Here is a 144179-nt window from a genome sequence, read left to right on the forward strand (position 1 = left end):
AACTAAATCACGTCAATATCTTAGGTTTACATAACATTTATGTCCTCGTAACGAACTCCGAATATTTCTACTATCTGTCTATCTGCCCTAAAAAAAGCTCAGTTTTTACGAATAGTATGCCTTCAATTTGATTAATTTAACTATAACCAACTCAACATCCGTAGCCCGACTTGTAGCTTTGTGGTTAACAATAAACAAATTAACACTTCGGAGACTGGCACTTTGATTTAAACGATAGCAAGACGACACTGGTATGTCTTTTATTTCGTCTGTGTGTGGCTCATTTGCCGTAAATGTATGAGTATGGTCACCGATCCCATGGGTACTGGTCGCAGGTGGGAGTCTGGACCAGTTCATCTGTTACCTCTAGATTCCCCAAATTCTCTATCATAGAGATGCAGGACATTAAACACGACACCTGCTCTGTGTTAACGAGACATTTTTCTTCGACTGTCCAGGTGCATTGCTACTTCGGTATTCACTGAAAATCATATAAGATTGTAACATATGTAAGCTTTAAAGTAAGGTTAGTTTTTTAACCCTTATGAAAATTGCCAATCTTACATAAAACTTGCTTCCGAGGCTGAAAAACGTAACTCAACAATTTAAAATTGTTCACGATGAGAACGAATAGTTCTTTTCTGATTTCAGAGAAACAACATATCTCATTTTTGATTGATATATTTAGACGATAGAAACCATGGTGATTCTCAGAATGTTTAGTTTTGGTGAAGGTTTATGATGAAAGTGGTAGTATTATTCTTCCTTTAACAATATAGCACAATGAGAACAATTGATGACTGTTTCGCAAACAATAAAGAGTAGAAACTTGAGGAGATTCTTGGTATTGTTACTGTTTTGTCAACAATAAACAGTAGAAATCTGTGAGGATTGTTGGTATTGTTACTGTTTTGTCAACAATAAACAGTAGAAATCTGTGAGGATTGTTGGTAGTGTTACTGTTTCGTCAAAAATAAACAATAGAAATCTGTGAGGTTTGTTGGTAGTGCTACTGTTTTGTTAACACTAACCAGTAGAAATCTGTGAGGATTGTTGGTAGTGTTACTGTTTTTGTTTAAAATAACACAAGCCTGCGATGATTTTATTGTCTTGAAATATTTACATGCTCTACAGTAATTCCTGGACGCTGAATTTGAAAATGATGTTCATTTTTCTCCATCACGTACAGAATTTTCACATAACGTCATATGAACTTTTACATAAGTGAATAACATTTTGTTATATTTAAAATGTTGACAACTACGAGCTATAGATTTCTCTAGACTAATCGCGACGTAAAAGTCTTATCGATCGTTCTGGAATCCAAACATAACATAACAATTGTTTTTTTGTGGTAAATGAAATGATGATTTGATTTAAGTAAGAGTTTTTTTCTTCCTGATTCGTGAAAAAGAATCCTCACGTGATAGAAAAAAGTAAATAATAATTTTCGAAATCTACGTAGCTGAATTATGGAAAATGTGTTGTTCAAAACCAAACACCTTTTATGAAGTTTAAGTTTGCTGGCCTGTTTAAACAGTATATGAAGCTAAACGACTCATGGTGATCAAAGTGTCTATTGTTACTTCATATCAAAGCGACACTCGGTAGTGTATCAAAGAAAGCTTATTTGTTTAGTTATTTTAGGATTCCTTGATGTTCGCTGGTGACTTAGCGCTATGTTTGAGGCGTTATTATTCAACAATCTAGAGTTCGATCCCCACATCGAACACAACACGGACGATCTGTTGCGTAGTTTCGCATTATGACAAATAAGCAAGCTTTCCAACAGTGAGTACTTTGTATTGTTCAAATCTGTCGTGAGTGATCGCAACATAATGTATATATGGGTTTGTGCCCCTTCCCCGTTTTATGTGGATTGTGTTATTCAAAAGTGACCATCTAGAAAAGTTAACAGTTCCTATATTATTTGATTAAATCAATATATTTTAGTAAAGCGGTTCGACATTATGGGGAACGTCCAATTGTTAGGAATTCCTAAAAATATTTGAAATAGAAAATCTCAACATGGAATACGCGCACATTATCCGCATGTTAGGTAATCTGTCAAATTCGGTCCTCGTGGGCTTGAAATATAATTTCCCACAGTTTTGAACTACTGATCAAAGAATGAAACCAGCCAGTATCACCTGCCGCTAGGAGTCTTCTATCCTATTATTTGAACTTCGAACTAGCTCAGATCTTAAAGCTCGAAACAAAACATGTTCAACTGGGTCTTGTCACAAATATTAAATTACTTTTTATTTATTAAAATTATTTTGGAATACATTTTTTCTGGTTTTCTTTATCTGGAGTTTGTGGAAAATGATTTGGCCTTTTTAGAATTTCGCACAAAGCTACAGGAGGGCTATCTGCGCTAGCCGTCCCTAATTTAGCAGTGTAAAACTAGAGAGAAGGCATCACCACCCACCGCCAACTCTTGTGCTACTTTTTAGCAGCGAATAGTGGGATTGACCGTCACATTATAACGTCCCCACGGCTGAAAGGGCGAGCATGTTTGGTGTAACGGGGATTCCAACCAGCGACCTTCAGAGCAGAAGCGAGTGCCTTAACCAACTGGTCATGCTCGGCCGAGGGGAAAATGTTTATCAGATTTTATTTATCAGGATCTTCTTAGAAATAAAGTTTGTTTAGTGTTTTCCTTATTAGTTGTTGTTTTGAATTAAGCGCAAAGCTACACAATAGCCTATCTGTGCTCTGCGCGCCACGGGTATCGAAACCCGGTTTTTAGCGTTATAAGTCCGCAGATATACCGCTGAGCCACTGGGGGCTTCCTTATCAGAAAACCATTAAAAATAATGTTTGTCTGATTTTGTTTTCATTGGGAGACTACTGTAAATAGAGTTTGTCGTTTTTTTATTTATTAGTAGCCTGTTGAATTTTTTTCCTTATCAGATGTCCATTAAAATATTGTTTTTATTAAACAAGGAATTATAGCGAATAGCTTATCTTTGATTATATCAAACCGAAACCTGGTTATCCTCCAGTGTTTACACGTTCCTGTTGTTCTAGAGGTTAGTATACAGTGTTTATAAAAGAAGGAGAAAGTAAGGGAAGATAGATACCAGTCAATATAAATGCAGTGAGGGAAGCTATGTATCCGTAAAGACAAAGTAAGTTTCTATTCTGATATTTGAATACGTTTTAAAACATTCTCCTGGTTCCGTTGAACCATATAGTAATGTAGAAGCATTAATTTATCGACATGAAAAAAGAAAAACACATTCATCAGCGAGCATTGTTAACACTTGAATGACTGAAGCGACATCTGGTGAGACAGGCCTAAAATGACAAGCTAGGAGAGAGGGCTTTAAGAAAGGAAGGCGATAAAAGATTAAAACTTCAGATAACCACTTCACGGCTGTGTATAATAAACTCCAGATATTCTTTGGCAATACTTTTTTTTTTTTTACTTTCCGCATGAGTATCGAACAAGAAATACACCAGGTTTTAAACGCAGCTGTTTGAACGACCCTTGGAAACTGTCTTTTAGCTGATACAATCGGACTTCTCGACTTTTCAAGTGATCTTATTATCCACTAAACCATATCTGTCAAATCATTTGAGCGCTTATCTGATCGTGTTGCTCACATTTTGTCATTCTGGCCTGGTGCCAGATGGCGCTAGAGAGTGTTTAGAATGACCGGATAAAATTCAAAATTGAAAGCAACGTCTTTACAGCTCATGCAGTTAAATGTATGAAATATATATATATATAACCAAGACACCAATACGATTCACCTATGAATGTGATTAGTAAAACATTGGAATAACAGACTCTCCTATATTCCCTCTTCTCTATTAATTTCTTCTACTGGTTTCGGGACTTCTAAGATCACTCTTGAGGATATAATTTTGCAGACAATGTATAACAAAAACGTTCAAATAAACATTAATAATCTACATTAAATATTTATATTTGACAACTATAAAAAACATATAATACACTCCACGTATAAACTGGGTATAATACGACACATCAAGTACTACTGAAGGTGAATTAACAAAATATATCCAGGGTCTAACTGCGACCTTTGGTGACAAATCTGAAGATGGCGTTTCGATCGTATTTCCTAAACATTAACTCTGCTGAATGATTCAAGCGAATGAATTAGTAGCAAGAGTGCTGCGTCTTCTTAAAGTTCATTCACCTAGATATGAAATCAATGTATGAGTAAGGGACATCTCGAAACACCATTACATGTAAGCTTCACTAGTGCAGATAGTCTGGTCTTATTATTTTGGTTTCTCCTTGGTTAGGACTAGTGATGACGGGCGGAATTCCTTCAAACCGAAAAAACTCAGTGACAAGTGGTAAATAGAATAATAGATTAAGTTTCAGTTTGTTTGTTTTTTACACAATAGCTCTTTAATTGCCAACTAGTTATATCCTGGGCTTTCAGATGGATAGATCTGTTCTATCCTAGACTAATAGAGAATGGATGAACCGATTATCTTTGTAAGTGTTTCAACACAGTTTTTTTAACATCTATCGGTTTCATACTCTTGGTGTAGTTGTTTTTTGTTCTGGTTTACATACATTCCAATATTGTTTGTTCTTTAGCTTAATAAGTAGAACAAACAACAACCTACGCGTCACGAGTAGTTCCAATCACGCCATTGAACATTTTCAACCATGTTTGGTGTGGGGATGTTATGATCTGACAGTCGTAAAAGCGTGTGTGTGTGTTTACTAGTTGACTTCCTACCTCCAATCTATCACCTTCAACTTAGGAATTGCTAGCAAGAAATTCACCAACCAAAGATGATACTTAAATATACGAAAAAAAATATTTTCTTCTAGAAATCGTAGAGACTTAAGCTGAATTATGCTTTAGTTTGAAGGACTGTGTGACGCTACATAAAAAATAACACGCAGATAAGAAAAGTGCAAAAATTAGAAATCAGAACTGAAAACACTAATTCAGAAATAAACCATCGTTAACTAGATTTATTTCTTTACTATCCCACGAGCAATGATAGAAACGTGATTAAATATAATATATCTTCTTTTGAGCTTTTTAGTTCTTGGACAGATTTAAGGATATAAAATACAAGTGAGCGATAACAAATAAGGCTGATTTTCTATTTGTTTAAGAGTTATATGGTCAGAGGTAACGAGAAAGGACCTAACTCATGAAAGCGTGCTTGTTTGCTTGTTTGAACGACCTATCTTGACCACCAGGAGTCGTCGGGTAAAATATATGGATTACTCCATTAGGAAGCGATCGTTATTAGACAGGGGGCTCTCCACATGACGATAGAGAGAAAAGCGACCTCTCTAGTGGTTTTCACAAATCACCCATGCCTCATTCCGTTGATTGCTCTCACAATGTGAGTGTTACATTGGAACGACTGTGTGGTCGTTTAAAAAAAATATAAGGCAGTATTTTACTCATGAATTAGTCAATTAATCAGCAGTTTTTAACTAGCGAGGACCGGTAGGATTGAAGCTCTTCATTGGATAATTAAAATTCAGTTGTTTTTTTTTTCAAAATCCATTATAAAAAATGGCTTTACTACGAAAAGATTACTGTATTTGTATTTTTACTAAAAGGGCCAAAATATAAAGTAAAACGTTAATATGGCCTCTGTTAGAACTTCCCAAATGCATCAAAAGTAATTATAGTGAACAACTGTCTGTCCTCTGATGAGTAAGCACTACAATTCGGGGCTCGATTCTCCCTCTATTATACAGAGCGAAGTTAACTTTGACGTCAGATGAAGTACGAACGTCATCTAGACGAAAATTAAGTTGGAAAGTTAATATTTTTGTTTGTTTTCTGAATTTCGCGCAAAGCTACTCGAGGGCTATCTGCGCTAGCCGGCCCTAATTTAGTAATGTAAGACTAGAGGGAAGGCAGCTAGTCATAACCACTCACCGCCAATTCTTGGGCTACTCTCTTACCAACAAATAGTGGGATTGACCGTACCATTATAACGCCCCCACGGCTGAAAGGACGAGCATATTTAGTGCGACGGGGATTCGAACCCGCGCCCCTCAGGTTACAAGTCGATCGTCTTAACCACCTGGCTATGCCGGACCAGTTAATATTTTACTCAAAATGTCTGCCAGAATATTTTCAACTTTTAGATAAAACGGTTTTCTTTACTGAACGCTGACAGAGGGAGATGAGAGATCCAAATGAAGAGCCTGACGATGGTTCAGCGATAAGTCTAAGAGTTATAACACTAAAATCTTGTTTCGATACCTATGGTGGGCAGAGCACACGTAGTTTATTGTGTAGCTTTGCGCTTAACTGAACTGTTATTCTGAGTAATGAAACTATTAGTAACATTAGAACCTCGTATCAGTTATTCCCGTAAAACTACGCATTGACTTGTTAAGAACGCTATGAATATGTGATATTATTATTATAAATATATAATATCACTGTTATAGATATGATATAATAATAATATTATTATAGGTAGAGCTACGTTTGTTTGTTTCGAATTAAGCAAAAAGCTACACAATGGGCTATCGGTACTCTGCTCACCACGGGTATCAAAACCCGGTCTTTTAGCGGTGTGAGTCCGCAGACATACCGCTGTGCCACTAGGGTGCGTGTAATTACGTGAAAATAGAAACAAATGAAGAAATTACATAAGATAATACAGGATGGCCCGTAAGTACCTACCCATCTATATATCTTGTGTATCCAGTGTATCTGTGTGCTGTCCCTCATTCTCGCTGCATAATATTATGCAACGCTATGTTCTGTGAGACATTTTCCTCAACATAGCAGGGGTTATTGTTCTAAATGTCGCCGTAACAGCTGCCTTCAACTCATCATTAGTATTATAACGTTGTTTAGACACATTATATGGATGGGTAGGGCCACCTGTAGAATAAGTGCTGGTATGGTTTGAATTTCGCGCAAGACTACACAAGGGCTGCTTGCTCTAGCCGTCCCTAATTTTGCAGTGTAAGACTAGAGGGAAGGCAGCTAGTTATCATCACCCACCGCCAACTCTTGGGCTACTCTTTTATCAACGAATAGTGGAATTGACCGCACATTATAACACCCCCACAGCTGAAAGGGCAAGCTTGTTTAGTGTGACGGGGATTCGAACCCGCGACACTCGTATTACGAGTCGACTGCCTTAACCACCTGGTCATGGCGGGCCAAGAAAATAGAAAACTAATGGTATCTCGTAACAAAAATATGAAAAAAAAAACATGTGAAACTGTTACTAAATTATTAGAAAATAAATCAAAACCTTCACTTGACGATACTATTATTACAAATACGTTACATATTCTTAGCATTCAAAATATAGTACTGATGTTCAATAAATATTATTCAGATTTGATACCAACATTAAATAACAGAAATATGTTTTCAGATAGTGTATATATTATTATTATTAATTTTATTTTCAAACAGTTGTTTCTAATTCTTTATATTTTCCGAATATAACAAGTTGATGAAATAATAAAAATTGCTGATAAAATGGATATTGAAAAGATTTCTGAAGCAGATCAAATATGTTTAAGGCAAATAGATTATTGTAATAATTCCTTCTTTGATAGGCCTGGCATAAATAGATGGTTAGAGCACTTGACTCGTAATCTGAATCCCTGTCACTCCAAACATGCTCGACCTTTCAGCTTTGGGGGCGTTATAACGTGACGGTCAATCCCACGATTTGTTAGTAAAGAGTAGCCCAAGAATTGGCGGTGGATGTTGATGACTAGCTGCCTTTCCTCTCGTCTTACAATGCTAAATTAGAGACGAGTAGCACAGATAGCCCTCGTGTAGCTTTGCGCGAAATAAAACGAACAAAACAAACCTTCTTTGATACACTAGTTAAACTGTTAAAATATAGACTATTTTAATAAAACACTGTTTTTATCACGTTTTAAAGTTAGGAGAGATTATAATAAGCGTACAAGACAAAAGTTAGTTTGTTTTTAATTAGTTATAAATACCTGTGATAAGTCCTAACTATAAACATGATGGAAGTAATCAGTGATGACGAGAAAACCCACTTGTAGAGAAATATATATGTAAAAACGGCTTGTTTGGGTTGAGAAATATGTTTATGTAGTGGAGCGAACTACGTTTCGACCTTCTTCGGTCATCGTCAGGTTCACAAAGAAAGAAAGAGGTAACTGACCGATAGCTGACCACATGTTTGAAAGGGGTTGTGTAACTGAGTATAGGAATGTAAAGAGCGTTCTTAGATGTTTGAATATATAATTTTATATTATTATTATATTTATTATTATAGGTATAAAGGTGTTCTTTTGTATTGGTTTATTTTGGGCTTGAGTTGTAGTATAAGTAAGGCTTTTTTAATTTTAGCGTTTGTTTATGTTTGTTTCTTTATTTAGTATTTGGGTGTTTTCTATGGTTAATTAAATAATTGTACCACTAAATTCCGTAAGGAACATAGGGCCTTAAACACATGCGGTTATCATGAACAGACTGGTTTTTAAGTGAGTAGGTTGATAGTCTACTGCACAACCCCCAACTAGGAGGACCTTTTCTCAGCCCACCGAGGGGAATCGAACTCCTGATTTTAGCGTTGTAAATCCGGAGACATACCGCTGGACTAGCGGGGGCCTTTCTATGGTTATGTGGTGTTTATTTGATTTTCAGTGTTCAAAAACATGTGAGGGTGACTTTTTGTGTTCTTTGAATCTGGTTTCCATTTTTCTACTTGTTTCTCCAATATAGAAGTCGTGGCAGTTATCACATTGTATTTTGTAAATAATGTTGGTGTTGTGTTTGTCAGTGTAGTTTTACATAGTATAGACCTCAGTTTTGTGTCTGGTTTTTGAATAAATTTGGTATTAACTGGAATGTCATACTTTGTTACTAGTTTTTGCCAAATGTTGGTTATTTTTCTGCTGATGTCGGGAATATATGGTATGCAGCAGTATATGGTTGAGATTTTTTGATTCGTAAGATATATTTACTTTTGTTGGTTGATTTTGTTTTTTGTCTACGTGTGTGTGCGTATAATGTTTTCTACAGTTTGTGGAGGAAACTTATTGATGTTGATGAAGTATTGTTTTATTTTGTCTAATTCATCGTTAGTTTTATCTGGTGAGCATAGTTTTATGGCTATGTTTATTTGGTTTCTTAGTATGTTGAGTTTTTGTTTTGTTTCATGTGCTGAGTCCCAAGGAATGTATAGTCCAGTATGGGTGATTTTTCGGTGGATTTTTGTTTTAAATTGTGTATCGGTTCTTGTAATTTTGAGGTTAAGAAATGATATTTGATTGCTTTCTTCCTGTTCACACGTGAAGTTAATGTTGGGATGTATAGAGTTAATGTGATTGAAAAAATTAAGTATGTGTTCTTGAATCCCGCAATCGTGTCGTCTACATGTCTGTACCAGTATAGTGGTGGATGTAATGCTGTGTTAATTACTTGTGTTTCAACTTGTGCCATAACATTATTGGCTGGAACTGGTGATACTGGGTTGCCCATGCCTAGGCCATTTGTTTGTATATAGTTGTGGTTGTTGAACATGAAGTTTATCTTCATCGTGGTGAATTCTATGAGGGTTGCTAATTAGTTGCTGGGAATGTCTATTGATGGGTTACAGTCTCGTATATAGAGTTCTAATAATATTGTGAAATGGTTGCACTTAAATTATATCTATTTAAATACTGATAAAACTAAATAGATGTACGTTCGTACTTCGTACAGACTGATTATAGTGGTTTTTGTTTGACTAAATGTATTTCTGAAAATACAGTTACCTTTAGGTAATCATATACTTGTACAATAATTGAAAATGCTGATTAACGATGTAAGTCACCTGTAGAACACATGTTTACCAAACTAAAATTATATGGATGTAAACTTGTATAGACTTTTGTGTACCAGTTAGTTTGCTCCCAGCTAGTACAGCGGTAAGTCTACGGATTTACAACGCTAAAATCAGGGATTCGATTCCTCTCGGTGGACTCAGCAATCGCCCTATGTGGATTTTCTATGAGAAAACCACATACACACTCAGTTAGTATATAGATCTTTATGGAAATCTGTGTCTTGTTATGGTATAATAATATACGGGTCTACTTAGAATTCTTATATAATAGTATAAGAATATACGGGTCTGCTTACAATTATTATATAATGGTATAACAATATCGGGTCTACTTACAATTATTATATAATGGTACAACAATATCGGGTCTACTTACAATTATTATATAATGGTACAACAATATCGGGTTTGCTTACAATTATTATATAATAGTATAAGAATAAACGGGTCCACTTGCAATTCTTAAAACAATATAGTAGTCTATCTATAATTCTTATTTAAACTACAGTTACTAAATAATATAGTAAAAATATTTTACCAAATATAAAAACAAATAGTATCGAAGCTTATGAAAGATATATAATTTTAAAGTCATTAAATATGTTTAAATTTTACCAACCCACTATTATAATAAATTACCATATTTTATCAACTTTTAAAGTTAGAATAGATCATGATAAGATACAAGACAAGAAAGGTTAGGTTATTATAAATTCCCTGACGTAAACAATAACAACGGAAGAAATAAATTATTAATTTTATTTAGTACAATTATAAAAAAATTAATGAACATTAAAACAGGTGCTAATGTTAAACAATTGATATAACTTGTTAATATCACAAATATGACCTTATAACCTAATATATACAATTAGAAAATATTCAATCGGAGTGTCTATTATACTATGATATCACCCGGAGTACCCATCCCCTTAGGACTTGGAAAGCTCCTTCTCTCATGTGTAATTCTAAAAAAACGGCAAAATACAAAATTAAAACCGTACAACTGCATGTACTTTTGCATAGACTCCCAAAAACATTCATGCTCAGTTTTGTGTAGGTCCATCAACAGGGTACGAAGTAAGCAACGTAAAAAAAACAACACCCACGAAAACTGGAAATCTTTATGTATTCCACATGGACTAAATGGACTTCCATAACAGATTTGGTGAAGATCCATCAACATTCTGCGACGTACTTACAATACTGTTATATTTAATACACCACAGACAATACTGTTATATTTATATAGATAAGTAGATTCAGTTACTATTATATTTATGGGCATAAGTAGATTCATTGATTTAGTACTATTATATTTATATAGATAAGTAGATTCATTGATTTAGTACTATTATATTTATATAGATAAGTAGATTCATTGATTTAGTACTATTATATTTATATAGATAAGTAGATTCATTGATTTAGATAAGTAGATTATTATAGTACTATTATATAGATAAGTAGATTCTCAAACATACAACAGACAGTACCATTGTATGTATATAGATAAGTAGTTTCATGGACATACAACAGCCAGTACTATTATATTCATATGGATAAGTAGATTCACGGATATACAACAGTGAAGTTCTTGTATTTTGTGAGCAGTAAGGGATAATTTTTGTTTAATTTTAAAGAGTATTCTTCCCGTGAAGAATCTTTAAGCCTTGCACTATTACTTCAATTTATAATGCTGTACTAATAAAAATATCATTATCTTAGACATATCAGTTGGTACCATAACAGGACATGCTATATTTTTTCTCAAAGAATTTGCGAAGTAGTCGAACTGTTAACTCCAATCTGTGTGTTAGACCATGAATTGTGGTATATGTACAAGTGTTAGAAATCTCTCGATCTGTCAGTTTCTAAACAATAATCTCGAATTCTCAACTTTGTCAAGTCGCGCGATAGACTTTCAATGTTTTACGTTATTTCGTAGTTTTGTTTGTTCGTTTGTTTTTAAATTTCGCGCAAAGCTACAAGAGGGCTACTTGCGCTAGCCGTCCCTAATTTAGTAGTGTAAGACTAAAGAAAAGGCAGCTATTCATCACCACCCACCGCCATTTTTTGAACTACTCTTTTACCAACGAATAGCGGGTAACGCCCCCATGGCTGAAATCACGAGCATGTTTAGTGTGACGGGGATTCGAAGCCGCGACCCTGAGATAGCGAATGAAGGCTTCCTAACCAAGTAGCTATACCTATTTTGTTTTCATGAATCGTAAGTTTGTGTTTCCATCAAGTTTTAATGCGCCCACGGCTGAAAGGGCGCGCATGATTGGTGTGACGGGGATTCGAACCCGCGACCCTCCGATTACGAGTCGCGCACCTTAATATTTCGTGGTCTATAAAGTATTTGCTTATTTTAACCAGTCTTCAAGTCTTTCTTCTTCTTCTGACGTGTTCACAGACATCTATACTTATATACCCATAACTTGCTTTAGAGCTCTGGACTCGTCTAGAACAGCGTTCCTTAACCTTTCTTGGGTCACGTGACCCTTTGAGAATCTAATTTGAGAGTTATGGAGCCCTCTCCAGAAAAATGCTCATAAACACTTACGCACGAAATAACTGAGGAAAAAATATCGGTTTCGTATTGTCAGCTCACAGACCTCCTGAAGCCCGTTCATGGACCAGGTGTTAAAAATATACGATCAAGATTTAATGTTACACTATTTAGAATGGATACATCAGGTTTCATAAGCAATCTTTACGAAGTTGGTGTTGTTGTTACAAATCTGTAATGTATTTGCTTAGTAAGCTCTCATTTTGGAGTCCCCTTTCACAGTGGCACAGCGACTTGTATGCGGAATTACAACACTAAAAACTCGGTTTCGATACCCATGATAGGCAGAACACAGATAGTCCATTGTGTAGCTTTGTGCTTAATTACAAACAAACCCAATTTAGAACACCTTTAAGTTATGAAACTGGCCATTTTTTTTCCTCTGGCTTTGAGGTCGTTACGTCAATCCAGAGCGTTGTGCGTGTTATTCCAGAGACGGGGAAGATTAACGTGTTTAGAGATTTACTTTTTTCCGTTTACCACCCGGAGGCTCGATAGTAAGTTTAAGGGCTTAAAGCTTTAAAAAACGGGTCTCGATACTTGTAGTAGTTACAGCAAAGACACCTTTGTGCGGGTTTGTGGTTGATAAAAAATATTCATTTCTCGATTCCATTAAGTAAAGAACAGAACAGGTGTTGGTATGCTCCCTTTACATTAAAAGCAGTGTTACTCTGTACCAGGGCGCATCCTGTCTAAAGCTATAGGCGGTGCTTCTGTGTACCAAGGCGCATTTTATATAAAGCCATAGGCAGGGCTACTGTGTAGCAGAGCGCATTTTGTCCACAACTAAAGGTAGGGCTACTGCGTACCAGGGCGCATCCTGTCTAAAGTTACAAGCGGTGCTACAGGTCTAAAGCCACGAGCAAGTCTGATATGTATTAGTGTATACACTTACGCAAGTTTCATTTAAAACATTTAACGTAAGATAAAAAATTACGCTACGACTTTATTCCAAACTTGTTCCACTTTTATATATTTTTTCTTACTCTCTCTCTTAAAAGAAAATAAATCTAAATATATAATAATATGCAACACAAATTTTGTTCCTGGATAGTATGTGTTATTCCTTAATTGCTTATGTTGTAAAAATACAGAAAATGGCCATTATTCCCTTCAAATTCAGAAATTAACCTATTTTCTATGTAAAAATGGGCAAATTTGCACATTTTCATTTACATAAAGTCTGAATAAAACAACATATGAATCAAGATTTACATGTATTTATACTAAAGTTATACAAAAATGTTTAGAAGTGAGTAGTTTTTCGAGATTTGCGACTGTAATGTAAATCACTTTCATGTATCAGTCTCCAAATACAGTCTTTAATCATGTTTTCGTTATACGCTCATAAAAGCAAAGTTTGAAGAGAAAAATAGGTCTTTTTCATTTACTTTAGGCATAAGTAACTGGGAAATAACACTTTCTGGTCAGGAACAATAAATATTTAAAAAATTTTCACATAGTGTAGTCGGTTTTTAAAGAAATACAAATAAGGTTTCCATTTCTTGAAGAATATATAAGTCTAAAGTTGATAGAATGACCTGGAGAAAATGTTATTAATGAAGCAAGTGAAACTTGAAATCAAACTTGACCTCTTAAAAGTTGACCTAACGGGATTTTTTTCTGTTAATTGATAGCTTACCTTTAAATTATTTTAGATTCTATCTGTGTAGTTAGCTCACGTTTGGTCGGAAGCTATCGACTTTAGCCCTACAACTTTCTGTGTTGTTTGTGCTTATGTTCACAACTGATACATATAGTTCAACACATAGCTGTTAGTCTAACACTTTCTCCTTCTACATTCCCTTCCAGCTTGTAGGCTCCATCAAGGTTATTAGTTGACTGACTTGTTCCATGTGAAAAGTGAATTAGCTATCTTACTGCGTGACTTGACGGGCAACAGTAAGGACTGGCATTGAAATCATCCTGATTAAAGCTCTGATTTACTAGCAGTAAACCGTGACCTGTCACTTCTTTCGCAAGACGTGGAGTGGATAAGAATACATTCTGTCTCTACGGGGCCACAACACAAAACACTTTGTTCTTTAGAGGGTCGTTCCTCACCTAAGGAAACGCCTTAAGTCCAGATGCGACATGTCATTGCAGGTAAAGGGCAAACATCTTAAATCAGCAGGTCTCTTCAACGTGGCTGCTGTTTGCCCTCAGTCTGGCCACGTGATCCGAAGACACATTCCCTGATCTCTTCCTTAGTTCTGTCGCATTTTTTTTCTAAACTGATTTATCTATTTTTAAATTTAAAACCGAAATAAATGTTTCACAATGCATTCATTTACCTCTGCTTCTCCTCCTCTGATAACTTGCAGTTTCATATCAATATTTGTAAGCCTACTTATGTTGCACGAGGTGAAAGCTACTTAAAATGAAATTCATGTACAGTGATTTGTTTTGAGTTTCGCGCAAAGCTACACGAGGGCTATCTGCGCTAGCCGTCCTTAATTTAGCAGTGTAAGACTAGAAGGAAGACAGCTAGTCATCACCAACCACCAACAATCCTTGGGCTACTCTTTTACCAACAAATTAACCGTCACATTATAACAACCACATGTTTGGTGTGAAGAAAATTGGAACACGCGACCCTTGGATTACGAGTCGAGTGCCTTAACCACCTGGCCATGCCGAGCCCCATGTATAGTACTTATTTTTAAAGGTAGAGGGAGTTTTAAGAAATCTTTCCCAAACAATGGTTAATAAAAATTGCAACTAGTAGCCACATTTCAAAATGCACATCTGATTAGAACTAGGTGTTTTATTTTCGATAAAAAACTGTGTTTCTTAAGGCATTTTATAATTAATTTTGCTCGTCGTTCCCTGGCAGCAGTGAAAGTTACCTTCTTTATTATTTCGTAGTTAACGCGTTAGGCTGCTGGTCTGAACGTCCAACATCGCGCAGATTCGTTTCTGAACATGATCTGTGGTTTTAGCGATGAGTGCATTGTCACATTATTTGGTTAAAATCCATGTAGAAGCTGGTGCTACTGACCGACTAATTTTCCTATGGTCAGTGTCTCTAGCCAGGCCGTTTTACCCATGAACACATAAGGTACCGTTTAGGTTTAAAATGCTAATACCTCAATGATAGCTCTTAGAACTCCCAGCATATCATTTGGAACACACGAGCAGCCGTTTAATCTCCATATTTAATTTTCTTTTAAATAAAGTATTTTGTTTCAAATCTATAGAGAACTAACAAATTCATAAAATGTTTAGTAGAGTTCTTTCCTTCTGTTTAATGAGTGAATAATAGACGAAAACTAACTTAGATATAAGGCAGCGCCTCCGTGCGGTTGTTCCAGGTTTTTAACGATTTCGTATTTTTTGACTGATGTTTCTGAAGATTGGACACGGCACAAACAACTAAAAAAAGCAAATGACAACTTTGAAGCTATCTGTTTTATGTGATGTTTCTAACATTTGACCTTTGGTGAAACAAGTAAAGATGATGAAATACGAGATGACTCATTAAAATCGATTATATCGAGTTGTGTGAGTGATATTATGTTACCTTCAGACTTACCCTCTTGTAATGACTCGATAAAACTCGAGCGTGCACGAGAATAAAAGTCAGTAAACAAAGTGGTCCCAGTCCTATTTTTATCGTTTTAAAACAGAAAACTATTGAAAAATAAAATATTTATATATCTGTCTGTCTACGAATTATCCTGAATAGCATAGCTACTATCCTTCAAGATCAGTTGAATGGAAGTAATGTAGAGAAAAGTGAGTAGCCTCTTACAGTCACGTAGAGAAATGTGAGTAGCCTATCACAGTAACGTAGAGAAATGTGAGTAGTCTATCACAGTAACGTAGAGAAAAGTGAGTAGTCTATCACATTAATGTAGAGAAATGTGAGTAGCCTATCACAGTAACGTAGAGAAAAGTGAGTAGTCTATCACATTAATGTAGAGAAATGTGAGTAGCCTATCACAGTCACGTAGAGAAATGTGAGTAGCCTATCACAGTAACGTAGAGAAATGTGAGTAGTCTATCACAGTAACGTAGAGAAAAGTGAGTAGTCTATCACATTAATGTAGAGAAATGTGAGTAGCCTATCACAGTAACGTAGAGAAAAGTGAGTAGTCTATCACATTAATGTAGAGAAATGTGAGTAGCCTATCACAGTAACGTAGAGAAAAGTGAGTAGTCTATCACATTAATGTAGAGAAAAGTGAGTAGTCTATCACATTAATGTAGAGAAATGTGAGTAGCCTATCACAGTAACGTAGAGAAAAGTGAGTAGTCTATCACATTAATGTAGAGAAATGTGAGTAGCCTATTACAGTAACGTAGAGAAAAAGTAGTCTATCACATTAATGTAGAAATCTAGTCACATCATGTAACGTAGAGAAAAGTGAGTAGTCTATCACATTAATGTAGAGAAAAGTGAGTAGTCTATCACAGTAATGTCACATGTGAGTAGCCTATCACAGTAACGTAGTCTATCACATTAATGTAGAGAAATGTGAGTAGCCTATCACAGTAACGTAGAGAAAAGTGAGTAGTCTATCACAGTAACGTAGAGAAAAGTGAGTAGTCTATCACATTAATGTAGAGAAATGTGAGTAGCCTATCACAGTAACGTAGAGAAAAGTGAGTAGTCTATCACATTAATGTAGAGAAATGTGAGTAGCCTATCACAGTAACGTAGAGAAAAGTGAGTAGTCTATCACATTAATGTAGAGAAAAGTGAGTAGTCTATCACATTAATGTAGAGAAATGTGAGTAGCCTATCACAGTAACGTAGAGAAAAGTGAGTAGTCTATCACAGAGAAAAGTGAGTAGCCTCTAGTAGAGAAAAGTGAGTAGTCTATCACAGTAACGTAGAGAAAAGTGAGTAGTCTATCACATTAATGTAGAGAAATGTGAGTAGCCTATCACAGTAACGTAGAGAAAAGTGAGTAGCCTATCACAGTAACGTAGAGAAAAGTGAGTAGTCTATCACATTAATGTAGAGAAAAGTGAGTAGTCTATCACATTAATGTAGAGAAAAGTGAGTAGTCTATCACATTAATGTAGAGAAATGTGAGTAGCCTCTCACAGTCACGTAGAGAAAAGTGAGTAGCCTATCACAGTAACGTAGAGAAAAGTGAGTAGTCTATCACATTAATGTAGAGAAAAGTGAGTAGTCTATCACATTAATGTAGAGAAAAGTGAGTAGTCTATCACATTAATGTAGAGAAAAGTGAGTAGTCTATCACATTAATGTAGAGAAATGTGAGTAGCCTCTCACAGTCACGTAGAGAAAAGTGAGTAGCCTATCACAGTAACGTAGAGAAAAGTGAGTAGTCTATCACATTAATGTAGAGAAATGTGAGTAGCCTATCACAGTCACGTAGAGAAATGTGAGTAGTCTATCACATTAATGTAGAGAAATGTGAGTAGCCTATCACAGTAACGTAGAGAAAAGTGAGTAGTCTATCACATTAATGTAGAGAAATGTGAGTAGCCTATCACAGTAACGTAGAGAAAAGTGAGTAGTCTATCACATTAATGTAGAGAAATGTGAGTAGCCTATCACAGTAACGTAGAGAAAAGTGAGTATTCTATCACGTAGAGAAATGTGAGTAGTCTATCACATCACATTAATGTAGAGAAAGTGAGTAGTCTATCACATTAATGTAGAGAAATGTGAGTAGCCTATCACAGTAACGTAGAGAAAAGTGAGTAGTCTATCACAGTAACGTAGAGAAAAGTGAGTAGTCTATCACATTAATGTAGAGAAATGTGAGTAGCCTATCACAGTAACGTAGAGAAAAGTGAGTAGTCTATCACATTAATGTAGAGAAATGTGAGTAGCCTCTCACAGTCACGTAGAGAAAAGTGAGTAGCCTATCACAGTAACGTAGAGAAAAGTGAGTAGTCTATCACATTAATGTAGAGAAATGTGAGTAGCCTATCACAGTCACGTAGAGAAATGTGAGTAGTCTATCACATTAATGTAGAGAAATGTGAGTAGCCTATCACAGTAACGTAGAGAAAAGTGAGTAGTCTATCACATTAATGTAGAGAAATGTGAGTAGCCTATCACAGTAACGTAGAGAAAAGTGAGTAGTCTATCACATTAATGTAGAGAAATGTGAGTAGCCTATCACAGTCACGTAGAGAAATGTGAGTAGTCTATCACATTAATGTAGAGAAATGTGAGTAGCCTATCACAGTAACGTAGAGAAAAGTGAGTAGCCTATCACAGTAACGTAGAGAAAAGTGAGTAGTCTATCACATTAATGTAGAGAAATGTGAGTAGCCTATCACAGTCACGTAGAGAAATGTGAGTAGCCTATCTGAGGTTCGAAGAGTGTATTTTAAATATTAAAGTCTTTACGTAACGTTTTAATAAACCACGAGCTTGTCATTAAACGACCAATAAGCCAGTATACATAGCGAACAAAGATTGTTACAGTCGAACTACTACGGCAGTATACATAGCGAACAAAGATTGTTACAGTCGAACTACTACGGCAGTATACATAGCGAACAAAGATTGTTACAGTCGAACTACTACGGCAGTATACATAGCGAACAAAGATTGTTACAGTCGAACTACTACGGCAGTATACATAGCGAACAAAGATTGTTACAGTCGAACTACTACGGCAGTATACATAGCGAACAAAGATTGTTACAGTCGAACTACTACGGCAGTATACATAGCGAACAAAGATTGTTACAGTCGAACTACTACGGCAGTATACATAGCGAACAAAGATTGTTACAGTCGAACTACTACGGCCAATTTCATTCTTAATATGAGACACCAAAGAAAGGCTAATATTTCTCCATGTTATTTATGTTTCCAAAACATCAGTTTACAGATGTTATCTATAGAAAATTGCGTGCACCTCATGTTTATATAGTTGTAAATATAAAATGAACAAACAAATAGAGAGAATGTTGTTAAGAATGAGGTTTTTCTAAAGTTACGAATAGGTAGGCTAAAAACTAAGTTACATAAAACACCTTTTAATGATAGAAGCATAATATTGAAAAATTCATGAAGTAAATAATAATAATCTATGAAATACAACCTTTAGCAATGTAGGATAAGTACCCAAAACAGATCCTATAAAGAATATGTTATAGTAAAGTAGTAGGAGGACCCAATAGAGAATCTATAGTGTGTATAGGAGGATCCAGTAGAGGAGGATCCAAGACAAAATATATAATGTATATATTCCAATAAAGGAGAATCCAAGAAAATGTAGAGTGTATATACTCCTATAAAGGAGAACCCAAGACAGAATCTAAAGTGTTTATACTCCAGTAGAGGAGGATTCAAGATAGAATCTATACTATATATAATCCAATAGAGAAGGACCAAAGAGTGAATCTATAGTGTTTATACTCCAGAAGAGGAGGACTCAAGTCAGAACCAATAGTAAATATATTCTAGTAGAGGAGAACCGAAAACATATTATATAGTGTGTATATATATATATATGCCAGTAGAAGAGGACCCAAGACAGAATATATAGTGTACATATTCCAGTAAAGGAGAATGCAAGACAGAATCCATAGTGCATATATTCCAGTAGAGGAAGACCCAAGAAAGAATATATAGTGTATATATTCCAGTAAAGGAGGATGCAAAACAGAATCCATAGTGCATATATTCCAGTAGAGGAAGACCCAAAAAAGAATATATAGTGTATATACTCTACTAAAGGAGGACTAAGGACAAAATATATCGTGTATATATATTCAACTAGAAGAGGACCCAAGACAAAATATATGGTACAGGAGGAAGTACAGGAGGAAGAAGACAAAAACTATACTGTATATATTCCAGTAGAGGAGGACCGAAGACAGAATATATAGTGTATATATTCCAGTGGAGTAGAATCCAAGAAAGAGTATATAGTGTATATATTGTAGTAGAGGAAGACTCAAAATAGAACCTATAGTGTATGTATAGTCCAGTAAAGGAATATCCAAGATAGTATATATAATGTATAAATTCTAGTGGAGGAGGATCCAAGATAGAATGTATAGTGCATATATTCGAGTATAGGAGGACCCAAAACAAAATATATATTGTATATATTCAAGTAGAAGCGGACCCAAGACAGAATATATAGTGTATAGACTACAGTAGAGAAGGACTCAAGACAGAATATGTAGTGTATATATTTAAGTAAAGTAGGACCCAAGATGAAATATCATATGTATATACTCCACCAAAGGATAATCCAAGACAGAATTTATAGTGTATATACTTCAATAGAGGAAGACCCAAGAAAGAATCTATAGTGTGTAAATTCAATTAGAGGAGATCTCAAGACAGAACGTATAGTGTATATATCCTAGTAGAAGAGAACCGATGACAGATTATATAGTGTATATATATGCCAGTAGCGGAGGGTTTAAGAGAGAATATATAGTGTATATACACAAATAGAGGAGAAATCGAGACAGAACTTATAGTGTATATATTCCAGTAGAGGAGGACCGAAGACAAAATATACGGTATATATATTCATTTAGAGGACCCGAGACAGAATATATAGGGTATGTATTTCAGTAGAAGAGGAAGAAGACAGAAACTATAGTGTATATATTACAGTAGAGAAGGATCTAAGACAGAATATGGAGTGTATATATTCTAGTAGAGTAGGACTCAAGGCAGAACCTATAGTGTATATATTCCAGTAGAGGAGAACCCACGACAGAATATATAGTGTATGTATTACCACTAGAGGAGGACTCGAGACAGAATATATAGTGTATGTATTACCACTAGAGGAGGCTCCAAGACAGAATCTATACTGCTTATACTCCAGTAAAGGAGGACTCAAGACAGACCATATTGTGTGTATATTACAGTAGAGGAGAACCGAAAACAGATTATATAATGTATATATATATATGCTAGTGGAGGAGAACCCAGGATGAATTATATAGTGTGCATATTCCAGTAACAGAATATGCAAGACAGAATCTGTAGTATATTTCCTCCAGTAGAGGAGGACCGAGGAAAGAATATATAGTGTATATATTCCAGTAAAGGTGGACCCACTACAAAACACATAGTGTATATATTCCAGTAGAGGAGGATTCACTACAAAACACATAGTGTATATATTCCAGTAAAGGAGGACCCACTACAAAACACATAGTGTATATATTCCAGTAGAGGAGGGCCCACCACAAAACACATAGTGTATATATTCCAGTAGAGGAGGACCCACTACAAAACACATAGTGTATATATTCCAGTAGAGGAGGATCTATAGAGGTATAGTAGAAGAAGATTACCCAAGATTCATATGTCACGATTCATATTAAACTATTCTCTAGCGCTTGAACATAACCTGTTGAATAATACGCTTCATCAAGATGTTTTGTACTATCCTGCATATTATCAAAATATATCTTATTCCATTTAATTATTAATTTATTTTATTCAGGAAAACGTGAATTCGACTGAAAAAAGAAAAAGAAAAGACGACATCGAGATCTTGTCTGGCCTTTGATTCGCTACTTCTGCTACAGCAGACTAGTTTTTCGAATTCACAGACCAATAGTACCGGTTGGAAGAGCGAAGGAAACAAAGAAAGTAGGACTTAGAATGGGGAACTTAAACATGGAACAAAAGCTCTGCCTGCTACAGTAAAGCATCTATCTTGTTATCAGATACGTAGGTCCAAATCTCGTCAGCTCTCGGTTGTAACGTATTCAGGAAAGTTTTATTTTACGTATCTGTATGCCGCCTAGCCCAGCATGGCCAGGTGGGTTAATGCGTTCGACTCGTAATTTGAGGATTGTGGGTTCGAATCCCGGTCGCACCAAACATACTCGCCCTTTCAGCCGTGGGAGGTTTATTATGTGACGGTCAATCCCACTATTCGTTGGTAAAAGAGTAGCCCAAGAGTTGGCGGTGGGTGGTGATGACTAGCTGCCTTCCCTACAGTCTTACACTGCTATATTAGGGAGAAAGAAGATCGCCCTCACACGATGGAAATAAAAAATAAGAAATACAGAAATGCTTGAAAGAAACAACTAAACTAAATCCTCCCTATCGGTGATGTTCATTTTCTAAGGAACACGTGATGAAGAGACAGACGTCTCATTCTCTTTGTTATCTCTTAAGGACATTTTACTTCGTGTCAAGAATATCCATTAATCAGTCTTGCTGCTGACTGCATTGCTTTTAACACAGTGAGAATTGTAAGATACAAAGTTCTAGGCTATAAATTTTCCAGGTGTCTTGACTGATCACAGTTATTCTTTAACGTTCACACGATGTCGCGTAAAACAAGATCAGCGTTGTCGTATAAGTTGGACAATTCGGATTTGAAAAATTGGGTACCGTGGTTAACTACGTTAGGTGTTGTTGAACTGTGGTTCAGCGATTATGACTAATGCTCGCGAAGTTAACAGTTTCCGTAAAGCATATACATCCTTTATTCAACAATAGGCACGTGTGTTATGTACTTATGAAGGATATATTGAATTAATGTGTTTAGTACTACATACCACACATATTATATCTCAATTCATCATTTATATTTTTTACAACTGATCAGTTTATTAAGTCTTGATATGGTCGGGTGGTTGAAGAGACAGGCTCATAATTTTAGGGTCGTGGGTTCAAGTCCCAGTCATTGCACATGATCGTCTTTACGGTCGTGAGACATTATAATGTGATGGTCAATCCAACTAATGGTTAGTAAAAGTTGGTGGTGTGTGGTGTTGATTAGCTGACTTTCCTCTAGTTTTACGCTGCTAAATTGTGGATGGCCAGCGCAGATAGCCCAGTGGATAACTTTGCACGAAATTCAAACGAAACCAGTTCGCGAAACAGTTAATATCTGACTATGAATCACCCAGAGGAACAGGTTATATTTTGTAAGAACTTAAATGAGGTATGTACTACGTCACATGAGACTATAGTTTATATTAATGGTATAGATGTGCTTTTTTACCTTTTGCCATAGGGAACGAGTTTGCCATTTGAAGAAGCTCTGGAATTCGAAGCAGGCAAGTTGATTTCGAATGCCAAAAAATCTTCCCCCATTCACTTTAAGTCGTGATGGAGGGGAATAACGTTGACAGTTCATCCATTCACGTAGCACAGTGTTTTTGACTGATTGCGTTACCCGTAGTCAGTAGTTCAAACTCAGGGACAGTGGAAGATAGTTTTAGTAGGTTGTCATAAATAAGACACACAAATTCTTTTGTTAGTTCAAGTTAAACCTTCAAACTATTTATTTCTCTGAAACCGTGGTTCAGAAGTAGACCTGATGACCGTATGATGAAGCTTAGCGTTAAATGTAATTTGCTAAGTAGAAAATGGGAGCGTGTCCTAATATGCTCTTACTGTTAATATGAGGGTTCATGTTCTGCGACCTGTTCCGCAAAAAACGCGCTCAACTGTTTGTAGCTATGACAGTCAAATCGCGGTATTAGGTCGTAAAAAAGCAGCCCGTAAAACAAGAGGTGAACGTTATTTATTATCTGCCTTTCTTCTAGTTCATCGTTTGAAAAATCAAAGACAGCCATGCGACCTCTGCACAAAAATTCTCAAACAGGAAGTGACAATTTCATAACATCGAGAAACATCGGTATTTTTATTAAATGAAGCCAACTTGAGATAGAGATTTGAGACTTTTTGTTTTATAATTTCGCGCATAACCGTCGTTAATATTGAAATGGTAGATCAAAGGAAAGATATTTAGTCAAAAATATCCACCGCAAACTCTTGTCTGTCTGAAAGAATAATTGGATTTAATCTTTATTCTTATGGTGTAACAGGTTATGAACCATTAATCCTCAAATCCAGGAACACTAAACAATAGGCCACATTTGGCTCATTTTGAGAAATAAAGAAAATTTTATATTCTTTATTTGTTTGTTGAAATCATAGCTACACAGTAGATTATCCGCGTTGCGCTCACCCTAAAACCTATTATGCATCAAGATTTCTGGAAACTGGCTTAATGGATTTGGACAAAAGTTGAATTAGATTTGGACAGTTACCCAGCTTAGAAATGGTTAGTTTTTGGAAGGTCAACTTCAAAGAGCAAGTTCACAGCAAGGTCATGAAAATCAAAAACAAATTTCTGCCTGTTAACACGGAAACAGGTCTTTGCTCATATAATTTTTGATCTATGATTCAGTCAAAAAATGATCGGATTTCCATAAAACTTGGTGAGACGAATGTAAATATTAATCTTCACTTTCGTGCCAGAAATGGTTCGTGTTTGTTGATAACGACGAACATACGAACACATTTTCATATTTTTGGAAAACCATATATGATCGGCCGGTATGGCCAGGTGGTTAAAGTACTTGTAATTCGAGGGGCGCGGGTTCGAATCCCGGTCGCACCAAACATGCTCGCCCTTTCAGCCGTGGGGGCGTTATAATGTGACGGTCAATCCCACTATTCGTTGGTAAAAGAGTAGCTCAAGAGTTGGCGGTGGGCAGTGATGACTAGCTGTCTTGCCTCAAGTCTTACACCGTTAAATTAGGGACGGCTATCGAAATTCAAACCGAATATGATTAACGTAGCGAGTACGTTACCGAGTGTATCTCTAGCTTTTAAAATACTGTGCTATTTTATACAAAGAACGTCTTTAAACAGACAGCTAGATAGGTAATCATGCAGATAAGCAACTTTGTATTTTTTTCTGGTTTTCAATCTGACAGAATCGGAACTAGTTGCTTGCGCGTCAAGTTATTATTAAATCATATACAGCAACACGTTCGGAATTTTTCTTTCTCTCGAGGTATTTGAAAACGTTATGAAAATTACCTTTTCTCATGAAATGCACGCACATATTTAAGGAAGAGCAAAACGTGCATTTAAGTACACTCATAGCTCAAACCACCTGGCCATGCCGGACCGAAACTTATGTTGAAAGGTAAAAGCATAATTAAGAGGGTGAATATTCAAAGAATCTTCATGAGTGGTCAGTAAGGCTATGGGCTTTCGTATTGGTAAATAGAGATCTATAGCTTAACCATAATATGTTATTAAGGAATGTTGACTTGCTTTAACCTGCTATTACATTCCCTTTGGCCAATGAACAACAGACTTTAATACAGAGGGTGAGAAAATTTTTCATTTCTAATTAATCGTGTCCGGCATGGCCAGATAGATAGGGCGCTCGACTCTTCTCTGAGAGCCGGGGATTCAAATCACCATCACACCAAACATGATCGCCATTTTAGCCGTAGGAGCATTATAAGGTGATGGTCAATCCTACTATTCGTTGATAAAAGTGTAGTCCAAGAGTTGGCGGTGGATGGTAATGACTAGCTGTTCCTAATTTAGCAGTGTGACACTAGAGGGAAGGCTGCTAGTCATTACCATCCATCGCCAGCTCTTGGACTACACTTTTATCAACAAACAATAGGATTAACCATCACCTTATAATTACGGCATTTTTTTGAATTTCGCAATCCTCTTTAACATGCAGCAACTAAAAGATATGCCCAAAACATTACACAACTTCTGCGTCGAAACTAGTCAAGATGGATATGATAAAAGTGTCTATAGTAACGTATGATTTGAGTCATTAGAAACACCCTGAGTCTTGATCATCAAACAGGCTAATCTAACACGAGAACGTTTGTCTAAATAGAAGCATATTATAAATCTGTGAAAAACATTATTTATTGTTTACAGAAAAGTGTTCATTTCTGTTCACATGTCAAAGGCTCGAAATTTTTGAACAGAATGAGATGACGTTGAGAAGTTAAATAAAACTCCAGAAAAGGAATTTATGTTAAATATGAACTTTCCACGGACTTCTAAGATGGCGGAACGACATCTTAAATAAAGACGATTCTATCAAGTCAAACTCCTTTCAACCACATAACTCATTCATCTTCTGTGACAAATAGCCGTACCACAAGAGGAATAAGACATGCAAATGATTCCAAATAACCATCAATTAAAGCTTTGTGCAACAACTCGATTTACCACTAACCACCGTCTGGTTTCCATAGTAATAAGTATGGATGACGTCAAACGTTGACGTTCCACACCTTGAAGTTGTTGGTAATTGGCTGTTATTAGACGACATGCGCGAACAAAAACCTTTTTTCCTACGCCTTCTTTTATTTTTTTTTGTAAGGCATTAAAAAAAAAAGCCCTTAGATATAAATACACGTAATGGCTGGTGTTTCCACATTACAGTCATGTGTATTTTGTAAAGGAAAAGAGAAAAACAAAATAAAACACATTATGTTTAAAATCATGAATAGTTTTGTCAGTGCTACTAGATGGCGCTTAACTCATGAATCCACTCAAACACGAGACTAAAATAAATTATAAAAGTTTTTAAAGTTTTTCTTAATGATTTGAAGCTGTTTCAGAACTGATTGTTTCGGTAAAGTCAGTGAAATTTCTACGTATCCGTGAGTAGAAAACAAAGAAAAAAATTCTGAAAACTTACGACCAGTAGTAAATGATCTAATTATTGTGCTAAATCTAATTATATTAAATTATCTTATTTATGTGAATCCCCGTCACATCAAATATGCTCGACCTTTCAGCCGTGGGAGCGTTATAAAGTTACGGTCAATCTCACTGTTCGTTAGTAAAATAGGAACCCAAAAGTTGGCGGTGGGTGGTGATTACAAGTTGCCTTCCTTCTAGTGTTACACTGATAAATGAGGGACGGCCAGCGCAGATAGTCCTCGTGTGGCTTTGCGCGAAAAACAAGCAATATGTCACAATAGATTAGTATGTTCAGATAACGTTATCGCATGAGCGAAAAGTAAAAAAAAAATTGGGGGGCTGAATATTTAATGTGTCACGTGAATTTTTTTCTGCATTTAACAAAAAGGGATATTGTGTAATAAGAACTATTATTGCTACTGAAAACTATGTCATTATGATTGTGGCTCTGATTACAGGGAAATAAATCATGGTTATAACTTATACGACAAGAAATGACGTTAAGATCATAGCTATCCACGTACGTCTAGAGATATGAGATAAGAATCGTCATATCTGTAATGTTATTTCTATTTTTATTAACAATATGCATAATTATTAGCTTTTAGATTGGTAGAAATTTAAATGCCCCTCAGTGGCTCAGCGGTATGTCTGCGGACTTACAACGCTAAAGACCGGGTTTCGATAGCCGTGGTGGGCAGAGCATAGATAGCCCATTTTGCTTAATTCAAAACAACAACAAGAGATTTAAATGGATGCTTTCTGTGAACTTACGCTTGGCAATCTGTAAAAAAATGACTTTAACAAAAAGTCTAACAATAAGGCGCTCAACTCGGGCATGTTCAAATCCATCACAGAAGGTATTTGCTTTTTCAGCCATGAAGAGCGTTATAATGTGACAGCCAATCTCATTGTTCGTTACTATAGAATAGCCCAACAGTTGGCTGAGGGAGGTGTGTGTTGAATATCTGTTTTCTCTTTCATATATTACTTCCAAATTAGGGACAGCTAGTTTAGATAACATTCAAGTAGTTTCGTTTAAATTAAAAAAGTAAACAAATAAACTTTTAAAGAGTTAACACACAAGATCCTTGCGCGTAATTGACAGAACCGCCATGAAAAGTACGCTTACACCACACATACACGTCACAGAAAGGGTGGACAGAAAGCGACATCTGTTTTTGAGCACATGACTGGACGAAGACTTATGTAATCCTTTGGAATCCATCGGACTTTTTTGAAACAACCAGCACTAGGGATACTCCAGATGTAAACAAAATAAAATGATACAGCATCAACAGACCACCCTATCGTTAGTTGAATATTAGGGAGCGTTTTCAGCCACGAGCCAATCAGTTGTCGCGATATTCGAAGCACGTTAATCCTAGAGTTATTTTGACACTTTTAGAAATAATTTTGAATGAACTGATGCATTGACTTTTTATGTATTGTTTACGCGTAATTCTCTTCAGAATAATGTTTCTTTAGTACTTTTCTAGTAAGTAGTTACGCACCCATAGCAACGTAATTAGTTTTACACAATTCCTGACAAGACAAATATGCATTTAATCCAGTTTTGTTTTTTTTTTGGCTCCATTAGAATTTTATTACAACGGCCCAGCATGGCCAGGTGGTTAAGGCAATCAACTCGTAATCTGAGGATCGCGGGTTCGAATGACACCCGTGCTTGCCCTTTCAATCCCACTGTTCGTTGATAAAAGTGTAGCTCAAGAGTTGGCAGTGGGTGGTGTTGATTATTTGCCTTCTCTTGAGCCTTGCACTGCTAATTTAGTAACGGCTAGCGCAGATAGCCTTTGCGTATCTTTGCGCGAAATTCAAAACAAACAACAACTTATTAAAATGTTTCATTATGATAAAAACCAGGGACCGGTGCAATATTTAAGTAGTTGGGAGGGTATTCTGGGTCATTCAGGTGGGTATAAAAAGGTCAGATGCACATTCCAATTTCATAAGGAAAGGAGCGATTTTTTATTACACAGTTGTAAAATGCCATAGGAATCCAATTGGAAAAGTTTCATCAATAATTGAAGAGGTTTGTGTATTTTTGGTTTTGAATTTTGCGCAAAGATACTCGAGGGCTATCTGCGCTAGCCGTCCCTAATTTAGCAGTGTAAGACTAGAGGGAGGCAGCTAGTCATCACCACCCACCGCCAACTCTTGGGCTACTCTTTTACCAACGCATAGTGGAATTGACCGTGACATTATAACGCCCCCAAGGCTGAAAGGGCGAGCATGTTTGGTCTGACGGAGATTCGAACCCGCGACTTTCGGATTACGAGTCGAGTGCCTTAACCACTTGGCCATGCCGGGCTCTAATTGAAGAGAGAAATAGTTGTAGACACATCTGACAAATTCTCACACTTTTCTCTAATCTGTCATGGACTGATGGTTATAGCACTCAAAATGTAATGTGCGTATCGCGGGCTCGAATACCTCACCCTTTTCAGCAGTGGGCGCGTTATAACGTGACCGAAAATTTCACTATTCGTTAATGAAAGAGTAGCCCAAGGGTTGGCGGTGATTGGTGATGACTAGCTGCCTCTTCTCTAGTCTACCACTGTTAAATTAGCGACGATTAGCGCAGATAGTCCTCATGTAGCTTTGCGCGAAATTAAAATCCAGAAAAAACTATTATTCAAAACTATGAATAAATCTGTATTTAATGGGCGTTTTCATAAATATCGAACTACTTACCAAGTGAGTACATAAACTCTACAATCCTTAAATTAAGAGGAGCGAATAACTAAGAAATAGTTTGTCTATTGAAACGTGTACCACATGAACACAGGGAGAAAATACGACTATTGTATATATAAATATAAGCAAATAAAGTACTTTCCGGCATTGACATTAAGTAGTTAAGGAATTAACAGGTTAATAGCACTGAAAATACATGCAACTGTACGAGATTACAGCTTCCGTTCAGTTCTTCTGTTTTCCCTTTGAAGTTCGTTTTAACCAAACGGAATGATTTGCTTGTTTCACTTTATAGCAATAGCAAACTGTTCTTTTTTAGGTTTCAAATTCCTTTGTAAAGAATATTTAATTTTGCTTATTTTTAATAATTATTCACATTTGATTATTATTTATAGGAACGAGACAGAGGATAAACTTCCTTAACAGTTTGAGAGCTGAACCGTAGTACTGGCCTTAATTAAAGGTAAAATACTAGCGACAGTGGTCACTACTGGTTACCACAGTTCCTTGAAGTTGTACATTCTCTCATTGATCAAACTGTTTCTTTCTGGTTCTTGAGTGCATCACAAAATACGTCATATAGAATACAACATGTAGAGTCGAGCAATTTATGAAGAGTGAAGATGGATTTAGGGAGGTGGAGGTCACATCATAAATAAGTCCAGATGTGTTGCCGAGCCAAAGAGGGACCGGATTCTCAACTCTTTTAGTGTGTGTTTCTGGCATTTGGGATTCTTTTGGGAGGTATTATCTTCTCTGTGAGACCTTCACTTAACAGTTTCCTGCATTCATCATGTGTTCTAATTTATCTAAGTTCAAAAATAATAATTTAGACATATGTTTGAGTTCTTCATACATAAATGACTTGAGGATTGCGTAAAAGTACACTGGCTCCAGATGAAAGCAAATTTACAGTTCAGGGATTTGGTAAACGTTTCGAGTTATACTGGCTGAAACAAACACAGAGTCTTCAGACCAACTACCTTTTTTTCGTGTGTTTATATGGACAAACTGAAAGCAATAACAAATATATTATTTGTTTCACCTTTTTTGCGGGCGTGACATGGCTAGGTGATTAAAACGTTTCTCTCGCAATTTGAGGGTTGGTCGTGGGTTCGAATCCCCGTCTCGCCCCTTTTAGCGGTGTGGAGCGTTATAATGTGACGTACAGTATAAAAGTGTAACTCAAAAGTTGGTGGTGGGTAGTAATGATGGTTAGCAATGGTTATCGCAAAAAACAACAACAACAACAACCCTGGTGTCACTTAATTCACCTTAAGAGTAAAAACCTTAATTATTGTAAACTGGTTTCCATCACCCCCGAACCTTCTAGGAATTATTTAGTCAAAATTAAATTTATAAATAACATACGTATAAATGACATGCGTATATATCCAGACACTTTATAGGTACAAAATACCGAATTCAGATCCTAGGAACTTATCTCAGTTTATGTTAAGTCCATGCTGTAGTTATGTTGTATAATGAATTCAGAAACAAACTAAGCGTTAGAAGCTAATACAGGTTTGTTTTATCCTAACTCTTCTGGCGGCTTTTCATCTCCTGGCCCAAGACACGGGTTAAAACCACGGGAGCCACTCTTTACGATTATACCTGTGGTCTTTAAATTTGCGAGCGATGAGTGGCGTTCTCTTTACGACCAACAAACGCACAATACTTGTGAGGATTAGCATACATAAAGGCCAAAATACGACAGTTTACCAGGGGCACAAAGACAGTAATAAAAAGATAAGCCGCAAAGGTTCGTAACGTCTTCTGTCTCATCCCCACTGTCGTTTTCTTTAAAATTTTTCTTTTATGAGTCAGACAGACGAGCTATCGGTGGAACCTGTCTATTGAGGTCCATTCTCCGACTTCACAGACACCGCCGTTATCAGAAGTATGGTTAATGGTTTGGGATTCTTGATGTAAGTTACAAAACGAACATACTCCTATACTTTTCGGACCATTGCAAATGCATTGTTTACAAGATTATACGGCTAAACTATTGTGACAGTATGCAGAAATCGGACTTAAAAATATTTCTCCGAGGAGACCTTTCAGGGAACACCAAAACACAGTCTTTTGTAGGTGAATCAGAGACGTATTTGATACATCCGTTCTTCTCCTGACGTTTCATTTGCTGCCAGCACACAGTTTAAGAGAACTTTAACGTTCTGTATTATTTGTCAAAACTTAAGGACTAGAGCAAAAAGTTTACTTAAAGTAATTTCAAAAACTGGTATACCTTTCAGAGAAATTGTCACTCAAAATGCGTGCTACGAGGAATTATTTTGAGGTTCATTTCCCACTTTTTCTCCACACAGAAACGTACGTACGAATGAGACCCTTCTTCAAGTGATATTTGAGCTATAGACCATGCCATTGTGACCAGATGTCTTAGCGTTATCGGCCCAGCATGGCCAGGTGGTTAAGGCATTCGACTTGTAATTGTCTTGGGTTCGGATTCCCGTCACACCAAACATGCTCGCCCTTTCAGCCGTGGGGGCGTTATAATGTGACGGTCAATCCCACTATTCTTTGGTAAAAGAGTAGCCCTAGAGTTAGGGGTGGGTGTTGATGACTAGCTGCCTTCCCGCTAGTCTTACACTGCTAAATTAGGGACGGCTAACTATCTCGAGGTTTTAGTGCCCGAATAGCACTAATTATTATTTATAGAAACGTCGTGTGACAGAGGACAAACTGTTCTCACACTTTGTTTCTCCCTTTGGATAGTTGTGCCCAAAGAATGTTTTGTATATCAAAATCGTCGACCACTTTGTAAGTATATGTGCCCAAAGATTGATCTCCGTCCTAACACATCGTCCCTCGTAGAAGTATCTGAAAACTGGTTTCCGGTCTACTCTGTCATTCACTTAACTCTATCAAAATAGTTGTGCCTAAAGTGAATAAAACGTCCCTAACTTAACTTTCTCTAAAACAGTATTGCCCCAAGAATGTAAAACGTCTCTGATTTAAATATCTCTAAAATAGTAGCGCCCCAAGATAATTGTTTGTTTGTTTTTGAATTTCGCGCAAACCTACACGAGGGCTATCTGCGCTTGCCATCTTTAATTTACCAGTGTAAGACAAAAAGGAAGACAGCTGGCTAGTCATCACCACCCACTGCTAACTCTTGAAACGGATTGACCGTTACATTATAACGTCTCCATGGCTAAAATTGAGAGCATGTTTGGTGCGAAGGGAATTCGAACCAGCGATCCTCGGATTACGAGTCGAGTGGCTTAACCACCTGGCCATGCCGAGCCACGCCTCAAGACAGTAGAACGTTTTTAACTTAGATCTCTCCAAAATAGTTAGGCCTAAAAGGTCCCTTACTTTTCTCTCTTCAGAACATTTATGCCTAACGTGTGTAAAAGTTTTCTTATTTAACTCTCTTAGTAGAGTTCTGCCTTCAAATGTTTTACCTCCATCTAGAAAGTTCTACCTGAAGAAACAGATGGAAACAAAAAATATTCAACTGTTCGGGGTCTTGTAAAGTCTGTCACTGGCCAGTTAGAACACGATTCACTTTGTTGTAAGAGGCTTCACGCAATTCAAAAAATAAATACGTATTGTATAATTGCAAATTTATGGCAATAAATGTAGATAGCGAAAATTACGTAATCCAAATGTTTTACCATAAGGGTCTGACTTTAGTCAGTTTCATTTTTCAAAACTTTATATAAAAGAAACAAAGAGACGATCAGACATATCCATTTAGCAAATTGCTTGATGCGATTCAGAACTAATGATAGGAAGTTGACCTTTTTTTAACAGTTAAATGTGTTGTTAACTTTTTTAACCCTAAATTGTGTTGTCAATCTTCTGTTAACTGTTTCTTGAGTTGTTATCCTTCCCATAACCGTTAACTATGTTGTTAACCGTAATATAACTGACCACACTGTTGTTAACCTCTCATAACTGTATCTTGGGTCGATAATTTACCATAAATGTATCTTATGTTGATTACATTGATGTTACTATTACTTTGGTTGATAATTTCCCCATATCTTTTACTTGTGTTGTTAACTTCCCATAACTGTTACTTTTGTTGATCATATTCCAGTAACTGTTTCATAGGTTGATATCCTTACTATAACTGTTTCATAGGTTGATATCCTTACTATAACTGTTTCATAGGTTGATATCATTACTCTAACTGTTTCTTGTGTTGTTAACTTCCCATAGTTGTATGTTATGTTGATAATCTTCCTATAACTGTTTGTTAGGTTGATAACTTCTCATCACTGTTTCTCGTGTTGATAACTTCTCATCACTGTTTCTTATGTTGATAACTTTTCATCACTGTTTCTCATGTTGATAACTTCTCATCACTGTTTCTCATGTTGATAACTTTTCATCACTGTTTCTTGTGTTGATAACTTCTCATCACTGTTTCTTATGTTGATAACTTTTCATCACTGTTTCTTGTGTTGATAACTTTTCATCACTGTTTCTTGTGTTGATAACTTCTCATCACTGTTTCTCATGTTGATAACTTCTCATCACTGTTTTTTGTGTTGATAACTTTTCATCACTGTTTCTTGTGTTGATAACTTCTCATCACTGTTTCTTGTGTTGATAACTTCTCATCACTGTTTCTTGTGTTGATAACTTCTCATCACTGTTTCTCGTGTTGATAACTTCTCATCACTGTTTCTTGTGTTGATAACTTCTCATCACTGTTACTTTTGTTGATCATATTCCAGTAACTGTTTCATAGGTTGATATCCTTACTATAACTGTTTCATAGGTTGATATCCTTACTATAACTGTTTCATAGGTTGATATCATTACTCTAACTGTTTCTTCTGTTGTTAACTTCCCATAGTTGTATGTTATGTTGATAATCTTCCTATAACTGTTTGTTAGGTTGATAACTTCTCATCACTGTTTCTTGTGTTGATAACTTCTCATCACTGTTTCTTGTGTTGATAACTTCTCATCACTGTTTCTTGTGTTGATAACTTCTCATCACTGTTTCTTGTGTTGATAACTTCTCATCACTGTTTCTTGTGTTGATAACTTTTCATCACTGTTTCTTGTGTTGATAACTTTTCATCACTGTTTCTTGTGTTGATAACTTCTCATCACTGTTTCTTGTGTTGATAACTTCTCATCACTGTTTCTTGTGTTGATAACTTCTCATCACTGTTTCTTGTGTTGATAACTTCTCATCACTGTTTCTTGTGTTGATAACTTCTCATCACTGTTTCTTGTGTTGATAACTTTTCATCACTGTTTCTCATGTTGATAACTTTTCATCATTGTTTCTTGGGTTGATAACTTCTCATCACTGTTTCTTGTGTTGATAACTTCTCATCACTGTTTCTTGTGTTGATAACTTCACATAACTGCTTCTTGTGTTGATAATTCCCCATTAGTGTTTCATGTGTTGATAACTTTCTTATAATTGTATCTTGTGTTGATGATCTTTTTATAAATGTTTTTGTGTTTTTACCTCCTATAACTGTTTAAGTTGTTTATAATTTCCCATAACTGTTTTTGTGTTGATATCTTTCCTATATGTGTTACTTGTGTTGATAACTTACTTATAGCTTTTACTTGTGTTGATAACCTTCCTATAACTGTTTCATGTGTTGATAACCTTCCTATAACTGTTTTTTGTGTTGATTAAATTCCTGTAAAAACTGTTACTTGGGTTGATAACATTCCTATAACTGTTTCATGTGTTGATAACTTTCGCATTACTGTTTCTTGTGTTCTTAACTTCCCATAACTGTTACTTGGGTTGATTAACTTATATAACTGTGTTCTGTGTTGATGACTTTCCATAATTGTATCTTCCGTTAAAAAAACTTCCTAAAACTGTTTCTTGTGTTGATAACTTACTTATAACTGTTACTTGTGTTGATAACCTTCCTATAACTGTTTCATGTGTTTATAACCTTCCTATAACTGCTTCATGAGTTGATTATTTCGTTCGTATTATTGGTTTTTGTGTTGATAACTTTCCCATAACTATTTCTTGTGTTGATAATTTTCCATAACTGTTTCTTGTGTTTCTCGTGGTTTCTCATAATTGTAACTCGAGTTGATGGCCTTTTTTATAATGTTTTTGTGTTTATAAGTTTCTATAACTGTTTAAGTTGTTGATAATTTCCCATAACTGCTTCTTGTGTTGATATCCTTCCTAAAAGTGTTACCAGTGTTCATAAGTTCTGATAACTACTACTCGTATTGACCACTTCACATACCTATTTCTTATGTCGATAACCTTCTTGCATCTGTTTATTGTGTTTATAACCTTTCCATAACTGTTTCTTATGTTGATAACCTCCCATAGCTGTTTCAATTGTTGATAACTTTCCTTTAACTGTTACTTGAGTTGATAAATTTCCTACATCTGTTACTTGTTTTGATAACTTTCGCATTTCTGTTTCTTGTGTTCTTAACTTCCCATAACTGTTTCTTGTGTTGATAACTTTTTATAACTGTTTCTTGTGTTGATAATTTTTTATAACTGTTTCTTGTGTTGATAACTTTTTATAACTGTTTCTTGTGTTGATAATTTTTTATAACTGTTTCTTGTGTTGATAACTTTTTATAACTGTTTCTTGTGTTGATAACTTTTCATAACTGTTTCTTGTGTTGATAACTTTTTATAACTATTTCTTCTGTTGATAACATTCCTATAACTGTTTCTTGTGTTGATTATATCCCTGTAACTGTTACTTGGGTTTATAACATTCCCATGACTGTTTAATGTGTTGAAAACCCTTATATAAGTGTGTTCTGTGTTGATAACTTTCCATAATTGTATCTTACGTTGATAACCTTCCTGCAACTGTTTCTTGTGTTGATAACCTACTTATAACTGTTACTTGTGTCTGTTACCTTCCTGTAACTATTTCATAACTTGATAACCTTCCTATTTCTTTTTGATGTGCTGATAACCTTCCCATATCTTTTAGTTGTGTTGATATCCTTCCTATAAGTGTCACTTGTGCACGTAAGTTCTGATAACTATTACTCGTACTGATAACTTCACATAACTATTTCTTATGTTGATAACCTTCTTACATATGTTTATTGTGTTCACAACCTTTTCATAACTGTTTCTTGTGTTGATAAGTTTCCCATAACCCTTTCTTGTGTTGATAATCTTTCATAACTGCAGCATGTTTTGATAACTTTCCCATAACTGGTTTTCGTGTTGACAACTTTCTTATAACTGTTACTTTTATTGATAAGTTTGATAACTGTTACTTGTGTTGAGAGCTTCACATAACTCTTACCTGAGTTAATGTCTTTTCATAACTTCCTTTGTGTTGATAACATTCCTTTAACTCTTATTTGTGTTGGTAACTTTCTAATAACTGTTTCTTGTATTGAATAACTTTGCCATAACCGTTTTGTGTGTCGATAACTGTTTTTTGAAACAAATAAGCTGGCTTATTTAAACAATTACATGCATATTCTGAGAACACAGTCACAGACCGATGTTAATACTTCGGTGATTGTTGTATGTATCTTAATAAACCTCCTTTAGTTGATAACAGATGGCGACTGCTGTATGTTTTATCTTGGTCCAGTTAATTATTTGCTCTTTGGTATTTACTCGGTCTAATCACGTAAAATACCCTCATTCCAGTTGTATTGTTAGTCGTGTAATGAATGTATCAGTTCACTTTATTATTGAACCAAATTTTCCTGATTTAGTTAAACGTAGTTGCTAAAAATAACACCCTTGTCACTTCAGTATTATTACTCGTATTCTGAAAAGGATTTTTTTTATATGAATAAAGTTTATTTATTAAACTGGATTATTTTTTATACCTATACAACGTTGAGGTTATTCAAAGTTTGGTGGTAGCTGAAACACCCTACGAAGTGGAGTGATTACTGACCTCACGAAACCGTCGTTGGCCAGAAATTTAGATTTGAATTATAAAACTGTTATATGAATTATTTTACTTTATATACCATTGATAATTGTCTTACATATTTCGTGTACTAGCCATTATCATGGTGTATTACAATAAACGTGTCTGCTTATAACTAATTCGATACGTGATTGCATTTTTTGCGTAGTCCATAACGATTTTTTTTTTCTGAAATGATAAAATTGATTGTGGAAGTTGGGTGAGTAATTATCTTTTAGTTTTTCATCTCTCTCTCTCTCACTTCCAACATTACAAATTGGAAGATGAAACGAAAGGAACGGGTCATTCGTCACTCGTTACTGTTTGTTTGTTTTTTGAATGTCGCACAAAGCTACACGAGGGCTATCTGCGCTAGCCGTCCCTAATTTAGCAGTGTAAGACTAGAGGGAAGGCAGCTAGTCATCACTACCCACCGCCAGCTCTTGGGCTACTCTTTTACCAACGAAAAGTGGGATTGACTATAACGTTATAGCGCCCCCATGGCTGAAAAAGCGTGCATGTTTGGTGCGAAGGGGATTCGAACGCACGATTCTCAGATTACGAGTCGAACACCTTAACCCACCTGGCCATACCGGGCCCTCGTTACTGATTTAGCTTGGTTCCCAGGATATGCACCTATTATCCACTAACTGAAACCGTCTTAATCTAGTTACAAGTCATGAAGAGCTTGAGATAAATTACATCACATTTTTGATTAGATGGATTCCAGCCAGCATCAACCGCCATCTTAAGGGTCTTTTTGAACTATTGATTAGATGGATTCCAGCCAGCATCAACCGCCATCTTAAGGGTCTTTTTGAACTATTGATTAGATGGATTCCAGCCAGCATCAACCGCCATATTAAGGGTCTTTTTGAACTATTGATTAGATGGATTCCAGCCAGCATCAACTGCCATCTTAAGGGTCTTTTTGAACTATTGATTAGATGGATTCCAGCTAGCATCAACCGCCATATTAAGGGTCTTTTTGAACTATTGATTAGATGGATTCCAGCATCAACCGCCATCTTAAGGGTCTTTTTGAACTATTGATTAGATGGATTCCAGCCAGCATCAACTGCCATCTTAAGGGTCTTTTTGAACTATTGATTAGATGGATTCCAGCCAGCATCAACTGCCATCTTAAGGGTCTTTTTGAACTATTGATTAGATGGATTCCAGCCAGCATCAACCGCCATCTTAAGGGTCTTTCTTGTCTTCTTCTAGCTAATTAACAGGACTCATTATGAATTTTATGGCAAAAATAATGGGGAAAGAAGGTACGTGTGTGTACATTTAAATATATGCATCACAAGTTCGAAATCACTTATCACGGACCCACCACGGCCAAGTGTTCGGCTCTTAATCCGACGGTCGCGGGTAGAAATCCCCGTCACACCAAAAACATGCTTGCCCTTTCAGCCGTGGGGGGCGTTATAACGTGACAGTCAATTCAATTATTCTTTGTTAAAAGAGCAGCCCAAGAGTTGGCGGTCGGTGGTGATGATTAGCTGTCTTCCCTCTAGTCTTACGCTTCTAAATTCGGGACAGCTAGCGCAGATAGCCCTCGTGTAGCTTTGCGCGAAATTAAAAAAAACCACCAAAAAACCACTAATTATGAAAAACATTAAGCTTTCGAGGATGTTGGTTTATGTGAAATGGTCGGAGTAAAAATGTGTTATTGATAAAGTTCAGCGTGTGACATGCGTGGTGAGGCAAAGAAAAAAATGACAAAATATAAATGCTGTTTGTATACGCGTGTGTGTTTAATGGGCTCGATTGAAAATTGCACATTTGAAGAAAATTGATTTCAACAAAAACAGTTTTACGTACCAAAAACCTAAACACCCACAATAAATGCACTTTTCTATTGTGATATTGTTGTTGTTTTGTTTATATATATAACGTCATCCCATCTCTCATATTTACAACAACAAATATACTCTCAAGATTAGTTTACACAGTTGAAATAGACGAGGAGAGCTTATTTAGAAGAATCGTGTACACATGGTTGATGGAAGTAGAAATGTTACGTCACGTTGTCCAGTGGTACCACTGAGATTCCTGTATTCTGTAAACGATTTATATTTCATATTTGTATCTCACACCTCCAAATTTAAACCAACTGAGGGCTTAAATTTTGTCATACACACACATACGCACACGGACACGAAAATGTTATGAAGCACGTTTTAGTTCACCATGTTAAAAATTATAATCTAATATTCCTCGTGGCTAAATGTGTAAGGGAAATTATTGGAACAGCGCGTTCGGACATTTGTGAACAAGGAGACACAGGTGTGAAGTGTCGCCAGTCATCACCTACACGGATAACAGAATATATTTATTTACAAGTACGTGTAGAGGAAGTGGTAACGCAGGAAATACGAAAAAAAAAAACTTTGTAAGACTATTATTTACGTTCGAAGACTAATTCCAGCGTTGTGTGAGGCGGAATTAAAAATACTGTATTGGAACACTCAAACGTTGTACATCTACAGTCCACTGTGGACTAGGCATGGCCATGTGGGTTAAGGCGTTCGACCCGTAATCTGAGGGTCACGGGTTCGAATCCCCGTCGCACAAAATATGTTCGCCCTTTCAGCCGTTTGGGCGTTATATAGTGACGGTCAATCCCACTGTTCGTTGGTAAAAGAGTAGCCCAAGAGTTGGTGATGGGTGGTGATGACTAGCTGTCTTCCCTCTAATCTTACACTACTAAATTAGGGACGGATAGACCAGATAGCTCTCGTGTAGCTTTGCGCGAAATTCAAAAACAAAATAAACAAACAAAACGATCCACTGTATCAAAGAACGTCTTAAAACCGGATGACGAAATAGCCGAAGAGAGAAGACATGAAAATTATTGATGAGTTAAGATTGTTAGTGTTAAGAGCAGTTGTACAGTTAAGTACACCTTAAGTCATGATGGATTTCAAAATTTCTCAGATATGTTAAGGTTAAGAGCATCTGTATAGCTAAGCATTCCTTTCTTTCTCACGTTAGGCGCTTCACAGATATGTTTTCTCGGCTATGAGTTGGTAGCTTATTGTAATAGCATTCCATTTAGTAAAAGAGAAAAACAAAACTGAAACCCAAAGATCGATTTCTTGTCAGTGTTTTCCATCTCTAAGTCGTTTCTAAGTAGTTCACAGTGTAACGAGTGTTTTGTTTGCTGTTGTAACCGAACGTTTAATTACAGAACATTATCGAAACAGAAGTTAACCAATATTTATACAGTTTCACAGTTTTGCAGAATGGTATTAACACATCGCTTGATATTAGTTAGTTTACAGAAAATAGAATGAGTTCTCATCTGAATTGACTTAATATCTTCTGTACACTTTGTAATTAAAGATGCACCCTTTACCTCAAAACTATCAGATGGAAGGTCCACCATCATCCATTGACAATATTAGTTAAAAATCTCACAGACACCTTTGCCATACAATGTCTAGCACAATAAAACAATCAAGACCATTACTGTTGTTCATACACAAGTCGTCGAAGTCCGTTGTCGTAATATCTAATGGTTCTCACTTTAAGAATGCACGCACAGGTCCACGCGCTTTGCCCTTAGAATTTTCACAAAGGTTCATGCCATGAAGTTGGTTTCTAACACTTTCAACACTGTGGTATAGTAGAAAGGAACATTCTTTCAACACTGTGGTATAGTAGAAAGGAACATTCTTTCAACACTGTGGTATAGTAGAAAGGAACATTCTTTCTTTAAGTTTTTTTTTTTTCCTTTTTTCTGATTGAAATAAATTATTTTAGAGACCAGGCAACGTGTTAAATCTAAATGAGTTTTTGGCTATTTTTTTCTGATCTAAAGATATTGAAGCTTCAGATGTTTCATCAGTTTTTTAAAGTCAAACTTCACGTAAAATTCCATCTAGGGATATACAAACTTTTCATTAGAAAACGCGAATCCTACGACGTAAAAAGTGGAAATCCAAATTGTTGATGCCCTCGACCCTAGTAGCAGATTTTTAAATCTGGATTTAATTTCTCAAATATTATGATCTGTGATTCTCAAGTTCTTGATAAGGTATTTTTTAACAAACCATAAGCGTTCAATAATTTCTACAACCATTTGTTTTTCATATTTGTTTTCTTACTTTAAGGTAAGATGCCTTCACTTTCAGCGTCTAAAGGCGACTTTGGACTGGAAGTTTGAAGGAGCCTGGGCCTGAAATACGGATGAAACTTAAGCCCAGGGTATAATGCTGACAAATGTAGCCGGGAACTGTACAGCTGACTTGCGGCGAGAGAAGAGCTCCCGGCCGTAATGCTCGAAATTGGCGGAAGGGTCGTTTGAATCGGTCGCGAGGAAGAGAACTGAAGCGCCGCGGGAAGTGGCAGGTGTCCAGGCGGGCTTCTGATGTTCTCTCCCGATGGAGCTACGGCAGCGGCAGTTCCAGTTACCGTGCTTGATGCCGAGAGCGCGGATAGTTGTGGAAACATAGTTCTTGGGAGCCCGAAGTAGAGATTCGCTAAATGATTAGCCTGTTGTTGGTGAGCATTCATAAAGGAACTGAGCTCCGCCATGCTGAAGGGCATTCCGGGCATTTTCCAGGGATTTCCGACTTGGCTGGCCATAAGAAGAAGCTGGGTGGGAGGTGGAATTCTTCCTAATGCTGTGTAAAAAAAAATGTTTATTGTGAGTAAAGCGATATATATATATTTTTTTTCTGTAATCTTGACGTTACTGTGTAAAACAGTTAAAGTTAACTTTTAGAAAACTTGGTGGTGTCACTTGTGATGTATCCTCAATGAAAACAGAGATATTTATATTCGAATCTGCTTGAGGGACCATCATGAAATGAAAGGGAAAGCGTGACGTTTTTTTAAGACATTACTTCACTTGATAGGCATAGCAGCTTATACGTATTTTACTCGGCACTGTAGCAGAATTAATTCTGTCGATAACGTGACGTTGGAGATAGACATCTGCGAGTTTAAACTTCATAAAAGTTGTTATGGTTTTAATGACGGGTTTTCCATAATTCATCTACGCAGATTTCGAAGATAATACTTTTTTATATCACGTAAGGATTTTTTTTTTTTACAAATCGGAAAGGAAAAACTCTTACTTAGATCAAATTATTATTTCGTTTTACAACAATGCATTATTATGTTTGGGTTCTGGAACGATCGATAAGACTCACGTCGCGATTGGTCTAGAGAAATTTATATCCAATGGTTGTCAACATTTTAAACGTAACAAAATGTGACACGATTTCAACGAAAATGATTCACTTACGTAAAAGTGCATATGGCGTTTTGTTAAAAATCTCTGGATGTCATTTAAGGATTCAGCGTATAGGAATTATTGGAGAACATGTAAAAATCTCAAGATAATAAAACCACCGCAGGCTTGTGTAATTCGACATGTAATAATGCAGTGTATATCTAAACATTTATGAAACATGAGTAACAAACGCACAATTATAGCTACGGCGTCATAGAAGCTAAGAGAAATGGAATTATACCTCAACGTTTCGACCAAACAATAATTTTAACCAACTAAATGAGTGTTACAGTGTTGTGTAATTACGTAAAATGTTTATAACTTACCTTTCAGCATTTACGTATTCTACTAATTAATGTATATATATATAATGAAGAAACTATAAAATAATTTCAAAAAGGCTTCTTTACTACAGAGACTCATTTCTCAGATAAGTTTAAAAAAAACAACTGATTCAATGGGTTGTTTATTTCCCCAACTACATTTCACCGTAGAAGTTGAAAGTTGGTACTTTAAAAAAAAATCAAAATTATCCACTCATATGACAGTTACATAGGTCGTGGGCTGAAAAGAAAAAAGAAAATCGAGCTAAGATCTCAGAAGAAGAAAATGGATGACAGAAACCACGAACTATAATAATAACAGTCTTGTAATATAATTAGAAACAGAGATTACTATGTCGTTAAAAGAGTTGCTTGTATACGTTTACTTTCAAATTGATTTTCATTTAACCTGTCTTACTGCCATCCTCTTGTGTTTCATTTTTTTACCCTGACATAAATAAAATGCTTATCTCTGTTCGTTTAGTAATTAATATTGATGATTTAAGTATTAATTATTGGACTAATAATCAATCAATCAGTCCAATAATTAATACTTAAATCATCAATATTAATTACTAAACGAACAGAAATAAATATTAATTATTGGACTGATTGATTGATTATTTGGAATTAAACACAAAGATACACAATGGACTATTGGTGCTTTGCCCACCACGGGGATCGAAACCCGATTTTTAGCAGTGGGAGCTCACAGACATACTGTTTGGCCACTGGGGGGATAATTCTTGGAAGATGTTCATACGCTCGTAAATATTTTATCAGTTTGAACCTTTCAGGATATTATGGGTATGTAGAAAACATGGTATATATTTATATAAGTAAGGGCTGAGAAATTTTTCTAATAGTCTTTCGCACCATTTAGACCATTTCTGATGCTGTATTAGGGACTGTCTTAGATCAGAGAATGATGAAAATTGTACTTAGATCGTGCATTCGTTGACCATGAAACTACGCTGTAAGGAGTTTAGGTTTCGAGTATTTAAAACGCCAAAGGGAAAAGAAATAATAGAGATATTTTAAAGCTTACCTGCTGCATGGGCTAAAGCTGCCTGGTCCGAGGGTATCTCACCAGACATGAATGCCTGAAACGGTGAATGGCGAAAGGCACGCTCTCTCAGCAACGTTTCCACTGATCCTCTGCTTTAAAACGATCGAGTTTTATTAGACAAATAAGTAACTGGAAATATAATGAACTACATCTGTGCTTAAAGAAAACGTGGACGAGACTGTTGTATTCTGAAAAAAAAACGCTATAGGGAAAACCGACACAAACGTAATACATATTAACGAATTATATATTCAGCAGTTTGAAACATAAAACAGCGCATTCGATGCGATAAGTATTATAAAATATTATACATTCGTTACCACGAAACATAAACTATTATATATCAACATTGTATAAACCAGAAAATATTATATATTTACCAACATGACGCACAAAATGTTATATATCTATATGGTGCAATGAAATACAAGATGTTGAGATACCATGAAACATGAAATATTATATCTTCAACATACCAGAGAACAAAAAGACATATTATTTTTTATAACTGTTCTTAACAAGAGGTAAAAATACACGTGTAACATAGTCATTGCTTGTTTAGGCACATGCAGAAAAACATTTGTTTTCTAAGCATTGCACATTAGACCAAAACATGTTTAGACATGCTTCAATCTGGCCTGATTTAGTGGTACTAGTTATTTCACAACGGGCCCCCGCTAGTACAGTGGTATGTCTCCGGAGTTACAACGCTAAAATCAGGGGTTCGATTCCCCTCGGTGGGCTGAGCAGATAGCCCTATGTGGCTTTGCTATAAGAAAAACAAACAAACAATATTTCACAATGTTACACTATGAGCTATCTGTGATGTGCTCACCATAGTTATCGAAACTCAGTATTTAACGTTGTAGACCTACAGACGCATCGATGAGCCAATGGAGAAGTCATAGATGTTTTATTATTAGAATTTAAACGCTCATAGAAAGTCGACAAATATGAATAAAATTAACTGTTACGACCAAGCTCTTTGAATATGCACGTGCATTTAATAACATACCTCGAGAAAAAAAAATCCAATGGTGTTGCTTGTATATGATTTAATAGTAACGTGACGCGCAAGCAAGTAGGTCCGATTGTGTCAGATTGAAAACTAGAAAGGAATACAAAGTTGCTTATCTGTATTATTGCCAATCTATCTGCCTGTTTGAAGACGTTATTTGTATGAATTACACCAAACATATTCGCCCTTTCAGCCATTGTGGCGTTATATGTGATGGTCAATCCCACTATTCAGTAGCCCAAGAGTTGACGATGATGACTATCTGCCTTCCCTCTAGTCTTACACTGCTAAGTTATGGATGGTTAGCGCAGATAGCCTTCGAGTTATTTTAAATTTATGCACTTGTTTGTTTTTGTTTCTTCGCTCATGCTTTTATAAAGAAATTATAAGTCAGGCTGGAGAAGGGAACCCTTCAACCCACAGGGCAGCGCACGTGCTGCCACCCAAGAACTTGTCGTTTCTGTTCGTATATTATACTGTTGTCTTTACAGAGTTTCTTAGTTAATGCACAATCAAATACAGGGCTATATACATACACTTCAAACGAATGAAAGGGTTAGCGAGGTCACTGTGAAATGGTGCGAAAACAGCTGGGCTTTTTGTGGTAGTGGTTGATTTAGGGCAATCATTAGCAGCAGTTCTTCTCGCCCCGATCTCTTGCTCTCGTCATGAAACCTAACTTTGGCAGACACTTCCTTCGCTCAAAATCGACGAGCAGGCCTCAGGCTAGAGACCAAACAGCGCCGCGTAGCGCGAAAAACTGCAGGCTAGAATCCTTGCAGAGCGCTAATTATTGAAAATGTTTCTGTTCTCTGTGGTGTAACAGAAAATTTCGTTTTGTGTAGAGTTTTTCTTCCCCTCAGAGTTATAACTTGCCTTGTCAAGATAAACAAAAATCTCACTAATAGATTCGACACAACTTCTACCTAACGCTTACAAACGTGCATTATATATTGAAAAGAATTACGAGGCAGTTGGGCCTAAGAGCAGGTAGTTAAATGTTAGACCCTATTCTGTTGATAATTTTCATAAGCTAATTAAAAACAAAAGACAGAGTAGTTATTCTTACATAGCACACAAAGTGCCTATAGATACATAGATACTACACTTGCAAGATACATTGAAATGTATTCGTATTTCAATTATAACATACATATTTTTTTTAGCTTAGCAAAGATATAACTTCTTAAGTATATGGAGTTCGCTTTTGCGTTGGTTAACATGTGCAAGCATCATAACAAGTTGACAAAGTAATAAAAAATGTATAAACATTTAAAGCTTTGTCCCCACATGTGTAGTACATGGTTTTACTTTAGATTGGAAATTAGTGTCTTTTATATACATGTGTGTTTCTGTGTATATTTCACCAATTGGAAATTTCACATCTACAGTTGCCAATGAGCAAGCGACTGCTGATTGGTTATTAAAAGGTTTAAAATAAAGTTACGTGACTAACTTTTCACAACTTCACGTGACGTGATATGCTGTTTCGTGCAGTCCATCATCTCAGAAAAAAAATTGCATGTCGTGTGATAATTATGTGTCTTACAACAAGTTTTACAATATCAGTGATAACAAATCCATGTCGTACAATAAGTTCTTACGACACCAGTGCTACCAAATCTATCAGTGATAACATATCCATGTCGTACAATAAGTTCTTACGACACCAGTGCTACCAAATCTATCAGTGATAACAAATCCATGTCGTACAATAAGTTATTACGACACCAGTGCTACCAAATCTATCAGTGATAACATATCCAAGTCGTACAATAAGTTATTACGACACCAGTGCTACCAAATCTATCAGTGATAACAAATCCATGTCGTACAATAAGTTCTTACGACACCAGTGCTACCAAATCTATCAGTGATAACATATCCAAGTCGTACAATAAGTTCTTACGACACCAGTGCTACCAAATCTATCTTGTACAATAAGTTGTTACAATATCAGTGTAATCAACCCCAAAAGTTTTAACACCTCCCTCACCAGCTGTATGTGAAAAAGTATTTCAGTGTCCTGAAGTGTCCCCGTGACTAATCTCCTTGTCACAGAGTGCTTAAGTGTTCCCAAATAATCGGTATGTTTTATGGTATAATAAAAATAAAGCATTGGGAAATGTTATGATTCATGTAGTCCCAGCATGAAGTTTTCTAATTCCACATTTACGAAAAGAACAACTGTTAACTAAACCAGTTTCACTAACACTAGGTAAGTCTGTTTAGTTCTTATGTTTAACTCCTCCCACCCCACGTGGATATGATTACGTACGTTTGCTGTTTTATATATATTTTTTTATTTTACTTATTTGCATGTGTATTGACAGTTTACATTATATCGGGTCTTAAGATTTCTTTTAACCCGGGAAACCGTTTCGAAAATATATGGTATATATATTAAATAAATTCCCTGCGTTTGATAATTTTGAACTTCATCGATGTAATTTTGAACTTGCATTTTAGGGTATAGATATTTAGATGAAATAAGTTGTGATTAGTAAATGAAGCATAAAATATACACAGATGTCGCTCGAAACTCGTTTAGTTATTACACTCAAAGAAAACTTACCTTTCTAGATCAGAGAGTCTAGACGAATCACGAAAACCTTTAGCAAATGGATTACTGTCAATCTTTAGCTTTGTAATCTGGAGATTGAGACAAAAAAGATCACAAAAAACCTGACAACAATTAGATCATAAGTATTTTCAAAAATTCATTTTAATCCAAAATTACATTATTAGAAACACGAAAAAACGTTTTAATACGACATTACATTATTAGAAAGACGAAAAGAGATTTTAATCCAAAATTACATTATTAAAAAAAGGATAAAATCGTTTTAATCCAAAATTACATTATTAGAAAGACATAAAAACGTTTAATACAAAATTACATTATTAGAAAGAAGAAAAGAGATTTTAATTGAAAATTACATTATAAAAACACGGAAAAACGTTTGAATCCAAAATTACATTATAAGAAAGACAAAGAAACGTTTTAATCCAAAATTACATTATTAGAAACACGATAAAACGTTTTAATACAACATTACACTATTAGAAAAAAGAAAAGAGATTTTAATCCAAAATTACGTTATTAAAAAGACGGAAGAAATGTTTTAATCCAAAATTACATTATTTAAAAGACAGAAGAAATGTTTTAATCCAAAATTACATTATTAAAAAGACGAGAAAACGTTTTAATCGTAAATTACATTATTAGAAAGACGAAAAAAACATTTAAATCCAAAATTACATTATTAGAAAGACGAAAAAACGTTTCATTCCAAAATTGCATTATTAAAAAGACGAGAAAACGTTTTAATCGTAAATTACATTATTAGAAAGACGAAAAAAACATTTAAATCCAAAATTACATTATTAGAAAGACGAAAAAACGTTTCATTCCAAAATTACATTATTAGAAAGACGAAAAACGTTTTAATCCAAAATTACATTATTAGAAAGACGATAAAATGTTTTAATCCAAAATAACATTATTAGAAAGACGAAAAACGTTTTAGTCCAAAATTACGTTATTAAGGTTTGGTTTGGTTTGGTTTTAGTTTTTGAATTTCACGCAAAGCTACTCGATGGATATCTGCGCTACCGTCCCTAACTTATCAGTGTAAGACTAGAGAGAAAACAGCTAGTCATCACCACCCACCACCAACTTTGGGCTACTCTTATCAACGAATAGTGGGACTGACTGTCACATTATTAAGAAGGAAAACTCAACTGCTTCATAACACAGGGTATAAAAGAAAAGTTCCTCTTGTAATTCTGATTCTCTGATATCTTTACGCATATTTCTAAGGTTAGGATATCACTAAATTAATAACGTATAAAATTGTAAATATGGAAGAAAATATTTAAATTTAATATTCTAAAATTTGTGCGTGTTTTCTTATAGCATTCCACTGACAGGAATCGAACCCCTCATTTTAGTGTTCTACATCCGAAGACTTACCACTGTACCGCCGAATGAGCGTTCTAAATAATAAAAATAGATCAAACTGTAATACTGTGGAAAGCATTACTGGAAGGAAAAAGACAAATGAGAACCTTGGAAGGTAATACATTTGTAGTCTAGATTTGTATAAAATGGAAAATTTTAAGATTCTTAAAAGAAAAACGTCCAAAGTGTAGAAAACATTATTATAAAAAAAAACTGTCATCAGTTTAAAGATATAGCAAATAATATGCAAAAGGCACAAAAAACTATAGAATACGAAAAATCAGCAATTGGTAGGATTTTGGAAAGTATGCAAGGAGAAGTGGTGTGCTTTCAACATGATAACCCTTTATGACGGAGTCTTTAAAAATGTAAAATAAATTGCATGGCTAATTGTCAAAATGTGTGGAAAATAAATGGATTCATTTGTAGAATACAGAAAATAATTTATGTGTGATTACAAACAAAATATTTAGAACAGAGAAACAAAGGCTAAAATTGAATAACGCAACTGTCTTAAAAACGAATAAAACTATAATATTTGTATGACACGTAGAACACACTAGGAAAGATAAAAGTATACAAGATTTAAGTTATAAAACAATAATTTAAAGGTGGAAAAAAATGTTGGTCTAACCGTAGTTACAGAAGTTGAAATACTTAAGAAATTAAGTATCAAAAATTTAAGAAAAATGTACCAGAGCGTTTCTACTAGTAAGTACAGTAGGTATAAAGACAAGTTTAACGTAAAGGTGTTGTTTGAGAATCAAACATACCAGTTGATTCTGGTAAGCCGTCACTGCTGTAAAGACGGTTTCTGGGAATATATACGTCCTGGACTGTTCAGCTTCCAAGTCCGTTATGTGGAGAGGATTGGAATGATCTGACCTGAGTTTAACCAAGTGAATTCTGGGTTGGTACTTATGCATAGAATTAAGGATAATCTAGAGAAAAGATGATACGTTATAAGTACATAACGCACTAAGTACAATGTTAGAAATCAGATACACAAATAACGTTTGCTCTTCACACATCGTCCTTCACAATAACTTTACATGTCACGTATTATTAAAAATAACAACAGAACTAAACAACATCTCTCATATACAGATATCTAAACTTGAATAAATTGCGGAATTTATATAGTTTAAGTCATCAGCCCATTGCCGTCACTACAGCTTCAAGTATTTACTATCACGATACACTGTGTGCTCAGTTCCTATGATACACTCTATGCTCAGTTTCTACGATACACTGTGTGCTCAGTTTCTACGATACACTGTGGGCTCAACTCCTACGGGCCCGGCATGGTCAAGCGTGTTAAGGCGTGCGACTCGTAATCCGAGGGTCGCGGGTTCGCATCCCCGTCGCGCCAAACATGCTCGCCCTTTCAGCCGTGGGGGCGTTACAATGTTACGGTCAATCCCACTATTCGTTGGTAAAAGAGTAGCCCAAAAGTTGGCGGTGGGTGGTGATGACTAGCTACCTTCCCTCTAGTCTTACACTGCAAAATTAGGGACGGCTAGCACAGATAGCCCTCGAGTAGCTTTGTGCGAAATTCAAAAATAAACAAACAAATCAATTCCTACGATACACTGTGAGCTCACTGTTACGATACACTGTGAGCTCAGCTCCTACGATACACTGTGCGCTCAGCTGCTACGATACACTGTGAGCTCACTGTTACGATACACTGTGAGCTCAGCTGCTATGATACACTGTGAGCTTAGCTCCTACGATACACTGCGAACTCAGCTCCTACGATACAGTTCCTACGACACATCTGACAATCAGTTTCTACGATACACTGTGAACTCAGCTGCCACGATACAGTTCCTACGACACATCTGACAATCAGTTTCTACGATATACTGTGAGCTCAGCTGCTACGATACAGTTCCTACGACACATCTGACAATCAGTTTCTACGATACACTGTGAGCTCAGCTGCTACGATACAGTTCCTACGACACATCTGACAATCAGTTTCTACGATACACTGTGAGCTCAGCTGCTACGATACAGTTCCTACGACACATCTGACAATCAGTTTCTACGATACACTGTGAGCTCAGCTGCTACGATACAGTTCCTACGACACATCTGACAATCAGTTTCTACGATACACTGTGAACTCAGCTGCTACGATACAGTTCCTACGACATATCTGACAATCAGTTTCTACGATACACTGTGTGGGCAGTAGCTACCACACATTGTTTGCTCACTTCTTATACTGCGTGATTAGTCGCGACGACACAGTGTGTTATAAGGTATACACATTGAACAATATGGCCATGTTCCTACTTGTAGAATCCAGTTGTCTCACATAATCATTTGATTTCCGTTTCCCCAATCCCTATTTTTAAATTTCTCACACATAAATATAACTTTAATATTAGAATAAAAAAAATCCTTCGTGCACTCGAATAGTAATTTAAACAAAATACAGATTTGTTTGTTTGTTTTGAATTTCGCGCAAACCAACACGAGGGCTATCTGCGCTAGCCGTCCCTAATTTAGTAGTGTAAGGCAGCTAGTCATCACCACTCACCGCCAACTCTTCGGCTACTCTTTCACCATCGAATAGTGGGATTGACCGTCACGTTATAATGTACCCACGGCTGAAAGGGCGAGCATGTTTGGTGATGGGGATTCGAACCCGCGACCCTCAGATTACGAGTAGAGCGCCCCTAACCAATTGGCCATGCCGAGCCCACAGAGATTAGAACGTATATTTTATCTCATCTATACTATTTCTAAAGTGACGGATTCGAAACACTTATACGGAGAAAGGTTAAAATTATGTTACATGAAACGAAGACGTTAAGAAAAGAAAACACTGAGATGTTGAAGTGGGCACGAAAGAACAAACTTGACGACCTTTAATTCTTTTCTTACCAAGTTGTGTTCCCTCTTGACGTGACCAAGTTTACGTCATCTAACTAGGAAAAACAACCAAGAAACCAATGGTTCTCGAGAAGCCAAAATTAGGGATTTAGAAACATAACGAAGTTTGATCTTATATAAAGAACTAGGACATTTCAAGGCTCTAAAGTGTGATATCTTAACGCCATAGCCGAATCATCATAGAAGAATTATAGCAATGTCAGTGACGAATACGATGCAAGCCCGCTAGGTGGCGATATTTACAATATGATGGTTACTATCCTTGGAAGGGTATTAAGGCCAAACCAGAAGATAATTTTTTGCTTGAGGACGTATTTACGTACCGAAGTATCATCTCTATACGTTATACCACTCATGAGGTATGTATGATATATCCACAAAACAGAACCAATACCCACGAGCGTTATGTTACAGTTGGGTAACCAATAAACCTCTAGATCGGCTACGAACACGTAGGTCACCACAGTATATCATAGGTACAGTGAAATACGTAGGTTGCCGTAGTGGAACAGGTTGGTCGCTATATTAGGTCATAGGTAGAATGACCGTTTATGTTTAGTGAAACTTCGTTCAGCTCAATACCCAACAGCAATGTTATTCTTAGAACGATTTTGTTCACACATATACACATTCTTGCTGTCTAAAATTAAACAATTGCCAGTCCAACAACAAAAGTATGTTTTTTGCAAGTTACTTACATGGCATTGTTTATCCATGTCGTTATTGGTCAGTTTGACCTTTTCAAAAGACACCACCTGTTTCTTCAGCTGATCTCCAGTAAATGGGGAGTCCGGGTGGAGGTAGATTCGTGCCGGAGAGGGTGGATCTGCCTTACCGGCAACCAGCCAGGAGGAGCGGTGATAAGCGTAGCGGTACCGCTTGTTGTCTACCGGCACAATGTCCAGCAACACGGCGTATTTGGCCTGAGCATCGACACCACTAAAAGATATCCTTAACGTAGGAAACATCCTTCTGAAATTAAAGTCAAACGGTTAAATTATACTTCTAGTAATTGTGTTTTTCGAATTAATACCTACAGTTTATGAACAACGAAAGAAATAAAACCTAGTTGTTGACGAACAAAGAAAACCAACCTCTGAATTTCGCTGACAAAGAAAACAAAAGTCATAAATACAGGCGAAAAATGCTAGAAAAACCAAATATCTTTGAACTTAAGGAAAGTAAATGACCGAGTTCCAACTTAATGTTTTATATATATATATATATAAAACAAAAACTGGACACTTAAAAACAATCAATTACTGAGAGATGTAAAAAGAATGGATTCTGGAACGAAATTTCGAGTACAAGTGTGCACTCATTTCCAAGATTCTAAAAACGGATTAGTGCAAAATGAACTCGAAAGAAGTGGTTGGAAAGACTGTGTATATATTGGGTTGAGGAATAATTCGTGAGCGTTTTTTCAAGTTAAAAAAAATATATTCATAAATGAAACGCTTTCGCAAAATATTTCATGTCATTTGGGAGATAATTTTTTGCTCTAATAGATGGTGTGTTTGATTTTCATATGTCTTTAATTTTTGCTTTCATTTTCAGCTCATTAAATGGAATGTAAAGTGGATAAAATCGAGCATTTTCGACACCATCTGCTTTTCGCATTTAATTTCTTGCAATTTCGTTTAAAACAATGCATACTATATACCTAGGTATTACATGAAATAAAGTATCATAATAAATGTTTTGGGTGTAATGTGTTCATGCATTGAAGTATTGTATGGTCTTGCATGTAATGCTTGAATGAAATTAGTTAAAAACGCTCACGAATTATTCCTCAACCTAATAGAAAAACATTCGAGGGTTCCTGTTGTTTTATCTCTAGGTTTTGGTTTGTTTGTTTGTTTGTTTAAGCTAACAATGGGGTATCTGTGCTCAGCCCACTATGGTATTGAAACTAGGTTTCTAGCATTTTAAGTCCACAGACATGCCGTTGTGCCACTGTGGGGGCGGAGGGTGGCAGCTCACGGTTTTCGAATGAAGAGTAGTAGCTGTTTATAAATCTATGTTATAGAGTTTATTTCATGGATCTCTAGTTTTACAAGAGAATGTCCTACCAACTGAGTTGGATAGTTTTTACTTCGTGTAATAAAGATGACCTGAGTTCGAATCTTGATCAAGATACCTTGTTTTCGTACATATCCATATATTTTCAAATTAATAGTGAAATACGTTATTTTATTAAAACAATTACCGAAATAAATTCATGCTGCTCACAGATAACACTACCTTGAACCTAAAATTGCCATAATTAAAAAAAAAACTGCCATAAAAAGGCACAGCTGCAAGGTCTTTCTTTTGTGTGTGTCGTCTCTCTTTTCTGGCGACTGTTCTGCACCAGGGTTCAACTTCTTCTCTCCTTAGACGCACTGGTATCGTTTCGTTTATGTCGCTTGTTAATAAGCGGAAAGCTACATTGAAGTTTGCGTAACATCCAGGACTATATACGAATCCCACGCGATGTTTATCGTAATGAAGGCGTTTTAATATCTCGTAATACCGAGACTTTAAACAAATCGAAGTTTGTGCGTGCGTGCTTCGAACGCATTAATAGTCCAAGCTAAAAACACGAACCAATGAGAACGAGGAAATGAAAACATACAGACAAACATCTACTGGACTTTTTTTTAAAGCGTGAAGCGATACATCTTTATATTTCTTTTTGTTTTCTTCCGCTGCAATGAGAGACAAAATAAAATAATCGAGGTGTAATTTATCACGCTACCTCGTGAACTACTTTTCATTACAATCCGAATTTATACTATTTACTCACGCTTGAGTGACTCGGTTATATTCACTTTGATAGAGATGTTTTGCCTTTCGTGCACGGATAGACAGACGCCATTTTTAGTACATGGAAACGTACTTGGGTAAGTCAGCTCTAAACATATGCACAATCCTCAGTGCAGCTAATACGAACCATTACTGTTTATTTGGCACCAGTAATACAGTCATGTTCACTGGCTTTACGTACACTCGGACACTGATAGAAAAAGAAGGAAGATTACACTGATTATAGAGTTAATGGTCAAATCCTGAAGAGTGACTCCGACACATAAGATGAAAACGTGTAAAAATATTTTTCCTTTTTTTCTTTACTCTTTCGAGTCGATGATACGTGGAATGTCAAGTAGAATTATTACGCGATGGAAAATAGTACCCCAACTGATTACTGAAGTCACGTAATCGTTCACATTGCGTGTTTTCTCTTGAATTGGCCTCCACAAGTAGCTGGAGGAATTCAACCCTAAGGTACACGTCTAACAAAAGAATCTATAAGTTCCGAGACTAATGGTGATTTCAAGGGCTTTTCACAGTCCTAGGAGACGGCTTTGAACTTATTTTTTTGTTTGTGGAAAGTGTGAGAGTAGAGATAGTCTCTATAGATACACTTGCAATAAATCTCACATTGGCCCTCAAAATGGAAAACGTTCGATAAATATTAAAGGAACTTTGACCTAAGTTTTACCACACTTTAAAGCATGATACATTACGGAAAAACTAAACAAAAATATTAATATATTACACAGAAAAAAACACTAAAGTATAAAATAAATAAAGAAAACTAATCTATAACTAAAGAGCAACTTTGGCTGAATATTCCTCTTTATTGTATTTTGTATCCAGTTGAAAACTACTCTAAACCTATCCACTGTCGTTTCTAATTTCGAACCACCGACCAGAAGGAAGGCACTCAGTCAACATGACCCTACCAACCAACTGAATGCTAAGCGCTTCACTGTCACTCTTGTAATTCACGAACAGCTTGAAAGGCGAGGAATAATCTTCCGTGGTATCGTAGGGACTCGAACCTTATTCTATCACAGGGTCATGTCTACCACCTATTAAAGACTCGGAAATCATTTGCCCAAGACTCCACTGTCCAGTACATTGCCAGAACTTTCTAAGACATGATGAATTACTTTATATGCAGGCTTTTTTTTTTCTGAAATTTAAATGAACGCTCTATATGCTTTCATGTGTCCCCCAGTGACACAGCGTTATGTCTAACAGCGCGAGAAACCGGGTTTCGATACATATAATGGGCAGAGCACTGGTAGCCTATTGTTTAGCTTTGTGCTTAATTCCAAACCAACAAACAAACTTTCAAGTGGCGGCTCATGTTGCAGTGAAGTTTCACAGCAGACACTGATTGTGTTTATATCGTTTCAATGTCTCAGGTATCCAATTTCTTAAATAGACGTGCAAGAAACAACAACAAACAAACAAACAAAGACAAAGTGTCAAAGAACATCAAAATTAATTAGAACCAGTGACACTGTTATGAATGCGATTGTCAATTAGAGATAAGTTAAACTGAACAGCTGCAGAATCACTGAAAAAAGTTGCGATGTCAGATGAGAAATATGAACATAACATTCCATTTTGTAAACAAACAGAGGCTTAGGAACCTGACTTCTTAAGATTGTGTTGATCTCACTGAACCACTGAAGAAACAGAAAAACGGTCGCAGTTTCTAATTTTTTTCATACCGTTTAAAGTAAAGAAAAGCCACAGTTTCTTTGAAGCCAAAAGGACAAACGTTGAGAATGCGAAATAAAATTGTTTGGTTCTAATATAATGCTATACACAAGTGTGAGGACAAAGTCAGAAGTTATATTTCAGGCTACTTGCATAGAACAATGGAGGATAAATCACAAGTAAAACATGAAAAATGTATTAATCTTCACGTGTAGTAACAATATATGTTCAGTGCTTGAGTTCAGCAAATGTTTTGTGTGTCTCTGTTTTTGCTTTAATAACTGTGAATTTCAGGCATTATTGTAACATAATGATAATCAAAGTGTCCTTTGGAAATTCGCTCCAAATCTCCCTAAGACGCTCCAGTAAAGTTTCTTTGGAAGTAATTTCAGATTCATCAAGATTTTGATCTATCAAATCCCGTACCTGATCAGTTGGGTTGAGTTCGGAACTCTGTGGGGAACATTGTATCATTTGAATGATCCCAGGAGCTTTTTTCTCAGCTAAGTAATTTCTGCATAGGTTGGATGAATGTTTATGGTCATTATGGTCTTGGTAGTAGAATCCTTTACCAATAATACGCAAATCACATGATGGAACAATTCCTAATGGTACTTGCGCTGGTCCATTATTTCATCTATTTTGCAAATATCTCCTGAGGCAACAGGAGAAGAACGCCCTTGAATCATCACACTGTCTCCTGCATGCTTCATGGTAGGTGCTATGCATTGAGATAAGTGTATTTTACCTTTCTTCCACCAGAGGTACAACTTACCATTTGAACCAGATATTTTAAACTTGGACTTATCCATCCATAAAATCCTTTTCTAATCATCAACACTCCAGTTTTTGCACTTTTTTTTATCACATTTCAGACTCTTGGCAATAGTTAGATATAAAGGTTTTTAATTGACACACAACCAAACATACCATTCTTGTTGAGTCCTCTCGATACTGTTGATCTGGACAGTTTTCTGTTACTTAGTACATAGTGGTTTATCTTGTGCTTGACATCAGTGACAGTCTTCCTTCTGTCCAGAAGTCTGCATAAACGAAGGTACTTATCATAAGTGTTACGCAGTTCAGAAGTTATGCTTCTTACTTTCATATTTTCAAATTTACCTTTCTCAGTCTCACGATCTAGGGTATACTTGACAGTGTTTGTGGAACATCTCAAGTCTGTAGAAATTTGTCGGAGAGTCCAACCACCATCAGGTAAAGTTTTATGTAAACTCTCTGCTCTACTGACAATTCTTTACGTTTTACGGGCCTTGGCATGACAACAAAATTTAATTTATACTGGTAAACATTGTTTTTATCAAAGTTCACTTGTGTAGTGCTATTAAATAGATTTCTTCTAAGAATATACCAGTGCCATATGATAGCTATTTGCTGGTTACTTTCTGTATAGTTAAGCCACTCTATGGTGGTACCCGGCATGGCCAGGTGGGTTAAGGCATTCGATTCGTAATTTGAGGATCGCGGGTTCGAATCCCCGTCGCATCAATATGCTCGCCCTTACAGCCGTGGGGGTGTTATTATGTGACGATCAATCCCACTATTCGTTGGTAAAAGAGTAGCCTAAGAGTTGGCGGTGGGTGGTGATGACTAGCTGCCTTCACCTCCTGCTAAATTAGGGACGGCTAGCGCAGATAGCCCTTGTGTAGCTTTACGTGAAATTCAAAACAAACAAACACTGTATGGTGCATCATGACATTTATCTCAGGCCCTAAATTTGATTAGTATGTTTATCCAAACAGAACTCTTATGACACGCTCTTGGTACAAGTATATGGGAATTCTAAAGACTGATAAGTATTTTCACCCTGGCTCATTCAGTTGTCAACAAGGATAAGTGAAGCATTACCACAGTGTAAACATTCATATTTTGTAATGACATGGAAGAATTAGCCATAAAATGGAAAGAATGACAAAATATTATCTTGTCCTAACACCTTTCCAAAGCACTGTGACTCACTTTAACCTTTCAAATCTGTTTTATCTTTTATCTATCTTGTCCTAACACCTTTCCAAAGCACTGTGACTCACTTTAACCTTTCAAATCTGTCTTATCTTTTATCTTTGTAAGAAAAAATATAATAGTTTTTACGTCTTAGCAAATGGTTATATGAGTTTATATATCAGGTTTTACTTCTATAATAGTTTTAAAGTATAAGTAACTAGGTGAATTATTTCAGATACCAGGCTTTCCTTCATTATCTAACAATATCTATGTCTTACTAGCAAGATGTGTGAGTTTAGATACCAGAGTTTCTTTCATTATGTAACAGTATCCATGTCTTACTAACAAGACATGTGAGTTTAGATACCAGAGTTTCTTTCATTATGTAACGGTATCCATGTCTTACTAACAAGACGTGTGACTTTAGATACCAGAGTTTCTTTCATTATGTAACAGTATCCATGTCTTACTAACAAGACGCGTGAGCTCAGATACCAGACTTTCCATCATTATCTAACAATATCTATGTCTTACTAACAAGACTTGTAAGCTCAGATACCAGGCTTTTCTTCATTAACTAACAAAATCTATGTCTTACTAACAAGACTTGTGAGCTCAAATACCAGGCTTTTCTTCATTATCTAACAATATACATGTCTTATTAACAAGACTTGTAAGCTCAGATACCAGAGTTTCTTTCATTATGTAACAGTATCCATGTCTTACTAACAAGACTTGTAAGCTCAGATACCAGGCTTTTCTTCATTATCTAACAATATACATGTCTTATTAACAAGACGCGTGAGTTTAGATACCAGACTTTCTTTCATTATCTAACAATATCCATGTCTTACTAACAAGATGTGTGAGATTAGATAGCAGAGTTTCTTTCATTACCTAACGGTATCCATGTCTTACTAACAAGATGTGTGAGTTCAGATACCAGACTTTCCTTGTACTCTCTTTCTAAAGCAACAAATAAAAGAACAGAACTTGGTGTCTTCAACCGAAAAAGGGCGTGGGCGGACCTTGAGGTAGAGCCTTGGATTTCTTTGTTGAGACAACACATAAAAATATTCCACGTACTTTAAACTGTGGGTGCGTTATAGGCGCAACAGCTAATTCTTAACGTTGGTTCTAACTAGCTAGTTTCCGCTGGTTATTAGTTCAAAATTAAGGATGACGGCAGATAGATTTAGCAAATGTACTGTAATTACAAAATACACAAAGAAGTTTCTACTTATTCGGGAAACTCTTGAAAACAAACAGAATCCAATAAATTTTGGCATGTTTGTTGTTAAGTACAAAACTTCAAATTTTAGGGTTATAAAACTCTCAAGGAATGTCCGACCATTAAATTACTTGATGTTTCGCTACCACTTGTAAAATTTGTGTTGTTTTATATTTTATTAGTAATTATATTACTTTTTATTTTTTAGTTCAGTACTTTCGTAATATTAGTGTTTTAAAAACTCTGTAAATTAATGTTCAGACTCGGCATGGCCAGGTGGTTAAGGCACTCGACTCGTAATCCGAGGGTCGCAGGTTCGAATCGCCGTCACACCAAACATGCTCGCCCTTTCAGCCGTGGGGGCATTATAATGCGATGGTCAATCCCACTATTCGTTGGTGAAAGAGTAGCCCAAGAGTTGGCGGTGAGTGGTAACGACTAGCTGCCTTTCCTCTAGTCTTACACTGCTTAATTAGGTACGGCTAGCGCAGATAGCCCACCATTCCGCGAAATTCAAACAAACAAACCAACAAACAAATTCATGTTTTAGTAATCAGTTCATTCCATAATGGATAAATCTCATCCACTTTGACCTTAAACCGCCCGGAATAACCTGTTGATTATAGTACCCTTAAGCCATTCGTATCATTCACTGAATTCTTGCATTTTCAGCCGTAGGAGCGTTACTGATCACACTGTTCATTGGTAAAAGTGTTTGTTGTTGGCGTTAGGTGGTGTTGAATAGCTGTGTTCTAAATTAGGAACTAGAGCAGAGTTGCTTTACCCTTGACATTATCAGCGTAAATATAGGTACTTCATCCTTACAATACATGCTACTACCTATCTCTTTTTTAACTTGCGTTCTCCTATTTTCAAGTATTTAACCACACCTTCTTCGTACTAATATCTACATCTTCATTTTCGAATTAAGATTTATCGTTTCGTTTTCTTTAAGACAAGAAAGAAGGGTCCGGCATGGCCAGGGGAGCTAAGGTGTTCGACTCGTAATCTGAGGGTCGCAAGTTCGAATCCCAGTCGCATCAAACATGCTCGCCCTTTCAGCCGTAGGGGCGTTATAATATCACGATCAATCCCACTATTCGTTGGTAAAAGAGTTGCCCAAGAGTTGGCGCTGGGTAGTGATGACTAGTTACCTTTCCTCTAGTTTTACACTGCTAAATTAGGGACGGCCAGTGCAGATAGCCCTCGAGTAGCTTTGTGCGAAATTCAAAAACAAATAAAAACAATCTTCTGAGAATCCACTAATGCAATCTCCCGATATCTACTAAATGTAGAACTACTTATACCTGAAGATTTCCAGGTTCAACTTAAAGTAAAAACTTTAAAAAACACTGTTCTACTTAACTGACAATTTCTCAGAAGACAATTACTTCAGTTTTTCACAATTAAAACCAGTGTTGGTTTATACAGTACAGCCTGAATTAAGAGTTACTTTTGTCAAGAGATGTAGTGATTGACTAAAGTCGTAATAAATCGGTGTTCATGAATGTTTTGTGGTTCGCCATCGTGAAATGAAGTGCATAAATAATGGATGTTTCAGTTATATGTAGCTTCTTTGCAGTTGCTTAAATATTCTGCTCTTTTTACCGTTACCTTTGAGCCTACTTGTGTATATGTTTACTTTCTTCACCTAATACAATCCTATTAGTAAATATATATAACTTACAACTTCGCGAGACACGATATTAAGTTCTGTTAGAACTGCGTGTATCAGAACAATATTTTTGGCAATATGATGCCTAACAAAATTGCTCGCAAATTATTGTACTTATATCGAGGGTTCAGAATTTCCAGGACGACGATATCCCTTGAACTTAATGGTGTTGAGAAACAAAGGAATATGGATCAATTAAGGGTACCAGGACCATCCAGAGAAAGACCTGCAACAGAGAGTACCGGAACGGTGGGAAGCAAAATGCAGTGTCCTGTAAATATGGGAGAGCATAAAGGTCATTAGCAAAAGTGTTGTAGACGTTTACACAATATAATCAGGAAGGATTTTCCTTTGGAAAAGCGAAGCAAATTTGGTGTACGTAAGTTAATTTCTCAACGCATCCATTCAACTGTCGTTGCACCTGAAGTAACTGGAGAACGAAGCGGGTATTCATGCCATTCTATACATATATATCTTGATTAAGTTGCTGGATTTAGTGTCCACGGATATTTTGTGCGAGCGAACAGTTAAAACGAGTGTTGAGAAACCGTTGTTCTCGTACACCTGATGGACTGTGTAGAGGAAAGAGTGGTGTGCTTCAGACATGGTGGACGTACGACAGAGAATTTCGTGATTGAAACTACGTTGCAGAGTTAATGCTAAAATGTACGATCGCTAGATAAAGCACGACCGGACGTAGGGGCACGAATTGTAACGACATGTGAGGCTCCAAAACTGTTTTAATATAACGTATTCACCTTCTGTGTATGTGTGTATATATATATATGTCTTTATGGGATGATTAAGGGAGTAAATCGCGTGTATACTAGAAACTGTTAAAGATAGAAACTATAAATAGCTATACAAATAAATAAATTCATAATTAATCAGATAAATACACATTATAAAATATGGGAGAAACACGAATGGTTTAGAAGCTTATATATACATGTTATGTACTTACAAAAAATACAGTTATTTCTTGTATTATGAGGAAATAAAAAATTATCTTCCACTCTCCAAATACACTGTATAAGAAATTGATCCTCCGATTATAATGTCTTACTATTCTTTAGCTATATAATATTTTCTACTTAGATACAACTTTAATCCAAGTCTGCGGACTTACAACGTTGGTATCTGGGTTTCGATACTTGTGGTGGGCAGAGCACATATAGTCCATTGCGTAAAGTTGTGCTTAATTACAAAACAGCAACAACCAAAATATCAAAAAAGGTACAGGGCCCTGTTGTGGCGGAAGTCCAATATAGCATTTGTGGCTAAAGTACAATGCAATTTCGAAACTGGAGCTACTTGTTCTCTTTAAATAAAAATATAAAGAAAAGAGAGAATTAAAACCGAAAATATTCAACTTCTTTCTTTTTATCGGTAGCTTAAGGCGTTCAGCTTGTAATCTGAGGGTCACGGGTTCGATTCCCCGTCGCACCAAACATGCTCGCCTTTTCAGCCGTGAGGGCGTTATATAGATGACGGTCAATCCCACTATTCGTTGGTAAAAGAGTAGCCCCAGAGTTGGCGGTGGGTGGTGATGACTAGCTACCTTACCTTTAGCTTCACACTACTAAATTATGGACGACTAGCGCAGATAGCCCTCGAGTAGCTTTGCGCGAAATAAAAAAAAAAACAATCTTTTTTCTTTTCGTTTTTATGTATGCACGTGTGAATAAATGTTTTCTAATAAAATGTAATTATAGTCTATGTAAATCCCAGTAAAAGACACTGTTTCTCACGTTGTGTAAATTTGTTTAATATTACTCTTGTAATTAAAATGAAACATAATATCTACACGTGGATTGAATATGCGTAAATATTCTTCAGAATTTGCCTAATTATGGCAATAATCACCAAATTCCGCACGTGCACTTAGATGAACGTTTATCTTCTAGAGGTTTCCCCCTTTAAGATTATCTTAACGTACAAATAAAGCCTACTTTAGTAAATCTCGAAATCTCATGCCTAAACACAAATCTTTTAAGTTGGGTAATAAAACGAAAGATCCTTCGTGAAACTTCGTGCGATAACGTGACTGTTCCTGCAAGAGCTGCGTCTGTTTTTCTTTCTTTGTTTTCATTTTGGCTTCGGTAATTAAACAACAGACTTAACGACAAAGACTGACAACAATAAACGAGGTGTCTGATAAAACCAGGCGGTGTACACGTTTTCACGAGCCACGGCTTATGCTCGAGAATTTGATGTTCGCATCACTGACACGTGTTTCTCCGCTAACCGAATTACGTGAAATCAGCGGTTTTACGCGGCGAATATATCAGGGTAATACTTAAAGCTAGGCTTCCACGGTGTAGTAGTACAGATGGTTTACATTACGAGAATGGTAATGGCTAGCTGATGGATGGAAGTTGAGGTTATCTCAGAAATGGTGAACTTAAATTCACGCTATTAACAAATAAATAAATAAAAGATACAAATTACAGCAGACCTGAATAGTTTGTTTGTATGTTTTGAATTTCGCGCAAAGCTACATGAAGGATATCTACGCTAGCAGTCCTTAATTTAGCAGTGTAGCACTAGAGGGAAGGCACCTAGTCATCACAACCCACCGCCAACTACTGGACTACTCTTTTACCAGTGAGTAGTGGGATTGACCGTACATTATAACGCCTCCACATAGCCTGAATAGAGAAACCACAAAACCCAAATCTTAAAAAAAAAAACTGGAGTTGTACACTAAACCTAATGTCTTAACAAGCCATGTGCTTTAATATATTTAGTGATTACTACTGTTAAAACACGTGTGAGAAAACAAACCAATAGCAAAATGTTTAATAGCTTACAAGGATGTTTTCATGGCAGCTAATAGCTCTAAGAGAAATTTTTTATGGTGTTCAAAAAGCAGTAGTGAGTTTACAAGCCTCGTAAGACGTCATAGGTTTTCTTATATCTCATATACATGAAAACATGTTTGTTATATGTGGTAATATTAACCCGTATATTTTCACTAGATTCACTTATGAATGATCACGCTATCAGTCAGGGCCCGTCATGGCCAGGTGGATTAAGGCGTTCGACTAGTAATCTGAGAGTCGCGTGTTCGAATCCACGCCGCACCAAACACGCTCGCCCCTTTTAGCTGTGGGGACGTTATAATGTTACGGTCAATCCCACTATTCGTTGGTAAAAGAGTAGCCCGATAGTTAGCGGTGGGTGGTGACGACTAGCTGCCTTCTTTCTAGTCTTACACTGCTAAATTAGGGACGGCTAGCGCTGACAGCCCTTGAGTAGCTTTGCATGAAATTCAAAACAAACACGCTATTAGTCCTTGTTCGCAATAAAGTTCCTCTTAGCAGCCATATACACAAAAAACATCTTATTTTCAAATTTTGAAATAAAACACCTCGTTTATGCCTTGGATTTAGCATTGCTTGGTCTGTAAGTTTCTTATTTATGGTGTTCAGAGGGGAAAGGTACTGAGGGCTTTGTTCATCATATAGTATCTCCATATCAACACTTACAGTGTAATTAAGATATTTCATAATTCCCGAGAGACTCAGAACGAAGAGTAAATATACCTTTATAACAGTAATACAATTCAATATGCACGTCTTTTAAAATTATTGTGTGTTTAAAATCGGAAATCCTCAAAATTCGGGTATAATCGAACCTAATTTTAAGTTATTGACCAGAGGGATGACACCCAATCAGTAGCATGTTTAATCCATCATTCATGGAAAGAGATTGACTGTTACTCCTATAATACACCCACAGCTTGAAGTCAGGAACATACATTGTACTCAAGGGCCTTGTGCAAAATACGTGCTTTCATAAACGCCCTCACGGCCAACTGAGTACAGCGTGTTCGGAAGTATTGAGGCACGATTCCTTGGCCCACTGATTCCAGCACGTTACGTGCTGATCGCTAAGACATCGCATTTTACTACGCTTACTCGAACAAGTTATAACAAATCTGTGAAGTGTCTTTTTGCACTCGGTCAGGCTTACACAACAAGCTGATTGTTTCTTACTAACTCCCCCCACTTCCTACTGGCACAGTAGGATAGCTGAGGATTCATACCGCTAGAAACAGGGTTTCGATACTCGCGGTGGGCAGAGCACAGATATTCCTTTGTGTAGCTTTGTGTTTAATAACAAACAATAAACTTTTCTTTATACGCATCGTAAGCGCATGCTCAAATATAAGCTTTCTCGGAATTAGTCGAGGGAGAGAAAATTGAAAAGGACAAGACTCATACGATTGACAATAAGATCAAAGCTTGTTTTTGCTACCATTACGTAGTCATGTATATATGTATAGATACTGTGACAGTTAATTAGGCACCTGATGGCATTTTTCTTATAACAACGTTCACTTCTCTCAAAAGCAAAACTGAGTTCCTTAAAAACACGTAGTCACGCCTTCGATCAGGAAGTTGTAGATAGACGTATCTTAACAACATGTCCCCCGCTGTTACAGCGGTGAGTCTTTGGATTTAAAACGCTAAAATCAAGAGCTCGATTCCCATCGGTAGACTCAGCATACAGCCTAAAGTAGCTTTGCTATAAGAAAACAAACGCAAACTTAACATAAATAACAGAAAAATCTGTTCGCCCACATTGTCCCCTTTCTTCGGACGAGCGCACAAATCATACATATGAAAATAGAGATATTTGTTATTTTCTATATTTCTTTACACAATAAATATCTATAAACAAGTGATTTCTATAGTCAGAAAGGCCTGGAACGACCAGGTGATTAGGGAGCTCGACTCGTAATCTGAGGGTCGCAGGTTCGAATCCTCGTCACACCAAACATGCTCGCCCTTTCAGCCGTGGGGACGTTATAACGTGATGATCAATCCCACTATTCGTTGGTAAAAGTGTCCCAAGTATTAGCGGTGAGTGGTGATAACTATCTGCCTTCCCTCTAGTCTCACACTGCTAAATTAGGGACGGCTAGCTCATATAAGCCTCGAGTAGCTTCGCGAGAAATAAAAAACAACAACAATATTCAGAAACTTAAGCTCAAAACGTTTCATTGTTTTAGGTGTGTTAATTCTATAAAAAATATCTCAATATTTATATTTTTAATACGGTTTCTAATATTTGTTGGTTGATGACCAAACCAATACTGTCTTGAGGAAATAAATATCTTTGAAATTCACTGGCAGTTTTCACTAGTATAATATTACCTACAGAAATAAGAAAGAAGTTAGATACTACCTACACTGTGAGCTCATTAATGTCCTTCAGAAGAGAAATTATAATGGAAATAACAGTGGTTACATAGGCATCCAATGGTGTGCGTGGTTAATGTTGAATACGTCATAGTTTTTCGTTTGTCATAGCTGCCAAAGGACAGATGATGCTCCATAGTGATGAAATGAGCCTAGAAATGAATTATACAAGAAAGGAAACCCTTCTTTGAAGGGGCGGACCACTCTTTATGCACTGTCTAATTAACACGGAGCAACTAGAGCTACCGAGGGGCATACGTGTGTAAAAGCCTAGGGACAATATCAGAATAGATCGTAAATCAACGCCGCTTGTCAAATGGATCTCTACAGATGGTAGTCTCATACGTTACGTCAACCTGCAAAGGTGTTTTTCTCTCTCTGTCTTTCTGCATCTGTCGGAGGGGTTAAAGCTACAGTCTAAGAAATATGATCATGACGTGTACACTGAGCTTAACTATTTTTACTACAGAAATTAAAATAAGTGAAGAACTTATTTAACCTTATAAAGTGTCTGTCCGTCCACTACACAACATGACTAGGTGGTTAAGGCACTCAACTCATAATCTGAGGGTCGCGATTCGAGTTCGAATATCCGTCACACCGAACATGCTCGTCCTTTAAGCCGTGGGAGCTTTATAATGTGACGATCAATCCACTATTCATTGGTAAAAGAGTAGCCAAAGAGATGGCGGTGGGTGGTGATGACTAGTTGCCTTCCCTCTAGCATTACACTTCTAAGTTAGGGACGGTTAGCGCAGATAGCCCTCGTGTAGCTTTGCGCGAAATTCAAAAACAAACAAATAAACAAACCATTACATAAGTTATATTATAATTAAAAGCATATTAATTATATAAATATATATATGTGTTTGTTTGTGTGTATACATAGAAAGAAAGGAGACACTACCAAACGGAGAAATTAAGTTAAAATTGGAAACAAAATATATGTTCTATGGACGAAAATAGACAGGAACAGGTGTCACTCGCCATGTATCAGATTAAACTCCAAGTTTTCTTTTTTGAGCTTATAATGCTGAGATGTGTATGCACCTCGAATGGAAACTATGCGTTGTACTCAGTATGCTGGAGACAATGTAAAATACAGATAATAATAACTTTTAATTGAGGTGAAAGATGCATGAACTGTCCAGAAACATGCGGCCTTTATGACCTAATCTGAGGACTGACGTACCAGTTAACCCACACCACTAGCTTCCGTCCGATTTTTGGACAGTATAGCGTGCATTCAGTTAAACTTCTTCTTTATTTTAGCCTAGTGCTCGAACTAGGAATTCTCGGGTTCACAATTCATGTTCCATTTCTGCATAAATACGCTGTGAACTTTGAAGCCGTGAGTATGTTGTCGTCTCTCCTCAGTGACACAGCGGTATGTCTTCGGGCTCGCACAGGTAGAATTCGGGTTTCGATACTCGTGGTGGACAGAGCACAATTAGCCCATTGTCATTCAAGCGTCACCCGCGACCCTTGGATTACGAGTCGAACGCCTTAACCCACATGGCCATGCCGGGCCAATAACTTCTGAAGTTCACAGATACGATTTATTCTCTGAACATCTCTTTCGAATACCCGTTGCACCAACCTTTCTCGCTCTTTCAGCTGTGTGGGCGTTATAAAGTTACGGTCAATCCCACTATTCGTTGGTAAAAGAGTAGCCCAAGAGTTGGCGGTGGGTGGTGATGACTAGCTGCCTTTCCTCTAGTCTTACACTGTTAAATTAGGGACGGCTAGTGCATATTGCCCTCGTGTAACTTTGCGCGAAATTCAAAACAAACAAACAAACAAGACCATCTCTTGATAATAAAGTATCAAAGGGAGTAAAAAATTACACAGATGGCTACAATTTGTACTTTATTATTTATGGCAAAACTGCCACGTTGACCTAGCAACATCCAGTGTCCCAACATCCACGCTGAGGGACTGGCTCTGATTTTTATAAGCAACATCAACTTAAATTGTGGAGAATATTATGTGATATCGCACGGATTTAAACCCGGATCTTCAGATCTACTACAGGGCCAGCAGACGCCCTTAGTTACAGTTGAAGAGAGCCCAAGATCCAATCCTAGATAAAATATAAGTAATTTATTCTTGCATAGTTTAAGACAGTGGACGATAAAAGAAGTTGGTGAATTTTAACGTCAAATTTGATACTGTTTTTATTTCCCAGAAAGAAAAAAAATATGAAAAAATAACAACACGTACTTGTCTATAAATATTAGAGCTATAATTTTTACAGATATATACATACACTTAAGCCATTACATAGAGTGTTAACACGTCATGTTCATGCCCGACAACGTTGTTAGACAACTTTGCGCGAGTACTCTCCTGATGACTGTTGCCTAGTTGCGATAAAAAATGCAATGAACTTATCGAAAATCAAACCGATGTTTTAATTTAACGTATAACATCACCATAAATTTAATCTCCAGATTCAAAAACCCTTTCAAAGGGGTAATCGAGCTAGTTTCCCACAAAACATATTCTTCCGCCAGGTGTCGCCCACTTGTACTCCACCAACATGAATAATTTACAATCAGCGTGAATGACAGGGAAGCAAACCAGATTTATGGCTAACGAAGATTGTGGTTGTAAGAGCAGCAGCCTCTATGTGCTTGTCTATTTGACACAGCTGAAGATTTATTGGTATTAGGTTCGAGCTTCTAAGATTAATCGATGAATACGATGAAAACAAAATTAAAATGTGTCCCGGTTTTGTGGATTGAACGTGGAGAAAATATGGCGACTGTGTAGCATTTAAATTAGCTGGATTGCATATATTTTCTTTTATTTTTTAAAGGGTTTGTTTTGAATTTTGCGCAGAGCTACACGAGGGCTATCTGCGCAAGCCGTCCTAACTTAACAGTGTAAGATTAGAGGGAATGCAACTAGTCATCACCACCCACCGCCAACTCTTGGGCTACTCCTTTGCCAACGAATAGTGGGATTCATCGTACATTATAACGCCCCCACGGCTGAAAGGGCGAGTATGTTTGGTGTCACGGGAAATCGAACCTGCGGCTCTCAACTTACGAGTCTAATGCTTTAACCCCTGGCCATGCCGGGCCTTTTTAAAGTGACTTAGTCGCTTTATCATTCGACCATTATCTCAGGATTACTACCAAAATGGGATTTAAAATACTAGCTTTGACATATCTCGTAGACAATGAAATATACAGAAACTTTACCATGATTACATTCACTCTCCAGTTACAAATAACATCCCCTGGTGGGCTTGTTATGTGGGATAAAGTGTTGATTCTGCTACATATCAATTAATAGGCCATTTGTCACTATCAAAACGACTTAAAGCCAGGATCTTTGACGCCTTAAGGGTGAGTCTATGAATAAAAGCCGTTTAAAACACCGGAATACTGATTTATATCAAATTAGTTAACCATCGTACTACTGAACTTCAATAATAAATATCCAATAACTAAAAATACACTGAAACTTATTGTGCTGAAGTCGGTTACTTGTGAACTACAATAACAGACGACTAATAAGTAAAGATAAACGGACACTTTTATTTTTCTAATCTCAGTTACTTGTGAACTACAATAACAAATGACTGATAAGTACAGATATACAGACACTTTTATTGTGCTAAAAGTGGTTACATGTGAACTACAATAACAAATGACTGATAAGTAAAGATATACACATTTGTATTGTGCTAAAAGCGGTTACATGTGAACTACAATAACAAATGACTGATAAGTAAAGATATACGTAAACTTATTATGCTGAAGTCGGTTACTTGTGAATTATAATAACAATTGACTGATAAGTAAAGATAAGTAAAGATACAGAGACACTTGTATTGTGCTGAATTCGGTTACTTGTAAATTACAATAAGAGACGACTAATAAGTAAAGATATACGTAAACTTGCGTTGGGTTTTGCGTTTTTCTTATAGCAAAGCCACATCGGGCTATCTGTTGAGCCCACCGAGGGGAATCGAACCCCTGATTTTAGCGTTGTAAATCCGTAGATTACCGCTGTACTAGCGGGGGGCGTATACGTAAACTTATTGTGCTAAAGTCGGTTACTTGTGAACTACAATAACAGATGACTAATAAGTAATGATAATCGAACACTTTTATTTTTCTAATCTCAGTTACTTGTGAACTACAATAACAGATAAGTACTAAGTAAAGACACACAGACACTTTCATTGTTCTAAAATCGGTCACTTGTGATCTACAACAACAGACAACTAATAAGTACAGATACATGGACACTTTAACTACAGTTAAAGGCGAGTAATAAATAATAATAAATGGCTGTTTGCTGCGTTCTTTGTGTTATTTTAGGTTATTAATTTAGTTTGGAGAAGTTGTGACTTAGTTGAATTTGGGCAGGTTAAAGTCGTATTTGAACCACTACCGTATAATGTACATGATGGTTCTGCATTCTACGCACGTGGCTATGTTCTGCATCAGTACGCCACTATACGTAATAGGTCTTATCTAAAAGATATAAAACAGGCGCTACCAAGTGCAACCTTTATCGGTAAGGTGTAGACATGTCCTAGAAATACGTCTTTGGGGTGAGAAGTGAGAGAAACCTGTAGCCTCTTTAGTGACTCGTATACCCACATAAATTATTAATATGTAAAAACTTTAGTCCTTAATGTAGCGTATAGGCTGGTATTTTATAGTCTATGTAATTCGCCACAGGGCCAATCAGTTTCTTCGTGAAGACAGATTATCTTTGTAAATGAAGCTAAAACTTAAAAAAAGTGAAAAAAACAAAACAAAATTGAGGTGCTGGAAACGTATTACGAAAAAAAATCAGTATCCTAAAAAACGGAAATTCAGGAAAATGATATACGGGAAGACCCGTACTCTGTATTTAATACTCCTCTGTACTTTCTTTGTAGAATATTACTAATAATCATTTCCTACTGATACCATGAATATCTTTATGTTATTTTAGTTTCTGTGAAACCAGAACAAGAGATATCTAAATCAGTATTTGACGAAAATTCTAGTAATAAAATAATTACGTAGGCAAGGAAATTGTTTGTTTGTTTTTAATTTTGCGCAAAACTACACGAAGGCTATCTGCGCTAGCCATCTCTAATTTAGTTGTGTAAAACTAGAGGAAAGGCAGTTAGTCATCATCATCCAACGTCAACTCTTGGGCTACTCTTTCATCAACGAATAGTGGGATTGACCGTAACATTATAACTCCCCACGGCTGAAAGGACGAGCATGTTTAGTGTGACGGGGATTCGAACCCGCGGCCCTCGGATTACGAGTCGAGCGCCTTAACCATCTGACAATGCCGGGTCCATGCAAGAAATGGATGTTTGTCATTTCTCATATTATACATTCTAGCATATCCCGTATTTCTCGTATTATACTTTTTTTAGAATATTACGTATTTTTATATCACATAGTGGACAATATCCCTTAATCCTTAAAGTATACAGTTTTTATCATTTTCTTTTATAAATAAGTATTTCTAACAACATAAACAAGATCATAAGAGATGAAGGATAACAAATGTAGTTCTTCAATATATGACTTAATAAATCACGAGTTATTATTCATGATATACTTTTTCTTACAGCAAGGGAAAACGACATTCACATAAACGGTATCACCTGATGTTCCACCTTTCCTTTAGTACGTCATATCATGATATAAATTAGTTCAAGATAAGATGACCTCAATTATTCCTGGTGAGGCACCCTCCTTCGACCTCACGCATGAGCTGCCACCTCGTGGTGACATAAATCACTAAGATCTAGTCACCCACTGTTTCTACACCCCTGGTGGTTCTATGTTTATGGTAAAATTTATAAGCATACTATGGTCTCATGTTCTTATACAGACGCATATGTACTTATGATTATTTAATATTAATTAATTAACTAATTACCTATTTCTAACTTATATATACATTTATTATTTTAATGTATTGGTACTCATATAAACAGCTGGAATAGAGGTGTCTGTATAATCACTTTGAATGCTATTTTTTCCTTTTGTTGTTGTTTAATTAACCACCAAACTGCACAGAAGAAAATTACGCGAGGAATTCATTATATCAGTGTAACGAAATAGATGTGTCTCATAAGCTGACTGCGTCAAATGCACTACGAAATAATACGTACAAACAAATCGCAGATAAAATTAGTTGAACTGTCTGTAGTAGTAAGACAAGTGAAGATAAAGAACAATGTTTGGGAAATTTTTCAGCCTTTTCGTACTATCGTTCTATAAACATGCGTTTCTACAACAGGCAGTTTCCGTCCAGTTAAGTAAGTTCCATTTTGGATACTCTGCATAGACAGACAAGCTATCAAAGGAAAAATCACAGATATTCAAAATCATATCCTACAGTCGAGGTAAGAAACTGTAACAGTCTGTTTAAGCCTGAATCACGTTTTTGTTTTTACAAATTATTACATTTTTACAACAGTTTACAAAAAATGTTTTATGTGATCCAAAAATGATGCAGTTTAGAAAAAAAACTTAAGAAAAATTGAACATTTTAATTTCTGTGCATCTTCTAAACTGTGGGGTCTACACTGCTATCTTTTTTTAGGAGGGGTCAATTAAGCATGTACATTGTTACGACAGGATTGATTTGGTTTTGGTTTCATTTTCAAGTTCGTGCAAACCTACAAGTTGGTTATCAGCGCTAGTTGTCCCTGATGTAGCAGTGATACACGAGAAAGATGGCAGCTAGTCATCTCCATCCACCGCGAACTCTTGATCCACTATTTTACCAACTAATAGTGCGATTGACCGGCACATATAACGTTCCTACAACTTAAAGAGCGAGTATGTTTGGCGACACAAATTCCAACTCGTGATCCACAACGTGCGAGTCGAGTGTCCTAAACCACAGCCCATGACAGGACTTTACGACAGGTTGAGAGTTTAAGATGCTTCGAGATACATTCTATTCGAGTCTACCAGCATTAGTATATAAATAAAACGGGTTAATTTAGCGAACCACGCCCTATTTTCTATAAAATGAATAGTTGAACTTAAAGACAAACATTTTTATATTTATTTTCTTAAGCTAACGCTGTTGATGCCGAAACAAATGAAATTATTAGTCAAGCAAATATTTTGTTTATCTGACTACTTAAATTCTCGTTCATCAAAGATGTTGGTTGTTGTATTTATTTAATCCATTTAGATACTGTTGATCGAGCAAGCATCCAATCATTTGACTTTAATACCTCCATTACCAAATCAAAAACGTGTATTACTTTTCGAAATACACCTTATCAATAAAACCAAAACTTCACAAGGTATCTTTCCACTTGTCAATGTATATATTATATTATAATAAAAACAAACACGCCACAGTTAGGATCTACAGGTCCTCCAGCTACTCCTTCCTTTCATTTCAAGTAGTAGGTGAAATACATTCTGTAAGTGGCTTTGATTGTGTAAGTCCGCTGCACTATTTTTTTGAAGGAAAGTGTTTCGTAGAAATGAGTTGAATTAGAAACATTTTAAGTACGAATCCACGCGTTCTCTCTCTAAAAGGTAAACTGCTGCACTAATAAGTGAACAAATTGTTTGTTTACAACGCAGAGTTATTCCATTAAGTCATTCCGTTGATGGCACTAGTAACACTAATAAGGTGAAATTCACGACAAAATTAGATAATTTCTTCGTTATACATCGTAAATAAATTCGCTTATCCGCCATTTTCTATTACAAACTTGTGAATGACAGTAGATACACATCCATGTGCATTATGAAGATTGGTTGTGAGATATATATATAAATATGGCAAATGTTTGTGTATGTGTGTGCGTGTGACAGGGAATTATAAAACAAACTAATCATTTTTCGTTAACTAATTTTATACTGGAGCTTATAAGCAAATGCATCGATTTCTGGCTATGGTGCCAGAAGAAGACACTTCTATAAAAGGCATTGAAAGCTGGCTAAAGGTTCTTGAAGTAGTAAATTAGAGCGTGGTATTTTCTTAGAAGGTTCGATTTGCTTAGGTGTATCTTACAAAACTACGAAGCATTTTTATTCAAATAACCAATTGGATACTTAGATCATCGTGAGTCAAACATAGCAGAATAACTTCATTTTTACTTATTTTTCACGTTATACACTACGCACATTACATAGATCTCCAGATCAAAACCTTCGTAACTTGGCGTTGTTGTTTACAAGTTGCATATCGCAGTTTGGTGGCGCCACATGTTCGATAATTCAAAATGACTACATCACAGTAAAGTACTCAATACGACTTGTAAATTAGAAGTTTTCGATTTTGACGAACCTGAAGAAGTAAGATTACGTGGGGAAATAAATACACCGAGTAATGTTTTAACAGGACGTAATATTTTAACTTCTGTCGCGTATTTTAGGTTTGTGGTTTCCTCGACAGATACCTAACGTTAGTAAGTGTAAATTTAAGATGGTCGGGGTGCTTCTGTTCTTTTTTGTTTGTTTGGAATTAAGCACAAGTATACACACTTGGCTATCTGTGCTCTGCTTACCACTGGTATCGAAACCCGGTTTCTAGCAGTGTGAATCCGTAGATATACCACTGTGCCACTGGAGGGGGGCGTTTCTGTTCTGTAGCCTTTAACTTCAAAGGGCTTCAACTTTTCTTTCATATAGCCTGTTTATTAGAATAAATCGCAGTCGTTGTTTGTTTTGTTTAGAATTTCGCGCAAAGCTACGCGAAGGCTATCTGCGCTAGCCGTCCCTAATTTAGCAGCGTAAGACTAGAGGGAAGGCAGTTAGCCATCACTACTCACCGCCAACCTTTGGGCTACTCTTTTACCAACCAATAATTGGATTGACCGTCACATTATAACGTCCCCACGACTGAAAGAGCGAGCATGTTTGGTGTGACGGGGATTCGAACCCACGACTCTCGGATTGCGAGTCGAGTGCCCTATCTACCTGGCCATGCTGGACACTGTCTAACAGAGGAAGATAACGTTTTTTTAGTTTCGATAAGAATTGTATGTCGTTGTTTAAATATTTCAAGTTAAGCCCTCTTGTGACTGATTGATAAAACAACACATTTTCCGACATACGCTTCTTGATGTTTCATTGCAACAACTTGTTACCTTCCTTGGTTATTAGATATATGAGAGTTTTCCTTTCAACAAATACTTCTACCCTAATTAATTTTATATGTAATAATCGATTAACGTGATGTTTCTATAACACGTGTAAGACTGTATTATGTAGCAAAACCAGACAAATTGGTAGTTAAGATATGTGTTTAAATCTTATAAACGTCAAGCAGTTATCAATAATTATCCAATAAATTGACGAGAGATTAAAAAAAACACTGGGCAGAACAATAATTACATTTAAATAATGTTTAATTGACTTATGTTTCTAATGAAAGATTCTATGTGAGACATAATTAATAATACAAAGCATTTGTGTTTGGACAGTTTGAAGTTTTTCCTTTACTTTTCAGTTAAAAAGAAATGTACAACCAACGATCTCGTGCACTGTCCTTTTCAAAATATGCATTGCTACTTCTACGGCTTGAGAGTAGCCTAGTTGGTAGCGTTCTGGACTATGACATCGGGTCCATCGTTCGCGTGTAAATACAGCCAGAAAAATAAATTTCGCACTCCGAACTTTATGTGTGTGTGTATGTGTGTGCTTTTTTCTTACAGCAAAGCTACATCGGGCTAACTGCTGTGTCTACCGAGAGGAATCGAACCCCTGATTTTATCGTTGTAAATCCGTAGATTTACCGCTATACCAGTCGGTCAGACAAGAGTAGTAAGTGAGTGAGTGGTGTTGATCAGCTGCCTTATACCTGACCCCCGCTAGTACAGCGGCAAGTCTACGGATTTACAACGCTAGAGTCAGGGGTTCGATTCCCCTCGGTGGGCTCAGCAGATAGCCTGATGTGGCTTTGCTATAAGAAAACAAATACACACGCCTTATACCTAGTGTATCAGTTTAGAATTTGGGACAGTTATTCGCGGGTATTTCTTGTGTAGGTTTGCGTTAATATCCGAAAAGAAACAAATAGGAAGGAAATTGTTTTGTTGTTGTTTTCTAGCGACTACTAAAGCAAGGATATATTTTTGAGGTAACCGCTTGTTACCTAGAATGTGATATAACATAGCCTATTATACAGATAATATCACTAACCTATACTCTGTTCTTGACGTTTGAAAGAGAAGGCTGAGAGCAACCTAGTGGATAGTGTGACGATTGAAAAATTCGTGGTTCGAGTACACAGTTTGCTGCTGAATCCCGTAAAAGTAACAGTCAGTGTCATCATTCAGTAGCAATATAGGTAACTCTAGCATAGCCCTATAGCCAGCGTTTGCTTTCCTCTGGTCATCTGTTCTAAAATACGAACGGCCCTGCTTGATCCTTGGGGTCTCAGTCCTTGTTTCTTAGATAATGTGTCGCGTAAGACTTCGTGCTTTAAATAATAATAAAATTTGATAACACACGCAAAGATAGCCCTGGAGAGAACCAGGTCTACCTATCTTTTCTAATAAGGTGTATATGCTCTGCTCCGGAGAGAACAGGTTCCATGTATATTGGGATGTATAGAGTTAATGTGATTGAAAAAATTAAGTGTATTTTCTGTAGATGTGAATCCTATACATCCCAACATTAACTTCACATGTAAACAAGAAGAAAGCAATCGGGTCTATATATATTTTCTGATAGGGTGTATTATATGCTCTGCTCCGGACAGAACCAGGTCTACATATATTTTCTAATAAGGTGTATATAGTATGTGTATTAGTATTGGTACTACTCGATTGTTCCCAATTTCAATTTGAGAAAGAAAAAGTTGAACGAGTTTACTGTGATCACGTGATCTCTTCTCAGCTCGTGATGCCGCTTATCTGCAGAGCACCATATGTTGTAGTTTCGGGTTTTTGATAAAGCCCAAAGCTACGCAATGGTTTCTCTGTTCTCTGCCCACCACGAGTATCGAAACCCGACTTTTAGTGTCGTAAGCCTAAAAACTTACAGTCACTGGAGGAATTATACACCTACTAAAAGAAATTACAACTTAAAACTGTGGAATATTCTGACATTATCATAGCATTAACATAAAATTAAGTGCGTTTTGTAGTCTTCTAATAGAAGTAGAAACTTAACAGCCTGTGACGTCATACGCCCTCATGGAAATACTTTGCATGATGAGATTTGGTAGCATAGCTACAATAACGCGTTACTTATTTTATCACATAATTAATCGATATTTGTAACACTTCAAGACATAATTTGAACAACTAATATGCGAGCTAAAAGATTGTTAAATTTTGAAATTAACCTCCTATTAATGAAATTTTCCAGCAATTAAAAATTCGTTCGGTAATTGTTTGAAACACTTATATTATTCTAATTATCGATAACTTTTTATCAAAGCAAGCTACTAGTATAGATAAAACCTTAAACTTAGTCAAAAATAATGTATCTAATTTAATACACTGTAATACAATAATAATACAAACATTATTAATGAGAAGAATGCGTTGCTACGGGCCCGGCATGGCCAAGCGGGTAAGGCGTGCGACACGTAATCCGAGGGTCGCGGGTTCGCGCCCGCGTCGCGCTAAACATGCTCGCCCTCCCAGCCGTGGGGGCGTATAATGTGACGGTCAATCCCACTATTCGTTGGTAAAAGAATAGCCCAAGAGTTGGCGGTGGGTGGTGATGACTAGCTGCCTTCCCTCTAGTCTTACACTGCTAAATTAGCAGAAATTGGGCCCGACATGGCCAAAAGGTTACGGCACTCGATTCGTAATCTAAGGGTCGCGGATTCGAGCCCCTGTCAAACCAAATATGCTTGTTCTTTCAGCCGTGGAGGCGTTATAATTTGACGGTCAATCCCACTGTTCATTGGTAAAAGAGTTGGCGGTGGGTGGTGATGACTAGCTGCCTTCCCTCTAGTCTTACACTGCAAAATTAGGAACAGCTAGCACAGATAGCCCTCGAGTAGCTTTGTGCAAAATTCCAAAACAAACAAACAAACAAAACAAAGCGTTGCTACGTCATTTTGGTACCTTCGCTGTTGCGGTACTTTCGGCCCTAATCCCAATAATATTTCGCAAAGTTCGGCACAAGTAGAACCAACTATAAAATTAAGTGCAATTGATTCGTTGGTGATGTTTATACTTAAAATGCTTTCAATTAGAACTGAGGCTTCGATGATAATATAAACTATTCAGCAGTTACACATTTTAAAAAATGTTTTTATTTATTTTTTCCTAGTAAGATTTTTGTGAACTAAATTTATTTGAGGTTCTAACGCTGGTGATTAAATTTGAAGGAAATCCAAATCGTTTGTTATAAAAGATGTTTTATGTTTGTTATTACCAAGTTTGTGCTATTATTGTTTTAGTTTACGTAATGAAACAATAAATTTAAGTAACGAAACAATATATTATTAATGGTCTGAAATAATGTTCTTGCTACACATAAAAAGATCACGGTTCTTAATAAGAAAATACTGGATCATAAACAGTAGGTTCTGAGCTATTCGGAACTTCAATTAGGCTTAGCCCTAATAAGTCTATAAAATTGGTTGCTGTCCCAAAAAAAATAAAAGTTTTGGTAGGTTAATTTCAGACAATCATAAGATACAACTGAGATTCAAACGGTCAATAAACTTACCTTTTTCATTTAACTAAGCAACTGATCAGCTTGCAAGTGATTTTATCATATACAGTCATGTGAAAAAGTCAGGACACCCTAAGAAAGCCTGTGTATTTTTGTAACGTTTTTGGATATATAGATATTTAATCTCAATTTTAACAATACTGAGAGATTATAGGAATATAACTAAACAATTAAAACTGAAGAAAAGACTTTTCAAGATCTAATGTAAATGTAATTCTACAAAAATGCATATTCTAACTGAAGAAAAAGTTAGGACAACCCACATTTATTCCCACTTAAAATAGCTGAACTCACACATAGGTATATCACACCAGGTGCACATGATTAAAAGATCGTTACTCAGCATTTTGAACGAGGCTTGCTCTATTTAAACCTCAGACATTTAGTTTGGTGTGCTCCTGACTGTTGAAGTGAGAGTGAACACCATGGTGAGAGCAAAAGAGCTGCTGAGGCATTCAGAAAGAAAATTGTAGCAGCTTATGAGTCAGGTGAGGGATTTAAAAAGATCCCAAAAGATTTTGAAATCAGCCATTCCACTGTCCAGAAAATAGTCAATAAGTGGAGGGCTTTCAAAACAACTACCAACATGCCCAGGTCTGGTCGTCCAAGCAAGTTCACCCCAAGAGCATACCACAAGATGCTAAAAGAGGTCTCCAAACACCCTAACATGTCATCACGGGACCTACAGCAGGCTCTGGCTACTGTTGATGTGAAAGTGCATGCCTCTACAATCAGAAAGAGACTGCACAAGTTTAACTTGCATGGGAGGTGTGCAAGGAGGAAACCTTTGCTCTCTAAGAGAAACATCAAGGTCAGACTGAAGTTTGCCAGAGAGAATGTAGACAAAGTCCAGGACTTCTGGAATGTTCTTTGGACAGATGAGTCCAAAATAGAATTATCTAGACACCAGAACAGGGGACATGTTTGGCGTAAACCAAATACAGCATTCCAGGAAAAGAACCTCATATCAACTGTAAAGCATGGAGGTGGAAGTGTCATGGTTTGGGACTGCTTTGCTGCAACAGGACCTGGACAGCTCACAACAATAGAATCTACCATGAATTCTACTGTGTATCAGAGGGTGCTTGAGGATCATATGAGACCATCTGTACGAAAATTAAAGCTGAAGCGGAACTGGACCCTGCAACACGACAATGACCCAAAACATACAAGTAAATCCACCAAGGACTGGCTGAAAACTGAGAAATGGAGAGCCCTGGAGTGGCCGAGTCAAAGCCCAGATCTTAATCCCATTGAGATGCTGTAGGGTGACTTGAAACGGGCTGTACATGCAAGAAACCCCTCAAACATCTCACAACTGAAAAAATTCTGCATTGAGGAGTGGGGCAGACTTTCTTCAGACCGATGTCAGAGACTGGTAGATGGCTGCAAGAACCGTCTCACTGCAGTTATTTCAGCCAAAGGAGGTAACACTAGCTATTAGGAGGTAGGGTGTCCTAACTTTTTCTTTAATTAGAATATGCATTTTTGTAAAATTACATTCACATTAGATCTTGAAAAGCATTTTCTTCAGTTTTAATTGTTTAGTTATATTCCTAAAATCTCTCAGTATTGTTAAAATTGAGATTAAATACAAAAATACATAGGCTTTCATAGGGTGTCCTAACTTTTTCACATGACAGTAAGTTGCTAAGTATATTGGTAACCACATACACAAACACATATATATGTATATGATTTGTCAAAATGTGTTGAATAGACAGGCTCAGCTGTTAACACTAACTGCCACTGTCTCTAATGACCAGACTAACTGGCTCTCACTCTTATAAAGCACCTATAGCTTAAAACAATAGGAATATTTCGTGTATCACATGGATTCAAACACCACTTGCCAAGTTCGAAATGCATAACTTTACTACAGGGGCAAGCCGTGTTCTTCTACGAACGCTGCTAACAGTTTCATTATTTTAAAGGTAATTAGAACCATTATTAATAGTGACAAAAGTCCCCTCTCTTGCATAAAAAAGTAGTTGAAGCCCCATTATTTATTTTCGTATAATTATAGTTATTATTCTGGCTGATTCGGGCCTTTTTCAGCTATACTCCCCCTAGCGGGGGCATACTTAGAACGTTGGTTATTACTCACTGAAATTATCACTACATATCATATTGATTAATTTATGAGACGGATTATAAATATATAAAAACATTACATACATTATTTTTGTTTGTTTTTGTGTAATGACATTTTGGGGTAATTAATTTTGTATTCAGAAAATTGAAAAGTCTTAATGTGGTACGAATACCTTCCGCCACCTCGTTTCTTTGTGTTGTTTTTGTAAGAAAATATTTGATTTAGTTCCTTGAAAGCATCGTAAAGATTGGGTAGTGTCAAGAATTTTCATTTCAAGTAAAGTAAAGTGGTGTCCTTTTGTTGTCTGAATAAATCACAGCATATCCCTAGTAGTTTACGACTCTTTTATAGCCATTAGTTTAAAAAAAATTAATCCTATTCAATCCAAAGTTAAAACGGTCATTCTTCTTCAAGGACATATCGCCACTAAAAATATTTTACGAATGTTAGGAATTTATAAGTTTTAAGAGAAGAAGCCGCATAACACGAGCCACGTGACCCATAATATAAGAAAAGGTATCGGACCGATTTTTTTTTCTTTTTATGGAGCCATTTTTTATTATATCTATGAAGCAGTTTAGAGGTATCTGCCGCGGTGCATAAAGTTCTCATTGCTGGAACTCTTGCCTTTTGCGGAAAGTACTTTGTCAGAAATGAACTTTAGTTAGAGAAAGACACGCCTGTCAAACAGTGCTCCGGTTGTCAGTTTGTTTATTTTTGAATCTCGCGAAAATCTACAAGAAGGCTATCTGCGCTAGCTGTCCATAATTTAGCAGTGTAAGACTAAAGAGAAAGGAGCTAGTCATCATCACCCACCGCCAACTCTTGGGCTACTCTTTTACCAAATAATAGTGGGATTGACCGTCACATTCGAGGATTCGAACCCGCGACCCGCAAATTACGGGTCGAATGCCTTAACCACCTGGCCATGCCGAGCACCGGTTTCTATGACTAATGGTCGGGCATGGCCAGACGGTTAAGACGTTCGACTCGTAATCCGAGGGTCGCGGGTTCAAATCCCCCTCACACCACACATGCTAGCTCTTTCAGCCCTGGGGGCGTTATAATTTGACGGTCAATCCCACTATTCGTTGGTAAACGAGTAGCTCAAGAGTTGGCGGTGGATGGTGATGACTAGCTGCCTTCTCTCTAGTCTTACACTGCTAAATTAGGGGCAGTTAACGCAGATAATCCTTGTGTATCTTTTCTCGAAATTCAAAAACAAAACACAAACACAAACTATTAATGGTTCTTCGTTATTTCTGAAAAAAATGCAAAAGTAAAACGTCTTCTTTTATTGTAACGCTGAGGGGGGGGCGATAATATCGCCCTCTCATTTTCAGGAGAATATGCACCACAAATCTTTCAGTTTATTTGTATTTAATTAATGTGACATAATGTTAATGAATAGCTATTAATATTTCTTGTTAGGCAGCTAGTCATCACCACCCACCGCTAACTCTTGGGCTACTCTTTTACCAACGAATAGTGTGATTAATCGTAATATTATAGCGTCCCCACGGCTGAAAGGGCGAGTATATTTGGTGCGACGGGCACAGAGTAATTTAGGAAAAAAACTGAAGCGGCCAGAAACGTCAACGATGTAATTAAACTTGAAATAGCCTATCATGACCAAGTGGGTTAAGGAGTTCGATTCGTAATCCGAAGGTCGCGGGTTCGAATTCTGGTAGCACCAAACATGTTAACATAAAAATTACATATAGTACTTAAAGTACAAATAAAAAGTGTTGAATTCTTTGAGCTTTGCTGTTCTACATAGAGAGCAGCATTGCAGAACAACAACAAACGGTTCGTGGTGATTGATCTATGTAAAACACGTGGAGACCCGGCATGGCCAGGTGAAAAAGGCACTCGACTCGTTATCTGAGGGTCGCGGGTTCAAATCCCCCCCACACCACAAATGCTCGCCCTTTCAGCCATGGGGGCGTTTTTATGTGACGGTCAATCCCACTATTCGTTGGTAAACGAGTAGCCCAAGAGTTGGCGGTCGATGGTGATGACTAGCTGCCATTCCTCAAGTCTTACACTGCTAAATTAGGGGCGGCTAGTACAGATAGCCCTCGTGTAGGTTTGCGTGAAATTCAAAACAACAACAACAACAAACTTGAAATAGATTAACTTCTAGTGATGAGTTACCGGCGCTAGTTAAAACCAATATTTTAAGATCTTAAGCACTCAAGCCTTAAGTTTGTTAATACGACTAAACCAATAGTATTTGGATTAAGATATATTATGATAATAAAAAACATTAATTAAAACATACATACACAAAATTAATCACTCATATAATATTAAACCTACTGGGTACTGGATACATAGAATTGTTTCTTCGTGTAATTTCCAAAGATTGGCCTAATCTAAACACGTAACTGCTACACGAACAACATGCATGAATGGTTTTCAGTTTTAAAAAAGTAATTATTCTTACACTTCTATCAGTGCGATCAGACGTTTTAGACTGTGACTGATACCAGTATAACTAAGTATGCCTGTCTTTCCGTCTATCATACAGCAACGCATTTAATTATGAATTCTTTGTGTCGTTTGTTTCAACACCCGTACACGAGTCTGATGCATGCTATCGTATAGAGTTCGGTATTCCGTTTTTCAGACGTGATGTGATTAATTAGTGATAATGTAATGCAAACAGCCGGCTGCCATCATGGACCTCTTATGTGTATTTGTATATTTTTCGCCTTTCCCCCCATGTTTGTTAATAATGTTCTCCCCGAGTTCTACTTATTTGATGGCAGTGTGAGAGGCACGTGAGGAAACACCTGTTAGAAGGTGGTATTCAACATATGCGTCATTAGTACGTTAACAAATGCTTTCTATTTTGCATGTAAATCAGATTGAAACAGTTAACTCGACGTAATAATATTTGTTTCTTTTTAATATCGTCGTTCAATATTCTTCTGTCAGTCAAACCAACTATGATTTCTTTATTCACAGGTATCGAAACCAGGATTCTAGCGTTGTAAGTCTGCAGACGTGCCGCTATGGGCTTTACTTTTTCAAATCGAAAGATGAAAAAACCATAAAACATAAGACACCAAATTGAGTGATCAAGATTGCGGATACCACTTCCACGGAAACTTCTTCCTCAGAAACACAAATGTGTATTAAACAAGCTGAAATATCCGTCATCTCACACGGGAATGTTTAAATGTAGTTAGATCAATGTAAGTTGAACATCAATCATATAATTCAAAGCAATAACTTGAACAGAAACTTCATGTGAAAATTATGAAAATTTTCTTCATAATTAATGTTTTCAGTTTACATTCCATCTACCAACAATTAAAGATTTTGATGTGATTCTTATCCTTGAACACACTACATTTCACTGACCATAAAAAAGACATGATTGTTTTCAATTGTCATTATTTGACCTTGAATCATTTTAAATTGTTTGTTTGTTTTTGAACTTCGCACAAAGCTACTCGAGGGCTATCTGTGCTAGCCGTCCCTAATTTAGCAGTGTAAGGCTAGAGGGAAGGCAACTAGTCATCACCCCTCACCGCCAACTCTTGACATTATAACGCCCCCACGGCTGAAAGGGCGAGCATGTTTGGCGCGACCGGGATTCGAACCCGCGACCCTCAGATTAGGAGTCAAACGCCTTAACCCACCTGGCCATGCCGGTCCTGAATCATTTCAGACTATTCAACATCTTCTAAAGCACCAACCTGACAAGATTGTTTGATATTGGCTCAGTAGTCTTGGAGTAATTAATCAACAGGGTTTACAAAATAGAAATAGGGTTAAGTTCAGTTTTGATCCCTTTAGGACCAGACTGTTTATGTCTAGTTCGTTTGGTTGTTACTAAATTAACTATAAATTAATCATTTGAATTGATTGACCACTTTACGATTTCAGGTCCGAATCCCGTCACCGGACGTAGTCACCCTGTTTGCTCTAGGGGCGTAATAATGTGATGGTCATTCGCACAGTTCGTTGGTAAAAGAGTAACCCAAGAGTTGACGCTGGATGGTGTTTAGTAGCTAATTTTAGCTGCCTTTCGAACCAACACTGGGATAACCAAACGAGATCTGTGACCAGTTTTGCAGTCAATAATGTTTATTATTATTATTAAGCCATTAATTATTCATTAATTATTCAGGAAATTTACCTGTTTTCCGCGATGCTTTCTTAAATGTATTTTGAAAGATATTGTTTGTTTGGCTCGAAACGTTTACCAGCTTTGGATGACGTCTGAAAAATTGGTGTCAGCATTGGTTTGATTTTAAAAACACACTGAATAAATTACTCCTGATGAGTTCCGCTGTACTGTGATGTAAGGCTGTTGTTAGCTAACACCACGTGTCAGAATGTGAAGCAAAATATTTCAAGGTTTGGTTTTAATTTTGAGAATAGCTGCTAGAGAGCTGTCTGCGTTATAACCATCTCTAATTTAGCAGTATTAGTTAGATTAGGGAAAGGCAGCGAGCTAACACTACTCCCTCTCAAGTCTCGGGCTACTCTTTTACTAACGATTAGTCGTACGTTATAAAGCCCTAACGGCTGAAAAAGTGAGCATATTCAATGACGAGGATTCGAATCTGTGATCCTCAGATTGCAAATCGAGCACCCTAACCACCAGAATGTGTAAAGCCAACTTTTAAAGAAAATAAAAAGACATCAATCACAGTATTGTGTATACATTCGTCTTATTCTCTCTTTGACTTATTAACGTATTTATAAAGCAGACAGCATCCTTGAACAATAACACCTGAGTTTACTGGTAACTTTACGAATATGCTCATTACATCTTTCTATCTATCTGTATGTATATATATATATATATAAATAGATAGATAGATATATATTGTTTTTGCAGGCGTTACTCTTTTCTTAACTCATCGTTTAGGCTTAGTTGTTTTGGTCTAAAGTACGACTTTCTTTGCACTTTAGATAGGCTTAGTTCGTTTGATCTACAGTGTAACTTTCTTTGCACTTTAAATAGGCATGGTTTGATTTGTCTACTGTGTGTGTGTGTGTTTTTTTTTACCTCACTTTAATTTTCGTGATCTCAGTATGCATTTTCCCCTGCTATTAATTCTGTTTGGCCTACAAATTTTCCGCTGTGCCTCTGAGGGGGGGGGGACAACATCAATACAAATGTTTAGTGGTAGCCTTCAGGCTTACCACTGTGTCTCTGGGAAGGGGGTAAACATCAGTAGATATGCTTTGTAGTAGGGTTAATCACACATCACAGTACAGGTTCCTATAGAAAGAAAGTGATACTGTGATACTTACTGATACTGTGATATGCTTACCTTCCTGATTTAGTGATTATCATCTCAGTCCCTAATTCGTGGAACTTTTCCCATAATTCCTTTGTCTCCAGATACGCATCAGCTCTCTTCAGTTCTTCACAGTTACACCTGGGAAGAACTTGTGGGTTTTCCTGTTTCACTTTGCCGCTGCTGGGACAAGATTGGTCATTCTTTTCGCCGGATATCCCGGAACTACTAGGTTCGTCTTCCCTTTTGATGTTGATTGAAATGTCCTCGTCACTAATGTCCGCAACCTTAGCGTCCTCTTCCTCTAAACTAAACTCGTCGGAAATCGGTCCCTTTGCTACTGAGCACGTGGAACTGGACACTACTTCTATCAGCTGACCAGGACTGGTGGTTCTCTCTACCAGTTTCTCTGAAATCATAAATTAATTGTAGATCAATAAACGAAAAGCTCCGATTTATTAAAATAATCTCGGTTACAGTTTTGATCTAAGACCGATTATGGCAGAGGTTCCCACATTTTCTTAGCACAAGAACTCCCCTACCCAACCCAGAATATTCCGAATTGGGACTGAGGACTTAACCCGTATTAATCTATAAGTACTAAGTACTTTTACACTATTGTGTGTTTTATAAGAAACTTCCTATGGCCCCCTGGTGTCCGCGGTTCCCATTTGGGAACTCCTGTGTTAATTATTTCTTTCATTCCACCCATCAGTGTTCTACTGAACGATTGAAGACATAGGATTGTGTACATTTATTGAGTTAGAAATATAGTTTGTTAAAGGTGATAATTCGAAATCAATATTAAGTTATAACGATATTTTTCTCTAGCAAGACCTTTCGTAATCTGTTGTCTCTTTTATGTTGTTTTTTTTCTTCGAATAATGGCGCTCATAGAAACAGGAACCACGATTAATTATTTAATGTATGTAAGACCTAGAAATTGGGCCCGACATGGCCAAAAGGTTAAGGCACTTAATTCGTAATCTAAGGGTCGCGGATTCGAGCCCCTGTCAAACCAAATATGCTTGTTCTTTCAGCCGTGGAGGCGTTATAATATGACGGTCAATCCCACTGTTCATTGGTAAAATAGTTGGCGGTGGGTGGTGATGATTAGCTGCCTTCCCTCTAGTCTTACACTGCTAAATTAGGGACGGCTAGCGCAAATAGCCCTCGTGTAGCTTTGCGCGAAATTCATAAACAAACAAAAAACCTAGAAATTGATATTTGATAAATACAGCGAAGTACGGCTTGTTTCAGTTACCGTAACCGAAAGTAAACTGTACATATCAATCTGTCATTAGGCTTAAAACGTGTACTTCCCAAATGTGTCAGTAAGTAAACAAAAGCAACTGTTATATGTTCTGTATTTTGGTCATGAGATTATGTTTTAGAATAAGTGTGAGTGCATATTTCTATCACATGCAAAGGCGGAATAACTTGTTATGTGTTTATATTTGGAACTATGCCTGGCAGAATAAAGGCCGGAAAATGTAACTAGGGAAACATCAGCGTATAGAGTAGTGAAGTACTACGCTTATGGTCGAACAAAAGCATATAAGATGGAAGGAAAAAGATACGAGCAGCTGTAGATCGGAACGAGGTTTTTTCAGTCGACTATTGAACACGTACAAATAAGTGAAACGTTTTCATTATTTATTGACTCTAATAAGGCTTATAGACAACGACAGAAACTTCACAAACATCAAGTATAACGTAATGAACGACCTCATTGTATTACCAAACGCTTTACAGATGTTGTCACTCAAATATTCTATATGTTCAAAATTATATATATATTTATAGAGAGAGACACACACACACAGAGAATCCTTGAATATCTGTCTTCAGTTTTCAGTTAAGTTTTTATGCCCCCTGTTTACAGGTAAATTAATTACTAAAAATTAAGTTTTTAATGTTATTTCAGAACAAATACAACTTGTTAATATCAGCTTGTGTTATAGTTTTTTACGTTTCATTAGCAAATTGAATTGCTAATAGCATATTAACAAATCAATGCTTTTTGAAGCTTTTTAACAATAGTCTATGAACAATTAAATTTTGTTACTGAAGAAATCAGATATCAAGGCTTCATTCACCTCACTTTGTAAGTCACTAAATATATATATCATTGTCAGAGCAGCTTCAACGTTGGTGAAGTTTTGTAATTAAGACGTTAGTGAAAGTATCTGATAAAATATTAACGAACTGTTAAAAGTGTTGAACAGTAGAATGATTCTGATTAACATTAAGCCTATTTAATTGCATTTTAAACACGTTTTGGGTTCCAATGTTGAATTCTTGCTAGGTTTTACTAATGATCGAGAGGAACCAGAAAAGTCACCTCAAATCCTAATGATTATGTCTTTAAATACGAAACAGAACAAGTCCACACAAAAAGCAGTAAAAGTCATTGATTATCTTTTAAAACCCAAACAAGAACTAGGAGGAGCCCATGGTTACCTCTGAAAACCCAAACAAGAAGCAGGAAAAGTCCTTGATTATCTTTTAAAACCCAAACAAGAATTATGAGGAGCCCATGGTTACCTCTGAAAACCCAAACAAGAAGCAGAAGGCGTTCATGGTCAGCTCTTACAATTTAAACAAGAGACAGAAGAAGACTGTGAGAAAAATTAGAAACATGAGCAAGCTTGGTGATAAAAAATGTTTAATGTTTTCAGAGACTAGAGGAAAGGCAGCTAGTCATCATCACGCGCCGCCAACTCTTTGGCTACTCTTTTATCAACGAATAGTTGGATTGACCCTAAAATTAAAATGCTCCCACAGCTGAAAGGGCGAGCATGTTTGGTGTGACGGAGATTCGAACCCCTAATCACCTGGCCATGCGAAGTTTTTGTTGGTGATACACGGAAAGCACAAAAATTAGTAATATGTACGGTTTATACCGTATAACTGTTTTTGATAGGTGCAGCGTTTATAAGAATATTTTTTGTAAAATAGTGTACAAGAATTTTCTTGCACACACCCCCTGATCCCAAAAGCTACGTATGTTTTGATACATTATTACAGATTCCTTATTAGTCATTTAGATGTTTTTGTTTTGTTTTTCAAAGTAAAATTTTTGAAAATACACGCTTTCATTCAATTCTATATATGGTTATTATTGTTAACCTTTTATCTAAAAATGGTGTATCTACTCTCTGCTCAAAGCGTATAATCTAACCCAAGGTTTTAGCGTTTCAAGTTCCGAAAGTTACCGTTGATCCACTGGGTGACTGAAACTTATTAATGAGGATTGTTTGTTTTGTTTGTTTTTGAATTTCGCGCAGAGCTACAAGAGAGCTATCTGCGCTAGCCGTCCCTAATTTTGCAGTGTAAGACTAGAGGGAGGGCAGCTAGTCATCACCACCTACCGCCAACTCTTGGGCTACTCTTTTACCAAGGAAATAGTGGGATTGACCATCACATTATAACGCCCCCACGGCTGAAAGGGCGAGCATGTTTGGTGCGACGGGGATTCGAACCCGCGACCCTCAGATTACAAGTCGAGCGCTTGGCTAAGATGGGCCCATTAATCAAGATAATGTTTATATTATATATATATATTCTAGCTGAGGGTACCTGTTTTGAAAGTTCCATGGTTATTGCTCTTAAAATTGAAAACTTTTGATACCTTAACATTATCCATTCATTTTACAACCTTAAACACTTCAATCAGATCCCCTCTAACTCTTATTTTATGAATAAAAAACAATTTTAAGTATCTTAATCTATCCTTATATAAAAATCCCTCCATCCCTGGTACCATTTTACTAACTCTTCTCTGAACCCTTTCCAACAATTCAATGCCTTTCTTGAGGTAAGGAACCCAAAATTGAACACAATATTCCAATATGTGGCCTAATCAATGACCCATACCTTGAAATTATAACCTCTTTAGACTTGTATTCAGTGTTTCTGTAGATACAACCTAAAATTATATTTGCCCTACCACTAGCAACAGAACACTTTTGTTATTAAAAATCAACGATATGACTTCATTAGGTGATAATTCCGCTGCGGAAGGTAATAAATAACTCGTTTAACTAATGAAGTACTTGTGTAAAAGGCGGATGTTTCAAGGTATTTTTTAATTACCTTTTTCCGGGAATCTCCTAAAACAAAATACCCCTGTTCAACGCTGTCGGACAGTGTCCAGTTACCATACCAAAAATGACGGTAATCGAGCTAGCAAAACATAGACGATGAACACTAACACACATAATGGATCACTTGAGTTGTGTGTTATACGAATAGCAGAAAACTGTTAAAAAAAGTCCAAACAGTTTGTAATTGAATGTTATATGGTTAGCGAAGATCTTATAACACGCCCAGAATTAAGCTAATAGCGTTTCACCTGAGATTCTGTTCCCTATAATCCAGCCAGCCCGATGAACTGAGACATCGAACGAAAGGCCTCACCGACAACGGCAACCAATGAATATCATGGTTTAGTGTAAGTGCTACTATACATTGTTTTGTACACATAGTTTTTCACAGATATTTTCTGCCAAGACTGAATAAAATTTAATTTGAACTAGAACAGTAACAATTAGAATATTAACATCTCATATGATAAAACTAAAACCAACGTGAATGATAAAATGTTTCAACTTGGAAGATTTGTTTTGTCTTTTTTTTTCAATTTCGCGCAATGCTACACGACGGCCATCTGCGCTAGCCGTCCCTAATTTAGCAGTGTAAGACTAGAGGGACGGCAGCTAGTCACCAACACCCACCGCCAGCTCTTGGGCTACTCTTTTACCAAAGAATAGTGTGATTGACCGTCACATTATAACGCCCACACGGCTGAAAGGGCAAACATGTTTGATGCGACCGGGATTCGAACGCGCGCCCTTCAGATTACGAGTCGAACACCTTAACCCACCTAGCCATGCCGGGCTTCGTCTTGGAAGAAGAAATAGTTTTAGTAAACAGAGAAAATTAATATATTATCTTACAGGCCACCTACAGTGATGGGAGGTAAAAACATAGCTACTATCTAATACATTCTACAGATGATATAGGGTGAAACCCACGATTTAGAGGAGGGATTGGGCGTTTACCCCATTGCAAATATCTACCTTCGTAGGACAATTATAGGTTTAAGACGACACATTAAATGCGAATGACTGACTTATGATGTGTTTTTTGTTGTTGTTGTTTTGCTTTTAGTTTCACGGGTACAAGAATATCTCGAGAGGCTCACCAAATCATGTTCTTACTTTGTATCTATTACAATTTTTTAGTGGAGCTCAGAAACAAAGAACAGACGTATATCCTAATAATGGAAACAATGTCTCACCTAATGTATCACAGACCATAATGAATCTGTCTATATTGCAGTTTAGTTCATTGGGTTATTTTCTCACATATATTATTTATAAAAGTTTGGTGTATATAATTAATTTTCTGCAAGTCCTTCTTGACTTTCTTGGTTACGGGGCCCCTAACAACTTACAAAATAAGCTACAAATAGTATCAATATTGAAATAACTGCTGAGGTCTTTTCCTGTTATCCGACGTTGAAAATGACTGACTTTACACGAATGTTTTTTGTTGTCGGTTTCTATTATCTCACTTTGAAAATAACTAATTTTACCCAAATGTTTATTGTTGTTGGTTTCTATTATCTCAATTTGAAAATGACTAATTTTACCTGAATGTTTATTGTTGTTGGTTTCTATTATCTCACTTTAAAACTGATTTTACCCAAATGTTTATTGTTGTTGGTTTCTATTATCTCACTTTAAAATTGATTTTACACGAATGTTTATTGTTGTTGGTTTCTGTTATCTCACTTTAAAAATGACTGATTTTGCCCGAATGTTTATTGTTGTTGGTTTCTATTATCTCAATTTGAAAATGACTAATTTTACCTGAATGTTTATTGTTGTTGGTTTCTATTATCTCACTTTAAAACTGATTTTACCCAAATGTTTATTGTTGTTGGTTTCTGTTATCTCACTTTAAAATTGATTTTACACGAATGTTTATTGTTGTTGGTTTCTATTATCTCACTTTAAAATTGATTTTACACAAATGTTTATTGTTGTTGGTTTCTGTTATCTCACTTTAAAAATGACTAATTTTACCCAAATGTTTATTGTTGTCGGTTTCTATAATCTCACTTTTAAAATGACTGATTTTGCCCGAATGTTTATTGTTGTTGGTTTCTATTATCTCACTTTAAAATTGATTTTACCCGAATGTTTACTGTTGTCGGTTTCTATAATATCACTTTAAAAATGACTAATTTTACCTGAATCTTTTTTGTTTGTATTATTTCATTTATACACACTAAGTGTTGTAACAAGAAAAAAAAATCAAATCGGTGTAATGTTAATGGTCTTTAAAGAAAGTAAAAAATTAAGACTTAAAAATAAAGGGATCATTTTACTTATTTTGTTTTATTGTCTTGTAGCCAATTAAAATATTGTTGGGGTCTAGTAGGCGGAGCAATTAGAAATGTCACAAAATATCAAATTTATTTAAATAGTATCTCTAACCGCCAATTCGTGGCTTATATAAATTCAACGCATCGTATTCAATACGAACTACTTAATGGGTTGATTGGTATTAACTGCTGTTTCTGTCTGTCCGTCTACCATTTTCCAGAAAAACAGTCATTAAATTCATGGTAAGTTTAAAACTCTTGGGAAATTCTGTATAGTGAGACTACAAGACTTCGCCTGATCCAGTAAAATAAGAGACGAATCCTCATTTAGCTGATATGAACATAAAGTCAGTACCTACTACATTTTACTGTAAGAGTAAGTTATGTCATTTTATTTCGAACTTAGAGATGGCCGAAGATTTTACGCTTGTCTTCCACACTAATTTAGTCACAAAAATTACGGAAATCTTACCGAGAAGTTTATTAGTAAAGAATAATATGAAGAAACGTCCTTGAATATTGTTGAATATTCTCTCTCAAGTCTACCGCTTTAAAATGAGGCGCATATAATGAGCTTGTTTGAGTGTTTGGAATCAAACACAAATATACACAATGACTTATCTGTGCTCTGTCCACCACGGGTATCGAAACCAAGTTTCTAGCGGCGTGAGTCCGCAGATACTTTCATGTACCACGGGGGGGGGGGGGTGAGTTCCCGAGTAACTTTGCATGAAATTTAACAAGGAAACAGAGAACACATGCTGCTTTCTGAGAAATGCGAGACCAATTGTTTTATCTCTCATAGGCTTCACTAAATATTTTTCGTTTTATGTACAATATTTATGACGTTTCACCTGGCTGTATTTGTCGTATTATTTTCGTTATTCAAACAAGTCGACCACTTCTGTACGAAGACTTTAAGACGTTTCATATCTCTATAGTAAACAACTCGACCACTCCTGTACACGGTTCGGCATGGCCAGGTTGCTAAGGCACTTGACTTGTAATCCGTGGCTCGCGGGGTCGAATCTCCCCTCACACGAAACATGCTCTCCCCTTCCAGCCGTGGGGGCGTTATTATGTCACCTTCAATCCCACTATGCGTTGGTAAAAGAGTAGCCCAAGAGTTGGCGGTGGGTGGTGATGACTAGCTGCCTTCCCTCTAGTCTTATACTGCTAAATTAGGGACGGCTAACGCAGATAGCCCTCGAGTAGCTCTGCGCGAAATTCAAAACAAACAGAAACATTTTAAAAATTTAAAGTATAGCCTGGTAACGTTTTTACTGTGTTATAAAGATAGAAGTTTATTAAATCACTCTTACCTACAGATTAAAGAGAGAACAAGAACAGCGAGAAAAAGCCAATTGAAAATAAGACTCCTTTCATATATGTTAGTTAATATGACATCCCGATTTACAGGCAGAGCCCTCTAGGGACTCATATGTACGTATAAGTATTGATTTTAGGGAAATGCCGAATGCTCTTATAATTCAATAGATCCAGCCATATCCAATAATGCTCTCTCACGCTCACCATTTCTAGTTTCCAATGGATCATTTAAATTTTGTTTCTGTGGTTTCACCTATTCTATAGCTACTTTCTTAGGATAGCCCTGTTTGTTCTTCTATTGTGTAACGAAGTTTTCCTTAATAAAACACGTGGAATGTTCTATTTCTGCTCATTCCCTATAAAAGGAACGAGTTCTTCTCAACCTGACTGGCCTAATTAATCCTGAAAACAAAATTATAGGAATATCTTTATAATGTCAAGTTGTGTCAGTTATTTTGTCGAGAGGAATTTCGAAGCTACTTCAATTGTTCCCTGTCACACACGCATATAATGTTTTTGTTATCGTGAATAGATAATCCAGTCTCACCCATAATGCTTCACTTCAGATCTGCGAACCAATCAGTGTGAAACGTTCTGTAACTTGATGCAATCGATATCGTGCTGTTCACCCGCTGAACGACGTATTTGTCGCAGTTCACATCATATTTGTTAATTACATCTGTTGCATTCAAACGACTGTAGTTCCTGTTTGCAAGGGTTAAGGCGTTCGACTCGTAATCTGACGGTCGCGGATTCGAATCCCCATCGCACCAAATATGCTCGTCCTTTCAGCCGTGGGGGCGTTATATTGTGACAGTCAATCGCACTCTTCGTTGGTAAAAGGGTAGCCCAAGAGTTGGCGGTGGGTGGTGATGACTAGCTGCCTTCCTCTAGTCTTACACTACTAAATTAGGGACGGCTAGCGCAGATAGCCCTCGTGTAGCTTTGCACGAAATGCAAACCAAACCAAAGCTACACTATTTAAAGGAAGGTAAACCGGGTTACACGTCTTAAACCGAGGCTTATTAGCTTGGTACTTGTTTAATTAAAGATTTATTGTACAAATGTTAAGTTTAAAAATGAAGGTAAACAAGGAATTGCTGTCTCAATAGAGTCTTTTCAGCTTGGAAACTAGTCGAGGACTGTTATATAATTGTGAAATATTAAAAGAAAAGGAAATCAGTATACTTTTGCTTCATCTAGTCTTCACGGTTTGGTGATTGGTTAAAATCGTGTTGCATTATAAGTGAATAAAATATTAAATATAGCAATATATAGAATGACATCTGTGTATATTAGAAAAATATGTTTTAAATAAATAATATTGTTTAACAGTTCTCGTTCAGAATATAAATAATATAAACTGCTGATTGTGAATATATTCTTTCTGAACATTTATTTCAAGGAAGTTTCCTAATCTACTTTTACAAACGCGTTCTGTTCAATCCATTCAATATACTGTGTTTATGGTAGAAGAATACAGGGACCGGCCTGGCCAGGTGGTGAAGGCGCTCGACTCGTAATCTGAGGGGCGCGGGTTCGAATCCCCGTCGCACAAAACATATTCTCCCTTATAACGTTATAATGTGACGATCTATCCCATTATTCGTTGGTACAAGAGTACCTAAGAGTTGGCGGTGGGTGGTGATGACTAGTTGCCTTCCCTCTAGTCTTACACTGCTAAATTAGGGACGGCTAGCACAGATAGCCCTCGCGTAGCTTTGCGCAAAATTCCAAAACAATCTTTTTTGTCTCTTTGTAGATTAATGGCCAAGAAGATGCTAAGAAATTATTTTATGGACACGTCCCGGAACCATACAACATGCTACCGAGAATATATTATAATTATTTTCTAGATGTAGCTTTGCTTTAAATAGTTAAGTTACAGTTTAACACGCTACTCTACTGAAATTTATTTTACTTACGTTGAATCACGAAAGAGACAAACAGATGCAGGATCATAAATTATACATGAAGTAAAGTTATACAGATGTTTTCTAAAGAACTCAATTGTATATATAAACAATGAAGAGTGAGGAAGTGGAGAAAATGTTAATTTTTTTAGATATATCACAAATACGTTTTATTTCATGTGTTATCATGCCCTTCTACGTTAAATTAACATTTTAAATGGAAAATTAAATACGTCATTAAGACACGCTGAATATAATTGGTATATAAGGACACTGTAAATAATGTTATTACTGAAAAATTAAAGAAATGACGTATAAACTTAGATATTCACATTTACACAGAGATATAGTTTTTATTGTATGTATATCACAATATTAAGTGCTATACAAAGGTATCATTGTACACCACGTCTATTTGTTTCATGATGTCATATACTGTAGAAAGATATACCTATTTGCCGTGTTATATTTGTATTGTAATGTATTGAAGTGAAATAAGAGTTTTTACCACGTCGTATTAATAAAACAATGTCATATATTGTTGACAGGTGTAAGTTTATTGTATAGAGTTTAGCTTTTTTACCATATTGTTTCGTATATTACAGTTGTATATTCAAATAAGATATTTATACGAACATTCGAAACTTGCAGGTACATTGTTATAGCGACTATATTAAAAAGAAATGTGAATATTCGCAGAGCTCGACGGTTACAGTCTTGTAGGCCTAAAATATGTGATGGAAATCACGTAAACTTCAGGTGTTTTTTTCGCATTCCATTCTGAATGTTAGGGACTTTTTATCATGTATTTCAGGTATGTTGGTTCATTTTGCTAAATTTCGACACTTCTAACATTTATAGCTACTTTACCTAATGACTCGAATGTTTGCTAGATGCCGTATGATATATCTTTGGCAATGGCCAGTTACGGTAATATAAACCATATTTCAGCTAAGCCTATTTTCTAACTCCAAGCACTTTCCTTGTTTGAATCCAACGTTTGATTAAATTCCGTGTTGGTTACAAATTACGTAAACTGTACCTAAAATGATTCGTAAACTACCATAGAACGATTTCTTCTCTTAGAAGATAAGTCATTTCCCATGTCTCTACAACAGCGTGGTAACTATGTAAGAGTGTATAATCAGTCTTTCTACAACTTACCCAGAGGAGATATGGTCTCGCAGTCCTGTGGAGACATCCGGTCGGAGCTGTAGTCGCCGCCGTCGTCGCTAGATCCTCCGTCCGGGTTTATGTGTGAGCTCGCGATCAAAGCGTCTATTGAAAAGTGTTTGGCTCGAACAGAAAGCGGGGGTAGAGAGTTCGCACGGGCATGGAAAGAGACAGGTGGCGGCGGCGGCGGTGGGTCCCCGGGGTCCATGGCCGGGCTACGTGGACCTGACGCCACCATAGATTTCGTGGTGGGGCGGTTGATTTTAGACGTGAAATTAAATATATTCTCGATATATGACTGTCGGTGTCAATAGGATGTTATAACTGTGTAAATAAAGCTAACACTTGGCCAAACAAAATGCCAGTTAACAACGAGCGCGCTCGCCAAATAATCGCTAATGTGAAGGTAGAAATAAAAGGAAACTAGAGTGAAACATCTGAATCTTATTCAAACCATTTGTCAAATATCCAGTTGACTGAGCGTAGGGTTTCAGAGCCCTGGCGCCAGTTGATGCGAAAGTTCACATTCGTATCGACTGTCTGTATGGAGGCAAATGACAATTGTAATTTGTTTGATTTTTAATAATTTCTCACGAATATTTGAGTAATTTGCGAATATTATTCTAGTTACAATCTTATTTATCCCTGGTTACCTTTCTCTCTCGTTAGATCCTTTTACGGTCTCAACAGTGAATATAAGCCAGTTTTAGTCGGAACGGAGATTGTGAAAACACGACCAGAATATATGCGGATCCTTATAAGAACAAATAGATGATATCCTGCATTTCTCTAAAATGTGATTACCTAACTCTTTGGATTCTAGATGAGGGGGGGGCAAATACACATGGGGAGTTAGGAAGTATCTAACTCCCAAAATATGTTTTGTGATACGAAATAACACAGTGTGTGTTTGAACATAGATACACAGTTCTGTGCAAGTTTATCTTTCTGCTGGCAGATCGAGTCAGGGTGTTAACTCACGAAGCCGTACCAAACTTCCAACACTGGGAATTCTTACGTGCTTACTCTGTACTTAAGTCTGTTTTCTAGACGTACGCAGGCGCTCCAGTAACAACGTACTGACTTGAGAATGCTATTGGCGACATTCAACAGTTTGTAACAATCCACGGCTCATTCAGCCTCGGCTCGTCGACGCGCTGCCCAGTAAACACGTATAGGAAGTGGCGCCCTCTACAACGGTTACCGTTTTCTAACGTTCTGCGAGGCCTCGGCCAAACGGCAAGGTCTGTCACTTGGGTTAGCCTCTCATCATATGATGAATACGCGTTTTCTTGCTCTGTGGCGCCACCTACTCTTGGGGGATACAATAAGTAAGCTCCTCCCCTTTGCTCTTTCACTATATGAGAACACGTGAAATTATTGGGTGTTGCGCCTCCTGTATATAGAAGAGGGAGTTACATCTGAAACGAAACCGACGCAAATCGGAGGCGGAGTTGCTGAAGAAATCGAGCTGCGATTGGTTAACATGTTTTTCAGTTTTCCTTTGTGGACTCCGAGGTTTGCGGAATATCAGTTTCCAGTAGGTAACAGCTGTTTACTTTGTGTGCTTAGTTGTGATTTATTCAAGTTTATCCGTGTCACTTCCCTGCTTCGTGTCACTGAACACTTCATGTTGGCATTTGACACTTATCACTTGATTATCTGTGTCAAATAACGCATACAAGGAGTGTCGAGCTGACAAACCGATTGCATCATATGTTAGTAATAGCAATATGATATCGATATCCACGGTTCTAGATGTTATTAATTCAATTGTTTGATAACTTGCGTAAAGTATATAACATTCGTTTGGAAGCGTGTTAGAAAATATTGGATACGTATATTATAAAGAAGCATAATTCGTGATGACGAGAAAATCCACTTGTAGAGAAAATTATATATTTAAAAACGGATGGTATGAATAGAGAAAGCACTATATAGAGGAGCGAACAACGTTTCGTTTTTAAATATATAAAACAAGTAAAACCACTCTTCGAAAATATCATAGTTACGTTGATTATATCTTACCTATTAGTTCTATTTATACGGGAGGGTAAGTGTCTCTAAAAATATTACAATAAATTTTTAACCTTTTATTTCGCGTGCTTGCTAGCTTGCGAGTTATTTCCTGGTTTTAATTTAACAATGCGATATTTGTTTAAATTAGTGCTAACATCAAAGACATAAACAAAAGGTCAAGTACCCACACATCTACACTTGTTTCCATGTGTACTGCTGGTGTTAATTCAGCTTTAGGTCTATTTATGGGTAAAAATGTTTGTATAAGAAACTGATAACACGCAAGACGGTTTCGTTACGGTGCGTGATAACTGTGAACGTTACATTCATGGTTGAAACCAAACTTTTAAAACCAAAATTTTCTGTGATGCCTTAAAAGCTTACATACACGTCTAATATAAATTAGCAAGGAATATTAATTTTCTATTGATAGGGACATTTTAGTACATTTCTACTTTCTTACAGTCCTTGTTGTTGTAGGTGTAACATTTCTACTTTCTTACAGTCCTTGTTGTTGATGGTGGAACATTTTTACTTTCTTACAGTCCTTGTTGTTGATGGTGCAACATTTTTACTTTCTTACAGTCCTTGTTGTTGATGGTGCAACATTTATACTTTCTTACAGTCCTTGTTGTTGATGGTGCAACATTTTTACTTTCTTACAGTCCTTGTTGTTGATGATGCAACATTTTTACTTTCTTACAGTTCTTGTTGTTGTAGGTGTAACATTTCTACTTTCTTACAGTCCTTGTTGTTGATGGTGCAACATTTTTACTTTCTTACAGTCCTTGTTGTTGATGGTGCAACATTTTTACTTTCTTACAGTTCTTGTTGTTGTAGGTGTAACATTTCTACTTTCTTACAGTCCTTGTTGTCGATGGTGCAACATTTTTACTTTCTTACAGTCCTTGTTGTTGATGATACAACATTTCTACTTTCTTACAGTCCTTGTTGTTGTAGGTGTAACATTTCTACTTTTTTACAGTCCTTGTTGTTGATGGTGCATCATTTCTACTTTCTTACAGTCCTTGTTGTTGATGGTGCATCATTTTTACTTTCTTACAGTCCTTGTTGTTGATGGTGCATCATTTTTACTTTCTTACAGTCCTTGTTGTTGATGGTGCATCATTTTTACTATCTTACAGTCCTTGTTGTTGATGGTGCATCATTTTTACTATCTTATAGTCCTTGTTGTTAATGGTGCAACATTTCTTAAGGTACAGTTCCAATTGAACGAAACACATACAATTGCAATTAAGTATATTATGTATTGTTCTAACGTGCTTTTGGATATTTAGAACATGTCTTTTTTTGTGTCACCAGATGGAAATTCGAGAATTCTAGTGAAGTAAAATTTTCGTTTTTTTTTGTTTTTTTTTACGTTTATGTGTTTATAGAAGCAGTACAGTGTGTGCTAAGGCTGAATTAATTCACATGTCTATCAAAGTAACGTTTTATAATCTTACACACGTTGCTAGATATGAGTTTTCAATTGGTAATGCAACGTGTTTTTAGATAATCTACTAAATATTTGTAAACGTTCGTGTGATGACAGTCTTTTATAGATATATCGCTGTAAATACGTACCATGGTTATAACTGTTACATAAACTGACTAAAAACACCAGTGGTCAAATGTAGTTAGCTGCAGTCAGTAAGTGACTAGCATTAAAATAACAAGTGTCCAAAACAGCGATTAGTGATAAATTATTACACTTATCTTTGAAACTGTAATATTATGTATTTCCAGTGCTTTATTTTTAATCTAGTAAAAAAGTAAATATCGGATACATAAAACACATTAGAAATCGATATAAAATCTCCGATGGGCAAATCATAAGAAACTACGAAGAAAAATAAAACAATTAAAGTGTATAGTAATACAAACAAGTAGATAGAAATCTTGTTATGTGACTAAAATCCTAACACGACAATATTATAATCAACCGTTAGGAAGAAGTTTAGGGACCTATGAGGTTATAATTTATATATGTGAGGCATGGCTGCTCTTTTGTGGGGTCCATAACCCCTTGCAGTGAGACCTGAACAGGACTGGCCAGTTGATTCTTAGTGGAAACTAGAAAACAAGATGTAAGAATAGTCAGTGGCGTAGCTAGATTTTCCACTGGGAGGGGTGGACAGAACATTTTAAGGAGGAGACCAATAAATTATAAAGCTGCAATTGATCTAAATTGTCAATAAAATGTTCATTAAAGCAAATGTAAAGTGATGTTTATAAAGTTTTTATTTTCGTTAAACGATACGTAACGATTTTATTATATATAAATGCTGAAAAACAATGTGATATTATTATTGTATTTAACACTGATAAAGAAGAGATAATTTGTTAAAAATCACTGGTCCCGCAAAACTTTTAAGTCCCCATATAATTAAATAAATTGATTACTGGCTATTATCATAATACTGTTTTAGTGACTTATAAATTTATAGACTTGACATGCGAGTTAAACCTCGTTATTGTATCAGGTCTGGACTCTTGACTTTATGATGCACAATTTCTATCTAGCAATTAATTTGATTGAAGACAACAAAATGAAACGTTCAAAGTAGTAATAACTTCCGAAATTTATTCGACTATAGCGCGATCATAGTTTTATGTAAGTGATTGTTCAACTGTACATTTATGGGGGGGGGGAGGTATTACACTACAGGCGCAAAGAGAGGAAGGGCAGGTTACGTGATGATAATTACTTTGAAGCTTATGAAGCAAACCGTAAGCACACACACATACGTGTAGTCACATGTCACTTCGCTAGTCTTTTTTGATTGGTTCTTACACGAAAATGAAAGAATCCCCTTTGATATGGCCGAGCACGATAAATTATCGAGGTTTACACCACTTAAAATGACCTTGAAAGCCATACGAACCCTTTCCTTAGCCCTTTACACGTTTATTCAGTTTCCAACCGGCTATTTAATTCATTAATATTGTTGATAAATTATGGACGCAAGATACATTTTAGGCTTAAAAGAAACTTTTATGTAGACTATTCTAAAATACTGGGATTCAACTGTGGTAACGAGAACTAACATCATGTGGGATTCTAACTTGCATATTTGTTTACCACAGATGTATAAGTCAATTATATAAATTACTGCGACTCAAACGCCGTACTCATTTCTTTGGTATGTAAGGAAGGAAACTAGTTGGAATTACGAACTATAATATATACGTAAATCAACCAAATTAGCAACGTAACTAACTACCGTGTTTCTCCGATAATAAGACCTACCCATAAAATAAGACCTAGTGTGATTTTTGGGGATAGTTTTAATATAAGCCCTAGCCTTAAAATAAGCCCTAGTTAAGAGTGGCAGGAAGAGGAAATAAATTAAAAAAAAATTATTAATTAGTTTAATAGTTAGTTAATTAGTTTGTTTAAGTATTAATCAGTTAGTTTAATAGTTTAATAATAGTATATTTTAAATGGTTAGTTTAATAGTTTTACTTTGTAACTTCATTTTTTTAATATATCAAAATAAGACATCCCCCGAAAATAAGCCCTAGTGTCATATTTTGGAGTGAAAATTAATATAAGCCCTGTCTTATTTTCGGAGAAACACGGTATACAAGCATTAAGTGACGCTAGTACAGCGGTAAGTCTACGGATTTACAACGCTAAAATCAGGGGCTCGATTTCCCTCGGTGGGCTGAGCAGATAGCTCGATATGGCTTTGCTATAAGAAAACATACACACAAACACACATTGAGTGGCGATCAAATTCTACCATTTATTGATAAAATGTTGCCTTCTTCAGGAAAGTTGTCTAATATTAGGGACAGCGGCGGATAGGTCTAATAACTTTTGCCATAAACACACAAACAGGTTTGAAATTATTGATAGCTAGGGGCAGGTAATTCTTTGTGGTATTTTGCGCGAAAGTCGCGAAAATTTTGATCCAAAGAAAAGTTAATGGTAGCACGCAACCTTCTCCTAATCAGTTTAATGTATTAAATTATCATATTTTAGCAGTTTTTATTTTCCATCTCGCAAGTATGAACACATCCGGGATATATGCATATATATTTGAAAGGTATTGTAAAAAGCGATTATAACAAACGGTTATAAAATGTGGTAAATTGACGTTTATATCGTTCTCGTGAGAACGTAATTTATGCCTGATTAACTGAGCAAGTCACGTTATTAATTATGTTTTCTAATTTTAAAAAAACTAATTAATTCTACTAATTACTAACCGCAAATATAGGAAGCCAACAGTATGTGACACTAGATACGACAGGAGAACAGGACTTTGTTTGTATGTCAGTTTTAAAGTTTTTCGTTTAGAGCAAAGCCACATTGGGCTAGCCCTGCGCCAACTGTTTTAGGAACTCGTATCCTGAATTTTAGCCTTGTATGTCCGCAAGCTTACAGCCGTTCCACCAAAAGTTTTGTAGCGCTCTCACGGGAGTGTTACACAGGTATTGATTTCGTTGTGCCGGATTGGTTGGTAATTCGTAAATATTTGAAATTTAAATACCTGCAATTTATCAAAAATTCTATTAGAACTGCAATCGTTATCATTATTTGTTGACCACAAAGGCAGTTTTTTGCGTTTTAAACGAACTTTGTGGGATTACGAAAACGGTCTTTTTAACCGTGTTTGATTGGGTGTTCACTCTTATGCGACAAAATAATCTCTTGCCCTGAACATAAAGGCTTCCTTTGAAAGATTGGTTTTGGTTTCGTTTAAATATTGCACAAAGTTGTACGAGGGCTATCTACGCTAACCATCCATAATTTAGCAGTGAAAGACTAAAAGGAAAGCAGCTAGTCATCACACCCACCGCCAACTCTTGGGCTACTCTTTTACCAACGAATGTCTCCTTCTGGTTGTTTCAATTAACATATAATAGCAATACGAAAGGTGTAATTTATCAAAGCTTAATTGTATCCTATACGTATGTAGATAAATATTTCAGTAACAGCTGAAAATATTAAGTATACACACACACACACACTCACACAACGATAATTATTATGTAAGTGAAGTGGGGAGGTAACCCTCTTTAATGTCTTCCGATGAGACAGTTTGCTGACTTACAGCTGTAAAATCCGGGATTCGGTTCCCCACGGTGGAGATAGCAGATAGCCCAATAATTTCAAACAAACAATTGTTTTTTATTTTCGAGTTTCATATGCAACTATCCATAAGTAAGTCAACACGTCAAGAGCCTGGCCTCTTCTACTTCACTACAAGGCACATGAGTCAAACCACATGAGTCGAACATGACCATCACTTATTGTATATACTAGTCTTACACATTGTTTTCCTGTGCAGTGTCGAACGGTTGTTGTTCTACCGTAGTCTGCCAGGCTGACGCCGACCTAAGTAGCCGTTTGGTGGAACAACTTTCTGCCCGGAAAGTGCCATTAGATTGACGGTAATGACCTTTCATGCTTGGGCCATGTGCTTTGATCCATCAGCATGGTTAGATAACACTTTCGGTCAACGCCACGGTGCTGTCTTGCGTAAAATATTCCCTATCAGTGACGAAATTAGGGTCAGCTTCCTAAAGGTCAACTTACTTGAGTGTCTGTTCGCAAAGAATTGACGATGTTGTAACAGAGGCCCATTGAGGGGAGGGGGGAAGGACCTCCGCGGTGGTCTCGCGCCGTTGTGACGTATAGAGACGACGGTCGCGTGGCCTGTGCACCTAGTCCCGTCCTGAAGGCATGACATCACGGTCTGCCGCCAGTTTGGATTACTCACGTCGCCAACCATGTCGGATCTGTGATGTAAACCAAACAGCGGAGACCTATTCGGCCGAGAGTGGTGGTCAGCTGGGAATTACTGTCTGGTACAAAACCTGATCCTTATTGATAAGGTAGGGGGGCGACGGGTGTATGGGGAGGGAAGCGAAGGATTACCGAAATTACGAGGAAAGTAGATGGCAGTAAAAATCGTGAACTAAATAAAAATAGTTAAGTAGTAGACAGAACAATTAGAAGAGAGAGAGAAAGCAGAGCGTCAAAATAGGTAACTCGAAGGATAGAAAGACAGGCGGAAAGATATATATAGCTGGAGGACGTATAAGCTTGAGTGACGTTTCATTCCATATATTTGTTCTTGTATCATTCGTTTGAACAGAGTGACAGTGATTCGTACTTCGTTAGAATACTTTACTTGAGAGAAGATGGAAAGATCCGTGGGCAGTGGACGGCTGTAAAGTTACTGACTTACAACGTTAAAATCCACGGTTCGATACTCCGCAGATACGTCATTTTGTAGTTTCACACTATGAAAACAGCAATAATAACAGTGACTGAAAGACAAAACCTAAATGTATGTAAAGTTTAACGTCACTTCATAAACACGGAGTTCGGTATCTTTTGTTGGTCATTATGTGTGTGTTTCTCAAACCAGTTGTTTTTACACACGTCGTCTTGGAATACGCTTAAAAATAGAGTCATTATATCCCTATTCACAAACGTATCGACCAACATGTAACTCGAAGACAGGGGTGGTGAAACCAACTTGTCTTTAAAAGTTTAATTTTTTTATAACGGCCTCTCTTCATCTTTGGCTTTAACGTTAGGCACAAACCATTACACTGCACTAGACGCAAATAATTACGCTACCATAAACTAGACACAAACAATTGAACTGCCTTACACTAAACGCAAACATTACACGGCTGCAACATAAAGCCCCAGTTCTCAGTTATTATTGGCTCTGAGCGGTGAATTTCATCCTAAGCCTATTTTCATTTAATGGTTTCAAATTGTTGTTGTTGTTGTTTTGAAAAAAGCACAAAGCTACACAATGGGCTGTCTGTGCTCTGCCCACTACTGGTATCGAAACCCAGATTTTAGCGTTATAAGTCAGCAGACATATTGCTAAACCACTGGGGGTGCTGGTTTAAAATAAAATATTATATTGTACCATGTGTTTTGAAATTGCAGTTTTCTTCATAATGTAAAAGAGCTATAAATATACAAACATATTCCATTTCATAATAATTATAAATTGTTACATTGATTTTCTATTATCTAGGTGACAATTTGTTTATTTTAGAAAGAGTCTATCTGTGTATAGTCATCCTAATTTTGAACAAATGGATTAAATGAGGGGAGATAGTCAACATCACCTACCGTCAACTCTTGGACTTTTCCTATCTGACCGAATAGTGGGATTCGATCGTCGCTTTTTAGACCACATCCGAGACCCCAAAATTCGGATCTCGTTTTTACTGCAACAAGACAGATACTTAGAATTCTCGAATAAGTTACTCACAAGGCCATTGCATCCCCTTGAAGGTATACTTGATTCGTTCTATAATTTTGTTTGTAATATTTTCAATCTAATATTTCTCACCTGAAACATAGTTTCAAAGGCACACGTTATTAAATCTAGAATTTCGGTGCCTATTTGAATGAAATATTTGGTTAGATAACGTGTTTTGGAACACAACCATTTCTTTTTCTGTGGAATTCTTTTAAAGTTTCAAATATATTATTGCGTAACAGAATTTTCTTTAAGTTACATAATTTGGAGGCGAAAAAGTAACATTTTGTTGGATTGTTTTAGATATTTTAAGTTAAGCCCTCTCTCTTGTGTCAGTAGGACGGCAAGGCCAGGTGGTTAAGGCACTCGACTCGTAATCTGAGGGTCGAGGGTTCGAATCCCCGTCACACCAAACATGCTCGCGCTTTCAGCCGTTGGGGCGTTATAATGTTATGGCCAAGCTAACTATTCGTTAGTAGAAGAGAAGCCCAACAATTGGCGGTGGGTGGTGATGAATAGCTGCCTTCCCTCTAGTCTTATACTGCTAAATTAGGGACGGCTAACGCTGATAGCTCTCGTGTAGCTTTGCGCGAAATTCAAATCAACCTAAACAAATGTATTTGTTTATACCAGATGCTGAAGCTCTGACACTTAGCTCTTTAGGTATGTAAAGTTATTTATAGGATATTAACTCCAATAAGATCTCTCGTCAAATCAAATAGGTGAAGTACCTTAACGCAATCGATACTCAAAAGGTTAATTGAATTCATCGCTTTAAATTTTTATTGATCCAAAACATTGTCAAAAATTATGAATTATTTCAACCGTCATCAGCTCATGTGATTAACAAAATTTCCTCGAGGAAAACAAACGATTGTGCACAATTTGATTTTCAGAGCTTGGAGCTGTTCGTTTGTTGTAATTCATGGTTTGATTGTTGACCTAGAACTGTATTTTCGAAGACAGAAGTTCACTCAAATAAGAATCCATGCACCGTAACACTGGAATTGATGTTAAAACTACAGTTTTGAAACTTAAGACGTTGGCTGATCCCTAAAACTAGATGGGTTTTAAGAAGAATGAATAGGATTATTTTCCAAATTTCTCAGGGTATCTGGTTATAATCCTAATGGGTCAGATTATGATCCCGCTGTAGCAGGTTGTTATCCTAATTGATCAGATTATAACCCCGCTGTATCGGGTTATTATCCTAATTGATCAGGTTATGACCCCGTTGTATCAGGTTAATATCCCAATGTAACTAATTAGTAACTATGATGTATTGACTTACGTATCCTCCGTATCACGTTGTTAGCCAACTGGATCACGTTAGTGCCACGTGGAGTCATGTATTTGTATCCCATGGAATCATGTCAATTTCCAACTGAATCAGTTTTTTTTTAAGAATTTGTCTGTTTGCAATTTCCTGACAAATATCATAAGGGCGGCTCCTAAATGGGCTCGAAGCTGCCTCATCTAGTGAATAATTACATCCAAATTAGAGCCGATACTTTTGGGTGTTTGTGCACGTTTGTCTTTATAGTTTAAAATGTTTCAATTCGTTGTTAAACTTTCACCTGCTGAACATAAAGATTATTTGATAACGGTTTAACTATAGGCTTCTTACAATTAGTTTCGCAGGTTCATTAGCATCGTAAAGTTAATGTTGATCATTTCTTGTTTACGTACATAAACAGTAAAGTTCTGAGCTCTTGTCACCATTATTAAACAGTTTCTACACACACGTACATATATATTCAGCATAAAATCGTGAAATGTTAACCTAATGTAGTGGTGTATTAATCTCTTACACAGGGATACTAAGCAGACCAAACACGATATTAACTCGGTACGATAGGATAATAATCTGGTAAATCAGGGTAAAAATTTGATACAGTGGGATATTAACGCTATTTAAACAGATGCCATGTATGCCTGAGATTCCCATATATCCAGCATATGTTTCAAAAGTTGCATCATAAACGCGTCACATCATCTCTGAATCATTCACGAGAGGTGAAAAATCACCGAGATGTTTTTATTCTCGTAAAAAAAGTCCTAGTATATGGAACAATGATTATTCAGAAACAAAATTTAAGAAAAGGTGTCGCTGTTAAATACATGCACTCTGGTATGAATATTTTTACAGTGGGTTGCACACTCGTATGTTGTTCTTGCTTTCGACTACACGTGAAATGAGTTAATTGGAAAAGCCTGGTGGTTATGCGGTTGGGTAAGGATTCTCACCGATTATAAAGTGAGCTTATATACAAAACGTTTGGTGAAATTAATATGTAGAATTAAAAAAAACGCAATTCTTTCTTCGTTACAATATTTTTAATGAGAGGACCGAGTGTTCGCAATAAAGTTTTGTTTTGATTTTCGCGCAAAGCTAGTCAAGGGCTATCTGCGCTAGCCGTCTTTAATTTAGCAGTGGAAGACTAGAGGGAAGGCAACTGGTCATCACCACCCACTGCCAAGTTTTAGGGTACTCTTTTACCAACGAATAGTGGGATAGATTGTGACATTATGACGCACCAACGGCTGAAAAGGCGAATATGTTTGGTGCGACGGGGATTCAAACCCGCGACTCTTAGGTTACGAGTTGAACGCCTTAACCCACCTGGCCATGCCGAGCACGTAATAAAGGTATTTTAAAGTAAGAGAAAAATCATCCGTGTATAATTCCATGTAAAAAAATTACGTTAATAAAACTAGGTCTCTTCTCGCTTTTCATGTAAAATGTTACGAACTCAAATGTATAATTATATATTTTGTTAATTATTTGCTAAAATGAAGGACGTTTTCTATTTTAATGTTTAGCTTTAATTTAATTTAAGAAATTACGTGGTTTGAATTCTTATGTTATGTTTTAGTTTTACTCCTATTTATAGGTGGCAGAGAATTAATTATACTTTATAAGAACAATTTTCATATGCAAATACTGAACTGCAACACTGTAGACGCGGGCCGTGGCGCAGTGAACAACATGTTTAGCAACTGTGTTTGGTTCACGAAAGTTTCCCGACCATTTTAAAAAGCAATGTCCCACGACTAATGTAAGCTTATGGATGGAGGATTATTTATTTTATTTCATTTCAGTAAGGATATTCGTACCAAGTAATTGTTTAACTTATAAAGAAACCTTTAAAGCCATCTATGAAGTGGAAATATTTACATAGAAGAGACTTTTGTCTAGTAACGGGTGCGAAACTCACGCTATGACAACGTCCTCATCTATAAAGCATGGTCTATGATTACGAAATAGAACCTTTCTATTTAAAACATCATTGTGATGAAACTAGGCATATCTCTTGGTACCGTTAAGAACGTAATAAACAAGCTGTTTTAATGAGAAAGAAGTTCAAGAAACTTGTATATATGAAGTCCACAGTAAATTCTCAGACATTCGAAAATACAATGTTCAACCTACAGGCTTATATCATTGTTGCAGTGAAGGCTGCACGGTGAAACCGATGTTTGTTTAGAGGTTCGCGCAAAGTTGCTCGAGGGTTATCTCACCTAGCCAACCCTAATTTAGCAGTGATGGACTAGTAGAAAGGCAACTAGTCGACAACTCTTGGGCTACTCTTTTACCAACGAATAGTGTGATTGACCTTAACTTTATAACACCGTCACGTGTGTTCGGTGAAGAAATTCGAATCTCACTCTCAGATGGTAAGTGGATGGCCTCAAGCACAAAATCCTGTTGTTTAGTGTTCTTCAATTTGGGCTGGCAGCATATGCATACAAGGGCTAAAAAAACAGGTCAAAACAGTTATTATATTCAGGTACAACTGTCTCTAGGGTAAAACACTGAGCAGAAGAAAATAGTAGTTTAGCAGCACCCACCATAATAGACTGTCATTCTTATAACACACCCAAAGCTGACAGAACAGAACGTGCTTAGCAACTTTAAGGTGTGAACCGTGAATATCCTGCAATCCAGCACTCTGAACGCTTGACCACGCACGGTCCATATAGAAATTGAAGCGGTTCGATGTCTTTTTAAGTTATTGTAAACATTATTTGGTATTTCCCTCCAGGTGGCACTGGAGTGCTCGGTCTCCTTATTCTGGAGCTGTTACGTTTTATACCCTTCAGTTACCCGTATGAATTATTCCAATCATGAAGAGTTTGTTTGTTCTAAATCACCAATCACCAAGCTATACAATGGGCTATCTGTTGTCTGCCCCGCAGGTATCGAAACCTGATTTGTAGACGTAGCTCTATGAATAACGTTAACTTTTATTCCAAGTTAATGTCCATCGCAATGGAAAACTCTGCGTCACGAAATAAACTATACAAATACAGCGTATGACTGAATAAACGAATAAAAGGCTTTTATTGTTAGCGCACAAAAGTACCTGGTGTTATTTGATGCATCCTTAAGACACGTGGCTCCCTCTGAAGAATGGGATACTGAATGGGAAGCTAGAAAGATTTACCGTTGCGTTCTCGAGTGGCTATAAACTCCAATGTTGTGCTTTCTATCCATTCATATAGTTCCTTATACTAAGTTGTAGTTGTTGGTGAGTTCACTGAAGTGAAAAGCTTCGTACAGGAGTGAAAATGAAGTCACTTACTTTGTCAGACTTTATTATCGCGTTAGTCACCAGAAGAGGGCAGTTTGCTATTGACTGTTGTGTTCGTGAGAGAAATATTCTTTCTTTCTTCCTTCCCTGTACGACAAAAGCTTGACCGGAGATCCTTTGACAAATTCTTCCGTTGAAGGATCGAGTAACATCGTTGTTCTTTTCTGCCGATAGGCGGCGTCTTCCTGTCAGACAATTTGGTTTGAATTTCACACAAAGCTACACGAGGGGTATCCGCGCTAGCCATCCCTAGTTCAGAGGTGAGAGACTAGAGGGAAGGAAACTAGTCATCACCACCCACCGCCAACTTTTGGGCTACTCTTTTACCAACGAATAGTGGGATTGACTGTATTATTATAACGTCCCACACAACTGAAAGAACGAACATATTTGGTGTGACAGGGATTGGAACCCGCGACTCTCGGATTACGAGTCTAGTGCCTTAACCACCTGGACATGCCAGGCCTACTGACACAAGAGAGAGAGAGGGATTAACTTAAAATATTACAAACTACTTACAATTCTTAGTAAAACTAAAAAAACTTTATCTTCCTCGCAATAATATGACGGCTAATCCCACTATTCGTTGGTAAAAGAGTAGCCCAAGAGTTGGCGGTGGGTGGTGATGACTAGCTGCCTTCCCTCTAGTCTTACACTGCTAAATTAGGGACGGTTATCGCAGATAGCCCTCGTGTATCTTTGCGCGAAATTCAAAAACAAACTTTCGTGACGGATTAAGAAAACAACACATCTCTCTACATACGCTACTTCATACCCCATCGCAACAACTTGTTATTAAAAAAAGTTTTACAACGCGGTGCATCAGACATACAAATATGTGGGTTTAATTCACTTGGAAATCACTGCAGAGGTCCCCCGCTGGCACAGCGGTAAGTCTCCGGATTTACAACGCTAAAATCAGGGGTTCGATTCCCCTGGGTGGGCTCAGCAGATAACCCGCTGTGGCTTTACTATAAGAAAACACACACACACATCACTGCAGAGCTATTCAAGGGTTATGGGTGCTAGTCGTGCCTAATTTAGCACTGATAGACTGGCAATTCTTGGGCTACTCTTTTACCAACAAATAGTGGGATTGAACGTAACATTATAACGCCCACACGGCTGAAAGGGCGAGCATGTTTAGTGACAGAGATTCGAACTCTCAATCTGGAGGTTGCGAGTTGAGCGCCCTAAGTCCACCATGTCACGTTTATATTTGAGCGGTATAATGGAACTTTTCCAATCGTAATTTTCATCTTAAACGCGAAAAACAGGTTTGACACTGGTACCGAATCTTTAGTATCACTTTAGTGTATTTCCAAATGTTATTGTCATTCGAAAGTAGTTGCTTATAGATCATAGAAAAGGAGTATTTTACGTCATCATGTTTTGTGACCTCATAGCATTTAATACTGAATTCTACGTCACACGACAATCTGAAATGCTTAGGAACCTATAAAGAAGTCAAATACAACTAACATTACCGGTTATATTTGGAGCATGACTGTCGTAACATCCATTTAGAGTAACCTATAACTTGAAACAACGAGTATTAAATAACAGCGAACAAAATATTCTAGGAATATGAAGCGAAAACGCACAATCATCTCTATATCTGTCTCTCTGTCTGTTGGTGAAAATTCGACGTTAGAAAGCTAAGGTCATCATCCATACAGTTAAAAATTTGGCATACACGTGTGTCCCTCGGGCTTAAAACTTATTGTCATGGAATTTGTATTCACTTGATACATAAAATGAGGGAATTCATCAACTTATTTTATTATTCATTTACAACAAATATTGTAGCAAGCAAAAATAATAAAGTAACGCAATATGATACAGTAAGTGTTAATCTACATTTAGAGAATAATATAAAAATAAATGACGTTATAAAACTAACCTACTGGAAATATTTTGGTACGACAGCACGTGATGTACAGGTCACATAGAGAAGTAATCGTGATTTAAATATAAGGTCGTTCTGCTGTTTTATATAAGATAAATATTTTGTTATATCGTTGTTTTATTGTATACTGTATTCTGTGTCGATGCACATGTACATATACTGTTTTTCTAGCTCCTGAATAAACAGTATACACATTCCTATGTATTTTAGTGAAAATATTTACATTTTAATGAAGTTAAATAAGTAAAGTAATAAGGAAGAACTACGTTAAAAACAGCAAATCCAAACCTCTGACTAATTATATAATTTGTTATTTTAAATAAAAAAAACAAGCCGAAACAAAAACAAATTCAACATCAAATTGCTGCATTAACTGAAAGAATTCCAGGGCACAAGCTACAATGTGGGATTATAAAAAAATAAAAATAAGACTGATAGACGGTGTATCTCCACCGCGATATGGGCCCTACCTCCACAGTCACCTACAAAACTTAGGGTACATTTTATAATACCACATTGTAGTTTGAACTCTGGAATCTTTTCAGTTAATGCAGCGTGTTTTTTTTTTGTTTAATTCGATTTTGTTTCGGCTTCTTTTTACGTTAAAATAACACATTCTTATATATATTTATGAAAACTTGGTTAATTTCGAAGTAAATAGCAACTACGCTTCTCTATTGGATCACCTGGTCATTTTTGACCCTTGGTCTTTCGTAACCAGTTTCTATTTGTAAACGAGTTTGATAAATGCTAAGAACAAAAATCAAACTTTACCACCCTAAAACTCTATACTGGTATATACAATATTTTTGTAAATTTTTTATGACTGTTTTTCTCTTAAAAGATTCCAAATTTTACACACACATAACATACATTAATTATATAACTGAGTCAGTTTTGAACATCTTATTGTACATTAATATCTCTGATGGTTCATTTATCATTTTAAAAACGAAATTTAAGAAGGTTATTTAATACTTCCAGTGACTTCTTGAATTAAGTTTTATATATATATATATATATATATATACACATTTGATTGAGAAAGAAATGTCGTTTTATTGAGGATCCAAAAGACTGGGCCTCACAGTGGCACAGCGATACGTCTGCGGACTCGCAGCGCTAGAATCCGGGGTTCAATGCCCGTGACATAGCTCAGATTGGCCATTGTGTAGCTTGTGCTTAATTCCAAACAAATCATAAGACTGGCCTTCCCAAAACGTATAAATTTGCTGCCCAACACTTTACGATGTCTTCTAATTAAGCTATCAATCTAGTCATTGGTATTAAGACAACAGAAAGAAAAATACATTTTTGTAGATATTGCTACACACCATTAATTCATCTTTCTGTTGATATACAAATCTTAGATATAGAGGTTTTACAAAGCTGACAAGTTTAAATATATCAATAAATAAATTCTTAAACATGCAAGTGTTTGATGACTAATAGCGCGTGTGTATTTGACACGTGCGCCTGATGATAAATGACTCAGTCAGACGATTCTCGGAAGTATCTCAGCGTGTAAAGTGAGAAAAAAGAAACCAACTTATTTGTAACGTTTGGTAATAATTTCAAATAAAGGAAGTTTTAGGTCGACATGGAGTATGTATGATAACGGAAAGTTAATCAGGTTTTTTTTAGATGTGTTTAATTAACGAAACTTTCAAGAACTCACAGTGAAACACGCCATGCACAAGGAGAAAAATATATTTGTAATGTCAAGCAGAATGACAGTAGAGAAGCTTCAACTAATCAGTTTCTTCGATTAAACAAACATCGTCCGTTTCTTGCAAAATGAGGCCCGGACATTTCACAGGTTTTCGTAAATCCTTCCCTAGCTGTCTTTGCACTCATGCCGCTAGAAGAGGCCCGGCATTCTAGGTGGCTAAGGCACTCGACTTGTAATCCGAGGATCACGGGTTCGAATCCCCGTCGTACCAAACATGTTCGCGCTTTCAGCCGTGAGGGCGTTATAATGAACAGTCAATCCCAGTATTTGTTGGTAAAAGAGTAGCCCAAGAGTTGGCGGTGGGTGGTGATGACTAGCTAGCTGCCCTCCCTCTATTTTTACACTGCAAAATTAGGGACGGCCAGCGTAGATAGCTCTCGTGTAGCTTTGCGTGAAATTCAAAAACAAACGAAAACCCTTATACCCACCTACTTTCTGCCAAACATTTCCATAACTGTTAAGCCATAAAAGAATTTGCTCTTGACCGAATTATGGGTTTCACTGTCAGGTTTATGATGAATCCACAACTGAAATGGCGGAACGTGTCCAGCTACTTTGTGTCCTTCCATTCGTATTTCATCACGATGATCACTAAGCCAAATGCGACCCAGTAAATTTTGACAAATTGTGATTGGAGAAAGAATCGTATTCTACTTGTCAATTGCAAATCAGAAATTGCCGAAATTAAACAACAGTTGTGAAATATTGATAATTATATCACTTATTGCTTCGTTAAATAAAAATTAATTTGCTATTAATAAAAAATTAATAAAACAAAGGCGACTGTTATACTTGACTGTTGTTCCTGAATTAAACTAAAGTCTTGTATACGAACTAGAGAAAGCGACAACATAAGTATAGATTGAAAGTTATAAGTCAAATTTTCTAAGTCTAGTGGCGATAGTAAATACTGGCAAGTGTGTTCTAATCTAAGAATAGTTGATGAGTGGTTGGGATTAGGAGGGATGCACGTTTGGTGTAATGTTTAGTAGCAGATGTTTAAACTCTTAAAACACTATGGGAAAGAAGTTCATGTTCCATGAAGCGGAAGCTTACTTGTCATAGGCGTTTAGATTAATCTATCTGATAATATCTGTCAATGGAGAAATTTAAGTATTCTCCGTTGAAGGCTGCATTGGTGTTATCGTCCACCGTTCGGTTCGGAACAAGCGGTTCCTGACAGGTCTAGTAAACTGTAAGTAATGGAATCTTTCCAACAAGATGCCGTGTTTGTATCCGTTTTTATTCTGACTCGGATTTTCTCACTCAGAACAAACTTATCAGCTCCCAGCATCGCAGCTTTGCGAGATCGTTTACGTTCGTTGCTAGTCTAAAGCGAAAATAAATCGTGCTTGATGAACTAGAAAAAAATAAATAAAATAACATCGCGTCGTAGAGCACCTTCTCAGCGTCTATTTTAAAATGCATCACGAACGACCATGTTTTGTCAATGCGTGTTGCAGGGTATTCATCCTGGTTGACCCCTACGGCGGACATCCATGCTCCATCCACGCATCCTGCTGTCTTCAATAAGTCAGGGAAGACGTTTTTCCACGAGGTGTCACAGGCGTTTGTTAGGAACGACTTATCCGTAACGTATTCACCATAACGGCCACCAGGCATCGTTCAGGGTTCAATAATGTAACCCGCGTTCCTGACAGCTTGTGTGGCACGAGACCCCGTGGTCATCAATCTCTCCGGCGACAGATCACTGGTCCCGATAAGACTACTTCATCACTGCTGTAGGCCACCATGTTATGGTCAATCTGACATCCCTGTGACTGGAGAACTGAGATCCATGTGGAGAGGAGAGCCAGGTGTTCTCATGAGATCTACAAATAGAAGTTACATGATCACTAACTAGCCCCCTTGTCATTCATTTTTATTTTCATAACAGACAGAGTTAAATATATAGATAGGTTAACAATTTAGCCAGATGAATGGGTAGAGGACTGAATAGATAGATAGACAGATAGAAGAGTGAATATTAGAATAGAAAACTGACGGGTGGATACTATAGAACAGGCGTAAGTATGCTGTGAGTTAACAAAGATTCATAATGTAGTCTAAGTTGAGTGTGTAATACATTTTTTGTCCAGTTTGTCCGGAGATCAGAAACAACTGTAGTGTCACGTGAAGTAATAAAAAAAATCTGAAATATTGTCCAAAGCAACAACTTAAATTCAAATTTAAGGAAACTTAAGTTTATAAGAGACCTTGATGGTGTTGTTGTCAGTAATGGATGTTACTGTGAAGAAGTCAAGGTCGTTACATGAAAGAAAACACAAACAGAAGCCAGGCAAGATAATGCATTCGAGGTCATGGTTGTAGTAACAAATAATGCAGATTGTGTAGGGTTTGAACAACAAATTAATTATCTATCTAAAGTCCATACGGTGTGGTTGAATCTTTGATGATGATTTAAATAAATGTGTTATTCATATTATGGTAAGTTACGGTACAGTCGTTTTACATGTATTGGTTTTTTGTCGTTAATTGAAATTTCGAGTGGATTCAGTTATTTTTGTCATTGTTATTGGAAGTTTTAAATAACTTTACATAACCGACGTGTATTAACAACGTTAAGTAGCTACCTCAAACAACAATTTACTTACGTTAACAACGTTAAGTAACTTCCTCAAATAATAATATATTTACATTAACAATGCAAATTAACAATTCTAAACAACAATATATTTACATTAACAATTCTAAACAACAATATATTTACATTAACAATTCTAAACTAATATATTTACGTTAACAACGTTAATTAAGTATCCTAAACAACAATATATTTAGGTTAACAATGTTAGTTAACAATCCTAAATAATACATTTCAAAGTGAATACTTTTCATTTGATTAGATTGTTAATAAAACGATTTTAGCTGACGAAGATGGTTAATTTAGTTCGACCAGTGTTTCATATAAAAAACAACTCATTTTTTATTATTGTAATTTATTTTACGCTATGACAAAAATTCTCAATAAATAATTTCAGTTGTATACAGAATTAATTAGGTATATTACTCTGTTCCTTTGTAAATTACTTAACCTACCATGCATTTATCCTTTTAGCTATCTGAACAAATGGGGTAGAATTTTTAGGTTTCAAACAAGCGTCGCTGCTGTTGGTGGAAAAATGAATTAAATTTATACTACGTGAACGCTCGTTGAAAATGAATAAGCAAAAATTACAGTATCCTACACCATGTGACTGTTAAGACACACACATTACATCATACGTTGGTTACGTAAGCTTTGGCTTAAGAAAAAACGACACTGATATGGCATAGGGTAGCAAAAGAAGGGGAAGTAAAATGTGCTAATACATAAAATAAAAATGAAATAGACAGCCCGCATTTAATCCATTACACTAACCCTAAAATACGACCAAAACAAACCGCTTTGGTGTTTCAAATCATCGAGGAAATAGGCATATATATATATATATACACATGTGTGTGTATTTTAAATAATGTATTATGATGCTCAAAATGCTGTCATTAACCTTTCTGTATCCAAGCCAACAAACACAGCGCGTATTCTAGGAAATTAAAATCCGACTTGGAATACGTCAACTTTAGGGTATATAATGTGTATATATATTAATGTGTTTGCTATAACGAGAAGAAGACCCAAGGGAGAAAACCCGACATACGTATTCTACATGTAACACAGTGTGCGTGCTAGTCTTGAGCAAGCACGTGATATACCTTCCCAAACTTTCCTACTAACTACCTGTTTTCCCTCATGCTTTCAATTGATCAGTTGTTACCCGTTAACCTGGAAATATAAGTAGCTAATACAATTAAACGGCCATTGTTTGTGATGGTGAAACGCGTTGCAAAAATTCCCTTCATGCGTATAGTTTAGGCTAGTCTATTCAGAGATATTAAATGTTTTCTCTTTATCAATTATTTAAACAAAGGGACCTCTGGTGGTGATATTGTGAAATCACTGGAGCTTTTTACTTTAATTGGATACAAATTTCGTAATTACTCAGTCGATTTTTTTTTTTTCATAGACGCTTACGTACGTACACTAGGAGTCATGCAGGTGTGTTAGTGAACGTACGATATGTGTCATAACTGTGTTATCAAATAATTAATGCATTCTCTCTGGATTTATGATATTAGTCCACTCGTCACCACAGCTATAATAGAACAGAGAACACAAATAAGATTATTGAGTCTTAAGCTGATTCATTTTCATCATCTTCTACTGGAGGAAATAAACTGCAGAATATTTTAGCCTGACGTTTTAAAGAAGAAATTTGTTTTCGTTTATTCGAGAAATGTGAAACAAAATATTTTGACAAACGTTCTAAAGTACTGTTTAAGTTTTGCGTACAAAGAGTAGAAAGAAAACCAGCTCCAATTTGATTTCAATTTTCTCTAGCAAAAATGTTTTATTATCTTTCTTAGTTTTTAGTTGTTGACAAAATTATTCTAAGTTAGTAAAAGAGTAGCCCAAGAGTTGGCGGTGGGTAGTGATGACTAGCTGCCTTCCCTCTGGTCTGGCACTGCTAAATTAGGGACGGCTAGCGGAGATAGCTCTTGTGTAGCTTTGCGCGAAATTCAAAACAAATCGAACCATGTGTATTTTGACGCGATTTTCATAGCTGTTAGTTATTTTAGTTAACCCTAACTGTGTATGAATATCCTCGCACCTTTACCAATAATTAAAATATTTCTCTCTTTGCGTTAATTCTTTTTTACTTGGAATAAGCATTTCTTACGAAATTATTTTTCCTTGGTGTCGTTTTGTTTCATTGTCTTTATCAACGTAAACTGGTTGAAGTTAACTATTTCCAAATCAAAAGCTCTCCACTTGCATTTTAAGTAATTTAGTTAAGTGTCACGGTGCCATTAAAAGAGAATTTGTAAATATTTTATATTTAACTGCTTTCTCTGTGCTTTCAATAACTGGTTTGTCATTAAAGATATGGGTTAGTTAGTTATTACCGCAAGCTATGAAACATTATCTGTTTTACTGCATGAGACAGTTGTTCAATAATGTTAGATAATTACGGAGATTGTTTTATAGGAACAAATAAAAACTATATCAGTATAATCCAGGAACACGAGTATCTACTTTACTTTTATGGTTTTCATCTAATCTAAATTTCTTCTTCTACTGGCCGTCGGCTCTGTTCAAACCTAACCAAAAGAAACAAACGTACCTAAAAGGGCGTCGAAGTTTAGTGATAACAAAGACAGAAAGATAAATTAATCTTTGTAATGAAAGCATCTTGAAATTTTTGGTCTCTTTGTTTATTGAATGTTGTTATTATTGACCTGAATGTGTGCATGGTCAGAGTCCCTTTGTGTTCACGAAAATATTAGAGGTTGACGTCAAACATGTCATATGATGGCAACGTGTATTTAAAAAAATAAAAAATTCGCTAAACAAATAAACGGTCAGGGTTAGTTTTACTGGTGACGTAGGACCAAGAATAAATCAAATTTATTATCTAGAAATCATATATGTCTACCTGTGTAAATTTATAAAATCTCTGATAAAAATGTCTGCAAACTATTTTTATCATTTTACCCACTCATTATGACACCATGATATTATAACTGTAGACATTCTTATATATCTCATTATGACACCAAGATATCATGACTGAAGACATACTCATTATGACACCAAGATATCATGACTGAAGACATACTATATACTCATTTCGATAACAAGATATCATGACTGAAGACGTACTCATATACTCATTATGACACCAAGATATCATGATTAAAGACATACTATATACTCATTTCGATAACAAGATATAATAACTGAAGACATACTCGTATATCTCAGTTGTTTAAATAAAAATCTAAATTATTTTACTGACCTTAAAAATAATTAATTGTGTTCCACTTTTGGTTTCACCCAGAGTCAAAGCTTTGACCTACTTATACCGTAAAATGCAATTGTTGAACATATCATTCATACTAACAACAACATACGATAAATCTACACTTTTATTATTTAAGTTACGTCACATTTTGACATTAGTGTGAATAATTCTTAACAATGTAGTGCAGAATACCTTGGTTGTGAAATAAAATTTGGCATCAACATGATTTATACCTCATCCCCACTCATTTCAAAAGAGAATGTTGAGCTTTGTCAGCGTGTACAGCTTTTCATACGAAAGGCAGACGAACGCTCGAACAGACACCATGGCTCACAATATATGTTATACCTTTATCTGTAACATAGTAATAGATCATACGCAGAGAAGGAAAAATTATTTGGAATGTTAGTTTGTTGTTAAGCACAAACCATCGAAAGAGCAATCTGTGCTCTATCCGCCACGGGTATCAAACCTCAATATTTTCCGTTTTAATACGAAGACCTTCCGTTTAATCACTCGGAGGCATTAAAAGCATCAAATATCATAACCTGAAAATAACATTAAGTAATAGCAAATATAATGTATGAATGCTTATATTGTACGACGTCACACACAACTTGGGGTATATAATATAAAAAAAAAAGTTAAGCCTAAACTTCGCTATGAGCCTACCAGTTCATACTGATATTATGGAATACATGTCTACTAGTTTTGATCTTCACATAAATGCGAGTCACCTAGAGACGGCCCGGCATGGCCAGGTGGTTAAGGCGCTCGACTCATAATCCGAGGGTCGCGATTTCGAATCCCCGTCACACCAAACATGCTCGTGCTTTCAGCCGTGGGGGTGTTATAATGTGACGGTGAATCCAACTATTCGCTAGTAAAAGAGTAGCCCAAGAGTTGGCGGTGGGTGGTGATGACTTGCTGCGTTTCCTCTAGTCTTACATTGCTAAATTAGTGACGGCTAACGGAGATAGCCCTCGAGTAGCTTTGCGCGAAATTCAAAACAAACAAACTAGAGACAGACACAAAAGGATATAAAACAGTATCTTTATTCAAAGCAAACCAATATAATTGAATAATAGTAGAGACGGAAATATAATTCTTCTCAAACTGAAGAAGTCACAGAAACGTTTGACAATCATCGGTCCAAAACGTACTGATCTTAGGTAAATCAGTAAACACGCTTATTACCACCAGGGAAAGCAAGAACTGTTTGGCCGTATACCTTAATAAACTACATGGGTAGTATATAAATACAAGCCATTCAGAGATAGGCTTTGAAGGATGTATGTGAGAAGTTTCATTTGGCACAAGTCACTGGTGTTTCCATACACATAAAGTGTAATTAAGACATTAAAAAATTCCTACTAAAAACTTAACTAGAAAATGAAAATTTTCAAACATGTCTGTGTTAACTCTGAGGATGAGCTCTCTATTTGGGTGAGCCTTTCCATGTGTTTCACACTTTTTTTTTGATATTAGGAAAAATAGAAGTAACGAAAACGTGTTTCTTAATCTGTAAAAAAAGACAAAAAACAACCCTAGCCTGGAAGCTGCCACCCCCTGAAATCTGAAATGATGTCACTGTTCTTTAGTGGTTTCATGGTACATTTAACCTGTTATTATATTATGAAATATATATTTTGTTACTGACTTTAGACAAATGGAAATAAATTGCTTAGTTCTGAAAGCATCTAGTTTAACCCAATGAAAATGACGAATTGCGCATCTCTAGGGAGAATATAGTTTAATATTAGCTCATTTATTTGATAATTCTTTTAAAATGGAATATTACAGCAACCAACCAAATTCACTCAGAGAGTATGATTCCCCTTCCAACACTTTTATTTTATTTTTGGAGGAACCAACTAAATATATTCACCAAGTAATTTCTCACCCTCATATGCATTCTTCATTTTCTATATGACCTTGACCCTTGAGTTACGTTTACTGAAGGTTATTCTTTTGACCATTGGAGACAATCAACCTTTCTCCACATTTGATCAAAGTCGGAATTTTGTTTTGTAATTATGTGTTTTCGACCTGTCTTTTTGGAAAAGATTATGGCTAGGTGGATAAGATACTCGACTCATAATCTGAGTGTCGCGGGTTCGAATCCCCGCCACACCAAACATGCTCACATTTTCAGCTGCGAGGGCGTTATAATGTGACGGTCAATCACACTATCCGTTGGTAAAAGAGTAGCCCAAGAGTTGGCTGTGGTTGGTGATGACTAGCTGCCTTCCCTCTAGTCCTACATTGCAAAATTAGGGACGGCTAGCGCAGATAACTCTCATGTAGCTTTACGTGAAATTTAAAACAAACAATAATGATGGTTTTATAAAATTGTTTTTTTAAATCGCTGTTTTTATTTCCTTTCTTTTAAATGAAATTGATGAAAAGTAATCAAAGGAGATAAAAATCTTGTGGTGTTTAGCGTTTTGCAGTTTGCACCTATTTCAATTTAATTATTTTAAGTTTTTAAATCGGATTCATTCAGGCTCCTTTGTTTATTTTCTGATTTTTCACGTCCAGCCCTAGCAAGTCACGAGACAAACTGATTGTATTTTATCATAACATATCACGAAACACAAACTAATAAGTAACCACCTGTCTTTTTCCTTCAGAATAAATATGAAGGAAACATTATCAGTTAGATGATAAATCATTGATTGACATATGTAATTACAATATCCTGTCTTCGCTGTGCAGGTATGGTACACATTGGTTTATTTTGTTTGTCTTCACATTCTATATAAATTTAGTGTTCCGAAAACTGTTTCATTTCTAAGTGTAAGCAAGTTCAAGGGAGGCCCAGTTTACTAATGAGAGATAAGCTGGGCCTATATTACAGTGAAAAGTATCACACATTGTCACTTATAGTCACTATGAGACAAATCTATACACTGGTCAGGTGAGGTGAAGAAAAAGTGTCATTGGTCACTTCTCATTGTATAGCCGTACTTGTGTTCAGAATTACCGAAACTAGTATAACTTAATAACGAGCACCCGTTTCTACAGAGGTAAGTCTGCGGACTTAGAACGCTAAAATCAGGCGTTCGATTCCCCTCGGTGAGCTCAGCAGATAGCTCAATGTGGCTTTGCTATGACAAAAAACACACAAACTAATAACGAACCTTGATCAAAGTGTCGATTGAAATGGTCCTTCCTTGAACTCAGACTTCGAAATCAAACAACTTTCGAAATACTAAGTTTATTTTTTATATCTGCTATTGTGCGGCTATATAATATGAAAAAAATTGAACAGGAGCAATTGACACCTTTTCTTCACTTCTATTCAGTTTATGAGTATTTCTCAAACCACGTTCACATCAACAGTTTGCTAATATATGTTTGACATTGGAAATTATACTTTATTCGTCTGTTTAGTTTGTATCAGACATGTATTAGCCAAACAAAAGTAAACCTCACTCCTCGTGTTTAATGAGCGATATAGAATCTCACTACTCTAGCTAATATTCTATCTGATCCAGAGCTATTGTATGGTAACGCCACCTATAGACGTTTCTGCTCACAGCCAGTACTGCAACTTTTAATTATAAATTTGCTTTTAGTTTCTACTCATCAGGTTTTGTTTTTGCTCTCAATGGCGGTATTAAACAGTAACATGGTTGAAGGACACTTGGAGAAAATCGTAACAGTCAGTAGCATCTTATGTTGTTGTTTTTAGATATTATAGTTTACTCTGTAAAATAGATGTTTTAAAATTAAAATTTATAATTTATAAAGTTGATACGAAAAACAGGAGAAATAACTTACAAAGTTATAGGTATACGTTTAGTTTAAACGACTCAAATGAAGAAGCGATTGAAATAAATATTCATTAGAAGTTCACTAAACATTTAATAATGACAGTTTACACGTTTTGTTCGAAATAGAGCGCAAAATTCACTGTCAGAAGAATATTAGTACGTATTTGTTCGTTTGAAATCAAGCACAAAGGAACACAGTGGGCTATCTGTACTCTGCCCAGCACGGGTATTGACAGCCGGATTCTAGCGTTGTAAGTCCGCTGTGCCACTGGGGGAATTACATGAAGAAAATTAATTTTCCTGTGATTGACAAGTTAACCCTAAAAATTCACACATGCCGTGATTTGTCTGTCCTTAACACAATATAGCTAAATATTTGGACTTTTCAGGTACACGATACGAGTACATTTTAGGATTAACATAAAAATTACATATAGTACTCAAAGTACAAATAAAAAGTGTTGAATTCTTTGAGCTTTGCTGTTCTACACAGAGAGCAGCATTGCAGAACAACAACAAACAGTTCGTGCTGATTGATCTATGTAAAACACGTGGAGACCCGGCATGGCCAGGTGGATAAGGCACTTAACTCGTAATCTGAAGGTCGCGAGTTCAAATCCCCGCCACATCAAACACGCTCGCCCTTTCAGCCGTGTGGGGGCGTTTTAATGTGACAGGCAATCCCACTATTCGTTGGTAAAAGAGTAGCTCAAGAGTTGTCGGTGGGTGGTGATGACTAGCTGCCTTCCCTCTAGTCTTACACTACTAAATTAGGGACGGCAAGCGCAGATAGCCCTCGTGTAGCTTTGCGAGATTTCAAAACAAACCAATAACACGCGGAAAGACTGGGGCGTCGAGAAGGGTCTCTATAGAGTATTATATATTTATAATATTGTACTCTGTAATTTAGAACAGAAGCAACCATGGTACTGTGATAGTTAAAGATAAACATTTTCATTTTTTTTAAGTTTACGGTAACTGCAGTAATCCTGAGGTGGGCTGTTAAATTTAATGGTTAAATGAGGGGGATAGAAGGAGAGTTATATTATATCATAACTGTAATATAATATGTATCATTATATCATAATATGATCTATGAGAGAACGTGGAACGAGTAAAAAAGGAAAAGAAACATATGAAGTAAGGAATTAAAACTGATCTATGAGTCACTCACGTGTAATATCTGTGATCTATGAGTCACTCACGTGTAATATATGTGATCTATGAGTCACTTACGTGTAATATCTGTTATCTAGAAGTCACTCACGTGTAATATCTGTGATCTATGAGTCACTCACGTGTAATATCTGTGATTTATGAGTCACTCACGTGTAATATATGTGATCTATGAGTCACTTACGTGTAATATCTGTCATCTAGAAGTCACTCACGTGTAATATCTGTGATCTATGAGTCACTTACGTGTAATATCTGCGATCTAGAAGTCACTCACGTGTAATATCTGGGATCTATGAGCCTTTGTATCAGAAACTTGTGTGACATCCACTCACTCATGTGTAATATATGTGATCTATGAGCCTTTGTTTCAGAAACTTGTGTGACATCCACTTATTTATTGTAATATCTGTGATCTATGAGCCTTTGTTTCCGAAACTTGTGTGACATCCACTTATTTAGTGTAATATCTGTTATGTATGAGCCTTTGTTTCAGAAACTTGTGTGACACCCACTCACTCAAGTGTAATATCTGTGATCTATGAGCCTTTAATTCAGAAACTTGTGTGACAACCATTCACTCACGTGTAATATCTGTGATCTATGAGTCACTCACATGAAATATCTGTGATCTATGAGCCTTTGTTTCAGAAACTTGTGTGATACCCACTCACTCATGTGTAATATCCGTGATCTCTGAGCCTTTCTTTCAGAAACTTGTGTGACACCAATCACTCACGTGTAATATCTGTGATTTATGAGCCTTTATTTCGGAAACTTGTGTGGCACCCATTCAATCACGTGTAATATCTGTAATCTGTAAGCCTTTGTTTCAGAAACTTGTGTGACACCAATCACTCACGTGTAATATCTGTGATTTATGAGCCTTTGTTTCAGAAACTTGTGTGACACCCAGTCACTCACGTGTAATATCCGTGATCTATGAGCCTTTGTTTCAGAAACTTGTGTGACACCAATCACTCACGTGTAATATCTGTGATTTATGAGCCTTTGTTTCAGAAACTTGTGTGACACCCAGTCACTCACGTGTAATATCCGTGATTTATGAGCCCTTGTTTCAGAAACTTGTGTGACACCCACTCAATCACGTGTAATATCTGTAATCTGTAAGCCTTTGTTTCAGAAACTTGTGTGACACCAATCACTCACATGTAATATCTGTGATTTATGAGCCTTTGTTTCAGAAACTTGTGTGACACCAATCACTCACGTGTAATATCCGTGATCTATGAGCCTTTGTTTCAGAAACTTGTGTGTGTAATATCTGTGATTTATGAGCCTTTGTTTCAGAAACTTGTGTGACACCCACTCAATCACGTGTAATATCTGTAATCTGTAAGCCTTTGTTTCAGAAACTTGTGTGACACCACTCAATCACGTGTAATATCTGTAATCTGTAAGCCTTTGTTTCAGAAACTTGTGTGACACCAATCACTCACGTGTAATATCCGTGATCTATGAGCCTTTGTTTCAGAAACTTGTGTGACACCCAGTCACTATTGTGTAATATCTGTGATTTAATTTATCTTTTCATGGGAGAAAATTTCTAGGAAAACACAACAACAAAATAAGAACATTAAAGAATAGACATCGTCACAGGCAACACATTTTGCACGTGGTGATTTAAATGTAAACCGATACACAGAGAGAGGCCAGCGATTATACACACACGATTCTGTGGTGTATCTCAGCTGTATTCCCCAATTCTTCCCTTGGAGTCAGAAACCTGCTTCACGTCATGGTCTTAATGAGCTGAAACTAAAGGAAAATTGGAAGGTCTTGAATCTGAGACCGAACCTTACGAATGATGCTTCTATGCAATTTAAACTTTTGTTTCAGAAATTTCGAGAAACCTAAAGACAATTATAATAACTGAGATAAACACTGACTGAGAAATGATTGTAGGTGACAACCCGAAACGCATTTTATATCATATAGCAGTCGTGAAATCAGTGAACTTTATGCAAAATGGGACATTCGTGTGGCTTATCTAAACATTTATCTATGAATATACACCAGATATTTTCTTACATTTCGTGTTTAAAAGAATGAATACATAATTTGTGTGGTTTGTTAACCCTAAATAAACCACATTTTGTGATTTATGATTTTACATCTGGAATGTTTTAATTTATCTGAAACGTCTCAAATCTTCCAAAGTTGTAAATATTACTTCGCAAATTGAGCCCCATAGCATAGCGGTATGTCTATGAACTTTAAACTCTAAAATCCGGGTTTAGATTCCCGTGGTGGACAAAGCACAGATAACACTTTTTGTATCTTTGTACTTGTTTGATCGTTTTTGAATTTCGCACAAAACTACATGAGGGCTATTTGCGTTAGTTGTCCCTAATTTAATAGTGTAAGACTAGAGAGAAGGCAGTTATTCGTCACCACCCACCGCCAATTCTTTGGCTACTCTTTTACCAACGAATAGTGGAATGACCGTACATTATAACGCTCCCACAGCTGAAAGGGCGAGCATGTTTGATGCGACGGGGATTCGAACACGCGACCCTCAGATTACGAGTCAGCCCTTTGTGCCTAATTCATAGCAATAATATATTGAACCTCCTTTCTTATTTATTAACTAACTGGACAAGCCAGCTTTTTTATGAATATCAGAATCCTCTTAGTTAGGCCAAGTTTGTCAAAAGCCGTATACATCATATCATAAGTTTTGATTTTTAATCTTAACTTTCATAATTAAACCATAATAACTATTTATTGAGCTTTCTTTCTCTAGCCCTTGATTAAAGTATTTTTAGCAAATGGTTGGGCAAAACTTCGAAGCTAGTGTTTCCGGACTATGAATCATGGAGTTCATGGTCCACTTCCAGTGGCCACGAGACCCGCACTCTGTGCTTTGAATCCTTGGGTACTCCCTCGATGAGTGTGGCGATCAAATCAAATTATTCTATCAGACAAAGGCAACTCAAGACTTGGCAGTGGTTACTGTTGAATACAGCTGCAATCTTACTAATGTATCAATATCAAATTAGGGACAACTGTGTGTGCAAATGTCCCTTGTGCACCTGTACGAAAAAAATCGTGTAAAAACTGTTTTTTTTTTTTTTTTACTATTCACATCAGTAGACAAACAAACAAACAAACTGGGTTGTTTATTATCTCAATATTGAAATAGAAACTTTATCTACACAACGTGTTAGTCTTTTTAAAATTCCCACAAAAAGTCTTACTTCATATTCCTTCTCTTAATTAATAAACTATCTACACTTTGTTAGTAAAAACAACAACACACGTTAAAGTGCGGGTATTTAATGGAGAGACTGCTACGGGGATTTCAACATCTCTCGTTCAGCTCACACTTGTTTATCTCTGACAGAATAATTGAAGTAATTAAAAATAATTTGTTGATGTTAATTTGTGTTGATCAAAAGAGAGTAAAAAGTGAAAATCACATTATTTTTTAGAAATAAGTATTGACTTCGTAAAGAAGGTAAGTAAAAATATTATGTCACTGGTCGATATGAAGACAAACCTGTTTGTCTCAGATTGTACGAGAATGGCAGCTTCACCTACGGAAATAAATAGGAAAAAATTTTCAGGTTGGATTCAGTGCTTACGTCTGTTTTGCTTTTTGAATTTCGTGTAGAGCTACACGAGGACTATCTGCGTTAGCCGTCTCAAATTTAGCAGTGGTTCCCAACCTTTTTTATTCCCCGCACCCCTAAAATATTTTAATATGTTCTCGCACCCCTCACAGTAATTATTTATTTAAGAATAAAGGTGAAGGTGGCCAAAACAAATTTTTATAATTAGTTTTTAATGATACATAAACAATAACGAAACATTTGGAAAAGAAAAAATATTACAACAAACTAAAAGTTGCATAAACCCTACATGGCCTACAAAAAAATAAATTTTCATCCATGCATGAATGAAATCTCGCGCCACCTGGAACGCTATCTCGCACCCCTGATTGGGAACCACTGGACCAAAGGGAAGGCAGCTAATCATCACCACTCACCGCCAATTCTTGGGTTACTCTTTTACCAACAAATAGTGGGATTGATCGTGACATTATAACGCCCCCACAGCTGAAAGGGCGAGCCTCAAATTACGAATCGAGTGTCCTAACCACCTGACCATGTCTGGCCTCGGTGCTTATGTGTTCACTAGCTGATTTTCTTATTTCACTCAGTTATTCATAAATCAATTATTTAATAGTATAAGTGAGAAAACATTTAAAATAATCCGTTGGTGTTATTTGATATTTTATTGTGGGATTATATATACCAATTTGTACGAGATAATTACTTTTATTCTCAAAATGATTGTTTACTTAATCTAGTGATTGTGCAATTTATTATTACAGCAAGAATGAATGTTACGTTTTATAATATTCTCAAACCCAGTAATAACTTGAACGTCACATAAAAACATGATTTATTATCTACCATGTTAACACTGTCTTTCTTCCTGCTAGCTTGTCTGCTCGTAAGTCTACTGTTGTTTGTCTGTGTACCTGTCTTGTCTCTATCTCTCTATTTTAACACACTTTTCAAGTTAAGTTGCCAATTTGTTCATCTATCTGTTCAAGCTGTTTTCACCGTTTGTCCACTTCTCTATCTAAACCTTCTACACAAAGTCTTTTTGCATCACTATTTTAACAGTGTGATTTTAAGTTTTCTTTTCATCTCGCTGCGTTTTCTTTCTATCTATCTATCAAAACCTTCTTTTTATTATTCTATTTAACAGTGTATACTTCAGTCTGTTTCTATAACTTTCTGTTTAGGTCTACCGTTTCTCACAGTGTTTTAACAACCTGTTTTTCTGCCCACCTAAAGTTTCTTTATTTTTCCACCAGTGTTATCCAAGTCCTTTCTTTATCACTCTATTTTAACAAGTGCGTTTTATAGTCTAAGTTGTCTTTCTATTGCTCTACTTGCGTACCTAAACCTTCAGTCTATTACCCTATTGTAACAACCTATCTCTCTGTTCCTCTCAACCGACTGACTCTCTGTCAAGTTGTTTGTCTAACATTGTACCTAACATTCTAACATTTTTCATTCTTTTAACGAGAAACTTTTCCAACTGATCAACAGGGGAAATACAGATAAATACATAATAATTATTTTTGATTACCATTACAATCCATTGACTATAACAGTTTAATAAACCACTTTATTAGATGCGAATTCTACTCATGGTTCGTTTCGAGACTTTCTTTTGACGTCTCAACTGACACTTTAGAGAAACACTACAAACTGGTTAGAGAGTATAAAGTGTATTTATTATTTTAGGATTTCAACAGACTACCATTATTTTATTTTTTCGACGAAATTATCTGTTATAATATAACTCTGGTAATATTTATTTGAGATAAACAGTTATAATACAGATAAACTTTTCACTTCCTATTCCATGGGATGCATGTATTCTTGCACAAACAATAACTCCTTGAAAAAAAAATTTAATATACGCGAGGCCGACATAAAGGTCTGTTTCTTCGTATAGGGCCAAACATGCTCGCCCTTTCAGCCGTGGGGGCGTTATTATGTTACGGTCAATCCCACTATTCGTTGGTAAAGAGTAGCCCCAGAGTTGGCGATGGGTGGTGATGACTAGCTGCCTTCCCTCTAGTCTTACACTGCTAAATTAGGGACGGCTATCACAGATAGCCCTCGAGTAGTTTTGTGAGAAATTCAAAAACAAACAAACAAGTTCTTCGTATAGGATATTCGCTAAAACCTACACAAGGGCTATATGCAACAGCCGTTCCTAATTTTGAACTGGTAGACTAGAAGAAAGACGAGTGGCTAGTCAACAGCACCCACGTCGAAGTCTTTTAACTACTGTAATTGAATAGAACACAGTTAATTTGTATGGATTTTTTGAAGAAAAACGCACTGAAGTTTTCGCTGATTTTATGTTTCGTTAACTTTCTCGCTAGGTGGCCGCCTGAAGGGTTCATCTGTATTAACCATTCACATCATTATACGGTAGCGTTTTCAGTCAGTTTGTCAGTAGACACTAAAAGGACGTCACATAAGGGACGCTTAACAATGAAATTTGTACTGTCGTGACGTCATTAACATATGCGCAAGCCATGAATCATGAGAAAAATGATGCACTCTGTAGGCTACAACACAGTATAACTTGACAAGCAAGAAATAGCAATATCACTCTTAATTTTGATACTATTTATTCTCGACACAGACAACATTCAGAAACCCTACAAAAGAACATTTAATAAGACTTTATTGTTTTTTAGAAAAGTGGAAAAGACCAACTAAAGTTAAAACCTAAAAGGTTGGTCTTATCTTACTCTTTAAAAGCCTTATTTCTTTTTTCTTGATCCAGGTTGGTAAATTTTTTTGTTTTCTTCCCATTTCCCTTTAAATAATAATTTTTAACCTAATTAGAAAATTATAAAAATTGCTGTTCCTTTGACTGAAGTCCGACATGGCCAAGTGGTTAAGGTACTCGACTCGTAATCCGAGGGTTGCGGGTTCGAATTCCAGTCATATCAAACATACTCGCCCTTTCAGCCGTGGGGGCGTTATAATGTTACGGTCAATCCCACTATTTGTTGGTAAACGAGTAGCCCAAGAGTTGGCGGTGGGTGGTGATGACTAGCTGCCTTCCCTCTAGTTTTACACTACTAAATTATGGATGGCTAGTGCAGATACTCCTCGCGTAGCTTTGCGCAAAATTCAAACCACACCAAGTTGAACAAACAACTCGCATAGATCACACTCATTGCTAAGCTAATGAGACTCGTAATCCGAGGGTCGCGGGTTCGAATCCACGCTACACCTAACATGTTCGATCTTTCAGCCGTGGGGCATTATAATGTGACGATCAATTCCACTATTCGTTGGTAAAAGAGTGGCCCAAGAGTTGACGGTGGGTAGCCTTCCCTCTAGTCTTACACTGCTAAATTAAGGACGGCTAACTCAGATAACTCTTGTGTAGCTTTGCGCGAAATTCGAACCAAACCAAACCTTAGATTGAAAGTTTTTGTTTGTTTGTTTGTTTTAAATTTCGCACAAAGCTACTCGAGGGCTGTCTGTGCTTAACACGCTTGGCCATGCCGGGCCTCCTGAAAGGTTTAGAACCTGTTAATTGTTAACTTTTTCTAATAAAGATAAGATTGATAAATAATAGTGTTTTTACATATTATCGATTTCTATTTGCTAAATTTCTTTGTTGAAAACATCCAATTTAACTGTGTGAAACTGTTCACTTCGAGTCAATACACTAAAAATCAGGTTATTAAACAAATATTAACTGTAGCAATAAATGATTGAGAAACGTAAAGAAAATGGAACAATGTTTCGCTACTAACGTTACATTTAACTGACGTTACATTCAACTAACGTTACATTTAACGCATATAAAATTGCCGGAAATGTGCTATTCTTTGAAGCCTTTAGTTTCGACTAAGTATAAGACAAAAATAAGACCCTTATTCCATAAGGTGCTGGTGTTAACTGCCCTATTCCATAATAGGTTTACATGTTTATAATCAGACACAATGTACCAACCGTGTTTGTAATTTTTGATGAATATTTTAGTCGGGGTCATCCGATCTTATGTCATTCGGAGTTTTTGAATTTGTTTAACTTTTTATGGGATCATTCTGCAGTTTGTAAATGGTTTATTGTTGGTGGTTATTTAATTGTTAATAAGACAGTTACTCTTTTGCGGATGGGCTCTCAGCGGTCACCGTTCGGTTGCGATTAAAAGTATTTCTTTTTTAAGTGATCTCTTGTTAATGCTTTAATTGCCGTGTTTCAAATTGTTTCTGTTTTGTATGTGGTTTCTATTAATGATTTTGTTGTCGTGATTTAAATTGTTTCTGCTTTGTATGTGGTCTCTTATTAATGATTTTGTATTCGTGATTTAAATTGTTTCTGTTTTGTAATTGGTTGTTTACTAACGACCCCCGCTAGTACAGCGATAAGTCTAGGGATTTACAACGCTAAAAGCAGAGGGTCGATTCCCCTCGGTGAGTTCAGTAGATAGCCAAATGTGGCTTTGCTATAAGAAAACACACATTTTGATTAATTACTTGTATTCCTGTTTTAACTTGTTTCTGTTTTCTTTGTGCATGTTTATTAATTGTTATGTAGTTGTGTTTTAACTTGTTTCTGTTTTCTTTGTGCATTTTTATTAATTATATAGTTGTGTTTTAAATTTTTTCTGTTTTATATGTGGTCCATTATTAATGATTTCATAGTCATGATTTAAATTGTTTCTGTTTTGTAAGTGGTCTCTGTTAATGATTTTCATGTCAAGTAATTAACTTGTTTCTCTTTTGTAAGTGGTATCTATTAATGATTTTCTAGTAGTGTTTTAACTTGTTTCTGTTTTATGAGCGAGCTCTTAACGAGTGATATTATTAGTGACATTAAAAACAAAGAAGTGAACATTCAGTTTCAGAAGTTATAAATCTCAAACCTAACGTACTGGACTCTTATGGCTGTGAAGGTCAGTTGTTGTCATTACTGTTTAGATGTTTTTTGTAAAAAAATTCTTAAACTTTAGAACGAAGGGAAAAAACAGAGTCTTAACACATTAGATTGTATTGGATCTCAACAGAACAGTTCTACTTTATAGTCAAAAGTTTGTATTTATCCATAAATGGATAGAGAGCAATTACCAATACACACGCACACACACAGACTCCAGTGCTTTCAATACAATATTGCAGTCTAAAGGTTAATACGGCTTAGGGGAGCACATCTATCAAATGACATCTTAAACCACCGTTGAATCATTTTTAAGACATCGAAATAATTCCTTTGTTATACCACGGGACCATCTATGCATATAAAATGAAAAATTTCCCGAGTTATTCGATTTTTAATACCAAAGTAGGCGGGGTGGGCTGGCCATGTCTCTTCCCGAATGTTCATCACAATAGTAAAGGAGGGACAACTTTTAACTGTAAGGTTTTAGGGTGGAACCAGCAGTACCACACACACACACACATTTCAGAAGAGGGGAAGAAAATGACATGATCTTCCCCCATAGAAATCTCTGTGTATGTTGATAAAGCAAGATAGTGGGCCACCCACAGACCTTTAATTCTGCGGAAGATTCGACCCCGCGGCGCCGGCCTCTCTGCTGCACGCCCTGGCCGTCTATGCTGACACTTTGGTTATTGGGGTAAAAAGAGCGAGTCTTTGGTAAGCGTAGCAACAACTTGTTTTATCTTTAGTTGATCTTTCACTACGGAAGACTTGTTACAGTAAGCGATCAAAAAGCTCCGACGTTCAATACAGAAGTTTAAGTAGCATTTAATGTATTTAGGAAGCCAACTGACAAGTATAGTTTTAAAAAATGGGAGAGAATTGAACAGCTACGTCAGGTGAAGCGCGTGGTGGTAACCTTAAGTAAATTGTTAACCTCGAGATGGCTATGCTGGAAAAACTATCACACTTCATTGGGCCGAACGAACTTGATGGATGTGGATTACAAGCGAGGCTAGAACTTGTTTTTATTTAGTATATTTTTTTTATCTATTATTTCTTGCTGTCTCTTTCATTATACGTCGACAAACCTGCCTCCCCCCGTCTTTTGTTCATGAAGCTGTGTACCTACAAAATCGTGTTACTTGTCTTATGAACTTCAAAAGACACATCCTGCTAACAGCGATAAGTGCTCCATTCTAAAACCTTCCCTCTCTCCCAATAAAAAATACACCGATCTCGTATTCTAGTTCCTGTCCTGACTTATTGACCTTTTCCAATTACTAAAATGCTTTTAAAGTACACGAACGATTACTTATTTCGACGTGTTGGTGTGTGAGGCATTCAAACGTATTTTCATACCGCTATAGCGTACGTTACTTACATATAATCAGATTAAAATGGCTTCAAAACTCACGAAAATTATAATTTTTATGCGTATTTTATGAAAACGTTTGAGTTAATAAACGTTTGATTGTAATTTTTGGAAACCACAGATTTTTTTATTACATACATCCAGAGTCTCGCAATGAACTGTTTTTGCTTTGTCTGCCTTGGGGATTGAACCTCGAATTTTAGCGTTATAAGCATTAGCGTTTAATGCTGATGAAGAAAATACAAAAACAATGTGGAATTACAAACCTTGTTCTTGGGTTTTAAAATACATACACTCCACGCATTCTATGAGCTAAATCGATATGTTTTGAAATACATACATTTCCCTCACTTTATTAGATGAAACAATTTTATATCCAGGGATGACTATCAGATAATTATGTTAAATATTAAGATTGGTTAGATTATGAGCAGTTTTACGATTTTTTTATTTTTTCTTCGCAGGATCTGAAAATATAGAATCAAAAGTTAGATAGGTACTTAGAGATGCACTTTTAATTAAAACTTTTATATGGCTTAAGAAAAGATAAGAGTAGAATTTAAAGTAATATAAAAACAAACGCGAGTTTGGTTTGTATATCTGACATTTCCTCGCATGTGTCGCGCCCCCCAGTGACACAGCGGCATGTCTGCGGATTCACACCGCTAAAATCCGGGGTTTCAATACCCGCGATGGGCAGACCACAGATAGCCCATTTTGTAGCTTTGTGCTTAATTCAAACGAAACCAAAACCAAATCCGCACGTGTCCTTATGAATAACGTTACCAGAATGACAACCACGTATTCGGGAGTTGCAACATGGAGAAAAGGTTTAATTTACATCTGGTATTAGCGTAATCGTTTACACTTTGTCCCATATTTATTCGTCGGTCTTCCCTCGACCCCTATATCCCTTTTCCATCAACATTTAGGGAATACTTTGCCTTTTTTTACCTTTGCTCATGAGATCTAACACTGCTAAAACCAAGGGTATACAAGTAGGCCTAACTTCACTTTCTCTTAACTTATTATAGTCGACACGCTATAATATAAACGCATTAATGGTACATTTAAACCTCGATGAGATCAATCATATATATATATATACGTGTTTAGTTTAGTATACGAAGAACGCTTAAACCGAGTTTAATCGAATCCAACAGAACGCTAAAATTAGAATCACAGTATGTGAATTTCTCTGTGCACGCTTTGGTAAAACGTTTCCTGAAATTAATATACAGGTTGTGTATATTACGACTTTTAAGCATTAAACATACTGTTAAAAAAAGACCGTCTAAGCTTGCTTGTCACTTATAGCTTTAGAGAACGACGGACGTGCATACGCAGTCTGGAATGTTCTTCTTTTAAACGAACTCTTAAAAAAGACTGTTCCAGAGTAATTGTTTTTTATACGGTTCAGGAACAACAACAGCAAAAAACCCTAGTGGAAAATGTTATCCTGTGTCCTCTGGTTTTCAAAGCAGGCTTAAGAACGAAGAAGAAAAGGAAACCAAAGAAACTTCTCTTACTCTGCATTGTGATGCGTTTTCGTTTTGCTAGCGGTGAACTTATTACTCAAATGAGTCCCTACTGATAGGCTATCCAATTCCTCATTGCTTCACTGGTTGCCATGGTTAGCCTATGGGAGGAGTTACAACTCGAAATCTTTCATCCTAGCTTCTACTCAAGATCCCATCTTTCACGCCTGGAGCTACGTATGTATGATGTACATCATTATAAAAGGCGGTAAATAGCCATCCAATAGGTGGCATCACTGCCTTGTCCTGAGGTCAGGATGAACCAACAGACGTACTTGATATGTTGACTCACTCCATCTCTTGGCAAATAATGGCTCTCGGGAGCAATACAAGGGAAACCCGAAGACATAGAGAAACCAACAATGGTGCCGAATCTCTTGATATTATGCATTATTAGTGAACATAGGAGATATACGGTTGAATAACGATGTAAATCCGTAGCTTACGGTTACCTTGGAGATAATGCGAAGACAGAATTGTCGCGACGTCTTCAATTTTGTTTCAGAATTTGAAGTCAGCAGGTCTTTAAGGAAGTTAGAGGACCCAAAGGACACGTATTCAGATGCATATATAAGGAATAGATCGGTTAAGCTAGTTGTCAGATTACTTTGTTTTCAAACATAAATTATATTTATAATCTTGAATCTCATACGATGTACAATCAATTTGCAATACAAGTTTTACATTTTTCGATTTGGTAAGAAAAACGCGTATTTTCAGTGGATGATATTTCTTTAGTTTGGTTCCGTTTGTTTTCGCTATATCATACTCCTGGTGCATTAAGGTTGATGAAAGGAGATGAGAACGGAAAATCGATTGACAGCAGTCTGTGATTTTGTTTAATATTTCTAAAGTTTGTGCTAACGTTTCGATAATATCTTCATACTATTAAGTTGATTGAAACCTGTGGCCCGGCATGGCCAGGTGGTTAGGACGCTCGACTCATAACCTATAGGTCGCGGGTTCAAATCCACGTCGCATCCAACATGCTTACCCTTTAGCCGTATGGACATTATAATCTGCTGTCAGTCCCACTATCTGTTGGTAAAAAGAGTTGGCGGAGGGTGGTGATGACTAGCTGCTCTCCCTCTAGTGTTACACTGCTAAATTAGAGACGGCTAGCGCAGATAGCCCTCGTGTAGCTTTGCGCGAAATAAAAAAAACAAATAAATCATTGAAGTTAATTCCATGATTCTATTCTAAAAGTTGGAAACGTCACTTTCAAACTATTACAGTATTAAAGCTAACCTCACGATCATGTGCTAACGGTTCGAAAAGTGATTTTAAAATAACCAAAGGATCGAAGCTAACATTATCCAAAGTAAATTGAGATCTTTATCTATCTTGCGAAAATGAATTCCCAATTTCAGTGTTGTAAGTCCGCAAACTTCACGCTGATTCAATAATAGATAACATGTTGTGTAGCTATACGTTAAAACTCTTGGGCTACTCTTTTACCAACGAATAGTGAGATTGACAGTCACATTATATCGCACCCACGTCTGAAAGGACGAGCATGTTCGGTAAAGGGATTCAAACCCGAGAATCAGCATATTGTGAGTTGAGTGCCCTAACCATCCAATAAGCGTTATAGAATTATATTTAAAGCGCAAAAATAAAACTCCATAAATTTAAATGTAGCAAAAGCAGTTTTTATTAAGAGATGTGCTTGTTCTACCGTGGTCTGGTTTGTTTTCAATTGTACGCAAATCTACACGACGGCTATCTTCGCAAGCCGTCCCTAATTCAGCAGTGTGAGACTAGAGGGAAGGCAGCTAGTCATCAATACCCACCGCCAACTCTTGGGCTACGCTTTTTACCAGCGGGATTGACTGTAACATTATAACGCCCCCATGGCTGAAAGGGGGAGCATGTTTGATGTGACGGGATTCGAACCTGCGACCCTCAGATTACGAGCCGATCGCCTTAACCACCTGGCCATGCCGGACCTGTTCTATTATGCATTTAAAAAAATATAACACTACTCTCTGATATACGTGTCCACGTAACTACTTCGCAGGTTATAGATAGATCTTCATGTGGAGATTCGTTGGATACATGAAAAGATACATACAGATTACTTTGCATTTTGCGGTTTTTATGAGGGTTTTTACGTGTTTCTTTTAATCTCTAATTCGCCCCTGTTAATGATGGATTTTCACTAAATCTGGCATGAAGGTTTATTTGACCCATGGGGATATAAGTGCAGCTTTGTGGTTTCAAATTTTGTGATTTGTAGTTTTTATGAACAATTTTGAGAGAAACAACTTTTCATGCTCTATGATAACCTTTCATTAATTACTAATTTACGTAATTTCCATCCATGAGACGAGCACTACAGCTAGTAATTAATAAGTCGTTAAGACATTAATGTGTTCACATGAATAACACTCACAATCATTTATTAAAACATCAAATGCCTCACTTGTTGTCCTTAGTATTCAGATGATTGTTTGTTTTGCTTTTGAATTTCGCGCAAAGCTACTAGAGGGCTATCTGCGCTAGCCGTCCCTACTTTTGCAGTGTAAGACTAGAGGGAAGGCAACCGCCAACTCTTGGGGTTCTCTTTTACCAACGAATAGTGGGATTGACCGTCATGTTATAACGCCCCACAGCTGAAAGGGCGAGCGTGGTTGGTGCGATCGGGATTCGAACCTGCGACCCTCGGATTACGAGTAGAGCGCCTTAACCCATCTGGCCATACCGGGCCGAATATTTAGATGAAAACTGCTCACCTGAAAAAGGCCACAACAAATACATCGGAACGTTGTTCTTAACAGTTAGATTAATATTGCTCTCCTGAGAAAGGTCAAAACAAATACATCGCAACGTTGTTCTTAACAGTTAGATTAATATTGCTCTCCTGAGAAAGGTCAAAACAAATACATCGCAACGTTGTTCTTAACAGTTAGATTAATATTGCTCTCCTGAGAAAGGTCAAAACAAATACATCGCAACGTTTCCCTTAAATATACTTAGATAAGGTACTTCTAATCAAGGGGAGTCTATAACAATTGGCTGGCCAATGTACGTTAAAAGACATCAACTATGTCATGATGTAATGTGTGTAATATAACTGCATTTCTGCTCTTTGAAGCTTTACAAGTACCATGCCATGTATTAGAAATAAGTTTCTATATTATTTTATGTAAATACTCTTGGAATTGATGTGACATTTTTCTAGCCTCGTTTTCATCCAAATACTACAATACTTTGAGGACGAGACTAGTTCGGGTCATTACGTACAGATGTGTCACTGCATAACAGTCGGACGAGAATATAAGGATAACTATTTAAGGGTGACAGACTGAGCGTGAAATTGGATTTTGTATCTGTAACGTATATATGTATACACCAATCATACAGTAGCTAGGATACCAAAAAGAGTCTGTTTTGAATTATATCTTTTCTAACAGTGACTAATTTTTGACATTTGTAGACGATGCTTTCTCTGCAAGTGAAGGGCTTTTGAATATTTATACATATGATTACCTACAGGTTCACACATGTATTTCTTTTTTTATTAGTCCTAACTATAAAGCATTGTCGCACTAAACGTATAAACAGTAAGGTCACATATCAGCTGTCGATAAGTAACTAATGTTGGAGAACAAGTCATAACTGTCGATTGGCAGCTGACAGTAGCACGAAAACAGCTGACACCAGAGGGCGCATCTATGTTGTTATTAAGTAACTAACATTAGAAAACGCTCAACAGTTCTCCGTTACCAGTTGAAACTTAGTTGTAGCAACCTGTCGTTGGAAACTAGCAACTAACCTTATAGGATAGACCACAGTAACTATTAACACCAGAGGGCGCACTGTAGTTGTTATTAGGCAACCTTGCACTGTAGAACACACAACTGTTGTCAGTTACCTACCAAAATTTGAGATAAACACGTCGTTGACAGTTAGCAGCCGAAGAATAACCTACAGTGAGCAGTTAACAGCTGGCGCATCGTAGTTATTATAAGGTAACTCGCACTAGAAAACACGCAGTAGTTGGCAGTTAGCGTCTAGGTAACGATAAAGGACAGGTCATAGTTATCACTTAACAGCTAAAAGTACAGAGCGCCTGTTAAAAGGTTTAACATCAAATGGTACGACAGACTACAATAGTTATTAGTGAGTTGACAACAGAGGACGCGCATAGTTTTCATTTAGGAACTGATATTAGAAAGAATGACCTAGGTAACAGTAAGCAATTACAATTAGAAAATAGCGAACATTACAGTTTGTCAGAAGAAAGAACTACTGTTAATTGAAAAGCACAACACAATATTTTATTATTATCTGTCACTAGAGGGCATACACGACATTTGTCATAAAGTACATGACACAAGAAGGCACTCCAAAATTGCCGTTAAGGGATGAACGTCAGAGACAAAAAACTATTTTGGTTGGCAGTTGCCACCAGGGGGACGAGTGGAGTTGGTAATAATAACCTCAATATAATATATCCTAAATTTCTAGTTCTCGAAAGTAAAAAACGTTTTAGGTTTAGACGTCTTTCGGTTCTTGGCTTGTCATGGAGCGGTGGTTAGGGTTCATGATTCGCAATTTGAGAGTCACTGGTTTGAATCCCCGTCCCCTCAAACATGCTTGCCTTTTCATTTGTGGGGGCTTTATAAATTGGGGTCATTCCCACTTTTCGTTGATAAAAGTCTTACACTACTAAATTAGTGACTACTAGCGAAGATAGGCCTCGTGCAGCTTTGCGAAAAATTCGAAACAAAAATACGTTTCGAAAGAGAAGACAAGTTTACTTCATACTGTACAGGAAAGAGAAGAGAAGTGTACAGGGAACTAAAGGTATGCTTTAATACAAAGTGTACAGGGAACTAAAGGTATGCTTTAATACAAAGTGTACAGGGAACTAAAGGTATGCTTTAATACAAAGTGTACAGGAAACTAAAGGTATGCTTTAATACAAAGTGTGCAGGAAACTAAAGGCATATTTTAATACAGAGTGTACAGGAAACTAAAGGTATGTTTTAATACAAAGTGTACACGAAACTAAAGGTATATTTTAATATAAAGTGTATAAGAAACTAAAGGTATATTTTAATACATATTTTACTGGAAACTGACGAAAAGTTTTGATATATGATGTAAGTTAAATTGATTCTATAGAAGAAACGGAATTCGATTTTGAGGCACTTTATAAGAATATGAGTACAGATTTGTACTTGAGGTGACGTTTGGTTATCATTTTTCAAATTGTGAACAACCCTTATATCCTACAGCCTTGTAGATGAATCTATATGGGCGGTACTACGTCTGTTAGATGTTTCAGAGATGAAGCTAAGCGAATAATACAACATTTATTTCTTATATTTTAGTAACGCAGATTTTATCTGAGTAACTGCTAGAAGGTCATTAACCTCAAACTCTAAATAGGAAAATTTCGAAACCGTTTACTCACTTAAATTCTGAGTACTTTTACGAGTGTATTTATTCTTATTAGTATAGATAACCCTCGAGTAGCTTTGTGCGAAATTCTAAAAACAAAAACAAACTTGTTCTTATTAGTTACTTCCAGTTATTTGCCAAATGGGTATCTCTCCATCTCTCTCGGAAGTAAGGATGTTACAACATCCTACATGACAGAAGACATATGTGACAAGCTGTGGCTTCTGGTCGACTTAAACTCACGTTATGCATAAGTAATAACACCCTTCTCATCCACCCACACATTCAAGTAGACACAAATTCGTACCCTTTTCTCGGTTATTAAGATGCAAATAGTGATATAAGAAGTCGCAGAATACTGTTGCGTGTGTGTATTCCTGAAAATAATCGCTAAATTAAATTGCGCGTGTGTGGTATGAAACGTTTTTCGTTATTATTTTAAAAAATCCGTATTATGTGAGTGCGTCAAAAAGAAATGCAGAAATTAAACTGTTGTTGAATTCTTACGGGTTAATAGAAGAGTGATATAAATATGAACAAATGTTGCCACCCCTTGAAAACATTTAGAAAAGCGAGCTTTATAATTTAACACCTTAAAAAACTACAGGGTAAAACTGTATAAATTTCTTTTGACTATTTTTTTAATTCACTGAAATTTTATTAGAAAATATTATCAGTCTATCTAGAGATAGACAGAAGAGGAACGAAATAGTATATACATCATCAAATCGTTCGGGCTCAGGTGTTCTGAGAAAGAAAATAAAGTGGTCGAGTCTTAAGCCTGACCGGTTGTAGCCTGCATCTTTTCCACACAGAGTCGTACGCAGAGAGATGAATAGAACAGTGTTAAGCAGTTCCCTTAGTCTTTAAACCTGTCGAATCCCCGAGCGTGAAGAGAGCCCAGAGATTTGTCGTGTAATGTGGGCGGTGGTGGATAGTGATGCCTCTCCGGCATCTCGCCCGGCTGTGTCAACTGTAGCCAGCTGCCGGAGAGAAAGAGCCACTTGAACAAATATTGACAAAGTCATTAGTAACCCCCAGCTGATGTCTTCTCCGCCTCTCTCCAGTCCTCATCCCACGGAATTAGGTTCACAAAGCCCTCGTCTGCCGTTAGAACTGCGATTTGATGATCAATCTATCTGCCTCTGCCGTCAAATCATTGAGTCGCGGTGTGAAGCCGGTTGCCTAACTCGATTATAATGAACATGTGTGTCCCTCTTTCGGCACGTTAGCTTTCCACAATGGCCTCAGTGTGCACAGCCGATTAGGTGTAATTGATACAACCATTTGTTATAAACCTAACTTTTCCGTCTAATATGATCCCTCAATGAAGCCTTGGTTTTTAAGCAGTGGTTAAGGGAGTGATTCTCTCACAAATGTTACTCACATACAAAGTTACTGCTTTATTTGCAGAGAAAGGATTGCATGGAAATTGGCTATTACAGTTTCTAAACCTGAGCTTTGTTTGGCTTTGGAAGAAAAAAAAACTTCAAAAAACACGACACTGTCGTTACTGGATCGTTTGAATGTAAAACATACTTTTCTCTCACCTTTATATTTATTGTAATTTCATGCTGTATTTATAGAGCGACTTAGGCGTGAATAAATATTTCATTATTTTTGTGCTTGCTTGTTTGTTTTCTTATTGCAAAGCCATATCGGGCTCTCTGCTGAGTCCACCGAGAGGAATCGGACCCCCTAATTG

The 144179-nt window shown here is 36.5% G+C and overlaps 1 protein-coding gene across 2 annotated transcripts; it reads right to left on the reverse strand.

The window, feature by feature from the left end:
- Positions 1 to 40592: 40592 nt before the first annotated feature.
- LOC143238587 (uncharacterized) lies at positions 40593 to 97738 on the reverse strand. 2 transcript variants are annotated; one of them, XM_076478950.1, is made up of 7 exons: positions 97349 to 97738; positions 86579 to 86954; positions 52654 to 52927; positions 49822 to 49989; positions 47660 to 47736; positions 44046 to 44155; positions 40593 to 42060 (listed from the first exon to the last, which is right to left on the reverse strand). In XM_076478950.1, the coding sequence occupies exons 1-7, from the start codon at positions 97593 to 97595 to the stop codon at positions 41543 to 41545; spliced, it is 1770 nt and encodes a 589-aa protein (XP_076335065.1). In that variant the 5' UTR covers positions 97596 to 97738; the 3' UTR covers positions 40593 to 41542. The 2 variants fall into 2 exon arrangements, with proteins under 2 accessions (XP_076335065.1, XP_076335064.1); XM_076478949.1 differs by having other exon boundaries at positions 44046 to 44158.
- Between the last annotated feature and the right edge of the window lie 46441 nt (positions 97739 to 144179).

The sequence above is a fragment of the Tachypleus tridentatus genome, chromosome 13, assembly GCF_004210375.1.
Source record: "Tachypleus tridentatus isolate NWPU-2018 chromosome 13, ASM421037v1, whole genome shotgun sequence".
NCBI lineage: Eukaryota > Metazoa > Arthropoda > Merostomata > Xiphosura > Limulidae > Tachypleus > Tachypleus tridentatus.

Bases quoted from the DNA above. Each gene is read 5' to 3' on its own strand.
- LOC143238587 (XM_076478949.1), bottom strand. From the start codon at position 97,595: ATGGTGGCGTCAGGTCCACGTAGCCCGGCCATGGACCCCGGGGACCCA. The intron at 86,955-97,348 runs GTAAGTTGTAGA...TTATGATTTCAG, and splicing joins CGAGACCATATCTCCTCTGG to AGAAACTGGTAGAGAGAACC. The intron at 47,737-49,821 runs GTATGTTTGATT...CTCAATCTCCAG, and splicing joins CGGCTTACCAGAATCAACTG to ATTACAAAGCTAAAGATTGA.